General features: G+C 48.1%; 6 protein-coding genes across 13 annotated transcripts; 2 read left to right on the top strand and 4 right to left on the bottom strand.

The window, feature by feature from the left end:
• The first annotated feature begins 25,925 nt into the window (after positions 1-25,925).
• ADAMTS4 (ADAM metallopeptidase with thrombospondin type 1 motif 4) lies at positions 25,926-39,692 on the top strand. The gene is made up of 9 exons (XM_033174704.1): positions 25,926-26,562; positions 32,221-32,544; positions 33,744-33,876; positions 34,379-34,546; positions 34,996-35,282; positions 35,834-36,020; positions 36,427-36,602; positions 36,842-37,017; positions 37,901-39,692. The coding sequence occupies exons 1-9, from the start codon at positions 25,933-25,935 to the stop codon at positions 38,313-38,315; spliced, it is 2,496 nt and encodes an 831-aa protein (XP_033030595.1). The 5' UTR covers positions 25,926-25,932; the 3' UTR covers positions 38,316-39,692.
• Positions 39,693-48,664: 8,972 nt separating this feature from the next.
• LOC117038959 (palmitoyltransferase ZDHHC3-like) lies at positions 48,665-64,003 on the bottom strand. Its single transcript, XM_033135961.1, has 9 exons — positions 63,813-64,003; positions 60,948-61,036; positions 56,668-56,750; positions 54,963-55,075; positions 53,840-53,901; positions 52,272-52,392; positions 51,184-51,256; positions 49,260-49,389; positions 48,665-48,871 (listed from the first exon to the last, which is right to left on the bottom strand). Exons 1-9 carry the CDS (start codon positions 63,983-63,985, stop codon positions 48,780-48,782), a joined length of 936 nt encoding a protein of 311 aa, XP_032991852.1. The 5' UTR covers positions 63,986-64,003; the 3' UTR covers positions 48,665-48,779.
• Positions 64,004-71,020: 7,017 nt separating this feature from the next.
• Positions 71,021-85,568, top strand: B4GALT3 (beta-1,4-galactosyltransferase 3). The gene is made up of 7 exons (XM_033174684.1): positions 71,021-71,046; positions 71,133-71,440; positions 76,851-77,086; positions 78,462-78,652; positions 79,665-79,787; positions 84,111-84,215; positions 84,444-85,568. Exons 1-7 carry the CDS (start codon positions 71,036-71,038, stop codon positions 85,039-85,041), a joined length of 1,572 nt encoding a protein of 523 aa, XP_033030575.1. The 5' UTR covers positions 71,021-71,035; the 3' UTR covers positions 85,042-85,568.
• A 2,711-nt stretch (positions 85,569-88,279) lies between these two features.
• PPOX (protoporphyrinogen oxidase) lies at positions 88,280-102,006 on the bottom strand. 4 transcript variants are annotated; one of them, XM_033135840.1, is made up of 13 exons: positions 101,818-101,950; positions 99,918-100,011; positions 98,539-98,673; positions 96,717-96,832; positions 96,475-96,607; positions 95,455-95,599; positions 95,145-95,335; positions 93,704-93,764; positions 93,483-93,601; positions 92,544-92,657; positions 91,881-92,030; positions 89,903-89,945; positions 88,284-88,971 (listed from the first exon to the last, which is right to left on the bottom strand). In XM_033135840.1, the coding sequence occupies exons 2-13, from the start codon at positions 100,002-100,004 to the stop codon at positions 88,835-88,837; spliced, it is 1,431 nt and encodes a 476-aa protein (XP_032991731.1). In that variant the 5' UTR covers positions 100,005-100,011; positions 101,818-101,950; the 3' UTR covers positions 88,284-88,834. The 4 variants fall into 4 exon arrangements, with proteins under 4 accessions (XP_032991732.1, XP_032991730.1, XP_032991729.1 ...); XM_033135839.1 differs by lacking the exons at positions 89,903-89,945; positions 101,818-101,950 and adding an exon at positions 101,957-102,006 and having other exon boundaries at positions 88,282-88,971; XM_033135838.1 differs by lacking the exon at positions 89,903-89,945 and having other exon boundaries at positions 88,282-88,971.
• A 2,579-nt stretch (positions 102,007-104,585) lies between these two features.
• Positions 104,586-131,645, bottom strand: USP21 (ubiquitin specific peptidase 21). 4 transcript variants are annotated; one of them, XM_033174620.1, is made up of 15 exons: positions 131,525-131,645; positions 126,343-126,436; positions 124,536-125,346; positions 123,259-123,351; positions 119,011-119,070; positions 116,169-116,292; positions 113,520-113,631; positions 113,263-113,400; positions 110,960-111,024; positions 110,423-110,526; positions 109,326-109,412; positions 109,004-109,082; positions 107,167-107,274; positions 106,945-107,059; positions 104,586-104,769 (listed from the first exon to the last, which is right to left on the bottom strand). In XM_033174620.1, exons 3-15 carry the CDS (start codon positions 125,319-125,321, stop codon positions 104,679-104,681), a joined length of 1,962 nt encoding a protein of 653 aa, XP_033030511.1. In that variant the 5' UTR covers positions 125,322-125,346; positions 126,343-126,436; positions 131,525-131,645; the 3' UTR covers positions 104,586-104,678. The 4 variants fall into 4 exon arrangements, with proteins under 4 accessions (XP_033030511.1, XP_033030512.1, XP_033030513.1 ...); XM_033174621.1 differs by lacking the exon at positions 131,525-131,645 and adding an exon at positions 130,943-131,040; XM_033174622.1 differs by lacking the exon at positions 109,326-109,412.
• A 4,068-nt stretch (positions 131,646-135,713) lies between these two features.
• Positions 135,714-138,805, bottom strand: UFC1 (ubiquitin-fold modifier conjugating enzyme 1). Of its 2 annotated transcripts, XM_033135965.1 has the most exons (6): positions 138,643-138,802; positions 137,688-137,755; positions 137,203-137,266; positions 136,781-136,857; positions 136,570-136,660; positions 135,714-135,971 (listed from the first exon to the last, which is right to left on the bottom strand). In XM_033135965.1, the coding sequence occupies exons 1-6, from the start codon at positions 138,763-138,765 to the stop codon at positions 135,900-135,902; spliced, it is 495 nt and encodes a 164-aa protein (XP_032991856.1). In that variant the 5' UTR covers positions 138,766-138,802; the 3' UTR covers positions 135,714-135,899. The 2 variants fall into 2 exon arrangements, with proteins under 2 accessions (XP_032991856.1, XP_032991857.1); XM_033135966.1 differs by lacking the exon at positions 136,570-136,660 and having other exon boundaries at positions 138,643-138,805.
• Positions 138,806-140,179: the final 1,374 nt, after the last annotated feature.

The raw sequence follows: 140,179 nt of genomic DNA, 5'->3' as shown, positions 1-140,179 counted from the left end.
GCTACTGTTAATTAAAAGCAGCCTTTTTAACAGTCATTCTAATGGTGACAAATTGCGCAAAAACAACCCAAATACCAACGCTTTCCCTCCTCTTCATTGTTGTGCCTCAGATCCTGCAATCAGAGTCAATTATGGAAACATCCATCAAGTCTCACAGCAAGAGAGAGTGAATTCTGATACGTCTTGATGGGGTTTTTTTGTGTGTGTGTGTCAATCTTGCCTCAACCCCCTGTTGCTGGTGCAGAACAAATCGCTTAACATATGCCGAAGCTCCAGGGGCTGTGCATCCCGTTTCGCCGCCTGAGGAAAATGGGAACGTGCTGCATGCCGCTACAAATGCCACCCTTTCCTGGGTCGCATGGCAGTGCCCACAAAGCAACAACAATGACAGAGGTTTCTGGTGATGCTGCTGGAGGAGGTTCTCTGACAATGGGGCAAGTGTGGCATGATCCATGGAGGCTCCCGCCGCTTGAGGTGGCTTCTTCACCCTGCCTCATGGGAGGGTTGGCCCTGATAAGCTCCAGTGGAGGCTGGTTCGTTAAGGCAGATGGGGCCCTGCTGTTTTACTTACAGCCTTTCTGTAGGTGGCACTACAAAATAATAATAATAATAATAATAATAATAATAATAATAATAATAATAATAATAATAATAATAATTCCTTCCAGTAGCACCTTAGAGACCAACTAAGTTTGTTCTTGGTATGAGCTTTCGTGTGCATGCACACTTCTTCAGATACACTGAAACAGAACAAAATGAGATAAAAGATTCCTTCCAGTAGCACCTTAAGCTCATACCGAGAACAATCTTAGTTGGTCTCTAAGGTGCTACTGGAAGGAATTTTTTATTTTATTTTGTTTTGACTATGGCAGACTAACACGGCTACCTACCTGTAAGAGAAGTCACCAGTCCTGTATATATAGTGAGAGAGTGGGGAGGGGTATTACTCAGAAGGGTGGTGGGAATGGGTGATTGGCTGATATGTGGCACTGTCTGTCATGGGCTCTAGTGCCCCCTACTGTTGGTCTCCTTGCCTTCTGCCCTCTGATCAGGGCGAACCTGTCCATTTCAGCTTCTTTTGTTTTTCCACCCTCAAGTTCCGCTCTCCAAATTTCAGTCAGCAGTTTTTAAAAATCAGCATGAATGCTCAATAAGAAAAAAGGGTGTCTCTAGTTCTGCAGCGTTGGAAAGAGCTGGCCCTGTCTCAGCTAAGAGAGAGGGAAGAGAGAGCAGCAGGACTTGGGTTAGTTGGGGGGACTTTGTTCCGTTGGTTTTCGACAGGGCGTCATCCGCAATCCTATTCACGTGGCCTTGGATCCATCCAGCAAAATGGGACATACACATCCTGGCATGGCTCCAGGTTTCAAGGGCTAGGGACTGGGCATAGTGCTCTCTGGTGTGCCCACTCCTTATGTTGCTGAACTGCAACTCCCATCATCCTTCATCACTGACCATACTGGCTGGGGCTGATGGAAGCTGGAGTCCAACACCATCTGGAGGGCCCCAGGTCCTCCATCAGTGTATTAAAGCATTTTTTGTGTTTATGTGCATGTGTGCTTTAATAAACCATGGTGATGGTTTTAATGCACAGCAGGCAGAGAAAAGGCTTATGAAATCTACAAAGGAGTGGCAGAGGGAAGGTCAAGTGGTTTGCAACAAACTAGTAAAACTTCACAAAGTTCCCTGCTCAGTTCAGCAATCTTTGAGCTACACCTGGGAGCAGTTCCCATCATTGTTCAGCAAAGCAAATGTGAATTAAGTTTGTTTTGGGGGTATAAGTCGGAGCAATTTCTAGTTCATCTTCAAATTCATTCCCTTCCATGGCTTTTCCGTGGCTTAACAATCATAATTGCTTGGGAAACATAAATGATTTGCATCCCGCTGTGTGTTTTGATGTTCTCTTAGTCATCTTAAGTATAACTTCAGCACAGAAGCTTGTAAAATTGTGAATGCTGCCAGGGGAGCAGAGTTACAGAGGGTCATTTGGATGAACTTGAATTGAACTAGTTACACGTAAATAAGCCGTGTTGGTCTGCCATAGTCAAAACAAAATAAAAAATAAAAAAAAATCCTTCCAGTAGCACCTTAGAGGCCAACTAAGTTTGTTCTTGGTATGAACTTTCGTGTCTGAAGAAGTGTGCATGCACACGAAAGCTCATACCAAGAACAAACTTAGTTGGTCTCTAAGGTGCTACTAGAATGAATTTTTTAAATTTTGTTTTGAATTGAACTGTGACCTGAACTAGTTTTGTTTCATAACGGGACAAACATAGACTCGAAATTAGTTCCTTTGTGGACTGGTTGAACTTGAACTTGTTCCTTTTGCAAATGAACTTTCCATGCTCTGGGCAGCAATTCTTACTGTGAGAAGAGGTGCAACATACAACACAAGATCTGCTGGCATGTGAGGGGCTGTGGCTCCTCACGCATCAGGGAACAGGTCATAGCTCAGTGATAGAGAATCTTCTTTGCACACAGAAGTTCCCAAGTTCAATCCACAATGTCTCCAGGTAGGGCTGGGAGAGACTGTCTGGAATCCTTGAGAGCTGCTGCCAGTCAGTGTTGACAACCCCTTGTAAATGGACCAGTTCAGTAAGTATGTGCGACCATCCCTGCTGGAACAGGCCAGTGGCCCATTTAGTTGAGCATCCACTGGCCAAACGGAAACCTGCAAGCAGGACTCGAACACAAGATCACCCTCCCCTCCTGCCGTTTCCAGCAACTGATATTCCAAAGCATTCAGTCTTCAGGGAAGTAGAGCACAGCAACCCCGGTCAGCAGCCACTGGTAACCTTCTCCCCCATGACACTGTCCCACCCTCTTTTAAAGCCATCCAGATTGGAAACCATCACTGCATCCTGCAGCAGTGAGTTCCATCGTTGAGCTATGCAGCGTGTGTTAACGAAGTACCGGTACTTTATTTTGCCTTGGATGTCCATGCTGTCTAGAGTTATGGGGGGCGGGGACGCAAACCTCTGCTTACTTTCTCCGCAGCATGCATGGATTTTACGTGCTTTTATCCTGTCGCCTCTTCCTCACCTTTTCCGGCCTCTTACGCTCCCTGTTTCACCTGCCCTTCTCTTGTGGTTCCCCTGCTCCCTGAATGCTCACCGCTTTGCAGTGGGCGATCAGGTCGCCCACTGACAACAGACATTTTCTGTGTCCCTGATGATTTACAGCTGATCTCTCTCTCTCCCACCCCCTCCGCCCCGCCCTGCTCCCACAGCCTTTTGGCAGCAGCATGGCAGATTGACAGATCCCCTGGGTCAGGGCCAGCCAGCGCCTGCGTGGCCTAGAGGGGCCGTGACGTCTCCCAAGGCCCGCCAAGAACAGGGCCTGGGAGATTCTCGGAAGGGAATTGCAAAGAAGGGATTCTCTTCTGGAGCCCAGCCCTGAGAAAAGAAGGAAGTCCCCCTTTCCCCCCATGTCAGGCCCTGTGAAATCTCGGTCATTCCCGGGCCTATCATCCCTCCCCACATCCTTCTGGTCCAGTTCTGTGCGCCACGATCCACAGCAGCTGTGCCGGGAAGAAATAATAAATCCCCAGCCAGGCAGAACTTCTGACAGAAACACTTCAGGATCTTTCTGACTCAAGCCTCCATCATCCCTGTTCCGAACCTCGTAAATTTGGCCAGCCTTGAGGAAGCCTAACTAGCTGGCAGGATGACCCAAGATGTTTGGGTGCCCGAGACAGAAACTCACACTGTGAACCTCTCTGGGCCTCCTTGTGATGCTTTCATGCTGAATTGTGCTCTGGGTGGCACTGGGATGGCTATATGTGATCCCAATTCCAAAATTGTGTGGAAAACCTGTTGATGACTGTTAATGACTGCAATTAGTCCTAAAGGAAAAAGCAAGGGGTGAGATGGCTAAAGATAGCTTCGTCATGTATACGTATAAATGTATATAAATATAAAAATATATTTAGCCATCTCACCCCTTGCTTTTTCCTTTAGGACTAATTGCAGTCGTTAACAGTCATCAACAGGTTTCCCACACCCATCAGCCAATCACCCATTCCCACCACCCTTCTGAGTAATACCCCTCCTCACTCTCTCACTTATATATAAGGGTCTGGTGACTTCTATTTCAGTGTACCTGAAGAAGTGTGCATGCACACGAAAGCTCATACCAAGAACAAACTTAGTTGGTCTCTAAGGTGCTACTGGAAGGATTTTTTTTAATTTTTAATTTTGTTTTGACTATGGCAGACCAACACGGCTACTTACCTGTAACTGGAAATATTTGATGAAGTGAACATGCGTGAGGGCTGACCCCAGAACATATACTGCCACAGGGGGGGGCCGGATTAGGCCCCCAAAATGAACTTTGGACATGCCTGCTCTACTCAGTAAGAGGCCTGAAGGATCAGGCCAGTAGCCCATCTAGTCAGTGGTGGACCTACATTTTGGGTGCCCTGAAGCTCAGACTGTTATGGGAGTCCCTTCGGAACCCGCCATGAGGTCTGGGTAACCCTTGTTATCTTCTTCAATGGGATTGTTCACAACAACCTTTACAACATCTATGCTACTGACTCTCAAGTTTTGGGATTGTTAAATAGATACAACAAAAATAACCAATTTGAGTCGTGCAACTCAAATTGGGTCTACTCAACCAATTTTTTTTTAAAAAAAGCAATGTGGGCTAAATTTGCTTCTGGGGCCCCTCCAGGATTAGGGGCTCTGAAGTTTAAGCTTCATTAGTTTTATTGCAGACATCTGCCTCTGCATCTAGTCCAGCATCCTCCTGATCTCACAGGGGCCAACAAGATGCCTTTGTGAAACCCGCAAGCAGGACCCAAGTGCACTCTGCTCTCCTACTGTTTCCTGTAACTGGCATTCACTGCCTCCTACAGTGAAGGTGGAACACAGACATCAGGCCATCGCACACACTGGTAGAGCACAAGATGAGTATAGACACAACCTCACTTAACGTTCCCATCATGACTGATGCCCCACTCAAACCTTCAGACAGCACAATTCAGAATTTGCCAATCAGGTTGTAAAAATCCGGAACTGGCATAACGGATTCAGGCCACAGAATATGGAATTTGCACAACACATTCACGTCACAAGATCCAGAATCTTTGCAATGCGTTCAGGCCGCAGAATCCAGAATCCAGTGTGATGTAGCGTTGGACTGGGACCCTGGAGAGGCCAAGGTTCAAATCCCTACTTGGCCATGAAGCTCACTAGGTGATCTTGAGCCAGTCACTGCCTCTCAGCCTAACCTACCTCGCAGGATTGTTGTGGGGATTAAATGAGGAGGGAGTGAACCATGTAAGCCACCTTGAGTTCTGTTACGTATTGAAGTTCTCGCCCTAGGCCACTAGGGGTGTTGTGTATATAGTTTCACTCTGCCCACTGTGGCTGCAGTTCTCACTCAGGTCCACAACATGCAAATGAAGGATTCAGAGTACCGTTCACGGATTGGGTAGCTAGAGAGAGTCGTTACTGTTGCATGTTACTGAGAACTATATAAGCAGGCTGGCTGAGCCTTTCAGTTCAGTTCTGTTCCAGCCTGAGAATAAAGAGAGCTGCTTGGAGAATCACTGTGTCGTCTGCTATCTCCACCCACTACTTAATAAGTTCCATGGAGGAAATAGGTGGGATATAAATGCAATAAATAAATAAATTTGCATAATACGTGCAGGTTTCAGAATCCAGATTTCTTTGAAGTAGAAATTTGGGAGCAGATAGTTGGGTTTGTTCTATTTCATTCATCCAAAGCACATAATAATAATAATAATAATAATAATAATAATAATAATAATAATAATTTTATTTATACCCCGCCCTTCCCAGCCAGAAAACCGGGCTCAGGGCGGCTAACATCAATTAAAATCACAGCAAAAAAACACATAAAAACGATCAATTGAAAATAACAGATTAAAATACAAATTTAAAAATTCAGTTAAAACTGCAGGTCTCAATTTCAAAGTCCTGGCTTTGTTCATCTCCAAAGCTCCTTGCTGTTCTGCCTTCTTCAGTCCATGTGGTGGATCCAGATGTTCCCCGCAATGAAGCCATGTCAGGAATCTTGTCTCAAACCAAATCCAGATGGCCATTTCCAAATTAAGCCTCTACTTACTGTCGTTAAAAGAGCCTGATGCTAGCCCATGGGGGCTGAATAAGGGGGTCTCCCCAGACTTGTACGTCTGCCAGAAAGGTCTGGCATGATTTGCCCAATTACTTATCCAGAAAAGCAAGCCATTTGAAAACCAAGTGCCTGGGGGAGGGGTTAATCTGAGCTCGCCTTCCCCAAACCCTCTTTTTTTCATTGCCTGGACTCTGGAGGATCAGTTGTGTGAATGTTAAGAGAGTTCCTGAGCATGCACAGAGTACCTTGCTCAGGTACGGAATCATAACTAACCTATGAACATGACTGGAAATTATTTGCAAGCATACGGAGGTAAGAAATTTTGAGGTATAGGATTGCAAGCAGTGGTGCTGCCAGGGCAGGATTTGGGGGGGGGGGCAGTGCCCCACTTGGCAAGATGAACAGGAGTCTCCACCTCAACTCAGAGATACAGGGTTGGAAGAAGCAAGCAAAGAATTACACAGTAGCATCTAAAGAGAGGGAGGCCTCCCTAAGACCATTAAGCCCAGAGTCTAAAATTTCCTAACTACAGCAGTATTGGTAGCAAATTTGGGGAAAGCATACAGGCAGTGGGGTCTGGCCCAGGAGGGTAAAAGGAGTCACTGCCCCATCACCCGCCTCAGCCTGCCTTCACCTGCCTGCCTTCTTTATTCCAACCATCAAGGGGTGGCTCTGCCAGCCATTGGCTCTAGCGCCACCTACTGCTGGCCTCCCTGCCTTCCAGTCCCACTGGCTTCCAGTCCCATACAAGCTGTGGGGTGGCTGGTCTCCTATGAGAAGATCTAGATTTGCTCTCTGGGGTGACTTCTCTTATGACTGCCCCCATGGGTGTAGCCAGGATTTTTGTTGGGGGGGGGACACAGGATTTGTTTTTTTGGGGGGCAGAACCAACGTAATTGGTCAGTTAGTTAAGTATTTCTATTGTTTTACTTGATCTAGGGGGGCAGCTCCCCCCTGCCCCCCATTGGCCACATCAGTGACTGCACCACCTCAACCCCTACAACATCCTCATCCATTTTCGAAAATTCCGCCCAGGTGCAATTTTTGACGGACGAATCCCGGATATGCCTGGGAAATTCCAGACGTATTGGCAGCCCTACCACTGGAATTAATGAGCACGACAAACAGCGCAGTCCTATGCATGTTTACCCATAAGCTACATTTCATTGTGTTTAGTGGGGCCTACTCACAGGTAAGTGTGCTCAGGATTGCATGCTGAGTTGGGCCTATTGATATCTTTGTCACACTTCCTCCAAAGAACTCAAGGCTGTGTATATAAGTGTAGTGATCAGACTATTGGACTAGGACCTGGGAGGCCAGAGTTTAAATCCTTGTTTGGCCATGAAACTCACTGGGTGACCTTCAGCCAATCATAGTCTCTCAGTGGAACCTACCTCACAGGGTTGTTGTGAGGATAAAATGGGTGGGGTAATCATGTATACCACCTTGAGCTCCCTGGAGTAAAGCGGATCCATACTGACAAGCTGGAACGTGTCCAGAAGAGGACAACCAAAATGGTCAAAGGCCTGGAAACAATGCCTTATGAGGAACGGCTTAGGGAGCTGGGTATGTTTAGCCTGGAGAAGGTTAAGGGGTAATATGATAGCCATGTTCAAATATATAAAAGGATGTCATATAGAGGAGGGTGAAAGGTTGTTTTCTGCTGCTCCAGAGAAGCGGACACGGAGCAATGGATTCAAACTACAAGAAAGAAGATTCCACCTATACATTAGGAAGAACTTCCTGACAGTGAGAGCTGTCCGGCAGTGGAATTTGCTACCAAGGAGTGTGGTGGAGTCTCCTTCTTTGGAGGTCTTTAAGCGGAGGCTTGACAGCCATCTGTCAGGAATGCTTTGATGGTGTTTCCTGCTTGGCAGGGGGTTGGACTGGATGGCCCTTGTGGTCTCTTCCAACTCTATGATTCTGTGGATATATAAATGCAATAAATTAAAAAAAAAAAAGAAATGATGTCCTTGCAACAACCTTGTGAGGTAGGTTAGACAGAGGCTGATCCAAGGTCCCCCAGTTGTTTGTGAATTAGGATACTAACTGGGGTCACCTGGTCCTAGTCCGATGCCTCTAATATGCTTCACACACCTCTACGTTTTAAAAGAGCCAAAACCAGCTTTCCTCTAGCACTGCAGGTGGAGAAACGGTTAAGTGTTAGGCTGGGGAGAGAAAAAGTGTGCATTCCTTCCCAGGCTTTGTGCCTGCCAAGCTGGAAATGTTATATCCAAGTTCTTGGAACGCTTAGCAAGAGCAAAAGGAGAGCGGAACAGGGCCAAATACATCTCAGACCTCTGGCTGACAGCTCCTTCTCTTGCAGTGTAGTTTAGAGAGTGCCATTATTATTTTTTATTTTAGCAGTGCTGGCAGCCTGGACAAAGTGTCCCTGAGCATATGCAGACTGCCTTCGCCCTAAAATATAAAGGCAGGAAAATTCTCACCCCTTTCCAACAGATGACTCCTGCACTTTTAGATGAGCATTTACAAAGACATTTGGGGAGAGCAAAAGTGACTTGAACTGAGGCGTTCCCTTGTCCCAATTTGTTATCATCCTGATTTGTGGGCACGGAGATTAGACAATGCTTAGCACTTGCTCCAATTTGTTTGCAGGGAGGCTGGACTTTCCACTGTGTTGGCCCTATATTATTATTATTATTATTATTATTATTATTATTATTATTTAACCAAAATTCTGATGTTATGGAGAAGTTGAGTTGTTAAGCAAGAGCCCTTGATGAACAGATGGCTGTTATAGGGTCTTTTGAGGAGCGGGGGAAACTGACTGAAACTGGTTAGTGGATGCCTGTTACAGAGATTTTTGGGAGTGGGACAAAAGGGCTTGAAATGCTTAGATGCCTTGATTCTTATCTACACTTTGTGCTGGGTTAACCAAGCAAGTTTTGACACTTTTATTGTTAAAGCCCCTCTTTTATTATGCAAGATTTTTACTGCCTTTTTTTGCCATCTCGTATATCTTGCAAGACGTCTCCAAAGCTTGTTTAACAGAAGTGTGGGAGGGAAATGTCTTAATAAATGCACTCGGTTTCAGCTTAAAGATTTTGTATTCGGGAGGAGGATGTCATGGGGGGGGGAAGGGCAATAGATCAGTGTGAGGGCATCTGCCCTGCATGCAGAAGGTCCTAATCCCCATGACATGACCAGGGACAGCTGAAAGACAACCCTGGTTGAAATCCTGGAGAGCTGCTGCCAGCCAGGGTAGGCAGTGATGAGCTAGATGGAACAGTGCTCTGATTCAGTATACGGCAGCTTCCTATGTTTCTGGTCTTCATAAAGGCACCCAATGATTCAGTTGCACCAAGGATGGATGTGCTACCTGACATGGGATGGGGGAGAAGCACATTTCCTTCCCTCCCCACTGAACACGTTGAGTCATGGGCATAGCCAGGGGAGTGCAGGGGGGCAACTGCCCCCCCCAAATAAAGAAAATAAAAATAGTTATAACTAACTGACCAATTGTGTTGCAGATAACACGGTTCTGCCCCCCCCAACATAAAGCCTGCCCACCTAAAAAAAATGCATTGAGTATATTGAGTATCCTCCAAAACACTTAATCACAAGGAATCAGCAATCTTCACCTGCTGAAATCCATATCTATGCTGCGGCGGAAACTAACAGAAATAATTATGAAATTAATCTCAGTTCATTTCTGTGGAAGGAAAACATCTAAAAGAAAGCAGAAGTTGATGTAATTGTTTTACGTAATATTTGTGGGCTAAAAAAGAAAAAGGGGGGAAAAAAGAACAGCAATATGGAGCACCGCGCTTATTTGCTTGCATGTTCTCCATTCCTGACCTTGGACAAGCAGCCAAATCGTGGCCATTTCTTCCCCTGTTTCTGTTTCTGATAGGATTAGCGTAAGAGCAGAAGAAGAACAGCTGGATCAGGCCAAAGGCCCATCTAGTTCAGCATCCTGTTCTCGCGGTGGCCAAACAGACGCCTGTAGGAAACCAGCAAGCAAGATTTGAGCACAAGGACACTCTCCCCTCCTGTGGTTTCCACAACTGGTATTCAGAAGCATTTCTGCCTCCAACCACCATGGAGGCAGAATACAGCCGTTCTGTCTAGTAGCCAACCATAGCCCTCTCCTCCACAAATTGTTCTAACCCTCTTTTAAAGCCATCCAAATTGTTGGCCATCCATGCCTCCTGTGGGAGTGAGTGCCGTAGTTTAACTATGTATTGTGTGAAAAAGTGCGTTCCTGGACTGGATAGCTCAGTTGGTTGGAGTGTGGTGCTGATAACGCCAAGGTTGCAGGTTTGATTCCCATATTGGACTGCTGCATATTCCTGCATTGCAGGGGGTTGGACTAGATGATCCTCAGCAGGGCCGGCACGTCCATTAAGGCGAACTAGGCAATTGCCTAGGGCGCCAAAATGGAGGGGGCGCTGGCCAGGCTTGGGCGGGGGGTGGGGGGTGGGATGGGCTAGCAGCAGCAGCAGCTTCTCCACTGTAGTAGAGAGGTGCTGCTTGCCCCCTACACCATCCCCCCCGGCTTCCGCTAAAGTAGGCTTTGGTGGGGGGCGGGACGGGCAAGCAGCAGCTTCTCCGCTACAGCGGAGAAACTGCTGCTTGCCTCTCCACCACCACCCACCTCCCGCTAAAGCAGGCTTTGGCGGGGGGCGCCAGAAGGTGGTCTCGCCTAGGGCGCAAGAAACCCTAGCACCGGTCCTGATCCTCAGTGTCCCTTCCAACCCTACGATTCTATGATTCTGTCTTTCATCTGTCCTGAATCTTCCAACATTCATCTTCATTAGATGTCTCAAGTTATAAGAGGAGGAGAAAAACTTTTATCTACTTTTTCTATTCCACACACGATTTTGTAAGCTTCTATTGTGTCATCTCTTACTCTCCTTTTCTCTAAACTGAAAAGCCCCAAATGTTTCTTTCTTCATAGGGGGGGGGATTGCTCCATCCCCTCAATCGTTTTGCTTGCCCTTTTCTGCAGCTTTTCCAACTCTTCAATATCCTTTCTGAGGTGAGGCGACGAGAACGGTACGCAGTAAACTGTCCAACATCCCCCCCCCAAAGATACAGCAGAGCCTTAGAATGGGATTTAACATGAGGAATAAGGGCTGGAAACTGTTTTCAGGGTTGGCAGCGCTGCAGCCGGGGGTCACCATCCTCAAGGTTAAATCACAGCAGGACATTCTTTGTGTTGGCACCGCAATATGGAATTACTTTCCCATGGAGATCAACAGAACGTCTTCTATTTTAAGGACAAGGGGGAAGACTGAAGTATTCAGAAGGCCTGTCTTAAATTACTCAGAGGAACATCATCGCTGGCTGATGAACTGGATTGAACCGGGACGTTTCTCTCCTTACGTTTCGTTTCGTTTCGCAGAAGACTTCTTTATTATTGTTCTTTTGTTCCTAGAATATCAATATAGATCCTAGATACTAATCTGCTTTGAGCTTCCACTTTGGACGGAAACACAGTAACCTAAATACAATAAATATGAATCATGGGGTGGGAGGGGGGGAGAGGAGATTATTACTTGTTTTACAATTTGAGGAGGAAACGGAGGAAGGGAGAAGATAGGGAGTGAGAATATCTGGGCAGAATTGGCATAAGGTCACAGCCGCACCATTAACTGAAAGCACACAGCTTCCCCCAAAGAATCCTGGGAACTCTCCCTTGTTAAGGGTGCTGTGAAGGGTAAACTACAATTCCCAGACTCCTTTTAGGGAAGCCATGACAGTTAAAGGGTTATCAACGTGCAGTTTGGCTGTAGGGTTCTCCTCCAGGTTTCCAGAAAACCTTCTGGGGGGGGGGGTATCACATACCATTCGTGGGTGTGGCCATTGGCAAAAGTGGGTGGAGCAATGTGTGTGACTTTTACTTTGTACAATAACCTGCTTTCTACACACACTCGTGGGCCCCCCATTTCTGCTATACATATAAAGCAGTATCAGGCCAGTTTCAACAGTCATGGCTCCCCCACCCCCCCCAAGAATCCTGGGTAGCGTTGTTTGTTAAGGGTGCTGAGATTTGTGAGGAGACTCTGCTATTCCCTTCACAGAACTACAATTCCCAGAGTTCCCTGAGAAGAGGGACTGGTTGTTAATCTACCCTGAGAATTGAGTTTTCTGAGGGAACTCAGGGTGTGTTTGGTTCTTCAAACAGATCTCGGAACCGATAATAAGCCACAGGATTATTATTATTTTTTTGGGGGAGCCATTATTTTTAAAGTATGGTGGTACTTTAAATGTATAGTGCAGATGGGGCCTAAAAACAAACAAGGAAAAGAGGATGGAACTGTAATGCCCTGAAGGAAATAGGCTGTTCTCCCAACAACTCTATAAGCACCCTTCCCAAACGACAGCTCCCAGAATCCTTTGGGGGGAAGCCGTGTAGAGCTTTACATGTATGGGTGTGAATGCAGCCTAAATCTAAGGCAGCATTATTTGTTCTTCTGTGGGTCCCAGCTCATCCAACTCCTCCTCCCATTTGTTGCGAAGCATATCTGGAGCCCAGCTGTCAACAGTGAGCACAGCCTGTGCGAAGTATTCCTTGGCCCATGGACGTTTGCCAAGAAGAGTCCCTTCTTTATGTCCCTCCAGGGGAAGGGGATTTACCACAGTACAATCCTGTTGTGTTACCCAAATGTCCTTACAGTTAGGACGTCCCGTTTTTCATCATTTGTGTACTCTGCTGAAAACCGCGGTTGCTTTTCAGCGCAACCGGTGAGTTTCCTCTTGGCTCACTCAGAAGGCGCTCTGTCACAATCTCCTCGGGTTGATTCACACATGTTCTTGCTAAGAGTTAGGGCCTCCAATCCAAAAGAGCCCCTAGCCTGAATTCTCCACAGGCTGCATGACCGATTTCCTGAAATGTTGGGGTGAAAGGCACCTTATAAGGAAATGTGGGCCACCAACCATCCTTTCAGCACAGTCCATCTGCACAAAGCCTCCCCGGCAGATACTTATCTCGCTTCTGTTTCCTTCAAAACATTGCAAACCCACAACAACCTCCTTGGCTTAATCTGCTCCATCACCCCTGCTGCAGCTATGGTTAGAACATTGGTGCTGAAACTTCTCCAAGAATGTTCCTTCTTCCAGTTGAAGTCCATCTGCTCCAAGTCTTGACATCAATAAACACGAGAAGCCATAGCACTGTGAACAGTCATGGCTTCCCCCATAGACTCTTGGGAAATTTTTAAGGATGCTGAGAGCTGTTAGAAGACCCTCGCAGAGCTACAATTCCCAGAGTTCCCTGGTCCTCATCCCTGAAGTACAGGGTGATCATGTTGAGAATACATGTAGATAAATTTTGTCTTTGATTCTTCTTGTAACAGAAGGTCTAGGTCAGAGAAGGCTGGGGAACCTGTGGTCCTACAGTTGTTATTGGACTCCAACTCCCATCAGCCTCAGCCAGCACTGCCAGTGGTCAGGGATGATGGGAGTTGTAGTCTACAATATCTGGAGGGCTACTAGCAGGTGTTCTGGTGAGCCCTGCTGCTTATTCCCTCAACTGTGATAATATTAGCTGTGGTCCAAAGCTTACTCTGATTCCACATCAGGTGGGAAGCTGAAATGTACAGCTGGGCCCCCTACGGGCTTAGCAGCCTAGCATCACTTCTTGTGCCAGCAACACACTGAGGGAAGCTTTGTCTGGGAACATCTTTAGCTTGCACTGCTCAGTAGCAGCCCCCCAGGCAGGCACTGAGGTCTTTTTGTTGTGGGATCTCGTAGCCTCCTTTGTTTTCCTCTTGAGAGGGCTGAGGTTTGTTTTTCATGTGTCCTCGGCCCTGCGGGTTTAGCGATGTCTCCTCTAGATACGTCCTGCCTTTGCTCCTCTTCACCTCTCTGGGCAAAGCCTTCATCCTCTGCAAGCAGGCAGTGTTGCTGCTGTGGGGGCCGGAGTGCAGAGAAAGAAGTGCACAATGGGAGATGACGAGACGGGCTTATGGCAGAAGGCATTCATTCTGTCAGGCCACATCCAAATCACTATTATACCACCTTTTTCAGTCACAGCTTTCCCCCGAAGAATTGTGGGAGATGTAGCTTGTTAAGGGTTCTGAGAGATGTTAAGAGGCCCCAATTTGCCTCACATTTCTCAGAGTGGTTTAACTACCAATCCCTCTTCACTGGGAACTCTGGAAATTGTAGCTTTGCATGGGGAATAGAATAGGGCGTCTCCTTAACAACTCTCTGCACACTTGACAACCAACAGTTGAGTCCGCAGGATTCTTTGGGGGAAGCCATGACGGTTTAAAATGGTGTAATCATGGTTCATTACATGTATGGGGTAGATGGGGCCTTAGTTTTTTCTTCCTTCCCTCTTTAGAAAACGCATTAGTGAAAGAGTGCGTGGCGTGGACAGGCACTTGAGGAGAACAGAATGAGCAAGGGGGTATGTTTCTTGGGAGCCACGGTGTACTTAGGTAAGGGTGCTGAGGGTTGTAAGGAGACCCCCTATTGCCCTCACAGGACTGCAATTCCTAGAGCAGTTTAGTAATCAATTCCTCCTCCCAAGGAGCCTGAATATTGGAAATAGATAGGAAACTGATATACATACTTAGTCCTCTTTTTCCATACAGGATGAGGGTTGTACTCAAAGGGCTCATGGAAAAAGGTGTGTTTGGAGGAGGGATTTCAAGGGAAAGGGAGAGGAAGCCCCCTGAAGGTGTTTTGTGGAAGAATTCCTGGCAACTGATGCGTCACAGTAACAGTACAAAGCCACCTTTCTTTGTCTCTCTGTAGGTGAGGAAGAGTAATTCCCAACAGCGCGGAAACCGAACCTATTAAGGCAGGAAATTTTTCACTTCCTCCTGCTGCAGCCCAAGCCCTGCCTCTGTTTGCTCTTCTGACTGGATACCGAAAGTCTGGAAACTGGTTATCAGGGCTGAGGCAGGAAAATGGGAAGCAAGGTGATCATCATATCCCAGCAGGAAATGGAGGGGAAAGAGGGCAAGAGGGAATCACCATTTCCTCTAGGACAGCCTTCACCAACCTGGAGTTGTGCATATGTTTTGGGATACAACTCCCATCAGCTCTAGCAAGCATGGAGCTCATGAATGCTCATGGTCACATAACAGCCCCACAAATAATATTGAGTATCTGTTCTGAGTGTTTATTTTTTATTGCCTCACAAACGCTTTGTACAAAATGCAATAAAGACTACTTTAAAACAAGCTAAGAAAACAAGAGAAGACAAATTTAAAAACAAGAGAAGACAAGAGAAGAACAAAGAAAACAAGAGAAGACAAATTTAAAAACAAGAGAAGAGAAGACAAGAGAAGAACAAAGAAAACAAGAGAAGACAAATTTAAAAACAATGCCAAGTTGACACCCATGGTAGATATCTATCCATCCAGGTGGGAAGGCTTGTTGGAACAAAAATGTAACGTTTCCTGAAAATCCAAATTCTGATTGCAACAATAATGCTTTCCCACAGAATAGGGGCAGAACTGTAGCTCACAGCAGCTAAGCCAATATATGTGAAGGGATTTGCAGATGAGATAATAATGCATTTGGCTGTTTCAGCATATATTTTAAACATAGCACATGCAAGCTATTCAGCATTTTGTATGCAGAAAAGTGCTTGGGGGTTTTTTTTTTTGGTTTTTTAAGTGTCCACATAAGCCCAAACTATTGTGTCAATGAGGCAAACTCTCAGATCAAATCCAGAGGCAACTCACAAATCATGGCTGGATGTATTCTTAGAAAGACACTCAAAGGTCTGGCTGGCTTTCCCAGAGCATGAGAAAATAAATTGCAAAGCTGGCTAGACCTTCCTATAGACTTCTCCCCCCACCTCCATCTGCTTCTAACACAGAGACAAAATATTTTTTAAAAAAAACAATAAAAGGGGTGAAGAGGTAGACAAATAAACACAGACCATTAAGCAGGCCTGGGTAAAATATTTCAGGGTTTTGAGAGCTGGTATTGATTATTTTTAAGAGGCAGCCCTCATAAGCAGGGTTGGACCAATGTTACAGATTTCTAAATAGTAGGAGGACCACTACTATCCCCCCGGCTCCCCCCCCCCAAGAATCCTGGGAATTGTGGTTTGTTAATGGTGCTGGGATCTGTTGGGGGTACTCAAGGAGATGCAGTACCAGTATCTTTTCCCCCCTAGAAGAAAGCACTGGATGTAGGGAAGGACTCCAAAACAGGCCACAGAAGACTGAGCATGCACAGTGGGCACAGCGTACTGGCTGGCTGGCTGTAGAGTTGGAAAAGATTCAGAAAAGAGCAATCAAAATGATCAAGGGAACGGTGTAACACCCCTACGAGGAAAGGCTGCAGCGCCTGGGACTTCTTAGACCAGCAGGACGCGGGTGGCGCTGTGGTCTAAACCATTGAGCCTAGGGCTTGCCGATCGGAAGGTCGGCGGTTCGAATCCCCGCGACGGGGTGAGCTCCTGTTGTTCAGTCCCAGCTCCTGCCGACCTAGCAGCTCGAAAGCACATCCAAGTGCAAGTAGATAAATAGGTGCCACTCCAGCGGGAAGGTAAACAGCGTTTCCGTGCACTGCTCTGGTTTCGGTGTCCCGTTGTGCCAGAAACGGCTTAGTCACATGACCCGGGAAAACTGTCTGCGGACAAACGATGGCTCTCTCGGCCAGTAAAGCAAGTTGAGTGCCGCAACCTCAGAGTCGTTCGCAACTTTAACTGTCAGGGGTCCTTTACCTTTAGAGCAGCAAAAAGGCAAGTAAGAGGTGACATGAGAGAAGTTTACGCATGGAGAAAGTGGATAAAGGTCTCCTTCTCCTCTCATAGCGCTGGAACTCAGGGACGTGTATGGAACTCGCTGCCACAAGAGATGGCCACCAACTTGGATGGCTTTAAAAGAGCATGGGACAAATTCATAGAGATGAGAGTATTAATGGCGGCTAACCGCAATGGCTGTGCTCTGCCTCCATGGCGGGAAGCAGTGATGCTTCTGAATACCAGTTTCTGGAAACCACAGGAGGGGAGAGTGTTCTCAGGCTCGGGTCCCTCTTGTGGGCTTCCCATTGGGGCATCTGTGGAGCCACTGTGAGAGCAGGATGCTGAACAATGTGCCATTGGCCTGAATCAGTAGGCTCTTCTTACGGTCTTACAACTCTTGGTGTAGGACACAGAAAAAAACAGGGTGGGTGATGGAATGGAATAGCCTTGAAGGAGCCACCTCTGGTCGGCTGGAAACCTGAGCCAGGGCCACTTCACGCTGCAACATTTTGCTGCAGCATCCACTAGTTATTTCGTTGCTTTTCTCCATGCCTCTTAGCGTGAGCAACTCTCTTTCTCTTCTGCTGGACTCATCTGAGTCATGTTTTCCTGTATGCCTTTCTAAGGAGCGAAAAAGGTAACAGCCGCAGTGGGTGGGTGTGGTGCTGGAGGCGGAAATGGACGGAAGCGAGGCTTTGTCCTGCAAGCGGATGGAGAGCACTTCCTTCCACAGCTGCCTGAGCAATCAGCCCCCTCCCCTCCCCTTGCCCCATCCTTCCCCTTCCTACTACTGAGTCAAACACCCAGCATGAAAGAGGGTGGAAAATGGATCTTCCAGTTCCAGGTCCGGTTTCCTTGACCAGGCTCCCTTTCCAAATATAGCCCAATAAAGAGGTATGGTGGATGACGATTTCAACCCTTTGGGCCAGTCGGCCAGAAACCTCAACTGAACACAGAGTGGCAACAGTTCAGAGCTGTGTGGTGCCGTTTGCCGAGAAAAAAAACCCTCTCTCACACATTATGAACTCATAATTTCCAGTGCACTAGTTAGCATATTATTTGGTAGAATAATGAGCCCAGCTGCAGGATGGCTAGGCCACTGTGATGCCACAGAATGCTCACAAACATTCCAGCTTCTAAATGGGAGGGGAAAGGTCTGCTGCAGGGTGCTGCTGCTTTGCAGGCAGAAGTTCTCAGGTTAAATCCTGGGCACCTCTAGTCAAAAGGGTCAGGTAGTGACCCTACCTGAAAGACCCTTCTCTGCCCGAGACCCTGGAGAGCTACTGCTAGTCAGAGTTCACAATATTGAGCAGGATGGACAAGTAGTGTGACTTGGGGTACTATAAAGCAGCTTGTTGTGAAAGGCAGCTTGGCCAGAAAACAAAACCCCAACCCTGCACTTTTATGAGGTTGCTGTGCCGTTAGATTTGTTGTCTGGCCCAGAATTTGGGTTTCAGGTAATCTCGGTTTCCTCAAAGGACAAAAACAACCGCACATATGTTTGTAGTCCTACACCTGCTGGAAAATCTCCAAAAACGGCAAGTGCCTAACGCAAGCTGTGTACCGTAAACCAGCAATTTACGCGAGGATTATGTTCCGGGAATTGCACCTAAGGCCAAAGTTGTGTATTGTCAAAACACATGGGGTTTGATGGCGAGTGGCCTTGCCAAAGTCTTTTTTTCCTGGACACCTGCCCGCTTTTTTATTATTTATTTATTTTGCCAAGCACATAAATCTGAATGCGCACAACTGAAATGGCCATAAGTTGCGGGCTTGCAGTAACGCAAAACTTAGCCAATGCATTATATTCTATGTATGTAGTTCTTCCTTGCTGAAGCACTGTTATGACTACCTCCCCTCCACCCGCAGGGCCCCAGGGCAGGTTACAATAATTTAAAATCCAGAAATTAAAAACAGTTAATGCAAACGACAGTCAGAGGAATACAAAGCCCAGCCACCTGTCCACCGCTCTGGTCAGCTCTGAGGAGCACGGCGAATGTCTTCCCATATACCTTTTGAAAAGCTTTAATGAATGGAGGCAATTTAAAATACCTGACCTAGTTTCCTTGCCTTGATATTTGGCCCCCGTGTGAAGAAGGTGTGGGACCGTGGTATCAGGAGATGGAACATTTGATTCAGGAAGAGGCGGGAGGGAGGGATATTCAGAGAAAGGAACCGCAGCCTTCCCAAACTTGCTTTGTACATTTCAAGTTCTACCGTTTCCATGATGCCAAGGTGGTAGAGATGGCACGCTGCCAAGAAAATGAACCAGAGGCTGAGGGTAGATTTTTGTCGTCGCTTTGAAAGAACTAAGAATGGGCAAGGAGGATTTGTGTTTGTTTTGCCACCGGTGATGGGTTTGCCAGGGTAGCTAAAAATTCCCCCCCAGGGTTATTTTTTTTGGGGGGGGGGTTGCTCCTGACCTACACTAGTTGTGGCCATTTCCAGGCTGGAGCTGCAGACTTTTTCATCTCCTGCAGCTCAGTGCTGCAGAGCTTGGAAGTGGGCGGGGGAGAGGGGGTATAAGAAGGGACTGGGAGAGAAAAGGAAAAGATGAGAGTATATTTTTGGCCGCAAAAGGCTTCTGCACACGGGGCGGTGTGTGTGTGTGTGTGTGTGTGTGTGTTGGAGGGGGTGGAACAGATGTGAAAAGGGGGAGGGGGAAGAGATGGAACAAACCACACTAACATAAATTCAAGACCTACAGAGAGGGTGAATAAGCGTGGTGAAAGAATGAAAATATTGCTAGGAGGATGGAAAGAAAGACAGGAGGCAGGCAGTTAAAGGAGGGGGGTGAAAGTACAACACGGCTATAGGAGGCGGGGGTAAATAATGGGTGTTTTAAAAATCAGCTTTTTTTTTTTTTTTTAGTAACTGAGTTTTTTCCATAAAGGTGTAGCTTAGGTTTCAGCAGAGGGCCTAGTGAGCCAGAGAGATCTCCCCCTGCTACTTTGGCGGAGCTGGAGGGGAGTCGATCCAAGGAAACCTGAACCCAAGAGAAAGAGAGAGAGGGAGAGAGGCTGAGAGATGGGGTTAGAGGAGGACAAAGAAAAATAAGAGAGGGGAGGGAGGAAAAGCGAGTGAGTGAGAGAATCAGATATAATTTGTTCATTGTGGTCATAACATTGTATAGACTGTGACAAGATACCAAGTAGGTCTCTTGGTTTGCTTGTTTTTTGTTTTATATAAAAATACAACAAAGAATCCATTCTACTTATTTTTGAAAACGTGGGTCCTTGCAGATGACCTGTTTAATGAACGTTCAGTGCTGACTGACTTTGCAGAAAGCTTACGTGGAGGTTAGACCAATGTTCTCCAACCCTGAGTCCCCATATTTTTGTTGGACTACAACTCCCATCATCCCTAGCCACTTTAGCCAATGGGTCAGGGATGATGGGAGTCGTAGTCAAATGACTTCTGGGGGGCCCAAGTTTGCAGAAGACCAGCATTAGACTGTGTCCGATCTATACTGAGCTGCGTTAGTTCTGATTTGTTTGCAGGGCTGGTTATATGACAATCAGTGTTTGTCCTGCACGCATTCTGATCTGCTTGCAGGGTGTATATAGGTTGTTCGGTTAGTAACTCCCACATCACTTTCCAAACCGCAACAAGTCAGTTGTTCTTTTTTGAAAACATCACACCCACACCATGCATTTCAAGCACCACCCATTAACGCCACTTTAACAGCCAGGGCTTCCCCCCATTGTAGTTTGTTTGGGGTGCTGCTGAGAGTCGTTAGGAAAAACCCCTCACAGAGCTACAATTCCTAGCATTCTAAACAAACTACAGTTCCCAGGATCAGTTGGGAGAAGCCATGGCTGGTAACATGATTTAGGAGTGCTCTGTAGGGACTGACAAAATCTGTCAGTTTTGCTTTCTTTCCATTTCTCATCTTTCTAGTCTGAAGTTCAGATCTTCAAGTTTCTGAATTAGTTTGCTTTAAAAAAAAAAGTCACATCTCTAGCAACATTTTAGTGCCAAATTCTTTCAATATGCAGTATAATTCTCAGAGTGGTTTAACAATTCATTCGTCTTCTAAGGGAAGTCTGGGAACTGTAGCTCTGAGAGGGGAAGAGAGTCTCCTAACTCGCAGCACCCTTCACAAACTTCAGCTCCCAGAATTCTTTGGGGGAAGCCATGGCCATTTAAAGTGGTATCATAGTGCTTTAAATGTATGGTGTAAATGTAGCTGATGTCTATATATAATTTAAAGAACCACATTAAAATTACTAATCAATAGAAGAAAGAGCTCCTTCTTTTATGGAAGGAAGGAAGGAAGGAAGGAAGGAGAGAAAGAGAGAGAGAGAGAAAGAGAGAGAGATCACCGCCACCACAGGCTAAGGAAAGTATAATTGTAGTGCTTGGCTGCCAAGCCACGAGAAAGATTTCATTCTCTGGAACTAAGCCCAATTTCCCCTTTCTTTCAAAAACGCTGAGTTTTCCAAGGCCTTAACCCCTGCTACGTCTTGCTCTGCTTGGCCTCCCTCCTGGCTTTCCCAAAGGAGACCCAAGGGACTGTGGGAAAGCTGGACAACAAGTTCCCAGAAGAACTCTCTTGGTCTGGGAAGGGTAGGGAGGCTGCCGTAAAATGGCAGCCCTTGTCTGACTCCCTCAAGAGTAAGAGACTTATCTTGTAGAAAGACACCATCATCACCATCATCATCACAAATAGCAAAATTATCTGGGAAGTCATGAACAAATGCAAAGCTGACTGTCCCAGAGGCCAACTCAGAAGCCTGTCATTTTGCAATGGGGATTACTCAGATGGGCACAGGGGGTCTTGGCCAGGCCTGGCTCTACCGTTGGGCAGAGGAAAGTGCTGCCTCAAATGATTTGGGATACCATGAATGGCGGCAAAGTGTTACTTATTCAGTGTAGATAGCTCAACTGGTAGAGGTAGAGCAATCTCAGGTTATAGGTTCAAGCCCCATGTTGGGCAAAAGATGCCAGCATTGCAGGGGGTTGGACCAGCTCTACAATTCTATGATTATTACTGGTGTATGGTGGCCAGTGGCCATTGGGACTACCCTGTTTCTCCTAAAATAAGACATAGCCATAAAATAAGCCATAGCAGGATTTCTATGCATTTGCGAAATATAAGCCGTTCCCCAAAAATAAGCCATACCCCGAAAATAAGCCATAGTGACGTGGTACCTCCCATTAAAACAGCCTGGAGAGGCGTGGCTATGCAGCGTACCGATGCAACGCGGTTAAAATAAGACATCCCCTGAAAATAAGCCATACTGTGTTTTGTTGAGCGAAAAAAAATATAAGACGGTGTCTTATTTTAGGAGAAACACGGTAGTAGGGTGGAAATCAATAGGTGGAGCCAGAACCAGGGAATCACAGGCTCAGCTAGAGAGCTAATCACAAGCAAAGTCACCCCTTGATTGGTGATGATGATGGTAATAATAATAATACTCTGCCAGCCACCCTGGGCATCTTCCAACAAATATAAAAGCATTTTAAAAAATCAAACTAAATGAAGATGGCTGGCTGAGGGCAGACTGAGGTTGGTGGGGCAGGGCCCTATTTGCCCCAATGGACCAGCTGCCCCTGTTTTTACTCCCAGTGGAATAAAATTTGTGGAATGGAAACTGATTTCCTATCAAAGGGCAAGGAGTGACTTCTCAAATCTTGATGTGAAGTACACTTTCCATAATGATTTGTGGAAAGCTGTGGTGAGAGTTAATCCAGATTAATGGCTGTTCACATTGATCTTGTTGATGCGCTACTGGTGTCCTTGCCTGCCAATGTATTTGTAAAATATTTCCCCCCTCTTTTTGATATTTATTCAGCAGTATTCCCAAATGTAGAACAGATAGACAGGAAGAAGGGAGAAAACATACTGCACAAACAAATTTGGATGCAAACCTAATTGCTTTCTACATTGCCAAGATCACAAACAGCAATGTTTATTCCCTGTTTTGGTTCTTTCTAATGCCTAGAAAATAACTGTATTTATAATTTTTTATAGATTGCTTTTTATATAATTATTATATATGCATTAACTTTGGTATTATAAGTAAATAGACAAATTTGTAATATGTATTGTCTATTTTATATGTACACATATGTACATATATATGTACACATATGTACACATAAAAAGGTAAAGGACCCCTGACCGTTAGGTCCAGTTGTGAACGACTCTGGGGTTTCGGCACTCATCTTGCTTTACTGGCTGAGGGAGCCAGTGTTTGTCCGCAGACAGTTTTTCCGGGTCATGTGGCCAGCATGACTAAGCCGCTTCTGGCGATCCAGAGCAGCGCACGGAAATGCCGTTTACCTTGCTGTTGGAGCGGTACCTATTTACCTACTTGCACTTTGACGTGCTTTCGAACTGCTAGGTTGGCAGTACACATGTTGTTGTTGTCGTTCAGTCATGTCCGACTCTTCGTGACCCACATGGACCAGAGCACGCCAGGCACGCCTATCTTTCACTGCCTCCCACAGTTTGGCCAAATTCATGCTAGTCGCTTCAAGAACACTGTCCAACCATCTCATCCTCTGTTGTCCCCTTCTCCTTGTGCCCTCCATCTTTCCCAACACCAGGGTCTTTTCTAGGGAGTCTTCTCTTCTCATGAGGTGGCCAAAGTACTGGAGCCTCAACTTCAGGATCTGTCCTTCCAGTGAGCACTCAGGGCTGATTTCTTTAAGAATGGATAAGTTTGATCTTACAATATACAGCCTTGTCGTACTCCTTTCCCAATTTTGAACCAATCAGTTGTTCCATATCCAGTTCTGTAGCTTCTTGTCCCACAAAGAGATTTCTCAGGAGACAAATGAGGTGATCCGGCACTCTCATTTCTTTAAGAACTTGCCATAGTTTGCTGTACACATAAGTATATATAAATATACATGTAATGCATCTCTTCCATTGTCCTAAACGTGGCCTCTTTCATGTGCATGTATGTAGCTGATACGTAGTAGATTATTTTTGTTATAGACATCCAATGTTATTCAATATCATATAAAAACAGCTTTCGATTGGGAATGTTAAAATATTACTTTGCTCAATGGATGGACCAGTTTTTCCTCAATATATTTTGCTGTTGCTGTTGTCCTTATAAAATACACCAGTTTTGACATCAAAGCTCTTCCCAGATTTTATCTATCCATTTCTTAACTTTTGGTATGTCCTGTAACCTTCAGCTGCTTCCTTGTATGTTTATTTTGCCAGCCAAAGATTGCCCCCATTTGCTTGAGAACTGACTTGGAAATGAGTCTCATACAGCTCGATGGAACTTACTTCCAAGTAAGTGTTTCTAGCATTAGGACAGGTGTTGAGGAATGTGTGGCCCTCCATATGTTGTTGAACTCCAGCTCCCATCAGCCCCAGCCAGTCATGTCCAATAGGCGGGGATGGGGGGCCCTGAAGAAAGTGCCTTAAAATGGAACTGAAGTTTCTATGATACCATTGCCCACACTTTAAAAAGCATTCAGGGTTCAAACCATGTGGACTAGTAGAAGAAGAAGAGAAGAGTTTGGATTTGATACCCTGCTTTATCACTGCCAGAAGGAGTCTCAAAGCAGCTAACATTCTCCTTTCCCTTCCTCCCACACAACAAACACTCTGTGAGATGAGTGGGGCTGAGAGACTTCAGAGAAGTGTGACTAGCCCAAGGTCACCCAGCAGCTGCATGTGGAGGAGTGGAGACACGAACCCGGTTCACCAGATTACGAGTCTACCGCTCTTAACCACTACACCACACTGGCTCTCAGTAGCAGTCAGAACAGGGAATGCTCCCACCCTCTACTTAAAAGCAAGTGTGGGTTTTGGGTGATTTGAACTCTGAAACAGCCAGCATGCTTTCACTCACTGTAGCAACATCTGTAGTAGTAGTAGTAGTAGTAGTAGTAGTAATAATAATAATAATAATAATAATAATAATAATAATAATATCCTGTACACAGCCAGAGATAGCAAAAGGGAATCTACAAAGGAGAAGGTCCGGACACTGTGTTGAAAGGCATAGAAAAAAGCTGTGTCAGAAATTGGCAATCTGTTGAGTCACAACTGCAATTCCCACCCTTAAATTGGCTTCTAGCCAACGGCTGAACCATCATTTCCCTCTGCAACCCACTCCCCCCCTTACTTTGGACAGAAAAGAAAAGAAAAAAGAAAAAAAACCCAACATACAAACTGTTGTAATTTATGATCTCATCAAACGACCGTCTGCTTGCGTCTTTTGTACTTCAGCAAAATTGGAGGGGGGGCCAAGGAAGGCTATAAATTTTTTTTACCTTGCTTCAGCCAATCAGCAGAAGCCAAAAACAGCTGTTAAAAGGAGCTGGATGCTTGGAAGAGCAACTATAGCGCAATTTAATAAAGGAGGAGAGATTAATACACACATATAAATATAGATATATATCACATACACACATTTCCTCTCTCTTGCACTCTTTCAAACTCAAAAAGTTCCCAAGGATTCTTACACAGACGCGAAGAAAAGAGAAAACAGCAACTGGAATTGACATCGGTTTCTTTTCTTTTTCCCTCCCCTTCTTCCACCGGCTTTTCATTCAAGCTCCTTTATTCAGAAGGAAGGAAGCCCCCTTTTTGAAGAGAGAGGTATATTTATATATTTGTATTTCTTTAAAAATTTGGAACAAAAGGAAAGGAAAACCTCAGCTCCATCCTGTTGCACAGGCTTCCAGATCACTGCCGGGTTTTTTTGTTTTAAAGAAGAGTGTGTGTGCTGAAAAGAAGACAGCTCAAAAAGACTTGGCATTGAAGTGGGGAAAGAAAGAGAGAGAGAGAGAGACCCCACAATTCTGGAAAAGGGACTTCTTGATGGTCCATTTTTTAGAAATTTAAATAGGCAGTGAGGGACTTCGTGCTGGGGTGTGTGAGGTGGTGACTGGAGGTGGATTTCAAAACCCAAAGGAAAGTGGATGATGCTCCTTGCTTAGGTGCTGTGAGCCACAGATAGGACAGAAGAAGCGACCTCAATTGCCTCCGTTTACTGCCCACATCCTTTGTGTGCATCAGCTGAGTTGTTGATTTGGTTTTGTTTTTATTTCTGCTAATCTCAGGGTCTCCTCTTTTTCCTTAAAATAATCTTCTCCCTCAAAGATCAACAAGCTTTAAAAAAAAAGTCGTTGGCCTTTCTCCCCTCAAGGTAGCTTTTAGCAAAAAAAAAAAAAAAATGTTCCAAATGTTTCTTCTTTGGGTTATCACCTGCTGTCACCTGGTCCTGGCTGTGGACGAACGGGCCCGTTTCGGCCAGTATCAGGAAGAAATAATTTTCCCCGAGAGACTCAATGCCACATTCCATCCTGCGGGTTGGGATGAGGGTGACATGCTAGACAACGGCCTGGGTAGCAGCGGCAGCTCGGATGAGCGGCTCTCCTACCGCCTTCGCGTGTTCGGTGAAGAACTGGTCCTAAATTTAGAGAAAGACCCCAGCTTCGTCGCAGAGGGCTTGACGGTCCAGTATTTGGGCAGGTCGGGACAAGCAGAGGACGGCTTGGCTGAGCAAGGGACCTATTTCACTGGCACGGTGAACTCTGACCCGGAATCGATTGTGGCGGTCAACTACGACGGGGCATCGCTGCTGGGGGTGCTTCAGTACCGTGGCACCGAGTACCACGTGCAGCCCCTGGAAGGGGGAGCCCCGAACACGGCGGGAGGAGCCGGCGCCCACGTGGTGAGGAAGAAGATGCCAGAGAAAGCAGACGGGCCAATGTGCGGCGTCGGGTCCCAGGCGCCAGACAGCGCGACAGCCCCTGCAGGCAAACCATTGCCCAAGGACGAAGCATCTCCCAGGAGAGCAAAGGTAAGAGCGGGAGCATGCTGGGATGGGGGGATGCGGCTGCCAAAAGCACTTACCAGGAATACTTTGCACATGCCATTTAGTTCCACGTTGCGCTCGGTGCCGGCTTTTGAGTCCTTGTTTTAGCATTTCTGTCTTGCTCTTAAAGGAAGCTGCGTGATACAGGCTCAGACCACTTGTCCATCTAGTTCAGTGTTGTCCACAATGGTTGCTGGTAGCTCTCCGGGGTTTCTGGCATGGGATGTGAACAGCCTGACCTGAAGGTGATCGCGGTTGAACCTGGGTCCATCTTACATCCATTTTGGTACGGCCCTTCTCCCCACCCAAAAGATTCTTTGGAGGTTCCCGGTGGGAATGTTCTCAACTGCCCACCATGTCCCCATTTTCCTGGGAGCCCGTAGCAGTATCAGGTATCTAACAGAGGTTTGGTGCTCACTTCCGTGTTAATTGCTTCCGGGGGGGGGGGGGAATCCATTTGCAACCCAGTAATCCCAGGAAATTGTGGGGTTTTTGCACTGTACTTCCCGCAGTTTTCATGCATCATGCCACCGCCACTCACGTGAATTTGGGGCAGTATTCCGGCATACAGTTCTTTTCCGTCATTTCCATTGGCGAATCATGGGGGAGCAGGAGCACGCATGCGCCTAAAGGCTGGCGATGCGTCCAATGATAGGTCAGGTCACACCACGCCCACTGGTGTGAATGTAATTTAGTACGGCGTGACAAGATGCCGATATGAAAGCCACTGTTCCATAATGCAACAGGCAATGCGGTGGAAAAGGAACTTTAGGAACCAGAACAGAAGTGCCTGCATTATAGCCAGGCAAACTACTGTAATATACTCCATGTCAGAATGCACCCTTAGTTGGACCCAAGAGAGGTGGTTACTGCTGTTGCTGCTTCTCCTGACAAGCTTGGAGGAAGCAAGTGAACAGATGGCAATGGCGAGGAGGAGGAGGAGGAGCAGAGCCAGGAGGCTCTGGGGTATCAAAAGTAGGGCTCCTTTTGGGATGTGGGGCCACAGTAAATGCCCAATGGGGTTGATCCCTGACATTAGCTGTGTACAGGGACTCTTGAGCCAATGGCATCTGGTCTTGCCAGACAAGTTATGAATTGTTCCTGTTTCCTTACTGTGGTTAACCCTTCCCCGACCTCATGCCCTCCAAATGTCACTGGACACCAACTCCCATCAGCCCCAGCCAGCATGGCTATTGCTCAGGCATGATGGGAGCTGTAGTCCAAAAGCATCTACAGGGGGTGAGGGAAGGCTGTCATTGTCAACAACACCGGCCTGGTGAATCCATCAAAGATATTGATTCCTGGCAGGATCACAGATACAGCAAAGTGTCGTTGGCAAGAACCACAGACACTAGGCAAAACTGCATACAGAGATATGGACATTTGGGGAGATTTGCACTAAAGCGTTGATGAATTTTCGCGAGGACTTCCCTCCCCAGCCCCCACCAAAAAAATTCTGCAAACTGATGTGAAAATGCAGAAAGTCAAGTAAAGTTGGAAAAACAAGACACTGAGAGAAGTTGAAATTGACAGATTGGCCCATCCCTATCAATACAGCACCTGTTTCTGCCCAACCCCAATGTGAAGAAAGAAGTCTTCTTTTTCATGTTTTCATTTTGTTTGGGTCACATTTTCTAAAGGCAGGTTAATTATGATATATCTGTCACTCCCACTTAGTGGCAGGCAGGCGGTGGGGGATCTGGATGCAGTGTCTGCATCCTTCAGATTTTTCCTTGGGGCCAAGTCTGAGAGATAATAATGGAACAGAGTGAAGCAGGGAACGCCCAGTCCCCAGGCAGCGATTCCACACTTGCACCCACCACCCACCACAACCCTTCCCTCCTCTGACTGCTCTTTGCCCTGGCTGTGAGGTGTCATCAGTTGGGGTTGGGAAAGAGACTAGAAAAGTCTTGGCAGAGCTGTAGAAAGCCATCAGGGGAGGCGGGGGAGAGAAAGCAGCTCCATGCAGATGCAAGCCATGGCCTCCCTGGTTTGGGTGCCATCTTGGAACAGCTGCCAGGATGTCTTGAGAAAGCAGGCCAGTGGTTAGAGGGAGGGAGGCTGAACGCAAAGGAGGGCCGTGAAGGCTCCTGTCATAAGAACGCAGGAAGCTGTCTCATGCCAAGTCAGACAACTGATCCATTTAGCTTAGCTAGCCCTACCTGGACATGGTGGCTCTCCCTGGGATTGGCTCTGGCGCCACCTACTGTTGACCTCCTTGCCTTCTGCCCTGCTATTCCCAATGGTCACCAAGAACCCGTGCTGGCAGCTATGCACATAAATTATCATCCGCATTTTTTTGTGCAAATCTATGCCATCATCTTCTTTCTTTTTGAGGGTGTGGGGTGGGGGTGGTTTTCCTCTTTCTTTCTTTTGAGATGCATAGTTGGCCCCCCAAGTCTGATTGAGGCTCTACCTTTGCACACCAGCTTAAGCTCATTCACTGCCACCAGCCAACCTGTACACATCTCTACTGTCAGGATGGAAATCTGCCTAGCAACTGTTGGGTGTTCAGGATGCTTGTAAGAAGGTTTGCTTTCAAGGAGAAAGGGAGAGGCTCCTGGCAGGGGCTGGTGCCCATTGGGACCCAGCAAGGCAGAAGAGAAGGAGGCTAACAGCAGGTGGCACTGCAGCCAATGGCAGGCAGAACCAAGTGACTCTAGTTTTGAACCCATCCTCTTCCCTGTTGAGTTCTGCAAAGCCAACACTGAGACTAAAAAGGAGGAAGCTGGCCCTCTCCTGCTTTGTTCCCGCCTCTAGTCCTGGAGGTAATATATAGCGGTGGCTGGTGACCCATTGGGATTGTCAGGGTGGAAGGTTGTGGATTTCAATGAGAGCCACGCCCCCTCCCATCGCCCCATGATTTGAACAGTGGATGATACATACCAGCCCTTGAAGCAAGAGGAGAGCTCCTTGAGGCATGTGCAGAATTGCTCTTCCTCCATACAGCTGGGTAAGCAAGCACAAGTTTAAAGTTTAGGAGCGGGGGGAGAGAAAGAGCTCTCAAAAAGACTGTGGCAGAGAGCAAAAGAAAAGCTCTGCTGGATCAGGCCAGAGGCCCATCTATTTCCCACCCTGTTCTCACAGTGGCCACCCAGATGCCACTCTGGGAAGCCCACAAGCAAGTCCTGAGTTTTCAACAACCCCCTCCACGAAGCAGAGGTGGTGTTTTATTATTTATTTCAACCATTTACAGACCACTTAATTACAATAGTCTCTAAGCATTTGTTCCAGAACCTCGACACAATGAAAATTAAAAACGAGTTAAAGCTATAAAATCAGAATTCCTTTGAAATGCCTGCTAGAATAAAAGTCTGGCCTCAGCTGGAAGGGAGTTCCATAAAACTGGGTCCTCAATACTGAACACACAGCTCCTAATGGATACGAGCCATTTATATTATAAGTAATATATTTCTTAAAGGCACTAGCCTCCACTGTGCCTCAATCTTCCCAATGGAAGCAAAAACCCTGGGTAAGCGCCTGGAACCCCTGGAATCTCACAGCGTTCTTGAGACAAGGGGGAGCCTCTGAAAGTGACTACCCCAAATACCTCTATGATTGGGCAGGGATATAAGGGATCAGGTATCCTTGGTTCAAGCTGTCGCCAATTAAGCCTTGGCAATGAGTACCAGAACCTTGAGCAGAGTAAGAGCACCCAGCGCAAGCTTTTGAGCACCAGTGCTATGTGCTGGTGAAAGTCTGTCCCCATCAAATCTGACACCAACCCCGTTCGTATTTTGTCACCCTAACCCTTCACCTCTGGGTCTTCCTGACGCATGTAATGCAGCGAAGCTGTGGCAAGCTCTGACCTCACACTGTGGCGGGGATGTCTCAGCACCACACAGGCCCCAAGAGACCTTGCCCCCTACTTAGCGGTTCAGGCAGGCGCTGGTGCCTGGTCTCCTGCTGCACCGAAGGAGTCGACGCTTGAGGCTCTGAGCCAACAGCAGAGACGGCCCTCAAAGTCTCCCTCCTTCCCTCCCCCAGGAATTTTTGTCCAGCAGCAGCCAGTCAAGAAAGCTACCCACAAGCTCTCCACTACTCATCTTCTTCCACGCCGCCTGGCTGGAGACATCAAGGCATTCAGGCACATATGTTGTTTATTTGCTCAAATGGGGCCTGACAGATTAATCAACAGAAGCCCAGGGTTGATTAATCCATCTGTCAGAACTGTTGGGCCTTGTCATCTAAGCTCCCTGACCATCCCCAGCTAAAGTACTGTTTCCCCACCAAAATTGCTTAGTTTCAAATTCCCCAAGCCCTAAATCCCTTTTGGTGTCAGGTATTTTACGTGCCACACATCCTTTGCATGCAATCGTTTTAGTAAAATCTATTTGATTTTAAAAGGTTGTTTAGGTTTTTTTTTAAGTGTTCCCTGCCCTGCCTATTATTAACGGGAATCTAGGAAGCAGCCTAGCATAGCCCAGTATTGTCCACTCTGACTGGCAGCAGCTCTCAAGAATCTCAGGCAGAGAAGAGTCTTTCCCATCACTTTCTGTGGCAGGGCTGGGGAATCTAATACCAGGGGCGAAATGTGGCCCGCAGCCCATCCCACAAACCATATCCTCAAGTGCTTTTGCCTGGCTGAATGTGTCCTTGAACTGTGATAATACTTCTTGCTTGGCTGGAAGGTAGATGGTGAAATCTCTCTCTGTGTATAGAAACCCTTGGGGAAGTGCAATAGCTTAGTGGTAGAATGACTGCTTTGGTTGCAGAAGGTCACTGGTTCACTCCCCGGTATCTCCAGATACAGGACCCTGGAGAGCAACTGCCAATCAGGGTAGACAATACCAAGACAGATGGACAAATGGTCTGGCTCAGTATAAGACAGCTCCCTATGTTCCAGCGTTTTGCATGGCTGGAATGGAACTACCATACAAAAATAAGAGTCAGACCCATTGCTTCACCCACTTCTGCATGTGCTTGCACCCACCCCTGGTATGTGCCCCCTGGAAGATCACTCTGGAGGAAATGCAGCCCCCAGGTTGAAAATTAGGTTTTCTGTAGTGTACTTCTAACATAAAACAGCAGGGGAGCTCCTACATTCAAAGCAGGTGCTCTGCCATTGAGCTACAATCCTTCTTCAAAATATAACTGGCTAGCACACTTGTACCTTTATCTGCTCAGGAATTCTAAGAAACAGAAAAACCAGCGCAGTCTTGAAATCAGTGCAGTTTTGAAAGGTTCGTTCTGCCATCTTGATTCAAAATGGTGTCCAATTGTATCCAAAGACAGACAAAAACCTGCTCCTCAATCTCAGGAACCGCCATGAAAAATTCGGTTAAAATCAGTGCAGTTTTGAACGGAACGGTCTGCCGTCTTGATTCAAAATGGCATCCAAATGTCTCCAAAGATAAGACAAATACCTGCTCCTCAATTTCAGGAACTGCCACGCAAAAACCTCTCATGGTATCGTAAGAGGTGTCCAAATGCATAGACAACAAACAGCTTCTCAAAATATATAGCAGATAACATTAATTAAATTGATGGATCTGTCATTTCATGTATCCCCTCCCAGTGTTCTGTCCCTGCCTAGGCACTTGGGGCAATGCTTGCTCCCCCATGGTGTGTGTGGGGGGGCAGAATGAGGTTCACTTGCCCTCTTTCCAACTCACCTCTCTTCATCCCTTCTGTTCCCTGCAGCGGTTTGCTTCCATCCCACGCTATGTGGAGACTCTGGTGGTGGCTGATGAAGAGATGGCTCATTTCCACGGTGCAGGCCTCAAGCGTTACCTGCTCACCATCATGGCAGCAGCCGCCAAGTTCTTCCGACACCCCAGCCTGAAGAATCCAGTCAACTTGGTTGTGACCAGGCTGGTTGTGATTGGACAATCCGAGGACGGCTTGCGGGTGTCTTCCAACGCTGCCGAGACGCTGCGGAATTTCTGCACGTGGCAGAAAGGCCTCAACAAGGAGAGTGACGAGGACCCTGAGCATTTCGACACGGCCATTCTCTTCACTAGGGAGGTAAGTGAACTGCTGCCAGGTATCCCCCTATATGCTGCACAGAGAATTTGCACAACTAAAATTTTGCACCAAGGAAAATGGCCAAATTCCGCAATCTGCATAAATTCTGCAAATTGGTCACATTGGCATTTAGCGATAGGCTCCTTACTTTCCTAACCTGTGAAATGTTCCAGGGATTGCAGCAAAATTTAGGGTTTTTTCCCCTTTGGGTGAAAGAAAGCCCCCAGAGGCTTAAGGGATATTTGCAATAATTAGCTAGCTGAGAGAGCTGGAGGGTAGATAAGACTAGGACCAGGAAGTTCTGGCTTCAAATTTCCTATTCAGCCATGAAACTCAAAAAACAAACAAACCCAAGGATAGATGATAGATAGATAGATGATAGATGATAGATAGATAGATAGATAGATAGATGCCAACAAAAAGAAAATTAGAAGGGAGAAAAAACATTTTAAGAAGCTACTACCTATGGGTGGCGCTGTGGTCTAGACCACAGAGCCTAGGGCTTGCCAATCAGAAGGTTGGCGGTTCGAATCCCTGTGCCGGGGTGAGCTCCCGTTGCTCGGTCCCTGCTCCTGCCAACCTAGCAGTTCAAAAGCACGTCAAAGTGCAAGTAGATAAATAGGTACCGCTCCGGCGGGAAGGTAAACGGCGTTTCCATGCACTGCTCTGGTTTGCCAGAAGCAGCTTAGTCGTGCTAGCCACATGACCCGGAAGCTGTATGCCAGCTCCCTCAGCCAGTAAAGCGAGATGAGCGCCGCAACCCCAGAGTCATCCGCAACTGGACTTAACGGTCAAGGGTCCCTTTACTTTACCTACGAACTCATGTTCACTGGAGGTTTTGAAAGAGATGTTGGATGGCCTTCCATCAGGAATTTGTTAGCTATGATTCCTGTGTTGTAGGGATTCATAGCTAACTAGAACCTTCCAGCCCTACAGCTTTATGATTCTATCAGTTCTTGCTTGGTCTGAACACAAGTGTCTGACCATCTCTCCCCCTACTGACTTGCAAGGAGAGCTGTTTTGGTGGCCAGTGGGTGCCTTCCCCTCCAGAAAGATACTGTAGACTTTGCCTGCTGAGTCCTGCAGACGGTGCCATCCCACAATGTGGCCAGTGCCACCTTGGAGGCTCCTTTAATGGCTGTTTCTGCCACACTGTGCATTGGTGGCCTTGACAATATGCATTTGTCTTTCCCTGGCAGGATCTTTGCGGGCGCTCTAGCTGTGGCACTCTGGGCATGGCGGATGTGGGCACCGTGTGTGACCCAGAACGCAGCTGCTCCATCGTGGAGGACGACGGGCTGCAGTCTGCTTTCACCGCAGCGCATGAGCTTGGTAAGTGGGGACCTTGCACTCAACCAACCACCCCTGGGGGCATTCCCATGGATCCACCCCTGCCGAAAAGCCAGGTGGTCTATTCCCAAGAAAGACAGAGGTGTGGAGTGCAAGCCTAGGCTTGTCTAGTCAGCAATATGAGTTTCATGAAGGATAATGTATCAATGACCATCAGGGCTATGCTCTGCCTCAATTCTCGGATGCAGTCGTTATTTATCATTTGATGTGTTTGGTTCCCTGGGCTCGTTTGGGAGGAAGGGCAAGATATGAGTTTAATAAATAATAACTACCGGTAATCCTGGGAGCCTACGCTTTGCATTAGATAGATTCTGTTCTTGAATGGCTGAGTAATTAATGCAAAATACCCTGCAGCTTCACAAGTATATGGGGAGATGGAGCTGAATTTTCTTTCTTTCTTTCTTTCTTTCTTTCTTTCTTTCTTTCTTTCTTTCTTTCTTTCTTTCTTTCTTCTCTCTCCCTTTCTCCTTTCCTCCTTGTATAGGCCATGTCTTCAACATGCTCCATGACGATGACAAGCACTGCAGAGAGCTGAACCGTCACTTGAACTCGCGCCACATGATGGCCTCCATCATGTCCCCCGTGGACCCCGAAGAGATGTGGTCCCCATGCAGTGCCCGCTTCATCACTGACTTCCTAGACAACGACCACGGTAAGACTTCGCCTTCCGATCTGTGCATTCCTTGACTGCTCAGTTGGATCTTTTTGGCCCCGGTGGTCGAGCTTCCTTCCTCACCATCCTACCCTCATGTGACAACTTAAGCACCTAGGGAGAAGGGGGACCAATTCAATTCGGTTTGCATTGAAAGGAGAACCAAAACAATGCATATACGGAAAGCAGCCATTTTTTTAAAATTCACACATCTCTAAACATTGTAATGTTGTTCTCCGGCCAAGTGATGTGCAAATAAACGTATATATGGGGTAAAGCATGTATTAAAATGAATATGCAGTAATGATGAATAGGGCATACCAAAATACATTTTTATTAGGGAACATTGCTTTGCAGAACTGTATAATCAAAACTGACAGATCTGCCCATTCCTAGGCCTAGCATTAACCAATCTTCTGGTTCCCCCTTCCTCATCCCTTTCCCTGCAGGCCGCTGCCTCTTAGACAAACCACGCGAACCCCTGCACCTCCCAGCTGCCTTCCCCGGTAGTGATTACGACGTGGACCAGCAGTGCCAGCTGAGCTTTGGGCCTGACTCGCGCCACTGCCCCAGCATGCGCCCCCCTTGTTCCTCACTGTGGTGCACGGGGCAGATCAACGGGCAATACATGTGCCAGACGAAATACTTCCCCTGGGCCGATGGGACACCTTGCGGTGAAGGCAAGAGTTGCATGAGCGGACAGTGCATCAGCAAAGTCGACTTGAAGGCGTACAATGTGAGTAGACCCGCCAGCGGTGTCTCTGGATTCCTGGGGTAGACACGAAGGACACGGCGCTCACTTTTTGAGCTGGGGACACTCTGGATGGTACTGAATGCACTTGTTCTGTTAGCACAGGGAATTGTGCTTGAGTAATGGTGCTTTCCCTCTTGTCCTCCCCCTGAATGGACACCATGCCCTCCCAAATCTGCTCCTGAGGGTTGCGGGAGGCATCAGGACAGATTTAAGGGGTGCACAGGGGAAGGAGGGGAGAAGAACTGCTGCACAAGCACCAATTCTTACGCTAGTGGATCGAATTGCTTGGCACTACACTGGATACAAGCCTTGGAAACCCAAGAACACAAGAGACACACACAAAGCACGTAAACTGATCAGGAAATGTAGGGAACTGAACTTAAGTTTAGAAAAAGGAGAAACAGATACTGACAGATTCACCTGTCCCTACCGTAGCGCTTGTGAACGTTTGAAAACACCGTATGATGTATCAATTGTCTCGCACAAAGCACTTTTTCACTCCCTCTCTTCCCTTTTCTCCTTTTTTTTTGCAGATTCCCACCCACGGTGGCTGGGGGCGTTGGGGCCTGTGGGGCGACTGCTCCCGCAGCTGCGGAGGCGGAGTGCAGTACTCCACCCGCGAGTGCAACAAGCCCGTCCCACGCAATGGTGGCAAGTACTGCGAGGGGAAACGCACCCAGTACCGCTCCTGCAACGTCCAGAATTGCCCCGAAGGGAACGGTAAGATCGTTTCTGCCGCTTTCAAACAGCGTTTCTCAGGTGGACCTGATTGCCACAGCCTGCCCTGCTGCTTCCTCGCTTCCGTTACTTACTGGCAGAAACCATAGCTACCCAACTGCCAACGAGTGCAGGCAATAGTGAGCAAGAGGGACCAATTGTCTTACTCCACATAAGGCAGCTCCCTATGTTACTGTGTGCTAACTGGGTTCATTATTCCAAGTGGCGCACAGGAGTCTTGCTTAACTGTTCAATATGGAAGAGAAAACGTGAGATGGAAGCAATCATCAACAGGCCTCACATGAATGTTGATGCTCATTTCGCACCCAAAATGCACCTGGGGCCATTTTATCCTTGTCATCCAGCCCTAGTTGCAGGTCTTAATCCCTGTGTGTTAATTCCCCTCCAGCTCTGACCTACCGGGAACAACAGTGTGCTGTCTACAATCACCGCACAGACATGTTCAAGGACTACCCTGCCCCCATGGACTGGGTGCCCCGTTACAGCGGTGTGGCTGAGCGTGACCAGTGCAAGTTGACCTGCCAATCCCATGCCCTGGGCTACTACTATGTCCTGGAACCAAAGGTAAGTGTTACCATGGCAGCGTGGGCCTCCCATCCCTCAGGAGACCCTGAGGTTATTTGACACCTAAGAGAACAGGCTTCCGGAAACAAAACGCAAAGCAATGGACAGCTATCTGAGAGTGTGTAGGCGGGAGATGGGGAATCTGGAAGGTGTCGTGGGGAAGGAAGTAGAGGACCGAAGAGGAAAGTGATTTTCCCATAAGCCCTTGGGGCAGCAAACTGACTCTTGCTTGGTTCTAGGTGGCTGATGGAACACCCTGCTCCCCCGACTCCACCTCAGTCTGTGTCCAGGGGCGCTGCGTCCACGCTGGCTGCGATCGTGTCATCGGCTCGAAGAAGAAGTTTGATAAATGCATGGTGTGCGGAGGGGACAACTCTGCATGCACCAAGATCTATGGTTCTTTCACCAACCCTCAGTGAGTGACTTTTTTTTTTTTTTTGCAGGCACTGCTTTGTGTGGGAATGCACAATGTGCTTCCCTCCTTCCCAACCCCAAGCATTTCTTTACAAATAGTTAGAGACCTTGCTGATGCCATTACTTCAACTGTTAAATATAGGCCTGCGCCAAAAGTATCCATAGGAACCCTAATTCAAGAGCCCAGATATAAATGATGAATAGTTATTGCATTTATGAATTTCAGGTTGTATCCAAGAGTAATCCTACTTGGAGCAGTATACAAAGTGTTGAAACAAATAATGTGGAAAGGGTGGGACCTCTCATTCCAATCCCATCCAGCCCTAAATCCCACCCAGCCCTAAGACCTGGCTATTCTCTGACCAGGAAATTGTCTCCTATTCCCAACTTCCTAGGGCCACATTCACACCATTCATTTAAAGCCATAGCACAGCACCTTAAACAGTCATGGCATCCCCCCAAAAACCCTGGGAGATGTAGTCTGTCAAGTATGCTGAGAGTCATCAGGAGTCCCTTATTCCCCTTGCAGATCAACAGTTCCCAAAGTTCCCTGGGAACCACTCAGAAAATCTGCTCGGCCACACTTCTGTTTGTGCCATGCCTAGAAAGCATGGATCCGGGCAGTTTTCCACCACTTACCTCTGGAAAACTTGTTCTTCCGCGTGAAATCAAAACAGCAATCCACAGAAAAACCGGATTGCCCTTTGTTCTGTTTCAGTGCTAAAATGGTGGTTTTTTGGGGGGGAGGGAGTGGCAAGGAAAACAGAAGTGTGAATGAGCCCTGAGTCTTGTGGAGACCTGGCCACCCTGCCCGTCAGAGGAAGGCCTTTGCCGGTCTCCATCCCAGCTGATCCCTGATGTTTCTCGTCCTTCTTCCCAATCAGGTACGGTTACAACGATGTGGTCACCATCCCGGTGGGAGCCACTAACATCCTGATCCGCCAGAGCAGTGGCCCATCGTCCTCCAGTGACGGGATCTACCTGGCTCTCCGCCGGCGGGACAGCACTTACGCCCTCAACGGCAACTACATCCTGGCACCTTCTGAGCAGGACGTTCACCTGCCCGGTGGGGTGAACATGCGCTACAGTGGGGCCACCAAGGCCATGGAGACGATCGTGGGGCGTGGGCCCCTGAAAGAACCGCTCACCTTGCAAGCTTTGGTGGTGACTGACCAGAAGACCCCGCGCCTCAAGTACACCTTCTTCGTCCCCAAGGCTCCTAAGAGGTTGTCGAGCCAGTGGCTGAAGCAGAAGGCTCGCATCTTGGAGGTCCTAAGGAACCGGCGAGGCCGCAAATAGACATGCGCACCTCTCGCGGAGAGGTGGTTCCTGGCCAGGCCTCCTGACTTGCTCTGGCCCCTGCAACCCACAATGGAGGCAGGCGTCTGCATGGGGAGGGGGCTCAAAAGGCACGTCTTAATGTCGCTTTCCCAAAGATGACCAAACTGCACCAAACCTTCCCCACCAACCCCACAAACAAGAGACCCTAAGCAGGAAAAGCTGTTAGCAAAAGCAGGTGCTAGGTTTCGGTCCCTGCTTGATGGCTCAGGGACCTTCCAGAACCTTCATGGACTCTCTTTCTTGGCTCTGCCCGGACATTTGAAGACTCAGGACACAAACCAAGTTGTGGGGGAAAGGGGAAAGCACCCAGAGGCTTAAGGCCTTGTATGCCTGAAAAGGCTTGACCTCAAGTGTGGGTTTGTCAAGCCAAGCCGTTTCCTCCTCCCTGGGAGGGATCTGATAAGTTATGGGGTGATGGTCAGCTGGGCTACAAAATGGAATCCAAGGTGGGGAGGAGGAGATGAAGAAAAGCCTCTTGCTGTTTTCTTTGGGGGGGGGAATGAGCAACATGGAGAAGCAACGGAGCTGACTGAAGAGAACAGGCATCAATTCTGCAAAAACAACATCTGGCTTAGCCAAGGCCGTCAACGGGCCTATTCTCCATTGTGCTTGTTCCCTCAGTTTTTTTATTCCTGTCAGCTCGTGTACTGTATTTATTATCCTTTTTATTTATTCACTACTCTGGATGCATAAAGAGTATTAATTGTGGGGAGGGTTTATATATATTTGTTGTTGCTGCTGGGTTTTTGTTTTTTTTTTTAAACAGAACAAAGGAGGCAGCAATGTTCCTCAGCTTCACCAAAACTTGGCAAGTTTACACCACACGTTTTTTCTGGGGGAGCCAGAAAATGTGCTCAAATCAGCGGCGTCTACCTCAGCCTCTTAGCGCCTCCTTCTTCCCCCACTCTCTGCTCTCAAATGGGATTTTTTTTTGCCCACCCCACAGCTGTCTCTGGCTTTGGACAGACTCTTCTGCCAGAAAAGGCGAGCCTCTCTTATTTTTTTTTGCAGCACGTGCCTTTTTCCTTTTTCTTGCGGCAATGACAAGGCACCAGAGAAATTACAGGCCTTGGTTTGGGGGAAAAGCCGTTCCCGAAGTGGTCAGGCTCTCGGGACTTTTCCCCCATAGTAGGCCGACCTCAGTTAGACCTCCCTTCTTATATTGTGTTGAGGGAGGGGCGAACGGACCAGGCTTTTGTGCCTCTCGTTGTTGTGGCCTGCAGAAGAGGCCATGGCAAAGAATTTCCTCCCCTCAGCCCAGAAAATAATGTTGTGTCTGGGCTGGTTCCCAATTATCACAGGTTGCGAGGGGAGCTGACGGGCCCTAACGTTATGGGCCAGGATCATAGCTGTCAACTTTTCTCTTTTTTTTAAAGGGAAATTCCCTTATTCCGAATAGGATTCCTCACAAGAAAAGGGAAAAGTTGACAGCTATGGCTAGGAGGCACTGCCGAGTGAGTGGCAAGGAAATAAGCAGTAGCTTAGCATGAGGAGGCCATTAAAAGGGAATTATTTTTCCCAACCTAAAAAAAAAAGTGAGGGAAAGTAGGTGATTTCATTGAGGTGGCAGGCAGAGAGGTCGCATCCAATGCCTGTCATAGAGCAAACCAAATGGAATCAATGGTTCGGACTAGCTTAGGTCCACAAATTTCAGTGGGGCTACTCTGAGTAAAAGTCAGTTGACGATCCTCCCTAGACGCTGACATTCAATTCTTTTAAAATGAGAGCAGAGGTGAGTGGTTGCAGCAGTGAAGTAGGGTGAAGGTGGGAAACAATGGGACTCTACCAGCTCTGAGAGCGAAAGGATGCCAAGCCAGGGTCTTCTCATTGTGCCTCCCCTCCCCAAACACCTGAGGAGTAGAAGCACATGGGCCAAGAGGCAGCAAAAGGGAGCAAGAAACTCATTCTGCACATTGCTGTGCCAGAAGCACCAGCCGTTACAACAGGAGTAGGGAACATTGGGCCCTCCAGATGCTGTTGAACTGCAATTCCCATCATCTCTGGCCATTGGCCATGCTTGCTGGGGCTGATGGGATTTGTAGTTGAGCAACATGAGCTATGCCCACACCGAGGCTGATACACACTAATTTCCTCCTGGAGGGGGTGAATTATATTTAAAACCTCTGTAGAACCAGAGGGGAACCCCCCCCCCCAACAACTCCCCAGTTTTGTCAGTGGTGTCCCTTTCCCTCAACCACAGGGACTGACACTGATAGTTAATAATTTAATTAAATTATAAATTGAGGATAGCAGCAAAAGCCTTAACTGACCCTGGGGCAAGTCCCCAGGGGTCATGAGGTTGGGTTTTATATTTGTTTTGTATAGAACGGTGTGTTTGATCTTAATAACTATTGTTGGGGATCTGGTGTTATTTTTTTTCATTTTGAAATAATAAAAACTCCGCCAGGTTATTTAATGCTATTTATAAACCTGGTGTCTTGGTGTGACTCTTTTGGTGGGTACCGTTATAATGCCACTCCTGGTATTTAGCAGTGACTTGGGAGAAAGAATTAAATGGGGGGGGGTAAGGAACCTCAGGCCCAGTGGCCAAATGCAACTTTTCAGATCTTTCTAGCTGGGCCCTGGGAACTCTCCCCAAGCCACTCCCCCTCTCTAGGCCACGCCCTTGCCCACCGCTCAAACTCAGCCTGCAAGGGGCAGGGCAGATTCAGATCTGGCCCACCAGGGGTATTTCCCCCATCCCTGAATTGGGTTTTCTGCCCAGGACTGAGTTATCTGTCCTAGGCAGCACTTCAGTTTCACTTGGTGGCACATAGCTCAGTGGTAGGGTGTCCACTTCCTGAAGCAGGAGGTCCCAGGTTCAATCCCCAGATGGTGGAGAAAGATTCCTGCCCTCAAATCCTGGGAGACCTACAGCCTGTCAGCTGCACTGAGCTACATGGCGCACTGGCTTGACTCTGAATAAGGCAGCTTCCTGTTACAAAGTCTTGTCTCTGACCCCATGAGCTCAGCTGGGCCAAAACGCAGCCTGTTGGCCAGATGCGACCCTGAAGCAATATCATCTGTATCTTTAAGGCAGTTTCATCAAGAAGCAGTGAAAAGCCGGGCCTCGGCTTCCCTCGCCAGGGAAAGAAAAGCTTTCAAGCTGTAAATGAGGGGGAACATTCTATACTTTTGGGGTGGGGGAACCAGACACCCTTGGCCACTGGCCAAGCTGACCGCGGCCTGCTGGGAGAGGAGAGTGCAACAATATCGCCTTGTTAGATCTTGCTTTGGGCTTGGTATGCAATGCCTCAGGAGTTCCGGAGGACACATACTTCAAAATTATATGAACGTTATGACACCTGTACTATCCGTAAGGGGATGGTGTCGTGTGGCAGACTGTCTATGGACCACTGTGCCCCCCACAACTATCCAAAGTTTGAGAAGGCAACTCTTTCGTCTGTTAGTGACTTTGCTGAGCTTACTCGGTTATGAAGGCCACTTTCCAGGCAGATGGGTTGGACCAGACTTTAAATTTCCCAAAAATGCACCAATGGAGAAGTGAAGTCAAACTGCTAGAAGGTTGCAGCACCTGCTGTGGCGGCAAAGACCGATATGGGAGAGACATGTTTAGTTGCAGCTGGGGCAGATGAAGGCGTACGGTATCTCTCCCGACAAGGTTAAAACTGCTGCCTCCCACATTGTTTTTGCTGCATTTGTAGCACCAAAGTGACCTCTCGGGTGCGCAAACCTGAGCAGTGTGTTATGGAGGTCCTGAGCTACCTAGATGACAAGACACCCCCCTCCCTCATCCTTGCCAATGTAGTTCAAAGGAAAGCAGAGCAATATGTCTGGCACCAGCTTGGCTGCAGGAGTTGCCGGAAGAAGGCATACCAGGCACCCTCTTAGGGACTCCACTATGGATTTGTGTAGGCTTGACTCCTTAGCTTTTTCTTCTCCTGAAGATGTCTCGCAAGATACCAATACTAAGCAGGGGATATTATGGGAAATCAGAAAGAGTGACGAGATACAGGCTACTTGACATGGTAGGGACAGGGCTGGCATCAGCAGTGGTACCCAGCCAAATACTCAAGAATAGCAGCAGAATCCAGCTGGATCAGGCCAGTGGCTCATCTAGTCCAGCATCCTGTTCTCACAGCAGCCAACCAGATGTTGGTGGGATACCCACAAGCAGGACCCGAGAGCAACAGCAGCTCTCTCCCCATTTGTGATTCCTGGCAACCAACCACAGCCACAGTGGTTGGAAGCCATCAACAGCCTGATTCTGCAAGATTGTGTCCAATCCTCTTTTTAAAGCCATCCAAGTTGGTGGTCATCACTTCTTAAGGGAGCAAATTGCATAGTTTCATTACGTGTTGTGTAAAGAAATGCTTATGCCCGTCCTGAATTTCCCAACGTCCACTGGTTGGCCATTCCCGTCACCTCCTAATGGCAAATTCCTCTTCCTTGAAGGCGTAGCCTCCCAACGCCTGCATGGTAGCTGTTTTTGTTACTCTGCTACTTGGACCTACGCGCAGAGCAAAAATTGGGGTTCCAGGCTTTAAAATAAAAAAGGAAGGAGTCCCCAAAGGCGAGGTCCAGAAGAAGGATCTTCGCTACATCTCCTCCTCCATGTTTTCCTGCTGCCTCTTCAAATCTTCTTTCCAGACGTTCACCTCCTCCGTCGCTTTTCTCTGACTCACCCAGGCGCTGAAAGGTTCCTGGGCCCATCTCCAACTCCCCAAATCTCCCAAGGCCACGGAGCTGCCGGCTCGGATTCCAGAGCCCGCACAGAGGGTGCAATTTCCACTCCTGGTCTTAGAAGGGGGTGGGGAATCTGGGTGTGTGGGACGGGGAGGAACGCAGAAACGGTTAGCCTCTCCGGCTGAGATTTTAAAATTAAGATCGGATGATGGCCAGGGAAACTGATTGTGCCTGCTGTGGGGGAACGACCAAGCAACAAATAAAGAAGCGCCTTCAAACAGAATTCAATGGGTGGGGGATGTTTTTATATATAAAAAATCCTTGCAGTAAATACAAAGAGCAAATACATACAGAGATGACCCGTTATGTTATAATACTGCTAGGCTGCAACAGGGTCAGGCTTCATAGCAGCACCCCCTTTGGGCCCCCGACCCCAAAACACACATTTTTGGAGTGTGGCAACGGCCCCTGTCTGTAGCCAACCCCCCCTCCCCTCAAGCACAAATTTCTGTGGATCAGCTCACGTTCATGAGCATCCCTTAAATGACTGCATACTCAACAGGCAGCTGGACTCCAGCTAGCTAACACTGCACTGGAGGTGTTATGGGCCCTCCAGTTGTCGAGTTACACCTGTGACGGCTCATTCATACATGCCAGTGAGCGCTGGGGCGCTATGGCTGCTGAGCGTGCATGGATGAGCAAGTCTATGGCGTCAGCGACTAGGGCAAGGTCGGCCCACCTCCCCTTTCCTACAGAGAGCCCATTGTTGTTGTTGCAGCTCCACCAATCTGCTGCTGCATTTTTATTTTTTTTAAAGGCATGTTTGCATCCCCACTACCACAGCAAAATAAGAACAGACAGGCCGCTGAATCAAATCAAAGGTCTCCTTGCCAGCGGCCTGCTCTTAAGTGACCAGCCAGACACCTCGAGGGGAAGCCTGCAAGCAGGACCTGAGTGCAATGTTCACATTCACAACTGAGAGAGCTAAAATGACTTCTTAAGAAAGCTAACTGCTCCTCTACAGATGGGGCGGCAGGGACTTCAGGAACAGGGCACCGAGCGTGAACGCACATGTGCTGCTCCTGGGAATCTGTTTTTGACATCAGGACTGAGCTCACAGCACCCTCCCCCCCAATCCAGTCCTAGACTCCCCTTCTTTCTTTGTTTCAGCAGCTTAATTTGAGAAGGGAGAAGAGACTTCTCAGTCAGGAATCTGAAGCCCTTGCCAAATCAAAGTCATCCAGAGAGCTACCCGCTGATCCCAGTCTACTTTCTGCCCGTCTCCCAGTTAGCCTCCATATAAGATGCCGTTCAAGCTGTGCGTAGTTAAGAGACCGGGGCCACGAGAGCTGTGTTAAGATTCCAACGCCACTGCAAGACACAAGCAAAGGATTCTATATCCCGAAGATACATGCTCTTTTAGAAAAACAACATCATGTTTCTAGACCTTAAAGACAGCAGGGGGAGGACAGGGAGGGCTTTGCCTGTCCAAGTCTCACACCTGTCATCTATCAGAAGTTCAGGGCGCTGGGTGGTTGGTTGAAGACTAGGCCCAGCAGGAAAAAACAAAGGGATGCAAAGGCCTGGATCTTATACAGGGAGCTGGAGGCAGCTTTTCCTCTGTGCCACCCAGCAGAAGAGAGCACAGTGATCAGAGTCTGGAGTTTTGCACTAACAAAACAGAAGTTCCCAATCTGTGGGACTGGAATGAAATGATGTAACTGGAATGAAATGACCTACAATAATTTAGACTTCTAGAATCATAAGAGTTGGAAGGGTCCTTGAGGGTTATCTAGCCCGACACCCTGCAATGCAGGAATCTCAACTAAATGTTCGGAACGGCAATCTCTCTTTTTCAGAGGGAGTCATTGCACAGGTTTTGAACTGGGCAGTGAGTGGTGGAGAGACTGGAAGAGTAAAGCTGCAAAACACAAACAACAATACTAGGGCAGATGACCAGAAGTGGAGCAGGCAGCAAAGGCATCCAAAGGGGGCACAAGAGCAGCAGTGGTGCTCTCCTGGCAGCGGCACAGTCCTTGCTGGGATGGTGGCAAAGCCCGCTGCTGCCTTGCCCGCCCCAGTGTGCAGTAGTGCCACAACTCTGCCTCTTGTGCCCCTTGCTGAGAACAGACAGGCTAAATTTTACTCAAGACAGACCCACTGAAATTAATAGGTCAAAGTCAATTCTGTTCATTAATTCCAATGAGTCCATTCTGAGAGTAGGGTTAGCAGAGTCTTTAACTTTGGGAGCCTCATAACTGTGCAAAGAAACGAGGAGACTCTCCTTCGGAGCACTGGATTCCCGAGTGAGAGATCTTTTCTTTCTCTCTCTTTTTAAAGTCAGAAATCTGGCTATTCTCTGCAGCAATGAGGACCGGAACCTTGCTTAAAAATGAAAGAAAGAAGTGGCAGCAAAATGTCCTCCAGCTGCCGGATTCCTTGTTCCCTGGCACCCTCTCGAGCGTGAAGATGTCAAGACCCATCGTCTGTGGGGTTTGCAAAAGAAACTGCTCATCTTTGAGATGGGCGGGCATCACATTTGGTTCAAAGAGAACAAGTGGCATCCTGTTATTAAACGAAGCATCAGTGCAAACACATCCTGAGAAAATAAATAAAGCGGCAGAACACTTAAGACTTAATCCACAGCCAGAGCTGCTTTGTCCGCAGGGCACCGGGGGCAATCAATCGCTCACCCTCCAGTTCCTGACACTTGCATCTGGGGCTGTCTAGACTTTCATTAGAGGGTAGGAAATTATCCCAATTAAATCCCAGAGACATTCTTCCCCTCCTCACCACACACACACACACACCCCAATCGCGCCGCAGTTAGGTTCGCAGCTCAAAACTTGTTTGCCAAGTCTGAGCGAAAACCACCCCGCTTTTTTAAAAAGTTGGATGGATAGCAAGGTCAGGCATCAGGGAGACAGTGGTAGAAAAAAGCCTCATTTTAGCACAGACCAGAGGACAGGGAATTAACACAGCGTGTAGAAAGGAGTGGGCGAATGAGAATGCTGCAGTATAGGGATGTGGCTGGACTACTACCCCCATCATCCCTTGACCGCGAACCATGCTGGTTGGAGTGGATAGGATATGGAAACCAGTAACATCTGGAGGAGGGTGTCTCACACTGACTCCCCAGGTTGTAGCACTCTGCTGAAAGTAAGGCTGCAACCTGATTTTAAAAAACAAAAACAAAAAAAGCAAAACCAAAACCAATTACGTTGTATGAGCCTGGCTGGATTAGTTTGCCAATTAAACTTGCACATGGGTAAAAACACTTCTGAAACAGAAGGCATGCTTTGTTTTCAGACAACGCACACACGCACACACGCACACACACACACGGCATTAGAAGTGGCCTTCCTCTCTGCTTTTGGTTGCAATGCTGCTGCTGCTTGGTTGCTTTACCCGTTTAGCATACTTAAAATAATATTCTACTATAACATGATATATTTTTAGCCGCCTTGAGAAGTGGAATCGAAGCCTGGGCTATAAGGCGACATAATAAATAAATAAGTACCACCCAACCCAAGGATTAGCAAGTTGGGGTGGGGGGGTGGGAGAAACAGATGACACAATGGGTATCAAATGGGACAAACTTCTTGTGCTTTGAAAGGCAGTGGAGGCTGCTCCATTCAGGGGAATGGGACACTGCCACACAACCCTTAGTCTGTTCTCAGCCATCCCCAGCCTGCTTGCCTTCTTACTTACAGCCGGTCCAGGGGGTGGCCCTGCCTGTCACCTCCCTCCTCCTCAGTCTCGGGAGAAGGATGGGGACAAAACTAGACTCCATTGGCTCTGCCACTCATTGGTTGCAGCTCTGCCTGTCATTGCCTCTGGCTCCGTCTCCTAAAGGGCTCCCAGATTCTGCCCTACAAGCTCTAAAGGATACCAGCCACCATTTTGAGTTTCAGGGAGTAATTATTTCAGAGGGGACTGCCACCCTCTGGTGAAGTACTAGGGGCAAGAGAATCTGCCCCTACTAAAAAGGGTTTATCTGGTGCTCCCCCCCCCCCGAAAAATAGGTGCCAGAACTCACCATGAAGTTGTTACAGTAAGTCGCCAGGCAACTCGGGGCAGCCTTGAATAGATAGATGCCTGTTTGACAACAGCAGTGTTAACCATCCACGGAGGTGAAAAAAACTACGGCAAGCTGTTTGGATTGGGGGTCACCCCTGGTTCTGGTACAGGTCAAATAAATGTGCCCCCCTTCCCCCCCCATTCTTTTAGATTCAGGCAGATGGCTAAGGCAGCTTAGAAGGGCTCTCGTGCAAACATGCCCATGTGCAACGGTAGAGGCCTGACTGGACAGCTTAAAGCCCACTGCCGCTATACGGGAAATGGAAATATGAATTGGCCCTACCCCATAGCTTGACCAACTGCGGCTAGGTGGAGACATAGATCTAAAAAAAAATGTAGACTCACACGCTGGCCACCTTTGCTTTTGACTTGAAATGTTCATTTTGGACTTCTCGGAAGTACGTAAAGGGTGGGAGGGTGCTGGCCTGCAATATCACCCACCTGAGAGGTGCCGGAACCGCGCTCTGGTGTGCTCCAGCTGAAAAAAAGCCCTGGGCCTCCCTTTTCTCCAGTTAATGAGCAGCTCAAATGATGCTGGAAACCCAGCCTCTTAATTTCAATGCCCCCGGGGAACCTTGGGGTGGGGGCCATTCCAGCATAGGAAACAAGGTATCCCCCAGCAATTAGACACAGAAAATGACAGAAACCTCCTGAACACCTCCCCAAGCAGAGGATGCAGCAAGTCCCTGAGCACCACAAAGCATGATGTTCCGACTCTTATGTTTCAAGAAAGTTCAAGGAACTGCTGGGAATGTGCTGAAAGGCAATATACACACAATGTTCACAGCAAACCAGAAGGATAAGCAGAGATCTGGGATGTGGCTGGTGCCACGTGGGGAGGTGCAGCTGCGTGCTCTTAACACCCACCTGAGCTATCCGTGGTCACATCCACTGGAGGGCAGCCAGCCCCCGCCCTCTGAAAAATGAAACCCCCAAGTGGGTTGCTAATACAAGGTACTCCCTCCTCTGGGAAAGCTATTTGCCATCAGCCTCCGACGTGCTTCCAGTCCGCAGCAGAGCATCAGAGGCTGAAGCAAGCTGGAAGTGGAAGCATGTACCAAACACTGCCATCCCCGGGGCTGAAATCTGGTGAGCAAAAGCAAGGCTGGGGTCCTTAGTGGGCAGAGGTCACAGCTTTCCAGAGTAGGGGGCTAATGCCAGCATTATTATTATTATTATTATTATTATTATTATTAGATAGGCCAGAGCACTTGCTCTCTTTGGGCAGCCTGGTAAAGGACGCAGGGCTTAAATACGGCCTTCACAGGCAGGGTGAGGAAGGAAGGAAGGAAGGGTCTCAAATTCACATGCTTCACACCAGGGCCCTGGACACATTAAGGGCTGCTTCTGAGAGTGATCTCTGCTGTGTGCAGCACCCTAATTCTGAGTGTTACACAGGTTGAACCAAGAGTTCGAAATACAAGGACCTCCTGCTGAGCTCCACTTCAAGGGAGAGCATGCTCTGTTCCCATTGGGATGCAGAGCATCAACACTTATAACACAGACACACACAAACACACATACACACACACACGCTCCCCTCCCGAGGAAAACATTTCCCTGCCCGGGGGGGGGGGGGGGAACGTTAGAAACTGCAGCCACCAATGCCTCCACAGAAGGTGGCCAATGAAACTGAACGGAACCTCTGCCTCCACCAATAGAAAGAGAGCACAAAGAGAGAGCAGCCCGAGGAAGTCACACGTCGTAGTTGGGCAAGTAGCTGTAGGAGGGCCCGCTGGCTGACGGAGAGCTGCAGTTGCACGGGAAGAACCAGCAGATGACGAGACCTAGGTGGTGAGAGAGGGAAGGAGGGTTGGATGGATGCACACAGCTCATCGTGGATGCTTGCCTCTCATGCCGGGACGTGGAATCCAGGGCCCCCTGGATGAGGATGAACCCCCGGCCCGCATCAGCCCCAACCAACATGGTCGATGGCACAGAATGATGGGAGCTGGAGTTCAGCATTTTCCAAATACAGGTGTGTGTCTGGTCCCCCGAGATGTTGCTGATTTACAGCTCCCAGCATCGATGGCCATGCCGGTTTGGATGATGGGACTTGTAGCACAGCGACATCTGGAGGTTTCTACCTGCCTAATCTAGAGGGCCTCTGGCTTCCCGGCACTACTTTAACGGACCAGCAAGGACATACGCCAGTCACCACCACCCCAGACCTACCTCGGCCAAAGACTTCCCGCAGGAGGGCGATCTTGGGTTTCCGCGTATGGGAGACTTCCCGCCGCGCCTCTTTCAAGAGCCGGTTGCGCAGCTGCTCAATTGGGGTCTCATCCGTGATAATGGAGACCAGCTGGGAGAAGTGATGCACATTAAGCAGTTAGAGGCTGGGCAGGATATGTTTTGAGAGGCGCGCACACACACAAAAGCACTTCTGTCTGTCTTTTGCTCCGTGGGATACTAACATTCCCTTTCTCCTAATAGCACCACCACTGGTGAATCTTTTTTGAAGGGAAGATTCTCCTTGGTGCTGGGCAAAATCCGAAACCTTGCCCACCTGTCCCTCCTAGTCCCTGAACAACACCCTGTGATAGCCATGACACTTCATTGCTCTCTATTTGTACGCCGCCTTCCCACCGTTAAACCTCGTTCAAGGTGGCTTACAACTAGGGCTGGATGAGATATCAATATATCGTCCAAAACCAGTTTGAAATCCATACCGTGATAACGGTTTCATAATTTTTATTTTTATTTTAATTAAAAAAAATACTTTATTATTTACAATGCACATACAACCACACAATTACACCAACTCAAATACCGACAATACAAAAATACAAACATAAATACTACACCTATGTGACTTTCATAACTTTTGACCTGGCAATATATCGCAAATCTCGATTTGTGTGTGGGTGCTATGCAAAAATCACGATGCAGGAAAAACTGTGAAGCCAGCCAGTGCCTCTACATAACTCCATCCTAATTTCAGACATTGTGATGTATCAATGTATTGCGATGCTTAGCTGCTGATGTATCACAATGCTGAAAACCAGATATCGCCTAGCCCTACTTGCAACCTCAAAATACACAATTCACTCTAACAGTTACCAAAACGTAACAAAATTTAGCCACAAACAATAAACCAACAGAAACATCTCAATAAATATGCAAGCCTGACGTACATGATTCATAGTAAGATCTTACAAGACCTTGGAAAACCACGGCTGTTCACAGCAGAGAGGACCCCACCTGCAAAAAGCTATCAGGGGCTGATAGCTCAATGGTACAGCACATTGCTTGGCATGCAGAAGTCGCCCCACCCTCCCCAGTTCCAACGTACAGCAACAACCCCTGCCAAGACCGTAGAGAGCCACTGCCAATTAAAAGAGGCCACCCTGGGCTGCGCAGTCCACTGATTGGACACTTTACAAGGCAGCTCCATGCAGCTGTTGATATTTGATAGTGTCTGTGCCATGGACACGGTTTCTCTTCTAGTCCTCTGCAGGAAAACCAGCACTAGCAACTGGAAGAAGGCTGGGGAAGAGGACTTGGCATTGATGCCCTCCCAGCATCTCCCTTTTGCTGCTGTTAAATCTTCTCCAGAGGAGAGATGAGGGAGCCAGCTGTACGCCTAGTGAGAATACCCCTCCCTCTCTGAACTGTGTCTTAGTCAGGCTGCTGAGGCTCTTTGGAGTGGAATCAGCCCAGCGCCAGCAGCTGGAACTTAATTACTTGTAAAATAAAATATTAAAAAATTGCTCTGTACTGGCATATTCAAGTCTAGATTATTTCTAGTACTGAATCCATTCCAATGTTGTTAAATTGCTGCTTTCTTTAAACTTGCTTCAATTTATGGATGCATTTTGTCAAAACAGCTTTCTCTCCCACCCTACAAAGTTTTGCGTTTTGCTAATAAGGGGGTGTCTGTTGTAGCCACACTGGGCCCAGCTCAGTATGGAAAGGCGACATATAAATAAACTATTTTAAAAAATCTATTGATTTGGAACAATTTGTAAAAAAAAAAAAATGGGGGGAGGGGCGCATTGCTGTTGTTTTTAATAAATGGCTGACAAATTAAAAAGGTTGCCAAACGATTAAAAAAACCAAAGTCCCCCCCCCCCCCGCTGCAAGCCTTAAAACCAACCTGGTCATAAAATATGACTGTGACAAAGAGGCCAAAGAGGATGGATTCCACCAGCAAGATGATGCGGTGAGCGCTAGAAGGAGGAAAGGGGAAAGTGCAGTCAGTCTGTTAACTAGGAACACTACTACTCCAACTTGTGTTTCCGCAGGGGCAGCAGAAGGCGCTGGACTATTTTTGAAAACAGGGCTGAGCTGTGTACATGTGTACCAGGCACCTCCAAACAGCTATTCCCCTTACAGAGCTACAATTCCCAGAGTTCCACAGGCCAAGGGAATTGTAGCTCTGTGGGGTGGGGGGGGGGGGTGGAGAGGTGCCTCCAAACAGATCTCGGCACCCGTAACAAATGAGTTCCCAGAATTCTTGGGGGGGGGTGGAAGCATGACTATTCATAGTGGTATGATACTGCTCTAAATGCAGAGTGCAGATGGGGCCTACGTTAGGCATGCCTAATTAACTGGAGAACTAGAACGGGGTATAACCCGTTCTTTCCACTTCTTCTCCACATGAAATTGTTCTAATGTTGATGCCTTCGCTGTTTAAATCGCTTCGAGGTCACGTTCGCAAGAAGCGATTCAGAAGTGAAACGAAATAAATGAATAGCCCGTGGCAGCAGGGGAATGCGGCCCCTGACGGGAGGGGGGGGACCCTTCCCCCACCCCCACCACCCATGATTGTGGACAGAGAGACCCTAAGCAGGAGGAAGCAGGCGAGGAGGCTGCGGGGGTTGGACAGAGGGACAACGCCCTACCCTTGGCTGCTTCCATTTTCCAAAGAGAGAGGGGGAGAGGGAGGGTGTGCTGCTCATTTACAGAAAAGCCAGCATGGAGCCTCCTCCCCTCCCCTTGGCATTGAGCCAAAGCTCTGGAGCTCCAGCTGTTCTTGGCAAGAACTGTGTGACATGGCAATTTCTTTTCTTTCGTTTGTCTTTCTTATTTTTTTTTTGTTTTTGCAAAAGGATGAACTGAGGCATCTACAGGGTCTCTAGAACTCTCCCTGCCCCAGCAACGGGTGTGTGTGTGTGTGTGTGTGTGTGTGCTAGCAGAGAGAGAATCCTTAGCTTGGTGGCAGGAGGAAGAAGTGGGACTCACATTTGGATGCGATTGTTGGAAACGCCTCCTTCGGCTCCTTCAGCCTTCCCGGCTGAGCTCTTGTCCGTGGGCCAAAGCCAGGTGGTCAAGACCAGCCCCATGGCGTAAAGGCTGGCCAAGCCTGTGGCCGGGAGAACCAGGTCAGTGAAGGCCAAGAGGGAGAGGAAACACGAAAAGAAAAAACGGTTATCAACGCAGGCATTGTGCATTTCATCATTCCCTCAGGGATACATGTCATAAATCCCCAAGTATGGTCAGGACAGAGCTGAAGCTTGAAAAGGTTTTCTGGGTGGGGAGACAGGGTTTCTGCTCAACTTCCAGATGCCTTAGAAGACCAACTTTTGACAAACTTCTAGCTTGCAAGAACAGGAAATAAAGGAGACAGCGAATAGGAATGAGGGGTTAAGCCAAATCCTTTTACAGCAGGGGTGGGGAGTGGGGGTTCATTTTATTTTGGTCAAGAGTCACATTCTCCTGGGAGCAATCTGTCAGGGGCTGCATTCTGGTGGTGGGTGCGACCACTCCAACTTAATAACATTTTTATTCTTTCTATGCCGCCCATCTGACTGAGTTGCCCCAGCCACTCTGGGTGGCTCCCAACAAAATATTAAAAACGCAATGAAACATCAAAAGTTAAAAATGTCCTCTCCCTCTGACTCCCCTGTCTCCTTCTCCTGATACCCCTCTCCCCACCCTCTCCTGACACCATGCTCTTCCAAGGCTACCAGGGAGGAACAGGCTGCTATTGCCAGAGGCCTGAACTGATCCTTTGAATAGGGCTTCTGACATCAGGCCAAGGGTCAAGGTTGCTCTGGTCCAAGATTGCTTACCCCTGCTCTACAAAAATTGTTAAGTTGTGATAAGTCAAGAGAGGAAAGTGTTATTTTGCCTTGGAAGGGAGCTCTAGACCTAGACTGGGAGGTCAGGCATTGACAGGGGACAGGGGAGTGCCTTGCAGGAAGGCAGAACAAGCAGAGTGGCTGAAGGAAGCAACGAACCTGGATGACCCTTAGGGGTCCCTTCCAACTCATCTATGATTATGTGATTCTATGAACCACTCGGCTGGTGGCAGGCGAGTTGGGAGCAACGAAGGAGATTAAAAGTTAAGCAGGTAAACAAACCAACAAGGACTCTCAAACCTCAAAGAGACAAAGAAACTTGTCAGAAGCTGAGAACAATTCCAAGTTTTACACTGAGGAGGAAGAGGAAGATTGTGTGCCTGGGAAAAGAGCGGCCCCTAGTGGTGAAAGACAGAGACCGCTGCCTTGATTTCGGAGATTAACCAGAGGGGACATCTAATAAGCTGGGCTGGATCAACTTCAGCCAGCAGAGATCAGCGCAATCCCTCCGTCCACAGTGCTGTTCGGACAGGAACGAGGAAAGCTCAACCAACAAACGCAACCTTAAACCCTCATTTTTTTGTTCTAGGGAGGCAAAGAAGGGGCCCCATGGGGCAGTGGGGCATTGAGCAGGGAGGTCAATTGCTGCCCGCAATGCCCTGGGACCACCCCACCCTCCACAGGAACTCCTCCCCCAAACCATGGCCCTGTGGCACGTTCCCAACATACCTGTATAGAAGAGAAACTGGATGAAGTATTTCTGGTTCAGTTCCCCCACGCAGTTGTTGATCCTACCAAGAGAGCGTTCGTGCGGGTTAGAAAGAAAACTGGACAACTAGGAACGAGATGAAGCTGTCAATTCTGGCTTCTCTCGAGTTTCTCCAATCTTCAGTTCAGCTCTCTACATTTCTACATCACTATATTGACTAATATAATGCATTCTGTATGTAATTTTCACTAATACAGTGGTACCTCTGGTTATGTATTTAATTCGTTCCGGAGGTCCATTCTTAACCTGAAACTGTTCTTAACCTGAGGTACCACTTTAGCTAATGGGGCCTCCCGCTGCGCCGCCAGAGCACAATTTCTGTTCTTATCCTGAAGCAAAGTTCTTAACCTGAAGCGTTATTTCTGGGTTAGCGGAGTTTGTAACCTGAAGCATATGTAACCCGAGGTGCCACTGTATGTGTATTTGCATGCACACATTAGTACATTCATTTTTGTACACGTTACCCTGGCGAGAGAACTTTAAATGCCTGCTGGACACTTTTCCATTCCGTTCAGCTTAGGTGGGCGATTGAGACTCCATCTTTCCACAACAGCCAGCCGATTTCTGATTTTAACTTTTTATCGTATGGTTTCATGGACAATTGTCATAAACCACTCTACTGCTGTTGCTTTTATTGAATAGCGGTAGATAAATATATTTCTAACAAATAGGTAATTAACCTGCATGCAAAATTTGGAGAAGTGTGGATTTCTTTTTTTGTTTTGTTTTGTTTTGTGTGTGTGTGTGTGTGTGTGTGAATTTCGAAGGATGGTTGTGTTTTTGGTTCACAAATCATTTCAGAAAATAAGAATTGGGGAGGTTCACCTTCATATGCAAACTGAACCACATTCCTCCCCCCACTCCCTAGGGACAACAGCTCATGTTAAAATTAAAAAGGGTGGTCCTTCCGGTTCCCAGAGATGAGATGGGGTTGGGGAGGCTGATGCTGCCTCACTGGGTTCGTCATACCACTGACTGAGATGGGAAGCCCTTTTCTCTGGGGAGGAAGCAAGGGGAGCGAAAGGCACCATCGAACCCTGACACACACAGATCAAGGCAGGCCCTCCATGGCAGGATCCTCACCAAGGGCAGTGGTGGTCCATGCGGCGCACGCAGCGGTGGCAGACGCGGCAGTGGTGCGCCCGGGGCGGCCGGTATGTCTCACAGCGGTTACACACTGTCCAGTCCTCATTGTTCTAGGGAGGCAAAGAAGAGGATGGCAGAGGAACCAAAGGGTGATTGTCACCTGCTCTGCTCCTGTTTCTGATTGTGCTTGAGCTTGCTTTCACCTCCTCCCTCCCATTCCATTTTTCCTTGCCTGACATATCCTTTTTGGACAGAAGCCCAAGGGCAGGGGCCACCTTCATGCTGATTTTTGTAAGCCGCTCAGAGAGCCTTATCGGTTAAAGTGTAGGGTGCAAATGCAAGAAACCATCAAATGGAATTAACACCACCTCCCTCAGACTACAGTTCATCTGCACACATAGGGTCTAAGTTCTGAGAGAGTAAACCTTTGTCTAGACTGGGCTGCTGCAGACTGAACGCCGTAAGAACCTATGAAGAGCCCTGTTGAATCAGGCCCAAATCCCATCTAGCCTAAAATCCTGTTCCCTCTCAGGGCTGGTTCCATCGGTGGGCTCTGTCAGCCTTTCCCTGCCACGAAAGCACTGCTCCGAGAAGCACCAGGAGGCTGGACTCATGACACCCTTTTAATTTCACACCATGCCCCCGAGCAAAAGCTACACCTGGGGCATTGTGGGAAATTTAAAAGGTCAGCAAGCCACAGCCTCCCTGCACTGTTTGCAATTGTCTATAGAAAGAAATCCTGTGAGTTGTATATATAAAGCATAAACACGGGAGCTGCGTATATAAAGCAAGACTGTGGGATGGAGGGGTGATCTGAGTCAGAGTCCCAGAAACTCTGCTGTGTTGGAGACCACAAGAGGAGAAGCAGCTGGAATCTATTACTGTTGCTCTTTGGTGCCATTCTATTGAAGATGCTATTTCAGTAATTTTATATTTGTTGTTGTTGTTGTTGTTGTTGTTGTTGTTGTTGTTTTTCCACTGCAAACTGCTCCGTATATTACAGGAGACCTTGCCCTGGGTCTGTGAGCCACCATTTTGTGACTCCCACAATGCCCTTGGGGGTGTCGCCATTTTGAATTTCCAACGAAGAATCCTGGGAGCTGTGGTTTGTTCAGGATGCTGTGAGTTGTTACGAGGCCCCTATCCCCCTCGCAGAGCTACCCTTCCTGGAGTGGCTTAACAGTCAATCCCTCTTCCCAAGGAACTCTGGGAAGTGTAGCTCTGTGAGCAGAATAGAAGCCTCCTAACGACTTTCAGTTCCCTTAACAAACTACAATCCCCGGGATTCCTTGAGGGAAGCCATGATAGTTTGAAGTGGTAGGATTGTGCTTTGAACACAGTGTCGATGGGGCCTCAGTCGGCATGCCTTGCATTTACAGCAGACAAGGCACTCACTCACCTCTCCGGCAGCTTGTCAGAATGCAAGGTAGCTGTGGAGAATTAAAGTAACTAGCTGCAGCTAGACGGTGTTGAGCTTGACGGATCACTGGGATAAGGCAGGTGTGAGGAGCGTACAGCTGGACCACAGCATTGCTGGTCCTTAACTCCTGCCATTCCAGACACTGGTCATGCTGGTCGAGGCTGGTGGGAATTGGGAATCCAGCCCCGATCTGGAGGGTCAGAGTTTCCCCACCCCTAGGCTACAGGCAAGGCAGCTTCACATTCCCTTCTCCCCGGGTACAGACTCCTTGCAACAACTCACCCGACTCTTCTTGTGCGATCCGCCACTGCTGCTACTCCGCAAGTCAGAGAAGTCAATGGCTGTATCTGGGAGCGGGACCATGCCTGAAAGAGAGTCACAGGCAAGGCTGGATGTAAGCATGTCAAATCTAATCGATTTTTTGATTTTTTTTTTAATGGTGGGGAGCTGTTTCATAAAGGACAAGGCTACTGGTGGCTACCAGTCTTGATGGCTATGTTCGCCTGTCGCTGTCAGAGACAGTAGAGGTGTCCTCCACCCTTATGCAGGGGTTGTGTTCCGGACCCCCGCACACGTGACATCATGTAAAGCGCCCTCTAAACACCCTTTAAATGCCCTTTCTGCTGCTTTCTCTTCAATCCAGACCAAAAATACTGTGTCCAAAAATATTCACAAGGAGAACTGAAGTTCTGGGGTCAGCAGGAGGCCGCACAGGAAAGCTAATGCGGCTGCTGCGCTACCCCACACACCGGCTGTTAGGGAGTTGTGACTGTTAAAGTGGTATAAGTGTGTTTTAAGTACAAGGTGTGGATATGGCCTCAGGCTAACATTGTTGCTGTGAGGATACAAGGTGTGGGGGACCAAATGTGCCACCCTGAACTCCTTGGGGAAAAGAACAGATTAAAAAGTAATGAAAGAATGTTTTTTTAAAAAGAGGCTCAGAACAGACAGACAGGAGACAGCCTGATGAAGAAATTAAGAAATTAGCTTCACACCCATTTACTTATGCTCATCCTCCAACCTCCCCGTTATCTACCATTCCTTTCGGCTTTGTTTAGTGGGTGTAAGTACATGCATGCACTAATCACATTTATCCACCAATAGGCCTCAAGGGGATCCCACTGAGTTGTGCTGCAGGGCTGGGGAGCCTGCAGCCTTCCAAGTGTTGCTGGACTCCAGTTCCCATCATGTTGGCTGGGGCTGATGGGAGTTGGAGTCCAGGTTCCCAGCCCTGGCATACTAATTACTTCCACCATGGATTTTTTTTTCTGCAGAGAAAAAAAGTTAACTTTCTCATTTCGGTTTTTGCAGTTCTTATCTCAGCAACAAAAAGCTCCATTTTAAATGTGAAAAAATATGCTTTTGGTGTGTGTGCTTCTCCATTGCCAGTTGACCAAGTCTGCATCAATCATTGGCTCCTTTTTTATCCCTTTAATAACTGCCATATTTAGGAATAGAACCTCCAGGTTCTCCTCTGAGCATCTGATGTTTGGAACAAACAGGCAAAAGGGGCTTTCATCCCTCATGCCCTGCTTATGAGTTTTCATGGAGTGAATGATTGCTCATTACTGGAGTGATGGACTAGACGGATCTTAGTTTTGACCTAGCAAGGAAATTTTTATTTTTAAGCAAACAAATCACAGAAAAATCCAAATGTGTGTGGAAGGATCAAGAGAACAGAACTGTTTTCCTGCTCCTTCCTACTCGGCAAAAGTATATCATGAACTAAATAAACTCCAACAAACGGGAACAGAATGAACTTCTAACCATGATGCAGGCATATTACTCAATCGAGATGTTCCAGCTCTCAGTGACGCCAACAAAGGCACATTTGCTCAATAAATATTTTGATTTTGCATTTGGAGAGACAGAGAGAGAAAAGATGAAATGTGCAGAGCAGGCTGATTAATTTCAAATATGCCACTTCAGCTTTCTGTCCCAAATGCCACTGGCAAAAAATGATCCAGGACTTCGCTTTTGCTGATCCCATAATAAACACTCGCGAAGATCCACAGGCCCAAAGGCCCTCTTCCAGGGTAAGATGACACCTCCGAGGAAGCTAAGGCAACGACCTTCAGCAGGATCCGGGCAAGCAGTTGCGGAAAAACAACACCCGACAAAGGAAAGCTGGGCAGCTCCAGTTTCTGCAGCTGCTTTGCTTGGATATGCTGAAAAAGCAGCATCACAGATGGGGGGGGGGGGTGGCCTGGCAATAGGTGTGGCCTAAAATGTGCCCCACTGAGGATTAGAATATAGCTCCTAACACAGAGACCCAGGAATCTGCCCTTTCATGGTTTCAAAAATAATGCCCTTCTGTTTGCAAGGGTGGGGAACACCAAGCATTTGTTTATTATTCTGCAAAAGGTACTGAAAGAGGAAGGTACTGAAACAGGGCTGGGGAAGGAGGCACCTAATGGCGAAAAGAATGCTTTGTTGAATCAGACCCGGGTCCATCTAGTCCAGCATACTCTCTTTCACAGAGGCCACCCAACTCGTAAACAGCACAATAAAAAAGTGCCCCATCTAGTCCAGCACCCTGTTTCCACAGTGGCCAACCAGATGCCACTGGGAAGCCTGTAGCAGGACCTGAGCACAAGGATTCTCTTCTCTCCTGGGGCTTCCAGCAACTGGTATTCGGAAGAGGAAGCCCATCCCTTGCTTTGTTCCCAGTATCAGATCAGAGGTGCTGCTGGTGTCATGTTGCGGCTGACATCTGAGGCCAGGAGAGCACACAGTTCCCATCACTGCACTTGCCCTGCAGCCTCCATCAGTGTCCTCTGCCACCAAGAAGCTGCCCAACTGTTTAGGTGAAGAGATGTTCCCTCCACCCTGCCCTCAAGGACCTAAATGTAAGGCTCTACATTCTCATTCAGGGGTGCCGGCCTGTTGCGCTTTGCCTGCCTGGGTACTCAGCACAGCAGCAACACAGGCTGGAGGGTCAGGGTGGGGTTGCAGTCATAAAATTCTGAAACCTGGGAAGTGATGCTGGGCTGCAGAGACAGAACAAAGATCTCCTGAAGCCCAGCAACCTCCTTGTCTGAGCTGGTATGGTCTTTAACCTCAAGATAGTAATTCTGGGGGGCCTCGATGTCAACGCTGCATCCGCCTTATCTGGTCCAGCTCAGGAATTCATGGCTGCCATGGCAACCACGGGATGTCTCAAAACATTACGCAGCCAGTGTGTAATGCAAATCATACTCTCGATCTGGTCTTTGCTAGAGTGAATTGGGAATGAACCTGGGGAGGGGGTTGTGTCCAGGCTGACATGGACGCATCAGTCTCTAGTGAGATTTGGCTTGACTGTGACTGACATTCCCTCATTAGGAGGGTCTGCCTGCCCCCAGATACTTATGGAATCCAAGGGATTCCTGAAGGCTCAGGGGGATTTTCCAGACATGGCTGGAGCTTTGATTGAGGCCCTGGTCCTGCTATGGAATAGTAGAATGGCAAAGGCAAACAAGCACAGTGACTCCTGAGCCACAGGGCATTCTTGTGCTGTTGAGAAGTTGCCCATTTATGAAATGCCTTCCCAAGGAAAGTACAGTATGTCCTGTAGACGCTGCATTCTTTTCAGACCAGGCTTTTCATTTGCATAGGTATTTTAACTGATTTTGTTCTTAGCTAGTTGGGTGATTTTATTCCTCTTAATCTTATGGAATCATTGGCTGCTTTCTTTTTTTCTTTTTTCTTTTTTTGCATACTGCTCCAAAATCCAATTTTGGATGAAGGGCAGCTTAATTTTTTAAAACAAACAAATAAATAAATAAATGTCTTTCCTCCCTGTATTATTTGCCTGAAGCTGAAAGTGCACGTATACTTGTGAGGGAATTCCTATTAGCCACAGCGGAGCATATTTCCAAGCACACAGGATTGTACTTCAAATCATTTTTGAAATGCCATTTAAGCTTGTGGCCAATATTACCCCATTTTGTGACAGCGAGTCCCATAAGGTAACCGTGTACTGGTTAGAGAAAGTGTGAACAGCGGAGGCTGGTCCATCAGGGCAATTTGGACAAGCCTGGGCCAGGGGGGGCTGGGCTACCCAGACAACAAGACCCCCCCCCTCTCGGCCTGATTGATGTGGTCCAAAGCAAAGCAAAACGTTTGGCCTCAGCTTGACTGCAGGAGTTGCTGGAAGGAGATATACAAGGTGCCATCCAACAGTATTAGGAACTCGACTCTGGATTTGTGTAGGGTTTATTCCCCAGCCTTTTCCTTTCACAAAGGAAATGTCCTGCAAGGCAGCAGGTATGGATTGCTCCTCAAGGACCCACCAGCCTCAGCCTGTCCTCAGCCAGCTCCCACCGACCTGCCTACTTGCAGTACAATGCGGCCTGTCAGCCCTCTCCTCCTTAGCCTCCTTAGCCTCAATGTTGCCCTTCAAGAACTCAGCAGGAAAGAGGAGGATAGGAGAAAACTAGAATCAGCTGGCTCTGCCTGTTGCTGGCTCTGGCTGTTGTAGGACCCTCTGCCTTTTGTCCTACCAACCTCCACCGAGAGAGAGCAAATAATGGAAGCTGATGACACAAGCAGGGCCCAGTTCAGGGATGAAGGTGGCTTACCTGGGTCGGCAAAGACAGCCCGCGTGTGACAGGCCAAGAGCATCACGACAATGAAGTTGAACGCCACGGCATGGAACGGACACCAGAGGCTGTGACAAATGGAAGCAGTGAGGTCATCGGCATCTTGCAAACTTTCTTCCTTTTTCTCTCCCCCGCCTCACCACCACTTCTCCTTTCCCAACAGCTTTTCCAGGAGGCTAACTCAGTGAAATGCGAGAGCCCGTTCTATCCCTGCATCATCATAATCATTCCCCCAAAACTCGTTATTATCCGGTTGCAAACAATGCATTCTGACAGCCAAGCAGGGATCATCTTACTAATGCAGCAAGCCTTGGATTACTTTTTGCATGAAAGGGAGCATATTTACATTTTTTTTATGGCTGGGACCCAAAAGCCCCCCCCCCCAATGATTGGACATACTCAGTGGAGGTTTCTTATGTTGTTCTGTTGTGTTTTTGATACTCCCCACTTTCGAAGGGTGGCATTGCGGGTGTAAAGGGGAACACAAACGCTGTTTTAGAATTCCAAAGTCAAACGTTACTACTAAATAACTGACTCTGCATGGTTTCTTGGAAGTAAAAGCCCATGTTTTTCAGTCTTTACTCCTTAGTGTGTGTGTGTTTAGGATCACAGCCAAAATTAGCTAAACTGTGGGAGATAAAAAAGGTGGGCACCAGGTAAGAAAAAAGGCATGCTCAGGACCTGTAAGAAAATCCATGTACCCAAACATAGCAGACATGCTGAACTGGACCAGGTGTGTGTCTGTAGCCCAACATCCATTTACGAGCAAGGTAAATGCTTCATGAAAGACCACCACCAAGGTTTGAAGGATACAGCCTTTTGTCTGTTGTAATCTCCCAGTGACAGGTATTCAGTGGTAGACTTCCTCTAAACATACAGGTTCTGCATAACCATTATTATGGCTATTATAACTAACAGAAATTAAAGGACTCCTCCTCCATGGCTGTGCCCTGTGCTGGTGCCCTGAAAATATGTGCACTAAAGGGAAGAATGTACATCTATTAAACAACAACAAAAAGTAAGGCTACAGTCTTCTACCTACTTATCCAGGAGCAAGTCCCACTAGGGCAGGGCTGCCTTCTGAGTAGATATATTATTTAACACTTACAAATCACCTACAATTTTCTAAGCACTGTGCATTATTTATTTATTTATTTATTAATGCACGCACCACTTACTGCCCAAACAGGCTTCTGCACGCTCACTGCCTAATAGACGTGATACAGAAGAAAAGAGGAATGGGAAGGGAAGAGGAAATCAAGAACTGGAGCAGCTAGCTGCTCCTTCATTGGCTGACGGATAGGACCAGTCTGATCTCCTGCTTGCTATAGCAGCAGGGTATACATAATACATTTAAATCACATCCCCCCCCCCGCACCAAAGAATTATGGGAACAGCAGCTTACTCTTCACAGAGCTTCAATTCCCAGCACCCTTAGCATACAACAGTTCCCAGGATTCTTGGGGAGGGGGGCAATGTGCTTTAAATGTATGGTGTGTGTATACCCAGGTTCTTCCTGGGAGGCAGGGTGTGTGTGCCTCCAAATGGCTGGGATCAGAGGCCATAGTACAACTTTCTATGTAGAAATGGTCTGCACATAAGTTTGTCAAATCTTTTAAAGCCCTGTACTAAACTATCCCCTATCGCAGCTCATGGCAGTAAGTCCATAAAGCAGTAGTTAAGTCACTGTTGTGTTCACCCCCCCCCCCAAAAAAAACCCACCCACCCCACTGCCATAGCAAAGCTGAGCTCTATTTCATACTGACACCCTTTGATCCTTCTCTCAATCCTGCCCCCTCCCCAACCACACAAACCTTCAAGACCTCCTCCCACAGCTCCCCAAGCTCTGATGTCAGGATCCTCTTTTCCATGGAGTTTGCCAGCTAAGACTGAGTGCCCTTAAAAGCATGTAAAAAAGTTCATCTCCTGCCTGTCACAGATAAGACCAGTATTATAAAACAGATCTCAGGGCATGTCTAGAGTTCAGTTACCCATTTCCACAGATGAAAGGCCTTCCAAAAGGAACTAAGCACAATGCCTCTGAGCATATGCAAAGTTCAATGTTCCCTTTCAAGAGGGAATAAAGCTTTGCAAAAGGGACCTAAGAGCACAGTGCCCACAAGTTCTACGTCCTTTACTATGAGTGAATGAAGGCTCCCAAAAACAGTTTAAGGGCACGGGGCCCACAACCATGTACAGAGTTCTTTCCTCCCACCCAAGGACAAAACAGTCCATACACACGGCAGGCTGTGTGTGGATCCAGAATCCACTAATAGACAATACTTATATTAGAATCAACCAAAATGTCACAAAAGAGTGAGCTTGCTTTTAGCACACCAAACCTCTCCATCCGGCCAGTTGTTGCACAAAGCAGAACATGAGGGGGGGGGGCAATTAGGTTGGATTTTAGCTCCACGAGTATCCAGCCTCATTTTTGTATTTATTCACTGCCCCAAACCCGGAATCACCCAAACCGATGCAGAGCTCTGGAGAAGCTGAAGGTTTGCTCACTGGCATTTTGTGTCGGCTGGGTTGATCCTAAGCAAACTACTGGTGAAGGGCAGGAAACACGTCCAATAACTGGAGGTAGATTCCGAAACTTTATCCCCCCCCCCCTTCAAGCAAACTCTTGAGAAAGCAGCTCTGACTGAGCATGCCTCCTCCTCCTGCCTCTGAACTACGGCCCTTCTGCGGCTTTGCATCTTTCCTTTCCCCCCACTACCGTGGGGCAACGAAACCGCTGACAGGGGGAGGAACAAAACCGAGCCATTCCAAGGGCACCGTGCCCCTGAGCGTGTGCAGAGCGAAGGGGGGGGGCTTCCCTGCGGGGTTGGCGCGCCCTACCTGCCCCGGAAGCCCGGCTGGAGCAGGACATGCTCCAGGATAACGTAGTCGGCGTAGCCCACACTGAGGTACGTAAGCAGCAGGCAAAGGACCCCGCACGGGTCCGCCCGACACCGCCCCTTCCCGCAGCACCAGCACCGGCACCGACCCCCGGCCGCCACCGCCGCACCCATGGCAACCCCCGGCAGGCACTTCCGGCGCCGCCTCCTCCCCGCCCGCCAGCCAATCGCAGATCGGGAGAGGAGAGGGGGAGCGGAAGCCGAGGGCGCCGACGGGCGAGCGTCTCCCTCGCGCTCCTGTTACCATGGAGACGCGGCCTGGCAGCAGCCCTCGAGCCTTTTCTTTTGCATGGCGCTTTAAAGGGAGGAGTTTGGGGATGGGCGCGTGGCGTGCGAAGGGGCAACGAAGGCCGAGTAAGCCTTTGAGGTCAAAAAAATATGGGAAATGAAATCAACAACAACAACAAGCGGAAGGTTGGGTGTCCATCTGTCATGGATGCTTCAGCTGAGATTCCTGCATTGCAGAGGGTTGGACTAGATGACCCTCGGGGTCCCTTCCGATTCTACAAGTCTCTGATTCTAAGAAGAAAAAACAATGGTGTTGGATGGTATGGAGTTATGTGACTCCCCAGCCAAGGGTATAATTAACTATGCAACCTTTAGGAGACATCTGAAGGAAGCCCTGTATAGGGAAGTTGTTTGATGTTTAATGTTTTATCATGCTTTTATATATGTGGGAAGTCACCCAGAGTGGCTGGAGCAACCCAGTCAGATGGGTCGGGTATAAATAATAAAAGGATGATGATGAAATAGGACGTACCCAATTTCAACAGATAATTGTTGGAAGGTATACAGTGTACCAAGCGTCCAGATTGTGGCTGGTGTAACTTGTATTCTTTTCACCCCATATATTGCAGAGGCCTCCATTTTATAGCATTTTTTGCACTTTGTAGGAATTTCTAATTTTTGGTTTTCCTCGGAGGAAGGTTTCCCGAGCGAGGGCTTGTCATGTGAATGTCTCTTAGAGAGGTACCTTTCACATTTAAGCATTTTTGTGCACAAAAAAAAGCTTGAGAACTGAATTTCAAACTTCAGAGAAGTGCTGATTTTGGAGGATGACCATTTTTCAGTGCTCATATAGTGTTGGAAAGCATTAATTAGTTAGGTTAGCCTTTGAAAGCAAACTGAAAGAAAACTCTCTGCACCCCAAATGCAGTCACATCTACACAGTTTAAACCACATGCCCCCCCCAAGGATCCTGGGAACTGTAGCTTATCCTCTATCACAAACTAATGTAGCCAGGATTCCCTGGGGGAAGCCACAATTACTTAAAGTGGTGTGATACTATTTTAAATGTATAGTGCAGATGGGGCCTGGGTGGTGGAGACAGATGTAATATTGGTCACATGCACACCATACACTTAAAGCACATCTTCCTCCTAGGAAGTTCCTGGGAACTGTAGTTCACCCTTCACAGAGCTACTGTTCCCACTCTAACAGTTCTCAGGGTTCTTGGGAGGTGGGAGGGAAGCAAATTGTTTAAAATGTATTGTGTGGATATGACCCCAAGCCAGTTCAAACAGTGGCTTTTGTCAATAGATATGGATGCCTGGAGCTCCAGTGTCAACCAGGGCCTAAGGGTCTCCCATAAGGTTAGCCCCCCCCCCCTCACTTACAGGATGTAAACTTGTTCCACAGGTTTACATATGTTTCTCCTCATGTTCTCTCCTATCCCACTTTATCCCTCAGGGAATGGGGAAAGGATACCTTGCGAGTCTGCTTGGAGAGATCAAAGAGATGCTGGCTTTCATTAAGGAAAAGTGCAGATTGAAACCCATCATATTCATCTGCTTTCGTCTAAGTATATATCCACATCTGCCAAACTTCATATAAACCTTCATGCATCTACTGAAGTGGACTCTGATCCAGGAAGAATTCTTCCCTCGATTTGCTAAGAGCCCATCCAGATGTCCTTTTTATTCATGATTATTTGTGTTCAATGTTCCCAGTAAAGAGGAATTCTGAGAATTGTAGCTCTATAAGGCAAATAGGGGTCTCCTAACAACTATCCCATCACCCCCTGACAAATAGAAGGGGAAGAAATGGAGGCAGTGAGAGATTTTACTTTCTTGGGCTCCATGATCACTGCAGATGGTGACCAGTCACGAAATTAAAAGATGCCTGCTTTGTGGGACAAAAGCAATGACAAACCTAGACAGCATCTTAAAAAGCAGAGACATCACCTTGCCGACAAAGGTCCGTATAGTTAAAGCTATGGTTTTCCCAGTAGTGATGTATGGAAGTGAGAGCTGGACCATAAAGAAGGCTGATCGCCGAAGAATTGATGCTTTTGAATTATGGTGCTGGAGGAGACGCTTGAGAGTCCAATGGTCTGCAAGAAGATCAAACCTATCCATTGTAAAGGAAATCAGCCCTGAGTGCTCACTGGAAGGACAGATCCTGAAGGTTAGGCTCCAATACTTTGGCCACTTCATGAGAAGAGAAGACTCCCTGGAAAAGACCCTGATGTTGGGAAAGATGGAGGGCACAAGGAGAAGGGGACAACAGAGGACGAGATGGTTGGACAGTGTTCTCTGCGGGAGGCAGTGGAAGACAGCTGTGTCTGGCATGCTCTGGTCCATAGGCTCACAAAGAGTCGGACACGACTAAACAACTAAACTACAACTATCAGCACTCTTAACAAAGCGCAGCTCCCAGAATTTTAGGGGGGTGGGTGGGGTGGATAACCAGGACTTTTTAAAGTGGTATCATAGTGCTTTAAAGGCATGGTGTGAATATGGCCTATATCAGCCACCCAACTATTGCACACCTGATTATTGGCTGCGCTGCCTGGGGCTGATGAGAGTTGCCCATTTTGGTCCAACTTAAAACTTTTTGTTGTAAAATCAATAAAAAACAAAGATGATTCGCATATGCATCCGTATTTCTTAAGTAAATTAAAAACAGAGACATCATGCTATAAATTATTATTATCATCACCATCATGGAGATATTACATAGGATCGTTTATACACTTGTGGGGAACATCCCCATGTGTTTACTCCTTCTGGACAAAGATGCTCCACAAAATTGGCCTGATCAGTTACCATAGAATCATAGAATTGTCGTGAAGGGACCCTGAGAATCATCTAGTCCACCACAGATCCTAAAATAGCTTTATTTTCAGTCTTTACAGAAGATACACAAGACCTTAAAGATAGACTTGTTTGTTCCTTCTCATGATCCCTGCACACATCACAATAACCAGATACTGGAGATCATTGGATATGGACTTATTGAAGCTTGGTTTGCACAAATTTAGGAACTGGTTTTGATGGAAAAGCTGACCAATTGGAGAAAAAACACACAATAAGAAACTGAATAAATTTTATGCTACTTGTCTTAATTTTATTTCTTGAGCTGCTGTTTAAAAACATGCTTATAAACTTCCAAGACTCCCAGGAACACAAGTAACAATATTTTTCTATAATCCTTCAATGACCATGTTTTGACTAATTTACGTGGTTGTGGTGGGGATGAAATGTTGTATTTTTTTGAAAACCCATAAATATAATTACATATTTGAAAAAGACAATGATGGTCCATTCTGGGCTGGAGAACAGAAAAAAGTATTGTCAATGGGACCACCCCTAACCTGCAGGAAAGGGAACCCATTGGGTCATCCAGATGTTGCTCCCATAATCGCTGAGCTGGCTGTGGCTGAAGGGAGTAGGAGGTCATCAGGTTGGCAAAAATTGATACAGGGTATGTGTGTAATGCTCCTGACATTTCTGGCTGTTCTGTTCAAGGATTATAGGCTGCAGTCTTATCACCCTCTTACCCTGGATTTAAAACCTGTTGACGCCAGAAGGAGTTACTGTACTTCTGAGTAACATGCAGCGAATAGAGCATTTTTCTTCAGGAGTGGACAGACTCAAGGTGCTTATGTATCCCCCCCAAGCCCCACCTTATCAGTAGGGTCTGATTCCTTTTTTATTAATAATATTTTATTAGAATTTCATTTATAAAAAGACAGAGTGAGGGGGGAAAGAGAAAAGTGAGTGGTGATGAAAAAAAATACTGTTATATTAACTTACTTGCATATATTCTTATCCTAATGCACACATAATTGTCAATAACCTAATACACTCTGTGTGAATTCATTCCAAATATTGCATTCCCCCCCCCCCAAGAGAATACATCTATAGCTGTCGGTTCCTATGTTGCCAATGTTGTCATGCAGTAGGGTCCGATTCCTGCTAGCGCGGTGGCAGCAGGCGAGGAGTAAAACAGACGCTCTGTGCATGCTCAGGGCCTCTCTCACCTTTCGGACGCCGCCGTGCCTCAAACGTCCAAGGTCAACCAAATCCTGGAGCTTCCGCCGTGTGGGGGGAATACTGTACTGCAAAAAAATCAAATCGGATCAAAATCTCTGCAGCCGTGCCCTCTTCCCCCCGGACTTTCCCCCTTCCTGTATCTGCCTCTGCGCGCATGGCGCTTTAAAGGGAGGAGTATCCGGGCCTGCCCTGTTGTTCGACGTCACCGGCCCTTCTCTTATCCCCCTCCCCAAAGCATCCCGCCCCTTAATTCCATTTCCCCCCCTATTTTTTTCCTTTTACCTACTAAAGATGGCGGCGGTGGTGTTTCTGATTCTGGGGTGGGGTTAAGAGCCAGGCGTTCCTGGCGCGGAGGGCTTCCAGCACCCAGGTGAGCAAGGGCGGGGCAGGAGGTGCGAGAGGGCAGGGGCGCACCCTTGGGTGCCGAGGTGGGGTGCGCTCTTTGCAGGAAGGGTGGGCGCCGCTGGGGGAGGCTCTTCCACCCGGCGAACAGGAGGAGCAGAGGACACCTGGGCTTCAGGGTGGCGCTGAGCCTCGCACCTGGGCGAGGGAGAAGGGGGGGGCGCCTCTTGCAAACCCCCGCGCCCTCCTTTCCCCCGGAGTTTCTATGGGGATTGGATTGGGAAAGGGATCCTGAAGGGGAGATGGTTGGGGAGGGGCTCGGCTTGGGCTCCATCCCCCTGCCTTGCCTAGTGAGCTGTAGCTGTGCTCTGTAGAGATCATCCCAGATTTTTAGCAGCAGGATGAAATTGGTGCTTCCGTTGCGAAATAATTTGATGTGTGTGGGTGATATCCATATCTGTATCCCGCTGGGATTTAAAAGGCGAGGCTTTATAAGGCGGCAAGTTGCTTAGAGCAGAGATTGGGAAGGGACCCGGTGGAGGACAGGTGAGTCGGATCGCGCCAGGTGAAAGCGTATATACAGGTGAAAGCAGGTCAGGGAGAAAAGGAAAGTTGCTGGATCCAGCTGTGTTCAAATGGAAGTGTGCTACCTTTTGAGTTACTCAGGGCTCTTTAATTTTCTGCGGGATGTCCAAGTAAAAGGGAGGGATGGGGATGGGGAAAGGAGCAGGCAGAGTGAGGCAGCACCAAGATGGAGAGTTCTTACCGGTACTCGAACCTGCTGCATTCAAAATGAACTGCGCCAGCTTTTGGGTTGCACAGGTCTATTCCTTTCTTGCTGGCTGTTCAAGTAACGGGGAGGGAGGGGGGATAAGGGGAGGGAGGGGGGATAAGAAAAGGTGGTGGCGGGTAAAAACAGAGTGCTAAAATGTTGCTTTGCCTAGTTTATGCTGCTCCCAGAGGATTTCTCTCTTCTCCCCTCCCTCAGCCAGTGTCCTAGGACCGAACACAGATGAAACTGTGTCTTTGTTGCACGGCTTATTCTGACACTTTGAAGATGACGTATGACATATTATGCTTCCGATAATCTGGAGATTATGCAGGGAATGGAAGCCCTCTGCCACTGCGAACCTTATTTTGCCAGCTTTCGGACGTTTCCCAAAGTGCTTTTCTAACATATTTCTGGAAACATGAGGTCTAGAATATTACAATTTCTTAACACACACACACACATCCCTTTTTGAAATTGGATTTTGCACCCCAAACTGTTAACATGCATGCGTGGAATCGTGATATCTGCGTAGCTTTGCATGTAGTTGTTTTAACCTTAAATTAAGCCTTTGGCTCAGGAACATTGCATGTGAGAATTCAGTTTATTTCTTAGTGCCAAAATGCAGGATGCAGTATGAAGTTCAAACTATGGAACTGCTCCCTCATCAGGTATTGAAGACCACTAACCCTGGTGGCTTTAAAAGGATGCTTGACAAGATGGGACATTGGCCTGATCCACCAGGTGGTTCTTATGTTCCTATGCTAACCTTTTTATTCATAAATATAGAGGTTGGACTTGGACCAGGGACGGCTGAACACCACAACCCACCACACCGTGTGACTTTGTACCAGTTGCACAACATTCATATTCTCTCTCTCGTTGCCTAACCTTCACAAGGTCATGGTGAGGATAAAATGGGGGGTGACGGGCGAACCATGTGCACTGCCCCAAGCTTCTGGGGCTCCCAGAGAAGAATGGGGCGAAATATCAATTTTATTTTTTTGGCCTGTGCACTTTATCTGCTCCTCCTAACCAGTAAAAGTCACAGGTTTCAGTTTGCAGGAAACAGACAGGTTTGGGCAGCATGGTGCCTCGGGTGTTCAGGTTCTCTGCGGGAATGCTGACGCGTGTGTGTGGGTGCTCTCCAGTTCTCTTTTGTCCCGCTGCAAAGCCGTCTCTCGACACTGCCTGTAAGGGGGAGAAAAGGAAACCTGACGCCTTGTTGCCAGTTACTATTGTTACAACCAAAAATTATAACAATAGCAAATTACGTATAAAGTAACAGCAAGGCTGTCGGTCCATTGAAGACTTCTGAGGTTGGTTAATCATTTTTTTCATTGAGCCTTGTCAACAGGTTGCTAGTCCATAATGTTATTTCGTAGAATCACTGAATTGTGGAGTTGGAAGGGGCACCAAGGGTCATCAAGTCCAGTCCCCTGCAATGCAAGAAGTTGGACTAAATGACCCTTGGGGTCCCTTCCAACTCAATTTTGAATTTTTTTTTGTCCCACCTTTCCTTCAAGGGTGGCGTACATGGTTCTCCCTCTCCCCATCTTAAGCTCACAACAATCCTGTGAGGTAAGTTACGGCTGAGAGATGGTGACCGACCTCAAGGTCACCCAGTGAACTTCATGGCTGAGTGTGGGATTTGAACCCAGGCCTCATAGGTTCCGTTCTGACATTCTAACCACTCCACCATGGCTCCCTCCCTACTTTGTTTCCATCATCTTCAGCAGGCCAAGAGCCTGAAGGCAAGGATCTGGGACCTTCTGCATGCCAAGCAGATGACCCGCCCCTGAGCTTCATTCCTCTTCCCCTGTTGCTCCCCAGGAACGGGTCTTCAGAGATGTGCTCTTCTACCTCCTTGCAGGTGCGACTGCTGTCCTTCTGAGGCCCAGGGAGAAGACCTTGCCCTCCACCCCACCATGCTCCGAAGGCTCCTGGATCGGCCCTGCACTTTGGCTCTTCTCATTGGCTTCCAGTTTGCCTTCATGGCTTATTTCTCCTTTGGTGGCTTCCGGAACTTGGCCTCGATATTTGGTCACGACGCCAATCCGTCCTTCGACTACTCCCGGACCCACGACGTCTACACCAACCTCAGCCTCCTGCCTCAGCAACCCCGCTATGGGAGCCCCACTCAGTCTCTACCCTACTGCCCGGAGCGGTCGCCTTACCTCAGTGAGTCGGGCCTGTGACCACATTGCTCAGTGTGGAGATCAAAACTGCAGGGTGAGGGGTGGTTAAATGTAGGTTCCTACATACGAGGGGCTTGAGAGTCTCCCTTGTCCTAGAAAACAGAGAATCACGATCGGCTTTAAAATGGCGGTGGGGAATGTTGCACCCAGGTTCTGAATGTGGCCCTCCATGTGTCTCTGTCTGGCCCTTGCTATCCTCTCCAAGCTGCACACCTCACTAGCCCTGCCTGCTCCATGCCCTCCTTGCGTGTGTTCGCTCTTGAACTGTAATAATGCCTTCTGCTTGCCTGGATGGAGAGAGGTTTGTGTGTGTGTGAGGGAAAAAATGCTGACTTTGGCCGCTTCTGTGCTATACATGTCAGGCGCCATTGTGCCACTTTAAACAGTCATGGCTTCCCCCAATGCATCCTGGGATCTGCCATTTGCTAAGCGAGCTGAGAATTGTTAGAAACCCCGCCTGTTCCCCTCGCAGAGCTACAGTTTCCAGAGTTTCCTGGGAACAGGGATTAACTGTTAAAACCACTCTGGAAATTGTAGCTCTGGGTGGGGAGCGGGGGTCCGCTAACAACTCTCAGCACCCTTAGCAAACCACAGTTTCCAAGTTGTATTGTGCTGCTTTAAATCCATAGTACAGATGAGGCCTTTTGCATGTCTGCAATGAAGCCTACAGTAGAAAATTAAGAGCTGCACCTGTTGCCCTGACAATTTTGCCTCTAGCTCTGTCCTCCACTGACATGTGGCCTCCAGAAGATTACCCATGAGGGAGTGTGGCCCTCAGGCTGGAAAAAGTCCTCCGCTTTGTTTTCCAAAAAAAAAATTAGGTTCTCTAAACAAAATAAAATAAAATAATTCCTTCCAGTAGCACCTTAGACTTAGAGACCGACTAAGTTTGTTCTTGGTATGAGCTTTCGTGTGCATGCACACTTCTTCAGATACACTGAAATATAGTGAGGGAGTGGGGAGGGGTATTACTCAGAAGGGTGGTGGGAATGGGTGATCAGCTGATAGGTGTGGAAAACTTGTTGACTAACGACTGCAATTTTTACAGGGTCTTACAGGGAAAGGCAAGGGGTGAGATGGGTAAAGATAGCTTTGTCATGTATAATGAGATAAGAATCCAATGTCTTTGTTCAGACCAGGTTTCTCCATGGTTTTAAGTTTGGTGATTAGTTGCAATTCAGCCACTTCTCTTTCCAGTCTATTTCTGAAATTCCTTTGTATTAAGACAGCTACTTTGAGATCTTTTATAGCAGGGGTGGTCAACTTCCAAGAGACTGCGATCTACTCTCAGAGTTAAAAACTGGCAGTGATCTACCCCCTTTTTGTTGAGCTTTTTTTTAGGAAGGAAAGCCCTGTTTTGGGGGGTTCACGTAAAAGTTGTTGAGCTTCTTTAGGGAAGAGGAAAGCAACATTGAGGTTTTTTTTAGGAAGGAAAGCCCTGTTTTTGGTGGTTCAGGTCATTTTAGGGGTGCAGGGCAAATATGTTGAGCTTTTTTTAGGGGAGCTAAAGTTTTTTAGCTTCTTTGGGGGGAGCCACTGATCTGCTGGTGATCTACCACAGGCGCCCAGTGATCTACCGGTAGATCACGATCTACCTGTTGTACATGCCTGTTTTATAGAATGTCCTGGGAGATTGAAGTGTTCTCCTACTGGTTTCTCTGTCTTGTGATTCCTGATATCAGATTTATGTCCATTTATCCTTTGGCGTAGGGTTTGGCCTGTTTGTCCAATATAGAGAGCTGAAGGGCACTGTTGGCCACAGAGAAAACTATCCCCGTGAAAGCTCAGTATTGCCAGATTAAAATCCAGACGCAAAATGGGGCTGGGGTGGGGGTATGCAAGATTACAAAATCTCTCAAAGCCACATAAAAAAAAAAATAAGGCGGTTATCGCAGCTTTATGCCTGGCAGTCACTTCGTCTGCTGCTTGGGCTTGGGTAAATGTTTAATTAGTAGATCACATGGCACCCCATTAAGTGGCTGAGCCTTTTCAAAGTTGCATATTGCTGTGTATGAGCTTGATCACTTTTCCTGTGGAATCCCTATTGCTGGGGGGGGGGGAGAAATCCCACACTCTGAGGCCAAATATGGCCCTTTGGGCCTCTCTGAACTGCCCTTGGAACTTTCCCCGGGCCACACCCCTCACCCACCCTGCTTTGCACCTTCCTTGCGGTTTTGGTCCGGTTGAACTCTGCCTCTTGCTTATCTGGAGGGTGGATGGAGGAGGGTGTGTGGGAGCAGGTGCAGAAGCTAGCCTATTGCACAAGGATGAAATTAATGTGTGTTGCTCCACCCACCAGTGGCAGGCGGCCCTCAAGAGGTAGCCAAGAACAGAATGTAGTCCTTGGGCTGGGAAATGTTTCCCCACTCCCTTCCCAGTTGCAATGAACAGTTTAACCCTGTGTATGTCTACTCACGTGTAAGTCCATTGAGTGCAGTGGGGCTGATCTTCCAGGGATGCGTATTCAGGATTTTCAAGCATGCACTTGTACCTGTCAATTGTCTGTGATTTCTGTGCTACTCATTGCTTCTGTCAGACATTGAGACTGTAAGCTCCTTGGGGCAGGGGCTTGTCCTTCTGCACTCTGTAAAAATGGCATGCAAACTGACAGCCCTGCCAGTACACAGTATAATTGTGTACTAATTACAATATTAACTTGAGCAAACCAAAGTTACCACTCCTCCAAGGTGGGGTGGAGAGCCTGCGGCCCTCTGGAGGTTGCTGAACTATGAGTCCTATCATCCCTCACCATTGGCCATGCTGGCTTGGGGTGATGGGAGCTGGAGTCCAGCAACGTCTGGCGGGCCCACAGGTTCCCTAGAGGTGGTTTAAGGCAGGGGTTCTGAAACTGTGGTCCACAGATTGCCAGTGAACTGCGAGCGTCAGTCAGGTGGTCCCCGGCATGTCAGTAAAAATGCATCATTTAGCACAGTGCATTACAATTTCCAGAACTCAGTCCTACTGGATTCAGCAGCACTTACTCCTGGGGTGTGTATAGGATCGCAATCTATATTTTTAACTTAGGCCAGGAATCCTCAACTTTTGGGGGCCCAGGGGCACATTTGGAAATCTAAGAAACCTCTGGCCACTGCAAAGTACCCATTTCACAGATGGGAAAATTGGTGAGTCAGTCACACACATCCAAAGAGGCAAAATGCTTACATGCACAGCAAAATAAATGGACTGCAGACCAACAGATAAGCAGGCCACCCGCCCTTAATTATTTTTTTAAAAATGAGAGTGGAAGGGGGTTGGGGAAACTGAGGTCACCATAATGGGTGCCATATTAGCTACCTCAGATCTAAGCTGACAGTGCAGTCTAATAGGAAAAAGATAGTATAGCAACCCATCCACTTGTGCCAGGATGGTTTCAAGAAACACACAACTTCCAAAAGTCGATAGAAAAGTGAAAAGCAGAAGATACATTTTTTCACCCCTGCCTTAAAGCAAAAGCCCAGAATATCCAGGAAAATAGTTTTAAGGTTAAAAACAGAGCTAACGTTAATAATGTTAATAGCCCCAAAATGATACCATGCATGATTATATATAGCAACAGTGTTTTGGTAGTGAAGATCTAGGAACGTAGAGTTCTATGAAGCTTATTTTTTTATTTCCTAAAATTTATATACTTGAGGGTAAAAAAACCTCAAAGTGTTTTTACCCTAAACAGCCAAGTTCTACTCAGAGTTTAGATCGATTGAAATTAATGGAGATGACTAACTTGGCTCCACGAATTTCAATGAGTCTACATGTTCATACATAAAACAATTTCGAGTCGCTCCAAGAGCTACGGTTCCAAGAGTAGTTTAACAACCAGTTCCTTTCCCCAGGGAATTTAGGGTACTGTAGCTTTGGAAGGACTTTGAGTGTATCGTAACTGTGGCGGTTCGCTCAACCTGCACAGGTCCCCCAGACGTTTAACAGTCCATTGATACCTGCGCTCACCACTTTGTTAATTAACCGCTGCCACCAACCAGTCTGTCTGGTATTTACTTCACTCAGTTCCGTCAAAGAGAATATTGGAACAAAACTGTTTTATTTGAAGTTTGGTGCATAAGCATGTGGTTTCTGAATAAACAGTTCTTTCTTGGTTGTGTTCTTGTTAACAACAGTGCCCCACGTTTTCTCCCACCCCTGTTCCTACTGCTTCCCTTGCCACCCTCCTTCCAACCTCTCAATACCCACAACAAGCCCCCAAGACAAAGACCAAGACCCTGACAAAAGACAAGCCCAAAAGACCCCCTTCCTTCCCCGGGAGGGGTTTATATAGCCCACATAAGTCCGCCCCCTAAAGGTTCTTACTGGTTATTCCTTTTAACTCCTTCTATGCCATTCCTAAGTTTGGGTGATTGCCACAGTAACAACTCTCAGCACTTGTTAAATGACAAGTTTGTTTAGGATTTTTGGGGGGCAAGCCGTGAGTGGTTAAAGTGGTGTCATAGTCCTTTATAGTATGGATGTGGAACAGAATGTAAGAGAGAGGACCTGGCCACCTCCCTCAGCAGAACGGCGTGGATTGGAAGGGGGTGGCAGGCCTGGAACCCTTTTATAGTGGGTAGTGGTACAGGATTGGCTGTCCGGTGTCATGTGACTTCTTTGGGTCTGGGGGATGCTGGGCTGTGGTGATGGTGCCTTGGCTTGAGATGCCCACAGATGCCTCCTCTAGTGATGGCAGCTCCACTGGCGCAGGGAGCCAGAAGGGCTATAGCTCGGTGGCAGGGCATCACCTTTGCATGCAGCAGGTCCCAGGTTCAATCCCTGGCGTCTCCAGACAGGGCTGGGAATTGTCCCCCATCTGAAACCATGAAGAGCTGCTGCCAGCCAGTGCAGGCAGTACTGAGCTAGATGGACCAGTGGGTCTGACTCAGTTTAAAGTGCGCTTCCCGTGCTCCTGACTCGTTGCACTGTCCACCAGGGCAGCAACTCCCAACCCAGGTTGCTCTGACTTAATTTATTATAAAGGAAAGATGTCGAGGGTGCTTCTCTCCAGTCTTGTGGGATTATCCCTGACCCAGATGTCCTTGGCGTGGGGACAAAGCAACATTTGCTCCTAACAGCTTGTTATCCTTGTCTTTGCGTGCACTTCTCTCGTTCCATTTTTTCTGGGAAATCCTGCTTATAGCTTAAAACTTCATCACCACACCTGACACGCACAGAGTCTCCTTGCGCTACGGAAGGAAAGGTTAGTTTAGCTCCCTGCCTAAGAGATATTTAGGTAGAGGCCTTCGTTTTGGGTATTCATGCATGCCTCATGAAGACTAGAAACTTGGGCAGATTCTTTGGGGATTTTGGAACGCTGCATCAGAGAACGCTGGAAGAGCCCAATGCCTTGAAGCATGTGAATTTTTGATTCTGTTCTTGTTCTCCTCTCACCCTACCAACTCTCATCTCAGTTGGCCCCCTGACGGTGAGCTTCAGCCAGGTGCCGAATCTGGAGCAGATCCAAGAGAAGAACCCGGCGGTGGGCCTCGGGGGCAGGTACCGCCCTTCCGCCTGCGAGCCACGCTCCCGGACAGCCATCATCATCCCACACCGCAACCGGGAGACCCATCTGCGCCACTTGCTCTACTACTTGCACCCCTTTCTCCAGCGCCAGCAGCTGCAATATGGGATCTATGTGGTTCATCAGGTACGTCTGTTTGGGATTTGTGTGTGTGTCTGAGAGAGAGAGATGAATTCAATGCAACCCAGGGGTGGTGGAACCTCAGGCCCAAAGCAGCCAGCCAGCCAGAGGCCTGGCCCTCAGGACTCAACAGTGCCATGCACATTTAGCGCCCAGCTTTTTTTTTTTTTAGCTTTAAAAAAAAGGTTTTATTCAGTTTTAATTAAAAAGGCATGGGAGGAGTGTGTTTTGAGAACCATGTGGGATGGTGGGTGTGGGTGTGAGATGATCGTGTGAGATTTTCCGTTGCAGAGTCTTTTTCATGTGTGTGAGAGGCAATCTGAACACGTGGGAACTTCCTTCTGTTTGAGCAAGTGGAATGCCTTTATTGGGCCTGGGAAATAGTCTTAAAGTACAGTGGTACCTCGGGTTACATACGCTTCAGGTTACATACGCTTCAGGTTACAGACTCCGCTAACCCAGAAATAACGCTTCAGGTTAAGAACTTTGCTTCAGAATAGGAACAAAAATCGTGCTCTGGCAGCGCGAGTTCCCATTAGCTAAAGTGGAGCTTCAGGTTAAGAACAGTTTCAGGTTAAGAACAGACCTCCAGAACAAATTAAGTTCTTAACCAGAGGAACCACCGTAATCTATACTGTTAAGTGGTGCTAATGTTCTACATCCTTCCTTGCTGAACTTGTCATATTTTATATAAAAAGGCACTAGGTCATATTTACATGGGACCTTAATCTTATAAACCTTAAAACAGAAAAGTGGCTTTATACTTGTGTACAATTTGGTAAGTGAGAGAAAACAGTCTTCCTGCTTTCATTTGCGCCCAGTTTTTGACCACCAGGACGGCGCCTGACATCTCCACCATCTGGGGATCGTTGGGACTTGGCTGTTTTCACACACTAATGCACCGTCCTGTGGAATTCTACCAGTTATATTTTATCTGCACAATCGGAATGAATTTCGGGAACCAAAATGCTTTTTCTGAGCAGGAGCAGTCACCATTAAGAAAAGGTCAGAATAGGCCAATATATATGTGGTCTCTCCCTAGATCAAGTGACTTTTCTTCTTAAAGTCCTCAGAGCTCTTAACCTAGGCTCAAGATTGCCATCTGAACTAGCCAGTTGTTTAACTGAGAATCAAACACAAGTCAGTCCATCATTTGAAAAATAAGACTCTAGAGCCGTCTCCCCCCACAAAATGGCAACTAAACCTTCTGTTTTGGCGACTTTAACCTTGTTTTAAGGAGCCGTTTGGCACTGAGCTTATATCTCTGAGTTTCTAGCACTGCTGACAACTGAGGCAGTTGCCTTGTGACAGGGCTGGGCCCCGTGAGTCTTGCTCCTCGCCCTGTTGCCACTTCTTCCCACTCAACCCTGCTTCTTCATAGGCTGGGAATGCAACTTTCAACCGGGCCAAGCTGCTGAATGTGGGCGTGAAGGAAGCCCTAAAGGATGAGGAGTGGAACTGCCTCTTCCTCCACGATGTTGACCTCATTCCCGAGAACGACCACAATCTCTACATCTGCGACCCGTGGAGTCCTAAGCATGTCTCTGTCGCCATGAACAAGTTTGGCTACAAGTGAGAAGGCAGGGATAGGGGAGGGCGGGACTTCCCTGATAGCACCATGATTTGTGGTGCGTGTCTTCAGGGCTGGCTCCACGGTGTTACTTTTTTTTGGGGGGGTATTAATTTTTATACAGCATGTAACAACCAAGAATGGGATGCGGGTGGCGCTGTGGTCTAAACCACAGAGCCTAGGCCTTGCTGATCAGAAGGTCAGCAGTTTGAATCCCCATGACGGGTGAGCTCCCGTTGCTTGTTCCCAGATCCTGCCAACCTAGCAGTTCGAAAGCACGTCAAAGTGCAAGTAGATAAATAGGTACTCCTCAAGCGGGAAGGTAAACGGCGTTTCCGTGCGCTGCTCTGGTTCGCCAGAAGCAGCTTAGTCATGCTGGCCACATGACCCGGAAGCTGTCTGCGGACAAACGCCAGCTCCCTCGGCCAGTAAAGTGAGATGAGCGCCGCAACCCCAGAGTCGTCTGCGACTGGACTTAACACTCAGAGGTCCCTTTACCTTTAACAACCAAGAGCAGAACGAATGTATAAACATTAGAAAATGTAAAACAAGTGCAGAATCCAAGATGTTTCCAAAGAAAAAGAGTGATTGCCAAATACTGAAATTATCATCTCTTCAGAGCTGGCCATGTTTGTGAGGTGGTTTCCTTGTTTGATTAGAACTATTAACATATTTTGAATAAACGGAAACCAATCAATAAGGAAATGATCCTTGCCTTGACTTCCCTTGAGCCTTTTTTAACCGCACTGGTTGGTTTTTCCAGACAATGAAATCTGTGCCGAATGTTCAGTGTTCTAACTTTCACCATTTCTGGGCTATTTCAAAACATCTATATGCAGTACACTAGCACATGCGAAACAGTAAATGCTTTGCAGATTTGTGTCAAGAGCCTTTCCCACCCCCCACCCCCGTGTCTTTGGAATACCTAGTGCGGGGGTTTCCCAGTGTCACTTAAAACGACTAACACTGATGGCCTTTCTCTCCATTTTCTCTTCTGCCCCTTTCCCACTCCAGCCTCCCATATTCGCAGTACTTTGGTGGTGTGTCGGCCCTAACCCCAGACCAGTACCTAAAGATCAATGGCTTCCCCAACGAGTACTGGGGCTGGGGAGGCGAGGACGACGACATCGCCACAAGGTGAGTGTCCCTCATTCACCCCTCTCTTTCTGTGGTGGCCGTTGTCTCTTCGCCCTCTGCTTTCCGCCCTGCAGCCATTTCTCCCACTCGCTTAGAACATGCATTGCTGTTTTTGTTTTGGCACCCGACTTGGCGGGAACTGTAGCTGAGGGGGTTGGAGCTGGTTCGTTCAGTTGTTTAGAGCGTGGTGCTGATAACGCCAAGGTTGCAGGTTCGATCCCCATATGGGACGGCTGTATATTCCTGCATTGCAGGGGGTCAGACTGGATGGTCCTCAGGGCCCCTTCCAACTCTACAATTCTAGGATTCTGTGGTTCAAACCCTGTTGGTAACCTTGCACGCTAGTCTCCGGAAACCACAAGAGTGCATAGTTAAATGATGGAGCTCTCTCCTGCAGGATGCACTGATGACCACCAACTTGTGGCTTTAGGATTGGACAAAATTAGTAGGGTGGTGGTGGTGGTTTAAGACTTACCAATGGCTACTAACCAGGATGGCTATGCTCTGCCTCCACAGTTGGAGGAAGTAATGCTTCTGAATCCCAGTTGCTGGGAAGGGAAAGTTGCTGTTGTACTCGGCTCCTGCTTGCAGGCTTCCTGTCGGCATTGGTTGGCTGCTGAGAGAACAGGATGCTGGACTAGATGGGCCTTTGGCCTGATCCAGAAGAATTATTATCCTCTTGGCAATCTTACAGTGCCTGTGAAGAAGGCATGGACCTGTGCATTTTTCAGAGGCAACTCTACCAACTTAAAAAGGACTAGAAACTTGTTGGGTTTTTTTTTAAAAAAAGAGAGAGAGAAAGAGAAAGAAATAAAAAGTGGTAGAAGCAGCTCAGATTCTTAAATTCCGGGCCAGATAATCATTCTTCATGCTTTTTTTCTGTGATTGTGTAGAACTGCGGCATAAGTGTAGCCATGGCTTTTAGGTTAAAAATGGGCGGTGGGAAGAGTAGCTGCAGCTGGTAGGTTTGCACTCTTTGGCATGGCAGTTTTCCCTGCCTGTTGCAAGACTTGGTGGTGATTGGAGCACTGATTTTCCCACCCAGCCTCTGTTTGTTTCATTCCCTACTTCCCACTCTGCAACTGGAGTGCTGTTTTCCTTCTCATCGCCTTCATTGTCATCTCTTTTTATCTCTTTCTTCCACCCCGCCTTGTGCACGCTGTCGGATCCTTGCATGCTCATTTTTCCCACGCAGGCTGTGGCGCTTTGGGCTGCAGCAGACAGGTAAGGTGAGAAAGTTGCAGCAAACCTGCTGACACGCCCAGCTCAGTAATCCCATGTGTTTGTTGCATTAGGGTTTGAACTTGTTGGCAAATTGAACGTCTGTGATGCCATGGGATGTTCACAAATGCTCCAACACTGAGGGGTTTGTGTGTGTGTGTGTGTGTGTGTGTGTGTGTGTGTGTGTGTGTGTCTTGTGAGATGTTGTTGGGTCAGCTCAGCAACGGTGAGAGAAGGTGGAAAGGGAAACTGCACAGAACAATGAGATTTTAAATGGAAAGGCGGGGCTATAAATGTTTTCTGAGGGTTGTGCCCAACTTAGTTTTACTCGGCGTGAAATTCACGGAGATTATCCATGTTTATTAACTTCAATGGGTCTGTTCTGAATAGAACTAGCTTTGGATATAATCCAAAGATCTGTGCTCTTGTACGGAACAGATGTGACGCTTTAATTTTGCGTATTTGATTCCAAAGAATGCATGCACAGAATTTTTGAGGTGATAAAATAATTATCTAATGGGGCACCAGAAGAGAAACTTAATCTATCCCTGCAGACATTAGAATCTATGAATACCTAACACCTCACCAACCTGGGTTTAGCACACCTGTGAGCTACTTACTAGGAATTGGGCCACATCCACCCCATACATTTTAAACACTATGACACCACTTTAAACAGTCAATTCCCAAAGACTCCTGGGAAGTGTAGTTTGTTAAGGGAGCTGAGAATTGTTAGGAGAACCCTGTTCTCCAAGAACTACAGTTCCCAGAGTTCCCTGAGAAGAAAGATGGATGGCTAGATAACTTTGGAAATTGTAGCTTTACATTCAAGGAGGGTGCAGAGCAGGGCAGTGAGGTGTAGGCCCTATAGTCTTTATTTATTTCATTTATTATTGGTTTTCTCACAGGGGAACCCAAAGCAACTTACATTAAATCCTATTAGGAACATCCAACAAAAATCCAAAAAGTGCCACTAAACTGATAAAGCAGACCACGACTTAGCAATCCCACCTCACTCAAAGAGGCCACAATGCTATTCTTCAAATTAAGGGCCAAAAGCCAAGGTACCTGGCACCTAAAAATAAAGATATGCCTCTCTGGAAAGAGCATTCTGCAAGCAGGGGGCCACCACAAAAGGGTCCAGTATTGTGTTGCCACCTTCTGAACCTCCTGTGGAGGGGACACACGAAGGACTGCAGATGATGTTCACAGGGTCTGGGTCAGTTCACGTGGGGAGAGAGAGGCGGTCCTTGAGGTATTGGGGTCCTGAGCCGCAGAAGTCTTTATAGGTCAAAACCTGTATGGAAAATTTTGCATGGAAACCAATTGGCAGCCAGGACGATTGTGCCAGAACTGGAACTGTTTGTTCAGACTGTCCTGCCCCAGCCAGCAATTTGGCCTCCAAATTCTGCACCAGCTGCAGTTTCCGAATGGTCTTCAAAGGCAGCCCCATGTGTAACACATTGCAGTAGTCCAGCTCTGAGGTTACCAGAGCACAGGCGACAGAATTAGGCTGTCCCTGTCCAGAGACGGATGCCAGCAGCTGAAGCTGATAGAAGGCACTCAGCGCCACTAAGGCCACTTGAGCCTTGAATAACAGTAATGGATTCAGAAGTATTGAAAGACTAGGCCTATTCCTTCAGAGAGAGTGTAACTGCAGCCAAGGTACAACCTGGGGAGAGAGAGTTCTGAGGGCCAAATAGAGAAGCCTGGGGGGCCGCATTCACAACCACCCTGAGCCTGAGGTTCGCTATCACCGCTTTGCAAAACACCCACATAAACCCTGGGAAAAGGAGTCAGGATTCCAGTCCCAGGGAGTTTACAGTCTTAATATTTGCCAGTGAGGGGCGGCAGGAGGAAGAGGAGAAGGAACTAAGAGACATGGATAACAAAGGATTAATAAAATTGGTGCTTGGCTCCAACAGGCTCGCCCAGGGAAGCATTTTGGCTCCCAAATGGTGCCTCTCTTCATTGGATTTGACTAGGACTGTGCGTCGCCATGGCAACTGTTCCACCTCCTGCTGTGAGGGAACAGCAGTAGAATGCTTAACCTTGGGCGAAGATAAAGGAAAAACTTGAGAGAGAGAGACCCGAGTGGGTAGGGGTTGGGGGGAATTGGCTGTGAGGGCGTGCCTACGCTCTGCTTCTGGAAAATTCCCTGCACAAAAGCGTCGGCATTAAAAGAGAGGATGTTTAGCGCAACAATGCACATTACCCACCTCCTGATTGGTCAGGAGTCCATGACCTCACAGCAGGTTCGACGTCTCTGTTAGGAAGCTGCCCAGGCAAGGTGCCTCTTTAGAGGCCCGAGCCATCTGACTATAAATCCTCAGCGCTGGCCCAAGATATTTTGCCACCTGAGGCAAAAAACAAAATGGCGTCCCCTTCTCTTCCTTCTTGCACTCCCCATTCTGTGTACAGAAGCAGGCAGGCCTAGCAGTTGACTCTTATCGGACATTGTCAATGGGACAGCATCACCCGCTGTTCCTAAGGCAGCATGTTGTGTGTGTCTGTGCATTTATTTGGCCACATCTGCCCCTTGGACCATACATTTCAAGCATTCTTATACCACGTCCACCGTCATGGCTTCCCTCCTGACAGGATCTTGCGAACGGCAGTTTGTTAAGGGTGCTGGGAGTTGTTAGGAGACCACTGCTACAATTCCCAGAGTGATTTAATAGCCAATCCCGCTTCGCAAGGAACTCTTGAGAACTGTAGCTCTGTCGGGGGAGCTGAGCACTCTTAACAAACTACCAGCTCCCAGAATTCTTTGGGGGAAGCCATGGCTGTTGAAAGGGTTGCCGTGGTGCTTTCAACATGTGGTGTGGACAGGGTCTAAGCTGGTAATTAATGTATAGCCTCTGCCATGCTTCCAGCAGCAGTTTAACAAGATAGTGACAGTCTGTCTCAATGAGCAGTTTGGCTTGCTGTGTGACAGGCCTGTGGCAGACCTAGCTCTGGTCTCCCAACAGAGTGGGGTTGGCATGCTGTTGCCGCCCCACCACTCCTAAACATGTTGCCTGAGGCACCTGCTCCGCTGTGGCTAATGATAGGGCCGGGCTAGCAAATCCTAATTTGGCCGCCTTGCTTCTGTGTCTCCAGGGTACGCCTGGCCGGCATGAAGATCTCACGGCCTCCTGTCTCTGTCGGCCACTACAAGATGGTGAAGCATAAGGGAGATAAAGGCAACGAGGAGAATCCACACAGGTGTGCTGCTGCTGCTTCCTCCCTCCTCCCACCCCAGCCCCCCAAAAACCCTGTAGTTGGAGAAATAATTATTTTATTATTTGTACCCTGTCCGTCGGGTTGCCAACGTAGGTCCTGGGAGCCAACGTAGGTCTTTCAGGACCGGTGGCAGGAGAGTGCTTTAAATGTATGGCACAAATGTGACCTTGCACACACACTCACACTCACACTCTCTCCCCAACCCCGTAGGTTTGACCTGCTGATCAGGACGCATCGGGCTTGGACCCAGGACGGGATGAACTCCCTCTCGTACACGCTCCTCTCCAAGGATCTGCAGCCTCTCTACACCAACATCACGGCCGACATCGGCACCAACCCTCGGGCCACCCGGGGCGGGAAGGGCTCGATCCCCAGCCTCGGCGGCAGGAACTATCCGAGCGGCAGCAACCACGACTTCCGCCAGGAGATGCTGCGCAAGACTCCGTTTGCCAAACTCTCCCGGGCCATGGGTTGGGGGGAAGTGCCATTCGGGACCATCCAGGCCCTGCTGGATTCGGCGACTGGAGAGCGGGGGGCTCCCAAACCGGAGAAGACGAAAACCAGCCCCACAGCGGGGAAGGCGGAGAAGGAGGTGGGATCCCACCGTGCGGCGGCTGGCAGCGCCAGGCCAGGAATCCTCAGAACGGTTGTCCTGGCGGCGGCACCCAGTGCGGAAGCTGCGAAGCGAGAAGCAGAGGGTGCTGGGAAGCATCTACCCGGGCAAGCGGAGGCAGAGTCTTCCAAGACCCCTGCCTCCCCGGCCCAGAAGCGCATGAGCAATCACACTGGCCCAGGAAGCGCCGGCTAGGGCGGGTGCAGTGCAAGCCGGTGGGCACTAGGCACCACAGCCAAGCCTCAAGCCTCTAGAACCAATCGTAGGAGTTGCAATAATAATCAGGCTGTGGCCTAGAGCCCATTGGGCTGGCTTCTCTGTGTCTGCTGGGTCAGCAGGCCTGGGTCAGCAGGCCCAACAAACCCGGACTGGACAATGGAGAGAGACCTGGGAGGGGCGATAAATGGTAGTTAAATTTCCACTGGGGGGGGGGGGGAGAATACACTCCACATTCTGACTCCTGATTCCACCTGCGGTGCCGTCTCCTCCCGAAGGCAGGAAACTTTGGCCCTACCTCAGAGGTGCCACCAACCTTCTGCAGAAGAGTTAGGCCTCGCTGCTGTGTAGCCATAACCCCTTGGCTTTGGGGCTGACTCTCACTATGGGGCCCGGGGGTGTTCTGTACCGTTAAAGGGGGGCATTAAGCTGATGTGACATTTGCGTGCTGGTGGATTTTGTCTGAGGCAGTGGACAGAACAGGGGGGAAGAGGCGGCTGCGTACGATTGAAGGAGGGCACTGTGGCTGGTGCCAGTTCCTGCCAAAGCCCTTGGGCTCATTCCGTCCCGGTGGAAAGATGCAGGCCTCTTCCCTGCCTGGTTTGGAGAAGGGGGCACTCCACAGCCTGGCGCTGCTGAGCGACTTCTCCAAAAGGCTGGCGAAGGCGGGGATCTCCTGCTTAGCCAGGCTTTTTGAAAGAAATGCATTCATATACAAACACTGTTTCTGGCACCCTCCTTCCTTAAGAGGAGGAACTGTGCCCAGTCGAGGTGCTGGTGGTGAACCTAACATTTGGTAGGAGAGAGGTCTGCCCCCCCCCCCAAATCAAACCACCTCCTAGCAGGGAATTGAAGCCTAGATGGCTGCTTCCTGCAGTTCTCTGAACCAACCCCTCTCACGTCTTCTGGAGCTGGAGACAGCTGGACTCTGGAACCTATTTATTCATTCTGAGCCAAGCAAGAAATCCCTTTTTTTAATGTCCAAGGATTAGGGTCACATTCACACCACGCATTGAAAGCATTACAATGCCACTTTTGCGGTCCTGGCTTCCCCCAAAGAATTCTGGGAGCTGCGGTTCATGTGGGGTGCTGAGAGTTGCTATGGGGTCCCTAGTTCACCTCACAAAAGGGATTTACAACGTTCAACCCCTCTTCACAGGGAACTCTGGATTTCAGCTCTGTGAGGGCAAGGGCAGGGGGTCATCTCCCAACAACTCTCGGCACCTTAATAGTTCCCATTATTATTTGGGGGAAGCTGTTTAAAATGGTGTGATAGGTCTTTAAATGTATGGCATGAAGGTGTCCTAGGTTCATTTTTGGGTCAAAAGTGGGGCTTCTTCTCAACTTTGGGCTGTCGTGCAATATATTCCTTCCCAAGGGGGGGGGGTCCCTTTTTAATTGCATAGTGCCATTTTTGTACCCTAATCCCCATCCCAAATAGACTAAGATGCCCACAGGATGCCTCCCCTCCCAGGCTGTTTCTAGCACCTTGCGCCCCCTCCCTTGCCTGAAAAAAGGCCTATGTGGACCATTGGAAATGGGGTTTGATCAGCCCTGTACTTTCGGTAGCTGCTGAATCATGGTGGTTTTTTAAATCAAAATAAGCTGGAAAGGGGATCGATTGTAAAACTTCTTGTGAACGGAAGTTATAGCGATATAGTTAACATTACACAATGCCCTCTTCCAGCTCTACACATTCACACACTCTTTTCTCTCTCAGGGCTGGTCCCAGCCTGCAACCTGTGCCACCCCCCACCCACCCCCCGGCCTCAGAAAAGGCCCTTTTCCCTTCCTCTCCGCAGGTGTGCGTCTCACAATCGCTCTAGCTGTTGGCAGTGGTGTGTAGTTATTTATTCTATTTATGGAGTCCTTGTTCTCTCTCGCTGTAGCTGCTGTCCCTTGCCTCAGTTTTTGATAAACCGAATTTTTTAATGAAATAAAAACATGGTCCGTGGATTAAAGAGGAAAAGAGTGAGCTGTCTTCCCTGGTTAAGAGCGGCTGCCCTGGCCCTCTGCAGGCAGGAGTGGCCAACCTCTGGGCCAGAGCTCAGATGTGTCCCCTCCAGGCCCACATCTCTCCTTGTGTGCCTTTGCTTGGTTGGACTGTGCCCTTGCCCTTGAATAGTGTTGCTAGGAGGGTGGAGAGATGTGTGGGTAGGAATATAACCTCCAAATGCAGCCCCTTTTGCCTCTGCCCTGCACCAAACCCCCAATATGCAGCCCCTGGAAGGTTGCATTGAGGGACTGTGGGCTTCAGGCAATAAAAAGACCAGCTATGGGACAGGTAGAATAGGTGTGGCTCCCCGCCCCCCCAGGGACTAGAAATAGGATGGGCACCACCTGTTGAACTTCTACCTGCACCAAAGAGGCAAGGGCATAGAGCTGGTTGCGGAATGCCTATGTCCATTAGAAGGCTAATAATTATTCCCAATACTAGTGTCCTATAGTGTTCGCAAACTACACCTCCCAGCATTCTTTGAGGGAAGCCGCGACTGTTCAAAGTCGCACCATATCGCTTTAAGTGCAATTCTGCATGTGGTCCTAGTTTACATATTGAATTCCATCTTCATTATGTTAGTCCATTCGTTTCAATGCAAAGGAAGCACAATGCAGGGGGAGCTACGTGTCATTCACAAACAAAGCAGCAACAGCAGCCGATGCTGATCTTAATTTGCTAGAATAATTTCTGTCGCAGTCCTGTACCTGGAAGTAAGCCCTGTTGCAAACAGACACCTACTTCTGAGCAGGCACATGCATACCACTGCATTGCAAGTTAAACACGCAATTTAACACACATTTAACTAGTGAACATTCAGCTTTATTCATATAGCAAAATAAAAATAAAAAGTGGCAGGATTCTGGGGAAAGTGACTTTGGAAATTGGCCCTCCAGCTGTTTTGGGACTACAATTCCCATCATCCCTGACCACTGGTCCTGTTAGCTAGGGATGATGGGAATTGTAGTCCAAAAACAGCTGGAGGGCCAAGTTTGGCCACCACTGAGAGCTTTGGGCTTCATGCATGATCTCAAGAACGTAACTCCCATGTAAGTTGCAGGCTTACTGCACAGCGAATCCTAATGAATGCCTGATATTTATCTCCTGCACAGGAGGAGACTGCGTAGACTTCACAACTGCCTGAATCAGGCCTGAGTCCTCAAGCTTTGCACTTTTATTTACCCAAATAATGGGAGGGAGAAATCAGCCCAGCCACCCACAGCAGTAGGGCTGATAAGATATATTATTTTTATTAGCAGACATCTATGAAATAGTCAGTTGTATGAAGAACTGAAGGGTGGCGGGAAGGAAGCAGACAGGGTCCACCACCCAACAGCAGGGCCAAGCCAGCCTGCAGAGCATCTCAAGACACCTTCCCCATAATCTTCAGACAAAAGCAGGTAACACTTCCAAGCACCAGGGGAAACCTCAAATTGCAAGGGAGGGAGGAAAGCCAGGGGCTAGACACCCGCTTTTCCAATCGCAGCAACGCATGCTCCTAGTCCTCAGCGAGGCCTTCTCCAGACGGTGCTCAGCACAGAGTGTGTGGTGCTTGCGGACCAGATAGATATAAGCTCAGAGGAGCAAGTCCATTCCACGCTGAACCAACACAACCTTCTGCGTTTCAACGCAAGAGGCCTGGATCTTGTGCCAAGAGATTCGTCAACCCCACTTCCAGGCAGTTAGCAGGAGAAGAACCAAGACTGCCAGTGGAGAGGAGCACTTTGGGGCAGGAGCCCCACAAGCCGAGGAAAGACGAAGTCCCCTCTGCCCTTCTCAGGAGACATGGCCAAGAAGCTTGGCTGTGGCAGTGTGGGCACTGGAGATGCAGTCGTTGACCGAGACGCCCTCGTAGGAAGCTCCAACCAGGCTGAGCGGCAGCTTTTGCTGCTCCAGGTATGCCGCTGCGCTCTCTAAAGGAAGGAGCAAAGGGTTAGCAAGGAACATATGTCACTGCCTTCTTATACCGAGTCAGGCCATTGGCCCATCTAGCTCAGTACTGCCTGCACTGACAGGCAGCGGTTGTCCAGGGTTCCAGGTGGGAGCCTCTGCCAGCTTATTTCCTGCAGCCAGGCGCATGCCGTCTCTTCCGCTGAGTTACCACCCTCCTGCATTCTGGTCCCCATCATTCAACTATTCTGGGAGAAGTCAAGAGAGCCACACAAGCAGACCAGAAATCGGACTGCGTCGCAGCTCCACAGAGAGCTCCCTCACTACAGGAAGGCTATACAGCTTGCCAAAAATATCCTCCTTATGGAAAAAGTCTCTAGCCTTTCAATTTGCAGCACCTGTGGAAATGGCAAAAATGTGTCTGTCGTCAGAAGGATGCATCCTGGCCCAGACACCGCATGCACTGCTCCTTTGGTTTGGTCAGCTGTAGCTGGAGTTCAACACGGCAAGTAGAAAGAGCTGTGCTGCGACCCACCTGGGGGTCCTGACCCCCTGGCTGAAGTCTTGCGTTCCTATATACAGGTACATAGAAATGAAAGAAGCTGCTGCGCTGGGTTGTTTGTGTGTCTGCTCTCTCTCTCTCTTTCTCTCAGGGTGGAACTACACACGGGGGGGGGGGACGCTATAAATATGTCAGAAATTAAATCGTTATAACGAAAGAAAGAAAAAACTCTATGCAAATATAGCTTAGAATTTTTTGCTCTCTGGCGCCATCTGGTGTTGCATTTTTATAATGAATTCAAAACATTATTTTTGACTAATGTAACTGAGGCCTAACTCTCTTTCCCGCTTTCTCTCTCACACTCACACACGCACTCATACTGGAAGGCTGCATGACATGAAAACAGCTGAATTAAATTGTTTTGATAGAGAGTTAAAAAAAGAAAGGCCTACCTATGTGTTTCCAGTGGCCGAGTGTATACTGAGGAATGCAGGCCTGCAGAGACAGGAAGGGGCAAAGGGGTTTGCAGGTGGTCTTAAGCAACTCAAAATGTTATCAAACAAATTGGATATATATATATATATGTGAGATCCTGTACCCCTTTCTCTTCTCCCCTTCAATACCCCTCCCTGACTCTTTTTCTCTCTGCCACCCAATGCAGCGCCCTCTCCTCTGCTTCTTCCACACACAAGACAAAGAAATTGAGGCTGGGTTCAAATCATCACCTGGGCAGCAGACTAAGCAGATGGCCTTGGCCAAAACCCCACAGCTTCCTCAAGCCACCAATTCTCCATCTGTACCATCAGAACAACCAGCACAGTGGCTGGATGATGGATCAAAGCACCCTGGATCTTGACCTCCATCCAAATTCTGCATTTACGTCATGCTGTAGTGTACACCATCTTGGCCAGGGGTCCCCAACCTAAGGCCCGTGGGCCGGATGCGGCCCAATTGCCTTCTCAATCCGGCCTGTGGACGGTCCGGGAATCAGCGTGTTTTTACATGAATAGAATGTGTGCTTTTATTTAAAATGCATCTCTGGGTTATTTGTGGGGCATAGGAATTCATTCATTTTTTCCCCCCAAAATATAGTCTGGCCCCCCACAAGGTCTGAGGGACAGTGGACCGGCCCCCTGCTGAAAAGGTTTGCTGACCCCTGATCTTGGCAATCCTCACGGTGACCCTGTAAGGGAGGTGGCACACTACCCTCCCCAAATTGCAGGAGCAAAGGAGCAGCTGAAAGAACAGCAGCTTTGTCTAAGGCTCCCCAGCCCATTCACCAACAGAAAAGTGAATGAAACCTTATTGTTGGTTTTTGTTATTACAAAAAAAGGTTTTAAATAGTTGTTTTTCACTTTTTTAAAAACACACACACTGATAATTTCATTTTCATTCTGTTTGTCAACCACTTTGAGGGTTTCTTCTTTGCAAGCAGGGTATACGTTTTGTGAAATAAAGGAAATTATCATCATAAACATAAATCAGTTCAGTTACAGGGAGGTAGCCGTGTTGGTCTGCCATAGTCAAAACAAAATAAAAAATAAATAAAAAATTCCTTCCAGTAGCACCTTAGAGACCAACTAAGTTTGTTGTTGGTATGAGCTTTCGTGTGCATGCACACTTCTTCAGATACACAAAAGCTCATACCAACAACAAACTTAGTTGGTCTCTAAGGTGCTACTGGAAGGAATTTTTTATTTTTTATTTTGTTTTATAAATCAGTTCACTTTTCTCCGCTGGTTAGAGCACGGTGCTGAAAATGTCAAGGTGGCAGGTTTGACGCCCGTATGGGACAGCTGCATATTCCTGCATTGCAGGGGGTTGGACTAGATCAGGGGACCCCACCTGGGTCCTAAATTCGGCCCGTGCCGCAAAGCTGAGACTCCCAGCGACAGTGACGGGAGGAAGAGGCCGAGCGGCGGCGGCTCTGCCACTCAAACACCGCAAATGGTTTACCTGAGTGGCGTTTGATCGGCAGAGATGTCCCCATGCCACGCTGAGGGAAACTAGGCGTGGCGTTTGATTAGTAGAGCCGCCGCCGCTCGGCCTCTTCCTCCCGTTGCCACCCTGGTGCTCCTGTGGGCCAGAGAGCGGAGCAGAGCGGATGAGCTCGCTCTGCCTACTCACGAGAAGAAGCAGTGGTGGTGGCGGCGGCGGCAGCAGCCCCTGGGAAGGTAAGCGAAGCGGCTGGGGGGGTGGGGAGGAGCCCACCACAAGTCTGAGGGACAGTGGACTGGCGCTGCTAAAAAAATAATTGCCAACCCCTGAGCTAGATGATCTTCAAGGTCCCCTTCCAACTCTGTGATTCTATGATTCTTGGAGCTGTGCATCCAGCTAGAACACAGAAGGAGGTTTGTAGAATTCAGACTGACAACTCCCCCCCCCCGCATCTTTCTCTCTCCCTCTCCCTCTCAGCTCCAGAGTCTGTACCTTCTGCACCTTGACGATGCTGCGAGAGGGCTCGGCTGAGACCCCCAGGTGCTCCTTAACAGCTGCCTCGGCCCGGCTCAGCAGCACAGCGTGGGGGACGGTGTCTGGATCTCCGAGCCCCGATGCAAACCACGCGCCGCCCAGCATCACCTGGGCAAAAGGAGCGGAACGTTAAAAAGCTCATTTCCCAGCCTGAAAGCTGCATCGCCTTATGGGAACCGTGGCACAGCACCTATTTTGAACTACAACTCCCAGCCTATCTGAAGCCGATGGAAGCCGGAGTGTCCAAAAGGGCTATGTTGGCTGAGCTGAGGGAAGCTGGACGGTGGTTTAGTGGCCAGGGTGGGTCAATTTCTGCAGGACACTTCCCACTTCCAGCATCCTAGAGCTCCCCCCCCCCCGATGAGCACGATTACAGGGGCAACACAGAGCCTAAGGAGGACGAAGCTGCAAAGCAGTGCCACCCCCTGGACTGTTTGTAAGACAGCCAGGAAATAGGGGCTGGCTCAGAGCCAGCTGAGGTTAGTGGGGCAGTGCCCCTTGTGCCCTAATGGAGTAGCCTCTAAGGGCACCAGGCTGATGAAGCCTGCATTAAGCCATATTTAGAACATGATCCTACAGTGGGGGTGGGAGGTGAGCCCCTCGCCCCCCACCGGCTCTTACTGTCAGGCGTATGCAAGGACCGCTGGATCCATCCTGCCCAGGGAAGGCGACAGAATCGTAGACGATGCCCAGCAACGAGCTGTCTTCAAAGGAGGGTACCAAGTGCCCAAATCCCTGGAAGAAAGAGAAAACACACACAATCACACAAAGCGTGGGTTTCTTTATTTCTACTTCAACTCTGCCCTAAAGGTTCTGGGAAGAAGAACTGTTCCCAAAAATAAAAAATAAAAATCCACAAACAAAACCCATCCAAACAAACACACACACACAGAGTATTTAAAGCTATTTCTAATGGTTGGGGCTACTCTGAAGAAGGCCCTGCCTGGGGTTCCCAGCCAATCTCACAGATCAAGGGGCAGGTGGGCACATGGGTGGGCACACCCCCTTGAGAAAACAGGGGGAGGGCTGATCACAGCCTTTTGCAAGGACCACTGACTGTAGCTGAAGTTAACATTACAAATGTACACTCAGGTTCTCTCAAAATTTGAGGCTTAATTCTAAACTTAAGCCCCAGCCCTTGTCACATCACTTCATTTCTCTGTGGACATATAGAAATCTTTCCTGTGGCAATGCTCTGGCAACTTTACCTGCTGAATTTCTAGTGGGCAAGTTCTCCCCACCCCTTCCTCCAACCGCTACATCTTCCCGTGGGCATGTGGAGATTTTTGCCACATTTCCCCCCTTTTCTTTGTTTTCAAAGCTGTTGCGCTCTGTGACAGGTAGAAATTCACCTGGTAAAGCTCCCCAGTTCCCAAAACAATAGGTCTCACTATGGGCATGTACGGATTTTCTCCTGTCTGACACAACTGGGGGGACAGATGGGACCCTGAGCGAAACAAGAGACATTATTCCTGCCTGCATTGCCCCTTAACGCTCCTTGCAATGGGAACCGGCAAGCTTCGTGTTTTGAGCAGGGGGGCATCGAAAAAAACCTCTTACCGTGACGGGGAGATGCACATCTCTATACTGTAGGTTCACCACCCCCACAGAAACAGCCCGGATGGCCAGTAGCTCTCGGGCAAGTGGTTCGGCCCAGCCAGGGAGTGACTCGGCAAGCGCTGGAGAGAGAGAAGAGGCAGGTTGAGTCTATTCAAGGTTGCCTAGGATGAAGGCAAAAATGGGTTTCGCGGTCCCTGTTCCAGGACAGAGGATTCTCCTACCTTGGGCGGGCAAAGCGCTGATGATGTGATCTGCCTCCACAACGCCGTCCTCAAGCGCTATCTAAGGGAGAAACACAGAGCCAGAATCAATCAATGCTGCTGTGGCCGCAGAAGGGGCTCTAACACAAGGGCGGAGGTCTACCGTATGGTCAGCCAGGGCCCTCTGACCCTGGTTCAGCCCTCCTACCACCACCACAAATGACTACTCAGAAAACTGTGGGTGATGTCAGTATCCTTCTATGATTAGAAGGATACTGACAAGCTGGAACGTGTCCAGAGGAGGGCAACCAAAATGATCAAAGGCCTGGAAACGATGCCTTATGAGGAACGGCTTAGGGAGCTGGGTATGTTTAGCCTGGAGAAGAGAAGGTTAAGGGGTGATATGATAGCCATGTTCAAATATATAAAAGGATGTCATATAGAGGAGGGAGAAAGGTTGTTTTCTGCTGCTCCAGAGATGCGGACATGGAGCAATGGATTCAAACTACAAGAAAGAAGATTCCACCTAAACATTAGGAAGAACTTCCTGACAGTGAGAGCTGTTCAGCAGTGGAATTTGCTGCCAAGGAGTGTGGTGGAGTCTCCTTCTTTGGAGGTCTTTAAGCAGAGGCTTGACAGCCATCTGTCAGGAATGCTTTGATGGTGTTTCCTGCTTGGCAGGGGGTTGGACTGGATGGCCCTTGTGGTCTCCTCCAACTCTATGATTCTATGATTAGTTTTGGCACCTAGTCCACGCTGGTTACTGCAGTACCCAGCACATTGGACTAGGACCTGGGAGACCGGGGTTCGAACCCCCACTCAGTCACAAACATCACTGGGCGACCTTCGGCCAACCATTGTCTCTCAGCCTGACCTACCTCACAGGGTTGTTGCGAGGTTAAAATGGAGAAGGGGAGGGCCATGCATGCCTATCCCGTGAGCTCCTTGGTGGGTGGCGAGATGAAATGCAATAATAAAAAAGTAGGTTGACTCTTGGGTATGCTTCAGTTGGATACAACTCAATTTATACTCGGGGCAGCCGGCTAAGGCCTACACACGGTTACAGGTGCTCCTGCAAGGAGATGGTGGCTTGTTTATTCATATCACTTTGATTTATTATCGTTCATCATCCCACGTCAGTCCCTCCTTTCTTCCAAGACTCTCAAAGTGGAGCATGTGGATCTCGCCCTCCTCACAACAACCTTGCGAGGCAAGGTTAAGCTGAGAGATAGTGTCTTGGGCCCAGGGTCGCCCACAGTGAGCTTCATGGCTGAGAAAGGGATTTGAACCCACATCTCCCAGGTCTTTGAGCCCAACGCTTTAACCACGTGACTTGAACAGGCCTCTGCGGAAATATCCCAAGAGGAGTGGGGCAAAATTCCTCCAGAGCGGCTGGAGGGAGATTCCTAGAGAGGAAGCTGCCCTACGCCCCTTTCTCACGATCCAGTGGCCCTTTTCTTACCTTCCAGGAGCCAGACGCCGCCCTCTCCAGCCGCTTCACAGGGGCGCCGCAGTGAATCTCCACCCCACGCTGCTTCACGAAGCCCTCCAAGGCTTCGGGGAGAGTCTGCATGCCGCCACGCAGCGACCACTGGCTCCAGCGCTCGTCCCGGGCTCTGCGGATCAGAGGAGAATCCACCGGGGGGCCTTTCCCTAAAAGATAAGGAAGTCCGATATCAGAAACTTCTCTATGTTCCCTTCCCTTCTGAAACTGCAAAACACGCAATCCAAAAGCCGCCTCCTTTTTTCTCCGGCTCCCCTTGGCACCTCACCTCCGCCAAGGGCCATGCCCAAGATGACAGAACGGTGCCTCCGCTCGGCCTGGAACAGCGCCGGGAAGCAGGAGCGCACGCTGAGGGTCCGGCAGTCTCCGGCAAACACCCCCCGGCAGAGGCTGTCGATGACAATGTCGGCCAGCTGTGGAGGTCAAGGGCGCAGCACTCAAGGCAAGAAAGCGGCAACCCGCCCTGGTGTTGGGTGCAGCGCTATTTAAAATCAAGGGTGGGGAATCTCAGACCCTGGGGCCAAATGTGGCCCCCTAAGCCTTCCTATCTGGCCCTTTGGAATCTCCCGCAGGCCACATCCCTCTTGCTGGTCCTTGGGTGTTTCTGCCTGGCTGGAATGTGTCTTCGAACTTGGATCAGGCCTATTACTTGGCTGGATGGAGGATGATGATGATGATGATAATAATAATAATAATAATAATAATAATAATAATAATAATAATATTACCCTACCCATTTGGGCAGCTTCCAACACATATAAAAACATAACGAAATAGCAAACATTAAAAACTTCCTGACACAGGACAGAGAGGGGCGAATGAATGTTATGTACAAACTAGTGCTTTGCACAAACGGTAAAATTCACATTCGCAGCTCTGCTCACTTTTGCCTCTGGCCCTGGCTCAACCCTGGCATGTGGCCTCCGGAAGGTTCTCCTGAAGCGAATGTGGCCCTTCGCCTGAAGGGCGGCGGGAGAGGGGGAAGGTAGCCTGCCCTTGTTTTAAGCAGACAGTAGCCCTGTTCTTTTATGGACAGGATATCTTTGAGAACAGCTTACCCTGACCCTGCTGGGAGGCTTTGTGTGAGAGAAACAGGCAGGGCAGGGAGAGCAGGGGGAACCACCCTTCTCTCGGGCCCTGTGTGGAGCTGATAAGACAGACGGCCCCCGCCCCACCCTTGGTCCGCTTCTCCTTTCCCCCCTGCCCTGTGCTAGCCAAAACCATAAGAAAACCTCCCTGGCTCACTCCCCCAAATGAGCATTGCCACATTTCCCTTCTGGGCCCGTACCTCCTGGCCAAAGCGACGCCTCACGAAGGCATGGATGGTCTCGTCCGTTTCGGAGCCGCGGGGGGACATGAGCTCTTTCAGGCCACTCCAGACCAGAGGGCGGGTGAAAGGAGGAACAGTCCGCACGACGCCGCTGGAAATCGGCCCACACAAAACACAGCAGAGAAAGTCTCACCTTCCGTGCTTAGATAGGAAGGGCGGGTCGATCTCAGGGCTCCCGAGAGCCACCCCCAGGAAAGTACCTGATACTCGAAGGGAGTTTATGGAGGGCTCCGCGGACATAGAGGAAGCGGTTCTTGGCTGCTGGGTGGTCACCAGGGACAGGAAGGACATCTGTGTCAAGTCCGAGTTCAGAGACCTAGAAAGGAATCGCAACCCTCTTCAAAATAGCTTAAAAATAAATTTAAAAATTCCTTCCAGTAGCACCTTAGAGACCTACTAAGTTTGTTCTTGGTATGAGCTTTCGTGTGCATGCACACGAAAGCTCATACCAAGAACAAACTTAGTGGGTCTCTAAGGTGCTACTGGAAGGAATTTTTTTCATTTTTCATTTTGTTTTGACTATGGCAGACCAAAAGCAAAGACATCACCTTAAAAAGCAAAGACATCACCTTGCCGACAAAGGTCCGTATAGTTAAAGCTATGGTTTTCCCAGTAGTAATGTACGGAAGTGAGAGCTGGACCATAAAGAAGGCTGATCGCCGAAGAATTGATGCTTTTGAATTATGGTGCTGGAGGAGACTCTTGAGAGTCCCATGGACTGCAAGAAGATCAAACCTATCCATTCTTAAAGAAATCAGCCCAGAGTGCTCACTAGAAGGACAGATCCTGAAGTTAAGGCTCCAATACTTTGGCCACCTCATGAGAAGAGAAGACTCCCTAGAAAAGACCCCGATGTTGGGAAAGATGGAGGGCACAAGGAGAAGGGGATGACAGAGATGGTTGGACAGTGTTCTCGAAGCTACTAACATGAGTTTGGCCAAACTGCGAGAGGCAGTGAAGGATAAGCGTGCCTGGCGTGCTCTGGTCCATGGGGTCACGAAGAGTCGGACACGACTGAACGACTGAACAACAACAACAATGGCAGACCAACACGGCTACCTACCTGTAACTTCAAAATAGCTTGTTATAGCAAACATGATTGCTTATGGGGGCTGTTTCGCTCCCCCAGCAATGCAGATCTGAAATGATTTGCAGTCTGTGGGGCTTAGAAAGTCGGCGCAGAACTTTCTAAAGATAAAACGACCCGTGAGCATTTGTAGACGACGCTGCATGGATCAATCAGAGCAGCCGTCGCCGCCCAGATGAGGAGCTGCTTTTGGGGAAGTGTCATCGCTGAGTAGCAGAGCATCCACTCCCAGGTTCAAACCCCGGTGGCCTCGCAATTCCCACCATGCTTGCTGGGGGCTGATGGGAACTGTAGTTCAGCAACATCTGGAAAGCCAAAGGGTACTGGCACCTGACCTACGGCTTGAGGCAAACCAATTCTGGTCCTCCTCTTGCCAATTCTCAAAATGGAAGAGAATTCAAGAGAAGGATTAAGAGGAGATTAAAAGAAGAATGAAGTGGCTGCATGGGGAAGTAACGGACATATGTTTGCAACAGGAGTGGGAAACCTGATTATTATTATTTTTAAATAAAAAAAAGCAATTGTGATAAATTAAAGTAATTCGGACTGATTTGTAAAAATTTGGAAAACCAGTAATAAGAGAGAATTGGCAAGCAGGTGATTTCAGAAGTAGTCCACTAGGTTTAAGTATGATCTGTCTCTGGGTCAAGTGGCCATGTTTCCAGTGACAGGTTAGCACAGCTGAGAGGATCTTGCCAGGGATATATCATATAGAATTGTGGAGTTGGAGGGGACCCCGAGGGTCATCTACTCCAACCCCCTGCAATGCAGGAATCTTTTGCCCAGCGCGGAGCTCGAACCCGCGACCCTGAAATTAAAGAGTCTCATGCTCTACCCACTGAGCTATCAAGGGCCTCAACTTATCAATTTATTTTACTTCATACAACTGATATACTGCTTGATTGTAAAGGGCTTCCGATTTACAAAATACATACCATGAGGAGGGTGTTCTTTCCCACTGCCCCAGCAGGGCGGATCCCCCTGGGCCCATGTTCAAAAACTGCCCCGTCTTCTGTACGTGTGGAATGGATCCATCCTCCGAGACGGCTGCTGCTTTCTAAAAGGATTACCTGGACAGAGAAAGGATGGGGTGTGTGTGTGTCAGTGTTAAAAAAAATCAGATATATAAGCTAATTGCCAAATGGCACCTTGAATCTAGGTCACGGTCACCACAATTATTTTTACAATGTATTATTATTATTATTATTATTACTGCTGTTGTTTCTGCCCAGGAAAGCAATTTTCTCACCAATTTTGCTGCTGCGCAGGTGGCATGGCAACAGAAAACTTTTCTGCGTGCCAGCCAGAAGATGGAGATGTCAGGCGCAAGTTGGCAACAGGACATCTCCATTTGGTCGCAAGTGGACTGTTTGCAGTCGCAAAATGCACCTGGGAAATTTTGAACACCGGTGTGTGCATGAGAATGTGACCGAACAGGATCAAATGGGACCCATGTTTATCAGGATGCTGGGCTGACTGTTATCAGAACCATCTTCCTTATTTCCTATGGGCCAGATCCAACGAATGGGTTCTGTTACAGAAACCCATACAAGAGCTTCCAAAACAACAACAACAACAACAATTTTATTATTTGTACCCTGCCCTTCTGACTGGGTTGCCCCAGCCACCCTCGGCAGCTTCCAGCATATACCAAAACGTAGTAAGACATTAACTATTAAAAACCTCCTGATGCAGGGCTGCCTTCAGGTGTCTTCTAAAAGTCAGACAGTTCTTTATTTCCTTGACATCTGATAGGAGGGAGAAGGCCCTTCTCACAGTGAGGGAACCGGTGGAAGGCCCTTGAAGATGGACCTCAGTGTCCGGGCTGGACAATGGGAGTGGAGATGCTCCTTCAGATATACAGCACTGAGGCTGTTTAGGGTTTTAAAGGTCCAAGCCAACACTTCGAATTGCGCTCGGAAACGTACAATGGGGCTGCTCCCCTTGAATCGCCCAAATTAGGTGTCGAGAGAAACCCCAGAACAGCACCCAGAGGGAGGAGAGTTTGTTAAGGGTACTGAGAACTATTAGCACATCTCCTATTCCCCTCACAGAGCTGCGGTTCTGAGTTTAATGCTCAGCCCTTCTTCCCAGGGAACCGTAGCTCCATGAGGGGAACAAGAGTCTCCTAACGACTCTTAACAAATGACAGCTCCCAGAATCCTTTGGGGGGGAAGCCATGGTTGTCTAAAGCTGTGGCCTTGGTCACCCGAACACACAAAATGGCCAACTTAAGCGGCAAATGCTGTGCTGTTTCCCTCCAGGCCTTGCCCTCCAGCGAGCAACAGTATCTCACAGACAGCCCCACACTCACCTTGGGTGCCTGGGGGCTTCGGGCGAGGTAGTAGCAGGTTGCAAGGCCGCTCACCCCCCCACCAAGCACAGCCACGGTCCTCTGCATTGGGATTCTAGAGAGAGTCGGGCAAAGGATCCGATTACGTACAGGGGGTCACCCACAACACCATGCCCCCCAAAATTATTATTTTTACATTTATTATTCCACAACATTCATATACTGCTTGGCTGCAATGAAAACCTCAAAGCGGCTTACATCTCTTCCTCCAAGGAGCTCACAGTGACATCCATAACGACAGACTTCTTCAGTTCTCACAACAACCCTGTGAGGTTGGCCGGGCCGAGAGATCACAAGTGGGCTGAAGGTATCCATGCCACCTCCAACACCATACACTTAAAGCTCTTGGCTTCCTCCAAGAGAATCCCAGGAAGTGTAGTTTACCTGCCACAGAGCTGTAATTCCCAGTATCCTTAACAAACTACAGTTCCCAGGATTCTTTAAAGGCAAGGCATGGATGTAACTCCAGTCAAACTGAAGAGGGGAATGTGGACACTTTGAACACCTCAGAAAAAGGTGGTTGGTGTGTGTGTGTGAGAGAGAGATAAATAAATTAGATTTATTTAATATAAATATAATAATAATATAATAATTAATATAAATATGTGGGTTAACATGTTATTTAGTATACTTATGTGTTTTTAGTTAATTGCTGCTTTTTATTTTTATTTTTTAAACTTTTTGTAAATGCTTTGAGGTTTTCTACAACAACCAAGTGGTATATAAATTTTATGAAATCAATAAGAAATTAACCTCATCGTGTGCACTTTAATCATGGAGAGGAAATGTTCCACTCTGAAATTGTTATACAGTACCCTCAAAATACCTCCCCAGCCCATATATTTACTTGCGATTGAAAGTTTCCCGTCCCCAGATGAGTCTCTGCTGCCACTCCTAGTTTCATGGTTGCCATTATTAACACACATGAGAAGACATTTTTCAGCCCACACAACACAGTCTGGAAGCCTTCATGTTAACCAATTGTTGACCAATTGTTGCACAACCTGAGGTGCTCAGCAAAGTAGCCAACACTTAATGGGGTTGTGACTACACAATATATTTAAAAGACATTTACCCACCCAAAGAATCCTGGGAAATTTAGTATGCCTTCTCACAGAACTACAATTCTCAACACCATTATCAAACTACAGTTCCCATGATTACTTTGGCGGGTGTGCGTGTGTGTGCTTTAAATGGGTGGTTTGCATGCAGTCTATATTAAGTGAGTTCAAGGGAGCACACAATTCCCCTGTCTGGTCACCCCACCAACCACCCCCTTCAGGGAAGATTGCTCTGTTCCCTTCCCCCATTCACTTTACAACATTATTTGCACCTAGCCAACCTCACCCACTCCTTGCCCCTTGTAAATATCAGGGATTATTTGTGATCACAATGAAAAAGCCTTTGGTGGCATAGTGGTTGAAGTGTTGGACTATGATCTGGGAGGCCGAGGATCAAATCCCCACTCTGCCACAAAATTCACTGTGGGTGACTCCAGTCACCAGCTCTCTATGCCTTACCTCGCAGGGTTGTTGCGAGGATAACATGGACACCACACTCCAGCTCCTTGGAGGATATAAATACAGTAATTGATGAGTAAACTACATCACAGAAACTCTTCCCAACTGCCCTCAGAACCTGCCCAGCAAATATGCCTTCCAACCCGTCATTTGATGACATTTCTCTTCCTGTCGGTAACGTGCACCCCCCTGATATCCTATCCTTGGAACAATTTCTTCAATTTGCCCAACCGGTTCTACAAGGCACCCCTTAACCCTAGATCGAGGCCTCCTTTGGTTGCCATCGATATAATGTCGCTTTTCAATCTACCATAATAAACACACACTCCAGACCGACCCACCTCGTTTCACAGCGATTGACTCCTCCTACACCAATATGTCCTCTACTCCACTCTCTGGCTGCGTTCACACGAACACACCAGCGCAAAACACACGTGTACCACCCACTCCTAGTCCACGGGCGGCGTCCGGCCCCTTTACTCTGATGGCTGCACGTTGCATCCACTCCCCTCTTTCTTTCTCTCCTTCTCACCCCCCCCCCCGCAGCTGAGCTCGGGGCTCCGCCCCTCCGCCCAGGATTGGCTAATAGGGACAATGACGTTAGGGTTCGAACGACTCGCACGGCTGCAAGGGCAGGGGAGGCGGGGCGAGTGGAACGTTGAGCATTCTGTAGCGATTCCTACTTACACGCACCGCCTGGTGGGCGGGGCCTGGGGCGCTTTTATAAGTGATTGATAGACATCAGAATTTAAAATACTCAGAGCTACAGGTTCACAAAGGTCCGTATAGTTAAAGCTATGGTTTTCCCAGTAGTAATGTACGGAAGTGAGAGCTGATCGCCGAAGAATTGATGCTTTTGAATTATGGTGCTGGAGGAGACTCTTGAGAGTCCCATGGACTGCAAGAAGATCAAACATATCCATCCTTAAAGAAATCAGCCCTGAGTGCTCACTGGAAGGACAGATCTTGATGCTGAGGCTCCAATACTTTGGCCACCTCATGAGAAGAGAAGACTCCCTGGAAAAGACCCTGATGTTGGGGAAGATGGAGGGCACAAGGAGAAGGAGACGACAGAGGACGAGATGGTTGGAAAGCGTTCTCGAAGCTACCAACATGAGTCTGACCAAACTGCGGGATGCAGTGGAAAACAGGAGTGCCTGGCGTGCTCTGGTCCATGGGGTCACGAAGAGTCGGACACGACTGAACGACTAAACAACATAAGTGACTGATAGACATCGGAATTTAAAATGCTCAGAGCTACCCGTCTCTGTGCGACTCAAGAGGAGGTATCTAGTTCAAGGATTCACGAGGTGGCATTAAGCAAAACACACTCAGCCTCAGTGTTCCCCATCTGCAATATGGGCACAACAGCCTACTTTACAAAGTTGTTGTAAGGACAGCAGCTAGATAATGCATGGGATTTGAGTACGGCACACTGAAGTTTAAACCTCCCAGGCTTGTAGCTTAATTGTACTAAGAGTAAACCCACTGAAATGAATTCATCTTTAGGTTTCCCTAGGCAAAGCAACTAACAAAGTTACTTATTATTAATAATAATCTACTGTCCACCAACTAGCATTGGCTATCATAATTTGTGTGCAGCCTTTCCACACCATGAAAAAATGATGTAATTCACCGTTACAAAATATAACAAAATTTGGACAATAAAAGTTAACAAAAACAGATCATTAAGAAATATACAATAAAATTAAAAAATCCCATTGTAATTCATAAGGTATAATAATGAAGAGTCACAAAGAGTCTGACACGACTGAATGACTGAACAATAATAAAATACAAACGCAGTCCCAGTAACAGTGAAAATAATGCACTTCAAATTTAAATCTTGACCCCAACAGAAGCCCCTAAACACCACTGCCATTCTGATAATCTCTAGGATACAATTCTCTCGCACACACACAAACATACATTTCCTTTGTCTCCTGTGTTAAAGACAATTATATTTTAGTTCACAGAAGTCTCAAATAAGGACAAATGACACTCTCAGGGCTAGGGAGAGAGAAACTTTTTATAAACACACCAGAGAATTTTAGAAAGAAAAAGTAACCCAGAGAGAGATGCACACCCCATCGCTGGGGCTTCCTGTATCCCAAATGAGTAGAGATACTAATTGGACTCTGGTGGGGTCACCCCAGCAACCAACTAATGCTTCCAACAGAGTGTTGCCGGGCTTCATTCTGCTAGCACAAAAAGTACAAGCGTTTTTTGTCTTGCAACAAGAAAACATGTGCCTGCTTCTAGATTACACAGAACTCTGTGCCAAGATGTAAGCATTATGTTACAAACACACACACACACAAAATGAACACACTCACACTTATAAACCATTTCACAACTGGAAATAAAAATGATAATTAAATACCTTAACTCTTTCTCATCCAAAGGGACCAGTGCCTGAGTTTCCCCAGCCTAAAGGTCACCCAGTGAGCATATTGGCCGAGTGGGGATTTGAACCCTGATCTCTCCTGGGTCCTCGTCCAACACTCTAACCAATACCCCAAAATGTCTCTTCTTTCTCCCCCCGCCACCCCGAGCATAAGCCCCACGACCCCTTCCCCCAAATAGAAGTGAGACAAACTCCATTTTTGTTAATTTTTTTAGTAAATTTATTCACAAAAAAGTTTCAACCTCTTCATTTTTCTCTTGTCATCTATGTACAAACCCATCATTATACTGTATATACAAAGTCACATAGTCGTTTAAAATCAGTAGTGGCTGCCACAGTCAGACTGAGGGGTAAGCGCATGTTATTTCCCCTGAGGGCTTGGGGGGTGGGGGCAAGCGGACGGACAATGGAGGCTCTGTGCATTCTTCCTCCCACACACACACATCCCTTCACAAACTCTCGCATTCTCTCTCTCTCTCTCTCTTTGCCAGGCCTTGCCCTGCAACCACTTTGCTCCCATCCCGCCTTAAGACCTGGTGATTTTTATTTTATTTTTTAAAAAGAACAAATGAGGGGGGGGGGGAATAAAATAAAAAGGAAACCTGGGTACGTATATGGAGAAGTGGATGACCCGGGTCACTCGTAGAAACAAACCCCACACAGTGTCGTTTGTTTTTTTATTGGGTTTTTTTTTGTTGTCGCTTTTTTAAAATGGTTTTTTTTTAAAAGACCCGAGCACCAGTCTCTATGAGGTAAGAGGGGTGGCAGGGCCGAAAGTGCTGGGTTCCAATACTATTACTGCTTCTTCCAGTGCATGTCGTCCAGCTCGTAGAAAAGGACGTAGCCCTCGCTGGACGGGACCTGGTTCTCACTGATTGGAGACACCCTGCAAAAGGTGGGGAAAGAGAGAAAGGATGGCACATTAGCAGAGAAACCTTACTTGCCTGCTCATCTTACTCGCCTGGGATACTCCTCCAGATGTCGCAGAACTACAACTCCCATCAGAGTGACCAGTTCTGCCGCACCGGGCGCTGAGCAGCGCACCACAACTATGATGTACTGAACTGAGCAGAATGGAAGGCAAGATGTGGTGCCACACAGGGCGCTGATGAAATCTGGAGGTCTGCCCCTGCTCCCATCATCCTTGCCCACTGACCACATCTGCTGGGGCTGATAGGGAGCTGCAGTTCAGCTGAAGGGCGGCAGATTCCCCACATCTGCCTTACAGTAAAGGGACATGAAACTGGGCCTCTTAAGATGAACTTCAGACTTGGTCACACGGGAGACGGCAGCCCTTATGGTGTGCTGGTTCTAGGAAGTTAACACCAGCACTCTGAATTTAGTCTAGAAACTAGTAAATAAACAAAGGTGATGGTGTTGAGATCACAGTTTATGATCTGATCTCCTCCCAGTGTCAAATAAGCAATTGCACTTTGAACCAACTGGAAATTTGGGGTCGCCTGTACTGCGGCCCCTCCCTGCCCAGTACTTTTGTAAACTTCCATGTGTGTGTAGAGGATACTAAATAAAATTAATAACCACTGCCAAGTGTACAGAAGAAAGCCAAATTCACAGGGTGTAGCATGGGCCACATAGTTTATCAATCCAAGTGCCAGGTTCTCCTTTTATTTCTCTGTAGCCATTTTGATTTTGCGACGATACATGAGCTATGCTAGATGAAAACTTAGAAAGCACCGTGACAGCCAAAGAAGACTCTGAGAGGTTGGAGGGCAGGGCACCAATGTCCATATCCCATAATGAGCAGGAGAGGATTGTATCGTGCAAAAGAGGGGGAAAAAACGTGCCAGTGAGGAAAACTGGTTGCTCACTCCTGCTCAGAATGAGCTAATTAAAACAATGAACTTTAGTCAGTCATGCCTGTTGAATTCAATGGGTCTACTCTACATTGGGTACAGCCCTCTTGCTGTTGTTAGCATTGGTTGCAAAACTGAGCTGTTCACATTGCAGAATTTGGGTTCTCTGGGTATGGAACTCCAACATATTTCTAGGGCAGCCAGGTTTGAATGGTTTTGCAGTTGGCTGCAAGGCTGGATCAAGGGTGTTCAGGCAGCAGCACGGCCTGCTTTAAACCCTTGCCAAGCAGGGCACACATTAGGAACAGGTGTCTTAAGCTACTTAGTTAGTAGAGCTATCTAATTATATTAGCATCCTGGCCCAGAGCAGAGCACAGGTTTTATGGTGCAAGGAAGGAAGGGTTCAGGAAGTGACTTCTGACCCATAAAAGAGCTGGCCTGGGCGAGTGCCATAATCCCACAGCGGGTGTGGAATCACAGAATTGTAGAGTTGGAAAATGCTGACACAGGGTGCAGTTTTCAGCTTCCTGCCCCTCTCGGTTTGATTTAAGAACAAAAAAAGGACATATGCTTACAAAACAGTTGAGAGAGACAGAGAGAGAGAGTGAAACCTCAACAAGTGCGGCTGAATGAGAGTGGGAGAGGATCTGCCTTGCATGCAGAAGGTCCCTGGTTCAATCCCTAGCATCTCTAAGTAGGGCTGGGAGAGACAGACCCCTGCCTGAAACCCTGGAGGGCTGCTGCCAGTCAGAGCAGGCAGCACTGAGCTAGGTGAACCAACGGTCTGATTCAATACAAGGCAGCTTCCTATATATCCTAGGTTCCTTTTCTGGGAGGATGGGCCACAGCTCAGTGCATGTTTTACATGCACAATGTTCCAGGTTCAATCCTTTGCATCCACCCCCAGGCAGGCCCTGGAGAGAGCATCTGCCTGACTCCATAGTAGACAGGCGTGACAATATTGAGCGATCTGGACCAACAGTCTTGCTTCCTATCTCCCTATGAGATGCATGGAAGAGGACTTCAGTGTCCTGGGAATTCTCCTCCCCAGAATTACTCAACAAGGAAATTACGCATTTCGAACCCGGATTGCAGAATTTGGATGGCCTGACCAGCATCGTTTGGCTACAAAACCCTGGAGAGTGTTTGCACCCTTGCTTTTGATCTAGGAAAGCTTCCTTAGAACTAGACTAGAACCAGTGCAGTGGAGATTTGGAAAGGAAAGCCATCGTCTTCTCTTTGCTTACCGGGAGTCGTTGTAAACCCGCCAGCCAGACTGGTCCTTGCAGAAGGCTGTGTAGTGGCCGTAGTGGACGCTGCCAGAATGATTGCACAGGGCATAGAGGTTGTACACAGGGGTGCCTGGAACAGGGAGAGAGAACAGGAGGAGCTCAGACTTCCCCTTCTCCAGCAGGCAGGCCCCGAGATGGCACAGGAGGGATTGGCCCAGACTCGGCACGCCAACTCACCAGCCTTTTCGCTGGCAAACTCTTTCAGGTTGAGCTGCTGGAGGGGAAAATCCACAAACACGGAGCATTTCTTAATGGAGTAACGGGTGGTGGAGAACCGGTTCAGGTCTGGGATAGGGTGAGTTAAAGAATTTTGTTTATTCAAAATTGATATCCTGCTTTTCATCGTCTAGTTCTCAAAGTGGCTGACGATGATGAAAAAAAATACATGAAACAATATAACTGGCTGTAACTTGAAGTACTCAAACTTGCTTTGTCCTCCTCCCTCCCTTCCTTTCTTCCTTGTGTGTCATGTCCTTTAAGAATGTGAGCCACACGGCAGGGATAGTATTTGTTTTTCATAAGCTGCTCTGAAAACCTTTTTGGCTAAAGGTGGCGTAAATGCCGTAAATAAATGATTAATAAAAAATAAGGTAAACTCATCCTTCCTATTCTACACCTGATGGCAGGTGAGCATCCAAGTGAATCTCACGGGTTTGACCTGCTTTTTAAGCGCCATCCTTAGGTTTGTGCTGAGCCTGTGATGGTGTAGCACTTAAAAGTGCTGGGAGACCTGGGTTCAAATCCCCACTCGGTCATTAAACTCACTGGGTGACCTTAGGGGCCAGTCACTGCCTCTCAGCTTAACCTACCTTGCAGGGTTGTTGTGAGGATAAAACAGGGCAGGAGAGAACCATGCACACCACCTTGAGCTCCTTGGAGCAAAGGTGGGATATACAGTGGTACCTCGCAAGACGAATGCCTCGCACAATGAAAAACTCGCTAGACGAAAGGGTTTTGCGATTTTTTAGGTGACTCGCAAGACGAATTTTTCTATGGTCATGCTTCGCAAGACAAAAACTTCAATGCATTCCTATGGGAATTAAATTTCAATGCATTCCTATGGGAAACCGTGCTTTGCAAGACGAATTTTTCGCAATACGAAACGGCTCGCGGAATGAATTAATTTCGTCTTGCAAGGCACCACTGTAAATGCAATGAAATGTATTATCTATCTATCTACAGTATCATCTATCTACCTATCTACCTACCTACCTATCTTTGTTGCTTCATGCCTCAAGCTGTTCTAGGGGACTGGGTGGGCCTCAGCAGCTTCCTGGCATCCACCTTGTATTGCAAAACCTTGCACAAGCCATTTTATTATATATAGTTTTCTCCAGGACTCAACCTGGAGGAGGACTGTAATGCTTGTGCCGAGTGCAGCGAGGGCACTTTTGACCATTGGTCCCCCTGCTCTAGAATACGCCTCTTGCCTTCTCCCCTAAACTCAGCAGGACTGGAAAGGAGCAAGATACCCAGTATCACACACATCACTGCAGCATAACCTGATGCCTCATCGTAAAAGAAAACCCAAGCCAGAATAGCTTTGGCTGAGTCATATTTAGAGGCCAGCAGAAGCCAATCCCGAATTCCTTAGGAAACCCAGGAAAGCATCTGATTTCGATTTATGTATCGCTTTTCCCAAGTACTTCGTGTAATTCTGCAGGACCAGCCTGAAAGGTAGGCCAGTTTGACCACCTTAACATTTTTAACAGACTGTTCTAAGCAGCCACTTTCTCCCTGCAGTGCGGAGCAGTCAAACTACAGGACAACAATTGTACAAGTGTAGAAACTGCTACTGTTGCTTGTAGTTTACTGAGTTGGCAATTTTGGGGGAATTTCAACTTGATATTTTTCTGTATGCCGCTTTGGTAACCTTTGGTTGCAAAGTGGCTTCTACACCTGCAGATAAAATACAAATAGAATACTCTGGGCGATCTGCCGCCAGCTGCAGCCCTGACTGGCTCCCAATTCTTGGGGGAAGTTGGGGCGGGGGAGGAGAATGCAGAAAGGATACGTAGCACAAGGATGCGGGGAAAGCGCTGGATGGTCAGCTTCTTGGTGCTTCGGGTCCTCTGCCGGCATTTGTCACACACCTGCTCAGAGAGAGAGAGAGGGGGGGGAGGGAGGGAGGAGGAGGAGGAGGAGGGAAGATGCTTATACTTCATTTTATTTCTGTAAAAGCTTTTATAAACCACTGGAGATTTTTTTATTTATTAAAAAAGCCTCTCAAACAGTGAGACAATTATCATTTAAACAAAAAGACATCACAAACTCAATAAAACAGGTGCTACTGCTAATGCCGTCACCCACGTGCCAGAAAAGCAAGATGAACTTACTGGTGCGTTTTCAGAATCCAGCTCCTCCTCCTTGGTGAAGAGGCTGAAGCAGTCTAGCAGAGATACCTTCCCACCGGTGAAGCTTTTCTGTGAAATCAGGGCAAGGGTTTTGGTTGGAAAGATCAACCCTATGCATTAGGCTGAATGTTCGAGGAGGCTTACACACCATCAGTGCTCACATGTAAAAACAAAAGCAAGGAGGAAGATCTCCACTTCTGGCAGTCCCTCTGCCCCACTGCCAGGCCAGCAAGCGCCAAAATTTACCCAGAAACTGGGTGCAGGAACCTCTCCTCCCCCAGATCAGTCTACCTCCCCTGCTCAAGGGCATGTCAAGTCCCCTTGCTCAGATGAGAGATGGCCAAACCCACTCCCTGTTTTCCTTCTTGCTGCTTCTGAGCCACTGCAAAATTATAGGGAGGGTCCACAGTCCAGCAGTTTGCAGGAGAAACATGGGGCTTTGAAACCCAACGGTTCACTTCAAAGTCCTGACAACTGGGGCTTCAAAAGGAAGCATCACCTGATGTCAGTGTAGCACCAGGGGACTGACAGGTGGGCGGCCCATTTCCAACATTGCTCATCAGTAGATAAACACAAAATGACGACCAGGAATCTTAATTTTAAAATCACCACTTTATCTTTCTTTCTTTTCTTTTTTTTTACCTCTTTCTTGAAGTGGTTCACAGCAGCGATTGGGAAGCTGTGGCCCTCCAGAGCTCAAAGGACTCCGACTCCCATCATCCCCAGCCAGTATAAACAGTCATCAGGGATGATGGAAACTGGAGTTCAGCAACATATGGAAAGTCACAGCTTCCCTACTCTTAGCTCACAGGATGGGGGGAAACCCCAATACTTAAACCAGTTAACCAGTTAAAAGAGAAAACACTCCAGAGGATTCCCAAATTAACTTTCCAGTTAAAAAAAGATCCCTAGCAGCAAAGGTATGTGGGGGGGGGGGACTGCTCTCAAGCTGCTACCAGTCATATTATCGGACAGTTCTGAGCTAGCCAGGCTAGCCATCTGACTTGCTGTAAGGAAGCTTCATCGGTCACTTAACAGCATCTGCCCCGAAGCCTGCTGTGACGACACTAGGAGCCTACCTTTGGGATAGGCAGGGAGAGGTCACAGAAAACTTCAAACGTGGTCGACCGGTAGCCACACGCTTGACACTTGAGGCAGCTTTTCAGCTGGCCGACAAAGAGATCTAGCAGAGGCAGAGAGAGACAGAGAGAGATGCTTCTGTTACTGTGTGGGCCAGCTTGCAAACAGCGTTTGACTTGCACATTCTGCTACAGCTCATGCGTTCTGGCTCCAAGGGAGCATTTCAAGCTGATATAGATGGAATCAAAAGCACCCTGTAGGTGTTGCACACAGGCATGTGAATTTGGGTCTACCCTCAAGTGGCCCTCATGTTCCTGTGTGACCAGGTGGGCGATTCTTAGACTGGCTTAGTCACAGGCAAATCAATTCGACCTTATGGGTCAGCTCAAACTATCCCCATGCTGTAGGGCAGGGATGGGGGAAACCTGCGGCCCTGCGGGGATTGCCGGACTCCATCTCCCATCAGTCCCTGGCTAACTGTCAGGGATGATGGGAGCTGGCAGCCCAAGGTTGTGCAAGAAGCGACACCTGCTCACCTACTATCTTGCTGTCTTCTCGCTCCAGGTAGCGCTTCCACATCAGGTTGGCTTGTTCATCATCACTGCAGGGGGAGAGAGGAAAGAAACCCAAGAGGAGAGTGTGAGCAACATGAGCAGGAAGTGGGAGAGGGCTGGATAGAGGTGGGGCATGGGTTACTGGGGCAGAGAACAGGAGGAAGCAGAGCCCACCTGCAAAACTATTATTATTTTAATTCAGCAACATCAGTATCAATGCATCAGTGCAGAAGTATGAAAGCCCAAACAGGACCCTGATGAGCTTACAATCCCAGGCACAGATGGTGAACTGGAGGCCCATCAACCCCTGAATTTGGAAGCTCAGCGGCAGCAAGTTGATAGCTGTCATGGGGGTAAGAGACTGAGCTGGGAACCTGTAAGTTCCTGGTTCGAATCTTGCCTCAGGAGTGACCTCAGTAGATGGTCTTTTGGCAAGCCAGTCTCCACCTGAAACGTGGGTGTGACGATACCAGTCCAGGTTACAGGGACGTTGTAAAAATTACCTGAGAATGTCTGCAATGTCACTTGAAAACTGCGAGCGCTACACAACGGCTAGATATTATTATTAAGTAAGCAACAACCAGTCACCGCAGGCAAGATTTCATCAAACACCTCCTCCACACACAAATGCTTTCCAAGCAAGGCAATTCTCACATCCAAGCTCTGCACTGAGCAATGGAGATGCAAGTATGAATCAGGCCTCAAGCGGTGCCCACAGCAAAGACTAGAAACCCAGCCTCCAACATTTATGTGCTCAAACACACTCTGAGCGCTGCTAGTAGTTCAGCTACACTGGGAGGTTGGGCCCAACTGTTCACCACATTAGCCCAGGTAGGTCAGAAACACCTTGCACTGGGACAGGAAGACACGCGTCAAGGAAGGATGAGCCCATTGTAAGAACATAAGAGAAGCCCTGCAGGATCAGACCCAAAGGCCCATCAAGTCCTGCTCTCGCAGTAGCTGACCAGATCCCTTGGGAAGCCTGCAAGCAGCAGCACTCTCCTCAGTTGCGATTCCCAGCAACTGCCTCTGATGGTGGAGGGAGAACACAAGACACTGTGGCAAGCAACTATGGAGAGCCTTCTCCTCTATGAACTTGCCTAATTTTCTTTTAAAGCCATCCAAGTTGCTGGCCACCACTCATCTTGTGGGAGGGAGTTCCACTGTTTAACACTCTGTAGTGCATGGACTTTCTTTTGTCTGTCCTGAATCTTCCAACATTCAGCTTCCTTGGGCAGCCCTTTCTAGCATTATCTCCTCTGTCTTCTGAGGTGGTGTTTAGGGGAAAGAGCCATATAGCAGTAGCAGAGCCCGCACTCTGCATATAGCGGTTCCAGATCCAATTCCAAGGATCTCCAGTCGTGGGAAAGACTCTGGAATCATCCCGGGCAAGCTTTTCCATCTGCCTTGCCCCCCCTAACTGGGACTCTTATAAGGAGGAGCCGCTGCTTAAAGAGTTGATCTTGCTCTCAATTTTGTGTGTGTGGGGAATGCTCTTTGCCAAGAAAATGAACGCAGTCAGTTTTCAAACACTGTTCAAATGTTAATTATTTTGAATTTTTATCATTTGTGTTGGCGTTTGTGTGTCTATTCTCTTGTGAGCTGACTTGGGGGGGGGTCTCTTTTGGCTGAAAAGCGGCATATAAATAAACAGTAACAAAACGTAAGAGCTTTTAGATAGCAGGGTTGCCAAAAACATGAGGCTGTGGAGAGCCACTATCAGCAGACAATGCAGTCAAGTTGCATCACCTGCAAGGGTTTAGTTCCAGGTGTTGCGTATATACGTGAAAACCATGCATAGCCAAAATTACTTTTCCTTTGGCTGCTGCTGGTGGGGAAGTCACATGGGGAAGCCTTCCCCCATGTTTCTGCTGCCTCCCCTCACTCCTCCATGTGAAAGTGAGCAGCAGAAGGGAGGAGGAGGGAGGTGTGCAGAGCGAGAGAGAGAGATGGAGATAGAAGAAAAAGGCTGGAATGGAGCCGCAGCTGGACATGTAAAGCTGAATATGTGTAAGTAAAATGCCTGGATGATGCAACTTGACTGCACTGCAATAGATGACCTACTAAACAGCAGCTTGACACATTCAGGGAGGAACTATAGCCATGCGGTAGAGCACCCGCCTCGCAAGCCAAAGGTCTCAGGTTCAATCCCTTCCCTCTCCCCTTACAAAAATATATTGGGGCTGGAGAAACAGAAGCATGCTCTGGTTTGTGGTATAGAGCAGTTTCTTCTGCACAGCTCACAAGACAGCCCCACATTTTCTGCCCACATGAGCTGCACTCACCTCAAGGTGTCCGTGTCCTCTAGTACTGAGGGTCGCTTGGCGTCAGAGAGGATGCTGGGAGTCTTGCGCCCTTTCCTATTAATCTCCACATGCAACCGATCCATGAAAAATTTTAAGAACTCCTGAGCGTCCTGCTGGCTAGAAAAGGAAGAAAAGCAGAAGCGTTGGGTGGGGCGGGGGGGATGCTGGGGGGGGGTAAGAAATGTGCAACCGCACCGGGGCAGGGATAAGGCGATGGGCACCCCAACTTCCCTCACCTGTATCCTGTGAAAGATGGCACGTATTTCTGAAAGACGGCTTTGAAGCGGCTGGGGTTGGCGGCCTCCGTGGAATCGGGGTGCCATAAAGTGGCAATGACATCTGCAAAGGCTGGAGATGGAAGAGCCACAAAAAGAAAATAAAGAAGTTGTTCCCTTTCTCCTTCTCCTCATTTCTACAACTTTTTCACACTGGGGGAAACACTCGGCAAACATCGTTTTGCTTCCTCTTCCTTGAAACATGGCAAATATGCTACCATTCCTGGTTTTGTCTTACAAATGAGGAGTTGGGGCTTGGAGTTAGGTAAGTGGCTTGGCCAAGGCCACACAAGGAAGACTGTGGCAGAGGCAGAACTCATACCTAGATCCTCTCCCTCCCAACAGGACAGGCCCAAAGATACTGCCGGTGGAAAACTACCCAGGGGGTCAGAAGAGGGCCTGCAGCAATGGAAAAACATGTGCAAACACAATACAATATCAACGCCCGCTCTCCTTAGGCGTGACTTTCATAATCCTCTCCCTGTCCCACCATTCCAGACCCCACCTCAAAATTGTGGATTACAAACCTAATCATATCTAATTCAATAAATAACCCTGAAGATTGAGTAAATTTTTTGTTAAGTTGATGCTAACCCACGGATTTCCCACGTGGTAGCGGTCTTTGTGATGAAAGCCAGGGAAAGACTCCTGGATGACAAAGAAAAGACCCCTTCATCGTCTTCTTAACTCGTTCTTGTTGTACTTTTCTTTCTGTATCGTGGGATCAGGGTTTTTCTGGGACAGTGTGCAATGAATTTTAATACCGTTGTGTAGATACGGTATTCGTGTAAAGGCATGGTCCTCACAATAAACTGATATGTATGTATGTATGTATGATTACAAACCTGGGCAGTTTGTCCCACAATATTTATCCAGGTGTTTCCTGTAATAAGTTTGCAAGCTGAAGGCCAGGGGCGGTGGCCTACGAACAGCTCGCAGGTGAGAAAGGGACAGGACAGGACAGTGCTGGAATTAGGTCCTCTAATTATATAACACTTTGTTCAAGGCAGAGGTACTTATATAATAGTGGTCAACCGGGATTGGATTAAGGCAGTGTTTTTCAACCTTTTTTGGGCAAAGGCACACTTGTTTCATGAAAAAAATCACGAGGCACACCACCATTAGAAAATGTTAAAAAAATTAACTCTGTGCCTATATTGACTATATATAAAGTAATTCTCTTGAATTAAGATAAATTCAACCGTGTAAATAAGTTTTTACTGATGTAATAATGGAAAGCTGAATGGTTTAGTAAGTTTATATAAAATATGCAGGGATTTATGTTGTGCAAAATGAACCACAGAAAGAGAGGAAGTGAAGTCACTGACATTTTAAGGTGAATATTCTAAAATGTAAAACAGAAATTTAATTTTAAAAAATTCATTCTTGCATCGTGATCACAACTTGCGTCGCACTTCTCCGTGCTTCGGGTTGCAATACCGCAGCAGGTTAACTCAACCAGAGGCTGACTTCTAAGTACGCCATGCTTGGGAGCACGCTGTTAAAGCGAGAGCTTTGGGCATTTCCCTCCCGGGTAGGCAAGACAGAAGCCGTTCCAACTCCAACTAAAGCCGTTCCAGCTCCCAACTAAATCACTGCATCTCCGAGCAGGCAGAGGGCAACAGCACAGCAGAAGCCATCCGATTTCGCGGGTTCACACCTTCCACCTCTTACAGCAGGCAGAAATCCAACAGGTGCATGCCATCCCTTCTCCCGCTGTGCTGGCGGAGGGGGAAGCTGCCCCGGCTGAATCTCTGTCCATCCCAAGGAAATCGGCATATACAAACAGACAGACAAACAAACAAAGGGAGAAGGAGCAACCAGGTCGTGTCCGGCGGCTCTCCAAGGAGCTCGGATCCTTGGAGTGGCCACCCTCCCGCTAGAAGCAGGGCTTGGAGGAGGCCGGAGAGCCCGCGGCCCCCTCTGGGGAAGGCGGGCCTGCAACCCCGGACCCATCGGGATGCACCACTCGGCGCCCTCGCAGGCGGGGCTGGGCAGGAGGCGGTGGCAAACGCCGCCAAAGGACCACGATGCGCCCTCGGCACCTTCTTCATCCCCTCGGCCGGCGGCCCGCGATGGAGCCCCGGAGCCGGGCTTGTTGTGTCGGCTGAGAGGCCGGCTTGCGCGCTGTGCGCCCTGGCCGTGCCACAGCTTCTCCTACCCGGGGGTGCCGGGGCTGAAGCGGCGTCTGCTGGCGGTCGGGCTGTCCTGCTGCACCGTGCTGGCCTTCTACGCTGCCAGCAGCCTGCGGGAGCTGCTGCCTGCGTGGGGCCGCGGCAACGATGAGGGCGACGAGCCGGTGACCGTCCTCATGTGGTGGGAGCCCTTTGGGCGCAGCCGGCCTTTGGGCGCCTGCAACCTTTTCAATTTTTCCCACGGCACACCAGGCAACATCTTGCGGCACACTAGTGTGCCGCGGAACAGTGGTTGAAAAACACTGGATTAAGGCCCTCCAGAGACCAATTTAGATTGCTGGCTCACTACAAGGATCCTTTTTAGCTGAAGCTCGTTCAGACAGTGATCTGGTTACATAACCGACTCTGCCGACAGGAGGAAAAACAACAGCAGAAAAAGCAGGGCAGGGTCTTTGCGCTCCCCCCACCCCTTTACCTTCAGTCAGCTCCTGCTGGGTCCGCAGAGCGCTGGGCTGTTCCTGCCGGAATTCCCGACGGAGGCAGTAGTCCCGCAGGGACTTGGTGCTACTCAGGCACTGAAGCACAGCATTCATGAAGCACTGGAAGGGGAGATACAATGCGGGTATCATCATGGCCTGCAGTGCAGCATTCTGAAAGATCACCTGCCCCAGTATAGTCCCGGGAGAACCTTTAAATCAGCTGGGGAAATTCTACTCGCAACACAGCACCCTGCAGAACATCACAGGGCGGGGACCTGAAAACGGGGCATTTTCTGTCCTTGCCCCTGTATTACAGAATGCTGTTACTTAGTCTTTGCCATCAATTTCAACGGGTCTACTCTGAGCAAAAACAAGTTGAATGACCCCTCCCCCCCATTGGGGTGTATCCAATGTTGGTCCAACTCAGAGGGGGTGGGAAACCAACATGGCGGGGAGGGAGGGGAGATTTAGTTTTGTTTCATTTATAGTCATACCTCGGGTTACAGCCGCTTCAGGTTGCACGATTTCGGGCTGCGCACAGTGCCGAACCCGGAAGTACCGGAAAGGGTTACTTCCAGGTTTCGGTGCTCGTGCATGCGCATAAGACCAAATCACAACCCACGCATGCACAGACGTGGCACCGCGGGTTGCAAACGTGCCTCCCGCACGGATCATGTTTGCAACCCGAGCGTCCACTGTAGTTAGTTTGTTACAGAGGCTCTGTAAATGGTTGTTTGGTGTCTGAGGGAAGTATAACCGTGTAATGCAGTTGTATCAACATACCATATTTTTTCATCTATAAGACGCCCCCGTGTATATGATGCCCCCCTTTTGGGACTCAGGTTTAAGAAAATGGGGTGAGATGGCCCACGGTTGTTGAGTTTTTTTGTGGAGGGTTGTCCTCAGTTGTTCAGCTTTTTTGGAGTGGATTGCCCACACTTTTTGAGGGTTTTTTTGGGGGAGGGGGACAATCACCCGCCAGCAACCGCCATTCAACTGCCCGCTTGCCGCAGCAGCAGCCTATCAGCAGCAGCCCTCGCCACATACACAAATCAGCATCCCTATCACCGATGAAACATTCCCGCTCTCGGCAACAACCAATCGCCAGTACACCCTCTGCACCATCCGTGTATAAGATGCCCCATAAATTTTGACTTTTAAAAAAACAAATTGTCTTATACACAGATATATACGGTACTTTACTCAACAGGTAACTTCCTCCGCTGATGTATTTCCTTATTCTTGAAAACACAGTAAGAAACATTCCAAAAACCAACACGCCTAATTTAGGTCTATTAATTTCAATGGGTCTACTCTGAATAGGATTTGCATTGGCTATAACCCATTGTTTTTATGTTGCACACTGTTTAGTGAATAATAATACAGTCGTACCTTGGAACTCAAAAAGAATCCGTTCCGGAAGTCCGTTCAACTTCCAAAACGTCCAGAAACCAAAGCACGGCTTCTGATTGGCTGCAGGAAGCTCCAGTAGCCCATCAGAAGCTGCGGAAGCCCCGTCGGACGTTTGGCTTCCAAAAATAGTTTGCAAACCGGAACAGTCACTTCCGGGTTTGCGGTGTTTGGGAGCCAAAATGTTCAACTTGCAAGGCGTTTGGGATCCAAGCTACGACTGTAATAAAAAAGCTGTTTTTAAATGCCTTTAAATAAATAAAACCTTGCTGGAGCAAAGAAAGCCTGGGGTGAGTCAGTGCCTGGACAGGAGGGGAAACAACTGTGAACTGCACATCAGCTACCTAGTGCTCCAGTGCAGAATGCAATAAAACACCCATATTCCTAGCCAGCAATCCTGACTTCAATTCCATGCTCTCCATGCTCTCCCCTTTTCCCCTCCTGCTGGTGGTGGGAAGCAGGAGTGTGCTGCCATTTTGGGGAAGGGGGCAGTTCCCGAGCAACCAACCACAACATATGCTCTTAGTTATGCTGGGGTTGGCACAGCTGCTGGGTGTGTGTGAGTCCTTGTTGCTAGGCGACCACAACTTCCAGATAGGGCTCAAGGGTCAGGAACGGGGACTGAAGTGGCAGGGTTGCAAACTGGCTTCAGGTGGCACCTAAAATCCCACCAACTGAGTTTCCAAAGATGCTGGGTCCTGCGTCCGATTTTGGTGCTTAATGCAGAACATTCATGGAGCATACCACCCAACCTCACCTCCCTCAGCCACACCTGGATGCAGAATTCCAAACCTGTTTTCTGCACTCGGCACAAAGCGGTTGTGCAGAATATGCACACGTCACACAAGCTGAAAGGTCAAAATCATCTGCGGTGGGGAACCTGCAGGCCGATCTTGGCCTACCAGGTTGTCAAATGTGGCCTCTGAAACTGTAGTTTTAAAGAGCAGCCAGGGCAGTTTGCAAAAGGGCTTTCAAACAGCCCCACGCTGCGCTTTGAAGTCCCGACCGTCAGGGTTTCAAAGTGCAGCATCGCAAGATGCCACTGAGGAACCAGGCGATTGGCAGGTGGGCAACCCCACCCACCTGTCAAATGTGGCCCTCCAGGGGTGGGGAAGATGCAGATCTCACCCACCAACCCAGAAAAGGTTTGCCACCTTTGCTTTAAAACACACACACACACACACACACACACACAAACTCGGTAAGAGACATCACTTCTGCTGCTCTCATTGTGGCAAGACTGACACGGCTACCTCACCTCCTACCAAGTTCGACTTCTCAATGCCGGTTATTTTAAGGCATCTTTTGAATAACAAAAATTGCACATTGTTGGGGCCTTTCAAAAGAAACCTTTGTGACAAGTTCCTTGTGCGGGGGGGGGGAGTTCTCTTTACCTGGGGCTGGGCAGGCTAAGCGCCCACTTCTTACCGTGTTGCCAAGGTTGCGGAGACCTATGTGCCCAGAGCCCAGCAGGAGAGTGTGATGCGTCTGAAAAAAACAAAAACAACAGAGTGAGTGAACGAGAGAGACAAGACAGAGAGGGAGGGATGGTTTGCGTGTTGTGACAGCGGGAATAATAGGATTAGCTCGTCTCATGTCTCCACATGCGGGATGGACAGATACATCCGTACTTAAGTAAACATACAGAGAGTGAGCATCACAACCCACAGACTGGCACAGGTCTCTTTTGTGGCATTGCCAGAGCTCTCCAACCCCCAGCATCATTTCTCTCAGTGGCCTAGGGGTTGTTCCATTGCCATTTCTGGCCAAGCTGCCTTTTGCAGGCTTCTCAAATCAATCCACCTCTCCCTTCCCTTGTGGAGGGGTTCCAGCTCCCCTACCTAACCATCTTGAGCAGAGAAGGAGTGAGCAAATCACCGAGGCTCTGAAGCAGGTTAGCTTGAGCAGTAACCGCTGAGGATTTAAATACACACAATTATATTGTGCGACTTGCCGTGACAGGAAAGAAATCTTAACACAATCGGGAAGGGGGGGGAGGCCCCCCTGGGACATTTTTCTAAGACTGCAACCAAGAAGTTCTGAAACAGGAGCTGCGTGCCTCCAAACCAGTCTGGATACCAATCCTTTCTTAGCTCCAGGGGGAGGGAATCAGGCACCCTTCAGGCGTTTTTGGCAACAGACGTTGTTGGAATCCAACTCCCTAACCTTGGTCCTGCTGTCTGGGGCTGATGGGAGGCAGCTGGGCAACATCCAGAGGACGCAATAGGCTCCACACTAACTGGCCGTGCCTTTCTAGAACTTCAGAGTCTTTTCCACATAAAGATGCCAGGGAATGAACCTTCTGCAGGCAGAGGAAGGGCTTGATCAACTGAACTATGGTCCTTTTCCAATGTAAGAGAACTGTATGAGCATATGAAGTTGTTGTATACTCCAAAGGGGGACACCAGGGCCCTGAAGATGTTGCTGGCCAGGGCCGATGGGAGTCCAGCAACATCTGGAATTGGAGTCCAGCAGCCCCACAGATCCTGCCAACCCCTTTTTTTAGACCATTGGCCCTTGACAGGAAGGTTGCGCACTGATCTACAGCCATTTCACCCCAGCGGCATCACTAACTGGTCGCTTTACACAATTTCCTTTTTTTGTGGTGGAGGGGAGGAAGAGCTTGAGATCAGGGAGACCAACTGCAAAAGAAGACCAAGCCTCTTCATTTTTAAATAGCTGTGTGGTGCAATAAAGGCAGGCCTGCATCTGTACTGGAGTGGTGTTTTTAAGACGTTCAAATTGTTTTCTTGCTTGTGTGTTTTCCACTCTGGACAACTTTGGGAGGAAAAGTGGGGTATGAATTTAGTAATACAGAAGGAAACTGCAGCACATGCACGTTTCTCTCACAGGAAAAGAAAAACCTCTTTCACACAGCTATTAAAAATGTCCTCTCTTTTTGCAGTGGGCAGAAAAGGAGAAGGAGGGAAACATCTCATCACAAACATTGTAACTGGGTCCCTAGTCGCTGGCCAGAATTAAAGGCAACTACTGGGTCAGAAACAAATAATTCAACGAGCGCTGCTCTCATCCACTATGAAATCAAGGAAAAGCATTCTCCACGCTCTTCTCAGCTGCAGCCTTGTCCCATAGGCCAAAACTCCCTGCTCCCCAAATTCTCCCAGCAAACAGCAGGGTGTTTTTATAGTCAAGTTTCTTAACCGTCCTTCATTACAACGAAAACTGTCCCAAATGGAACAGAATGGTATAAATCCAGCCAAAAAGGTAAAAAGGTAAAAGGTAAAGGATATGGAGAAAGAGCCTCAGTGCACCTCTGTACAATAAAGCCACGCAATGAAGCCGCGCCAGACATTATCAACTTAGTGGCAGCAACAGGGAGAGATTTAGGGGGGTTTACCTCACTGGTCATCAGCAGCAGCCCCATCACCGCCGTGTGGACCACTGACTCAGAGATGTCCGCAGCTCGGCCATGAAGCTCACGCTTAGTGGCCAACGTGCGGTGCAGCTTCCGGGGCAGCTCCACCAGAGTGGCCCCCTGGAGCCCCGGCATGGCTCCCCCGCTGCCCCCGCTGCCCGTTCCCGCTTGAAGAGCAGGCGAGAAAGAGGCGCAGCCCTCGTCCTGCGTGGCACCAAGTGGGGAAAAGGACTGGCAGGCCCTCCCTTACGTCCCTATAAGCCAGCAGCTCATTAGCTGATCCGATTTCCCCTGGCTATTCCTGGCTCCTCCTGGTGGTTCATCTCGGCGGGATTAATTAGCAAGAAGAGCTACTTTGGGGAACAGCAACGCTTTCGGAGAACTGCGGAGCCGGGGAGGGAACGGCGTGGCAAAATAAAAACACAACCAAAGCAAATATACACAGCTCAGGGTGACCAGGGTTACGGCTAGCAGCCTCCCCAAGAGGCCCCTGCAGCATCCTCCAGAAAAGCCCCGAGACCCAGCGGGCAACTGCTTCGGGCAACTTCTCAGTGGGCCAACCCACCTTGGCACAGTGGGACGTTCCCCAAAAGCTACCTTGAGCATGGCAAGTCGGCCAGTTACACAGACCTAAAAAAAATTGCGCAAGAGAATCCCTGCCCCAGGGAATTAATTAGCCGTTACAACTCTGGAAGATGTCAGCACCTGAGTCGACCAGAGTCACTAGCGGGGGGAACCAGGTGCAGATTGTGAGCTAGGAGCTGGGAGTGGACATTTTACCCCCCAAATCGGTCCAAGTTAAGCAAAAGGGGCTGCCAGCTTGAGACAGCGGTGGAAGAAAACGGGCACATTTGAGAATGTGCCTTCCCCTAAGCCATCCCCACCCCCCAAATAAAAGACCATCCCTGCACTCACAGAAAAGATTTAGGGGAGACATCTGCTAACTCCATACATTTTGTTCTATGCATCTGTTTCTATGGAAACAAATGTGATTTTTGATAGGCTATCACCAAAGAAAAGTCTTCTTTCCCTTCCTCCCATCTGCCTCCTGCTTTCAGTGTTGAAGACGCCACAAGGAGGCATCTCCTGAGATGGCTCCAACAGGGGCAGGTGGACCAGTGGAGGCAGCTTGCAATGCAACTGTGCAGAGGCTGCTCCTTAAGACAACGTTTGTCCACAAAAAGCTTCATTGATTTTCACCATGCAATAAACGGGGGGTGGGGGACACATGTGTGTGAGTGACAGCACAACGAACACCCATCACCCCATGGGGAACAGCCATAGCTCATTGGGAAAAGCATCTGCCTTGCAAAAGGTCCCAGGTTCAATCCTGGCAGCATCTCCAGGTGGGACTGGGAGAGAACCCTGCCTGAAATCCTGGAGTCAGTGTACGCAATACTGAGCAGCTAGGTGGACCAATGGTCTGACTCAGGAGAAGGCAGCTTCTTATGCCCTCCTCTCTGTCTGGACCACTGTTGAGAGTGAGGAGGGCTGCAGCTGACTGGCAGAGCATCTGCCTTGCATGTAGAAAGTTGTAGGCTCAATCTCTGGCCTCTCCAGGTAGACCTGGGGATGTCAACCGCCTGAAACCCTCAAGAGTCAGTTCAGATAAAACACAACTAATGACTCTGCATACAGAGGCTTCCTAAGTTTCTCACTGCCACCCGAATGACACCAAAAAGTGCCTTGCTGTAAGAAGCCATGCCTGTTCTGTCTCACTTTCTAGCAGCTGGCATGTGGTGGGAGTCAGGCCAGAACTCCACCTAGGGGAACCTGATCCATGCTGGCCATCTGCCAGTATTTACAGGACTGTAAGTAATTGACATGAAGGATGCAGCGGCAGCCTTCCTATGAGGCAAAGGGGAAAGTAAACAGCTAGGGGCAGCTCTATAGGAACCCATTCAATGATTATTATTCTTTTGGAGGGATAGTTCAGTGGCGTAGAGCATCTGCTTTCACACACAGATGATCCTGAAATCTCCAGGTAGGGATGGAAAATCCCAAAGAGCTGCTGCCAGTTACTGCGGACAATACTGAACTAGATGGGCCAGTATTCTGCCTTAGTGGTATAAGGGAAGTTCACATGTCACAAATCTAAACCAGGCAAACTACCACAAGTTCCTCTAAACTTCCTTTGGTGGTGGCTTCCTGCGAATTCTCAGAGAAGGATCTCTGTCCGACTCGCGAAAGCACGACCCGCAAGGTTCCATGGCCGATAAACCCACTTAAGTGTGTCTAATGCAGCTGAGCCACTTAAAACCAGCTTAACGACTACGGTGCTCCCCCCCCCACAGACTCACCCCCAAGGAATGCTGGGAACTCTTGTGGCTGTCTATTCTGTTAGAGATACTTAGCCGCCTGCCAAGAAGATTCCTGCGTGCGTGCATGTCTGCCTGGGAGGAACATGAAACAAAGCAGTTAAAAACTAGCAGGAGCAGACAGCATAAACACCAAGTGAAATCCAACAAGTGGGAATTTCTGCTCACGCAACCCTCTGGGGCAATTATTTGGGGGGGGGGCACCAGGACAGGAGAGAAGAGAAAGAAGTCCCAGTGTGCAAGCGGAGGTTGAGTTGGCTCATGCTGGGGCACCCACAAACAGGTTGTGAAGGCAACAGCCTGTCCCCAGCATTTGGTATTCAGAGGTATACTGCTACTGAACATGGGGGCTTTATCGGGCTATCAAGAGATGAACAAATGTCATCCACAAATTTGTCTTATCTCCTTCCTTTAAAGGAGGGAGGGAGAACCTCTGGCTCTTCAGATGCTGCTGGACTCCGGTAAGCCCCAGCGAGCATGGCCAATGGTCAGGGAGGGTGGAAGCTAGAGCTCAGCAGCATTTGGAGGGACACAGGCTACACCAATCCTGCTTTAAGACAAACCCAAATGGCGACTGTGGCTGCACTTCACAGCAACGTACTCCCCATAGTGCCACAAAAGTTACGGCTTTTAAATGTGTTTCTTGGGGTGGGGGTGGGGGTTATTGTTTCATTTTGGTTTTAACTATCTATTTTGTGCTTTTATCCTGTATATTTATCTTATGAACTGCCCTGACATCTTTGGATTAAGGGGGGAATATAAACTGAATAAATACTAAGTAGCCCACGCTTTGTTTTCTAAACACTAGCTTGCTAAGAGGCTGGTCCTCCATGTCTAGTATGGAAACCCAGGACACCGGATTCTTAGCAGTGAGGGAGGAAGGGAGGGGGGAGGAAGGGGAAAGCATTCTGCAAAGTATTTTGGCTGAGGAGGGACAAAGGTGAGGGGTGCAGGATGGAAGAGGAATCCAGGACCCTTCTGCCACGGGGAATTCCTTCATGCCTACAACTCCCACGCAACTGCTAAAATACAGAGCTGCCCCCAGTGAATCCACACATGATGCACAGAAGTTACTTTCTTCAGTTTGCCCCCAGGTCTACTGCCAATCAGTTTCCTAGACAGAATTCTAAGGATTCTAAGGTTAAGAAAGTTCCTTCTATCTACTTTCTTCACACCTCCCGTGTACCCTATTGTAATGCCTGGGGCCCTCCATTCCCCCAAAGAGGATCATTGCTGGGCGCCCCTCGCCAGTCCCTTACAGCAGTGGCCTTCTCCTCCAGCCTGCTTGGAACAGGACCCTTGCTCTGGGGTGGGCTGGTGGATACCGGGACGTCTTGGGAGCGGGCATATTCCGTGGCCTGCGGGTCGAGGGCGCGAGTCCTGGGGCAGCCCTCCGTGCGGACGGACAGCAAAGTGGGTGATGGCCTCCCATCTGCCCCGGGGGTGACGTTGACTCTCCGCAGAGACGAGCTCCTCTTCAGGGCCAGGGCGCCCAGGCCATGTTTGTGGTTGCATGATGGGCTGCGGTCCCGGAGAGCAAGCCGGTTCAGCATGGCGCTCAGCTGCTCCTCCCCGCGGCTGCCGGACTGGCTCAGGTCGCCGATACTGATCGACTTGGAGCGCAGCAGGTTGCCGCTCCGGCGGTCCGAGTCAGGCCCGCCCAGGAGGACGCCGGGTGGCATGGTGAAGGAGGCGCTGCCGGAAATGGTGCCGGCCTGCGGGCAGCCGGGCACTTTGAGGGCGTGGTCTGCCTTGACGGGGCCGCGGCGGGAGGCAGAGGCGCGCAGTGTGTCGCTGCGCTTAGAGGCCCGGCCTCGGTCGAGCTCCAGCTTCTTGCCCCTGTCATCAAGAGGGCTCGGCCTGGGTGGCAACGGGCGCAGCTTGGAAGCCACGGAAAGTCCGTTGGAGGCGGCGGAGGAGCAGCCACGGTGCTCTTGGCTCGGGGCTCGGTGTCCGTTGGGGAGCTTGGAGGTGGCTTTCGGCTGAGAGGTGATGACCGACTGCTCTCTTGCCCGGCTCATGCGGTGCTCGGAGGCTTGCGGCATTGCGGAGAGGAGATAGAGGAGAGCCCTGGGGAGAAAAGCAGCAAAAGCGGGAAGTAGTGAAACAGTCAGGTCTGTTTCTTCACATTACGTTTTTGAAATACAGCGGTACCTTGGTTTACGAACTTAATCCGTTCCGGAAGTCCATTCTTAAACCAAAGCATTCTGAAACCAAGGCGTGCTTTCCCATAGCAGCGGGGGACTCAATTTACAAATGGAACACACTCAATAGGAAAAGGAACATGTTCTGCTTCCAAGGCAAAGTTCACAAACCAAAACATCTACTTCCGGGTTTGCAGCGTTCTTAATCCTAGTTGTTCCTAAACTAAGCTTTTCTTAAACCAAGGTACCACTGTATGTCGGCTGTGCATTCGGATACCTGCTAAGATATCATAACCAAATTTGGCATAATGGTTCCTCCAGAGCTCAAGGACAAGGCTTTCGTCTACATTTGGATACAGCTGGGCATCATTTGGAATCCAGATGGCAGACTGAACCTTTCAGAGCTGCACTGGTTTTTTGGTTCCGTATCATTGCAGAGCAATGCCAAATATGAGGCTGCTGGTTATTAACACTGGGTTGGAGCCAACTGAGAAATAAATAGCTATTACTAATTTGTCCATTGACTTACATGCATCTGCTCTGAGTAGGATTTAGCTGGATAGAATCAGTTATTAACAACTTTATATACCACTTAACGATCAGAATAGGCTTCTGTGCTTTTTACAGTATATAAAGGAAACAAAACACTGAAGCAGAAACATTCCTAATTAAACTACACAATCACCTTACAATATAGACATTCTTAAGTGAAATACACATTAAAACAATGCAGCAATTAAACCAGGAGACTGGGGAAAAGGGTCAGTTCAGAGGACTGAGCACACAGAATCCTGGAAAATCCCAGTTTCCAATTTAATAAGAGCATGGACATTTTTAGCCCCTCAAAACAGGCACTCAACAGAACTGGAGAACACAAAGCCAAGCAGCACAAAGCCCCCAGCCCAGCAAGCTGGAAACGCACCTCTCAAAAAGTGCTAGACTCTCACCCCCGCCGGCCCCTGGCTCACATCTCGCAGAGGTGGCTGACCGCAGGAGGGCTCCTCTTGGCAGATGCCCTGAAAGACAAAAAAAAAAAAAGGAAAAGGAAAACTGGTAAAATTCTCCGCTTTTACTCAGAGATGCTCCCCACAGCCAGATTCCAGGATAGGTGGTCCCAATAGAAAGGGAAGCGCTTCCCTGCATCTTAGGGGGAACCGAGGCCATATCTTAACTTCAGTTCCTCCGAAACAAGGGTGAACAGTAAACATCATGCTGGATTCAGCGCAGCTTCTGGCTTCCTAAGAACCTCCTAAGAATTTCTGCGATACAGGTTTAATAGTTCTCGTCATTCCAAGGAGGGAGTGAAAGGGGCTCTGGAGGTGCACAGATTGTCAAAGCCTAAGGCCACCTGGCTGAGAGTACCTGTAACACAATGGGTGTTTCCTTCTCATTTTTATTCATTTGCTTAGACATTTTATATAGCTCTCCATTATATCATCTCTATGCAGCACACAAAAATCTCAATACAATGACATCAAAACCCAATTAAAATTACAAAATCAGAATTAAATTAAAATGCCTGCTGGATTATTATCTTTTAAACCCAATTCAGAAGGCACAGAAGGCTTGGCTAGAAGAAGATTCCATAAAACTGGGCCCACATTACCAAACGCTGCACATCTGAGCCATAGGGGGAAACTAACACTAACTCCCCTGAATACCTCTGTGATTGGGCAGGGAACAAGGGAGAGGTGGACCCTGAGGTGTCCAAGTTGTAAAGAGCCTTGAACCTGGCCTAGTATTGCAAGCCAGTGCAAGCTTTTGAGCACCAGAGAATCTGTGGCCCTTCCATCAGCCAAAGGCAGTATGGCCAGTGGTCAGGGATGAGGGGGGTTGTAGTTCTGCAAAATCAGGAAGGCCATAGTCTTCCCATTCCTGAGGTACAGTAAGTCACAGAGAGGTGTACAGAGAGGTGCCCGCCTGCAAGGAGATTCCAATCCGAAACAGACAACGGGGGGAACGAAGAAGGGATGATAAATTGTGGGCAGACGCAGTTACATCGGCCTAAAACTTGATTAAAGCTGGAAAGAAGAATTCAGGAGGTAAAATCCCTTAGAAAAGGATTAATTTTGAGAAGTGATTTGAAGGAAGGGAGGAGAGGTGGCGCCATGTACATATTTATGGGGGGAGTTCCAAGCATCGAGAGCAGCAAGGGGGAATAGGCAGCATCACTGCTCGCTCACATTTGCATCTAAATTATTTCATGAATTGAGCTTCATGTGCCTCTACTTACCTAAATGGGACATTCTATTCCAATAACCAGGACACCTAAAGGTTGACCAAAAAATCACAAACACTCCATAGGGCAGGGAGGTCAGGCATTTTTTTTTCAGCCCAAGAGCTGCATTATTTCATGGGGCGCCTTCCAGGGGCCACATGACAGTGTCAGGGCCGAGTCAGTGGTAAACTGGGCAGAGCAATGGGTGCAACTCTTACTCTGTATAGTAGGCCACGCATCTTTCCATCCTAGCAAGCCAGAGGCAGCCTGGCCCAGGCAGAGAAGCCTGAAGGGCCACATTCGGCCCCCAGTCCCAAAGTTCTGCCACAGTGGTATCAGCCAAACAGCTTTAGGGCATTGTGTAGTTGTATGACTTTAGGTGGCACTGCAAGGCATTTACATGCATTCATGAAGGACCAGTCTATGAATGGGTAGCAGCCACGAAGGCTAGTTGAGTTCAGAGGCCGTATACCTCTAAATAGCAGGAGAACAGGAACGGGCAATTGCCTCCTTGTGCTGCTTGTGAGCTTCAGGGAGCTGCTGGCTAGCCACTCTCCATCAGAGCTCTTCTGAGGTTCTCCTTCAGTTTCCTCTGCTACCATTTCTTCTGCGTTCCTGGCACAATTCTTTTGGAAATCAAAACAAGGAGGTCTTTACAGGGGCAACAAGATTCTGAGTGACATACTTTTTAAAAAAGGGAAAACCAATTTTCTGTGCCAAATTCGAAACGCCTGCTCAAGCAGAACTATGGGAATTACATGACTTATGCAGACTTGAGGAACAAAATAAGCAGCAGAGGGCCTTCATGCTCCGACTGTGGAGCATCTGGCAGGTCACTAGGAAAGGCAGGATACTGAACTCAAAGATAAAAACTGCAGTTCAACAGCATCTAGAAGTCACAAGGTAGTGCCCCCTGTCCCAGCTTTAGTGCAATTGAACAGGATTCTTCTTGAGACAGAGCTATGCCCACTGAGATCTGAAGAGCCACACAGGAAACAGGCTGGGACACACGAATTCCACACCATCACAGAATAGGGAATCAAAGTAAAGAGCCAGCCTTCAGAAAAACCTTTCCTTTTTTTGCAAAGTAAGACTTGAAAGCAAGCAGGGGAAGAGAAGATTCTGTAACCGGTATAGTTATTTGTCACTACACAGCAGAAGCACGAGAAAGTAGATGAAAAAAGAATATGCAAATGTATTATCAGCATAATTTCTCCCATGGTTATGGAATCTAGCTTTTCTTGGCACACAGAATTTCAACACATTCTTATTTACTTATATACAGAGAGTCCCATTTATATAAATGACACTGAAGAAGCCTGAGTGGTCCTTTGCTTATACTCGAAAATATTCATAGGGACACAGAGGAAAGAGGAATGAATAGACAAGAGGCACAGGAGATGCAACAGAAGAACAAAAATTGTGTAGGTGGTGGACTCTCCTTCCTTGGGGTTTTTTAAGGAAAGGTTGGATGGCCATCTAATGATGCTTTAGTTGAGATTCCTGCATTACAGGGGGTTGGACTAGATGACTCATGGGGTCCCTTCCAGCTCTACAATTCTATTAAAAACAAAATAAGAACATAAGAAGAGCCTGCTGGATCAGGCCAACACCTAGTCAAGCATCTTGTTCTCGCAATGGCCAACCAATTGTCTGTGGGAAACCCACAAGCAGGCTTCAAGCACAAGAGCACTCCCCCTTGGTTTCTAGAAATATCTTATTTACATACACAAAAATCCCAGAGTTTCTTTATTACTGTAACAACCGGTCTACATCAGTGTCCCCCTCCCCCGCGACATAACTGGAATCCAACTCTTAGCATGGCCAATGGCCAGGGAAGATGGGAAATGGAGTCTAACATCTGGAGGGTCACAGATGTGATCCTTGAGGACAACCACCACTGGCCCACATATCTTCCCTTTGCTCTATTGCTTCTTTTCACTGTGGCTAAAATGGAAAACAATACTGTACTTCCCCTGGGAGTCCCAAAGCTTCATTGACATGCAAAACGTTATTGGGAGAGATGGAGCACGCCCACCAATGCCAGGCAAAGGTCTAGTTCTCCAGTACAAACTTAGTCCAACCAGGTCCCTCCAGAAAGCTTCCATCATCCAGAGCTAAAGCAGCAACAATGTTCCCCTCATGTTTGTCCTCAGCATTGGGGAATTCAAAAGTAGTCTCAACCTGTACATCAGGGATGGGGAATCTGTGGCCCTCCAGATGCTGCTGGGCTTGAATCTGCCCCAGCAAGCATGGACAATGATCAGGGATGATGGAAGTTGTAGTCTAATGACATCTGGAGGGCCTAGCAGGTTCTCCACCTCTACTGGATATGGAAGTTTAACAGCCTTCTCCCCTCCTACAAGTATGTCTACCCCTGTTTGAAGCCATGACACCTGATGGCCTCCACCTCACCTTTAAAAAAAAAAAATCCTTCAAATCTTTACTACTGCTGAATCTTGCAGCAGCAAAGAGACACTCAGAGCTCTATCCTTTTCTGTGAATTTGACCAAATCTTCAGAAACACCATAAAGCCAGATAATGACACTGGAGTACACCATTTAAATACTAGGTTTTTATCCAACTTCTACTCAGGGTAGATTCATTGAAATGGAACTGAATTAGCCATGCCTATTAACTTCTATGGGTAGGACTAGCCCTGGATACAACCCAATAATATATATTTTAAACACCTAAAACACATCTATTATCCTCCACAAATCCATCTTCTGATTTGGGGTGCAGCTTCCCATTTAAAAAGACAGTCCATACCTTCCCTATTTTAAAACCTGTATTATCATCATTATCAAAACTCCTAAAATTCTCTAAGCACTGTTTGTAAATTAAGGATAAGACAATATCTGCCCACAAGCTCACAATTCAATAGACACAATGTGAAAGGAAAATGGAATGAGGAGGAAAGAGGAAAACCAAGGACTGGAACAGCTGATCCTCCACTGGCAGATTGATGAAGTTGGTTTTGTCCTCGCCACGATGTCCTTCTCAAGAGGCAGACTCTTGTAGCCCTTGTCCATGCATCCCATAAAACAGTAGTCATAAACCTTTTCACTCCCAGGACCCACTTTCAACACATCCATACATTTCGGGACCCATTCATGAATATTTTTACCATGTATCTGCATGATGTTCATGCTCTTACTGCAACCCACCTTTGAACAAGCCACGACCCACCTGCGGGGTCCCCGAACCCACCAGCTGAAGACCAGTGCCATAAAAAACATACTGACACTCAGAACACCTCCAAAATTGTTTTACTTCCAAGCCACACTTCAGACCCACTTACTCCATAGAGGTTGGGGGTCTTCCTGCTGTCACCAAGAGCCCACCCCAACTCCTAGGCGGCACAGCCTCATCTGCTGACCTCTAGAGCCCTCCTCCTTAGCAGTCCAGAGCCCCCATGAGAAGCCCATTCCCCACCCCCTTCACCGAGGACCCTGGGGAGAGAAGCCACCCCCCCCAAAAAAAATAAAAACCACAAACCCCAACCCCACCCCGTCAAGACTCACCCCACATATTATTATGCCGCGATTACATAATAATGTCAAATTGTGCTCCCTGCCCTCCCCCTCCCCTCGCGTTATACGGGCACAGCTTGTGCATGTCGCCTGCGCTAGACACCATCTAGGCAGGTGGGCCTTACCTATTTCGCGTTGTGCCCCCCATGTAGATCCACAGCCGGCCCCACGACTCAAATAAGAAGGAGAGGAGCCCCCACAGCATCCTTTTAACCGAGCCTTTAGAGCCCCCCTCTTCTTAACCCTTCGTGCTACACGGCCCACGGCCCTCACCCCCCAGCCCTCAAACCCCATCCCGTCCCGCAACAGACCCCCGGTGCCGCAAAGGAGTTCAGGTGTGTGGGCCTCACCTCCTGCAGGACGCCATGGCAACAACAACTCCTGCAGCACGGGCCGCCATCTTTGTTCCTCCCCCCTCCCCGCCGCACTCCGCGCTTTTGCCCGGCCGAGGCCGGCTTCGCGCGGCTCCAACGCGCAGGCGCTGGCACGCCTTTCGGGCCCCGCGCGCGCAGGCGACGGACTGACGGGACCTGCGCGTGCGCAGCTCATCCTCCCTAGGCTCCTTTTGTTGTTTGGGTAGCGTCACAGTCAGCTTTTGCTTTGCCCAACCTGCCACTCTCACCTTTCCGTCGCCATGGAAGCGGCGGGAAGCGTCCGAGGAAATTTAAAGGCGCAGTAGCCTTAAAAAAAAAAAAAAGAGAGACTGGACGCTTTGCAAGCCAGATCCGGTCTATTGTATAGTTCTTGGGAGTCGTTCGCTGCGATTTATTCGCAAACTGCAACCAGAACCTATGAATGTTTATTCAGTAATTCACACCACTTAAAAGAGATTTTTGAAATATTAAGCAGAATAGAAATGCTTTTAAATTTAAATTTTAAACTATTTTTCAAAATGTATTTAACTATTTCCAGGTTGCTGTGTGTGTGTGTGTGTGTGTGTGTTTAATGTTTATTGTTGATGTCTGCAGTCCTGAACTCCTTTGTGAGGAAGCGTGAAATATCATTTAAGAAATAAGAAATGCTAATAAACCAATGGGGCTTACTTCCATGTTAAGTGTGCATAGGAATTGCAATTGCAAGATACTTAATCATAATTATATCCACTTTGTTTGACGGGAGTTATTCAAATGTAGCAAGAGCTTCCAGATCTTGGCTACACCTCGAAGGCTAACAAATAAGATTTATAATGTGCTATATTTGTTACATTAGTCTTTTTTAAAATGCAACAGGACTGCATTGCTGGCGCAACATTCTGCAGTCCTATGCACACTTACATGACAGTAAGCCCCATTGAACAGGGCAGGGCTTACTTCTGAGCAGAGCAGGGCAAGGAGTTTGTTGTAACACTGAAGTAAACATTTTCCCTTGCAAGTAAGCATGCCTTACTGTTCTTACATCAATCGCTAGTGAATTAAATAGGGCTGAGCCCCCCCCCTAAGCAAAAGTGTATAGGGGACTACCCTTGCCCTAAAAGCTATTTTTAATTAAAATGGAATATTTGGGGGGCACACACCCATATTTCCTTGAACCACATACTGTAATCGAAAAACATTAAACATTAGCATTTGTATGCAAACCAGCCATATGTGAAATATCCCGTTAACCTTATAATGCTTATGTGCTTATAAAGGATGCTTATGTGCTGTTGGTTGCCTCTGAGCCAATTCACTCCTCTTTCCCAGGGAGAGAGAGAATTGTTTCCTTGTGATGGTGGTAAGCTAACCCTCCTAGATCAGCTTGCAAAAATCTGCTCATCTCAGTACTCACGTTCCTCTGTATTAATTACTCGCTTCATATCAACTTACTGAGAAGATGAAGGGGAAAGGATACTGCACATGTTAACTGGATGCTACCTTCCGGCCATTCATTAATGGCTCAGCAAATATTAACCAAGATGAAAGGTAGTGTTGCTTGCACGGAATTAAACTCACACAGGGCCTCATCCAGTCACACAGAGGAAGCCCCCAGACTGGTGTTTTTTCATGGGCGTATTTTGCAACATCCCACTGATGGAATAATAGAGCACTCAATGGACCATTCACACTAGGGCTGGGCAATATCTGGTTTTCAACATCATGATATATCACCATGCCGGTATTGATCCAAAATCCAGCATCACCTGAGCTCTGCGAATGCGGCTTTCTCCCAATTGAAGTGTAGAGCGTTTGAGGACCAGGACATTTACAAGGAAATCAAAATGCTTGTTTACAAAGCTATTTTCTACCAACCTTACTGTATGCTTGTGAAACATGGACCACTTATAAACGTCATCTCCAACTCCTCGAAGGATTCCATCAATGGTGTCTCAGAAATTTTTTACACATCACTTGGGAAGACAGGCAAACTAATGCTAGTGTACTGGAAGATGCAAAGATCACCAGTGTCAAAGCAATGATTCTTCAACATCAACTTCGTTGGACTGGTCACGTTGTGAGGATGCCTGATTATCGTCTTCCAAAGCAACTACCGGTAATCTATTCCGAACTTAAAAATGGAAAGTGTAATGCTGATGGTCAACAAAAGAGGTTTAAAGACTGTCTCAAGGCAAATTTTTAAAAATGTAGTATAAACACCAACAATTGGGAAACACTGGCCTGTGAGCGCTCCTGTTGGAGAACAGCCTTTACCAAAGGTGCCATGGGCTTTGAAGACACTCAAACTCAGGACGCAAGGGAGAAACGTGCTAAGAGGAAGGCACGCTTGGCAAATCCACACCGTGATCAACTCCCACCAATGTCCCCACTGTGGAAGGACGTGTGGATCCAGAACTGGCTTCCACAGTCACTTACAGACTCATTGTTAAAACTGTGTTTATGGAAGACAATCTTACTCGGCTACGAGTGATCACCAAAGAAGAAGAAGCTATCACCATGCGAAACATCACAATGTTCTGATATATCATGATGTCTGAAATAAGGATGGAGCTATGTAGAGGCATTGGCTGGCCCCGCATTGTGCTTTTTGCTGCCACCTGCTCTTCTGTTTCGCTGCCCCCTGCAGGACACAGGGGAGAGTTGAGCTGGCAGAATTAACGGGGGGGGGGGCTGCAGAAATCGAGAGAAGCGTTGTCTGGCTCCACGTTGTGATTTTTGCATGGCACCCCCCTCCCTAATGATTCATGATATATTGCCAGGTCAAAAATTATGAAACAGATATCACATAATGGACTTCAAACTGATTTTGGACAATATATTGATATATCGCTGAGCCCTAACCCACATATCATTCTACTTTATTAGTTTTTCTGTGGTGCATTCATGCTTTCTGGAGGAACACAGCTGTTGCCATGTAAACCAACAAAAATATAACCCACCCACCCACTCCCCTGAATATTTTTGGTAGGGTTGCCATACTGACTGAACAAAAAGTAAAAATCCAGAGGAAATTCACCAAAATCGACATTTCCGACATGGGTTGCCATATGTCCGGATTTTCCCAGACATTACAGCCATATGGCAACCCTAATTTATGGTATGAAAATGAATTCAAAGCCATCCCATTTGGTGGCCACCACAATGTATTGTGGGAGCAACTCCCATGGCTCAAAACTTCCAACATCAATCTAGCTCAGTATAGTCTACTCTGACTGGCAGCAGCTCCCCGGGATTTCAGGCTGAGGTCTCTCCCGGCAGTACACAGAGATGGGAAGATGCTCTACCCCTGAGCTAGTCTTTCCTCATAGCTTGTTCCCCTCTTCCCTGTTATCTGCACACACACCTATCCCTCCTAGGCAGCAGAGATAGAATGCTGCTCCCTGCAAAACCATACCTATACTATGCATTTTGGAAAGTAGTTTGTCAGTTCGTCATGCATTTGGATACCTCTTAAGATATCGTAAACCAATTTTGCTTGATGGTTCTGGAGATCAAGGAACAGGTTTTTCTCTATGGCTGCATACAATCAAACGCCATTTTGAATCAAGATTGTGGACTGAACCTTTCAAAACTGCACCGATATTTGCCACCGATTTCAAAACCGATTTTTTTGGTTTCTTAGAATGCATGAGCAGCACTAGGTACAAGACTGCTAGCAATGCAGACATTTGCCTTCAACACCTCTTGGTTTTCACCTTTGTTTCTATTTTATTGCATTTTAAAGGGTTGTATCCAGTGCCTACTCAGAGCAGACCCATTAAAGTCACTAACTTAGCTCTGTTAATTTCACTGGTTCTACTCTGAGTAAAACATAGTTGGTTACAACCCAAGATCTGCTTTTATTGCCATTTTTAAATAAATATTTCCTATCATTTTATGTAAACCATCTAAAGTTTTTTTTTTTCCCTGATGAATTGGTATACAGTGGTACCTCGGGTTACAAACACCTTGGGTTACAAACACTTCTGGTTACAGGCTCCACTAACCCGGAAGTAGTACCTCGGGTTAAGAACGGTTTCAGGTTAAGAACGGACCTCTGGAATGAATGAAGTTCATAACCAAAGGTACCACTGTATAAAACTTTCTCAATAAATAAGATTTGCCTCAACAGTGTGTTCAGGTGGCTTTTCAAGAGGCAAGCAAAACAGCAACTCTTAGGAAAGGCTTTCTTTTCTTTTTTTTAATTAGTGAGTCATGTTCTGTGGACCAGTTGGAAGTCCGGGGTTGAGAAGTTATACAGAGAAGCACAAAACAAAGTCACTGGCACATGTTTGAGTCTGCAGCTGTTGACGGTTGAGGCCTAGGAGAACAGCTGAGGCCTAGCCTCCGTCCGCAGGCCACACAGCCTGCCTCATTTCTCCTTGTGCTCAATCTGGCCTTTCGATATCAAGTCTGGGATCTCCACAGCCAGCCAGGGTCCCAGCTGTAAGACAAAAAAGAGGACCGTCAGGAGGCCACCAGGGCCGCTTCCTTTCCCACATCCGGCAAGAGTGGCCATGTGACATACTTGACATTGAATAGCCCTCTCCTCCATTTTTAGGATTGTTAAACAATATTTCCAATTACAAGGCTTCCCAGTTCACATCAAACATATGAAGTTGCCTATCTAGGCTCAGTATTATCTACAATAGAGGTGAGGAATCCATTTTTCAGCCTGAGGGCCACATTCCTTTCTGGGTGACTTTCTGATCCTAGCCTGCCAGCTGATGGGGAATGAAAGATCTCGCCTACAGACCAGAATAAGTTCCCCAGCCCTGATGTATCAGGGATGCAACTGACACGGGCTCTGGTCCACAAAAACCAATGCAATGCATTTATTAAACTTTAAGAAACCAGAAGACTTCCGTGTTGTTTTCATGCTTTGATACTTATTTGCAGGACACAGTTTTTCAATCAGAAGGTTTGCTACCAATGCAATTTACTCATTTGACAAGAGCAGCCCTTTGGGGCTTACTAAATGATGTCCCAAGCAGCCCAGTCAAACACGTGTGTGCACACTCTCTCTCACAGCTACAACTCACCCCCAAGGCCATGAGATGAGCCAGCCCAAATTTAGGTACGTTCCTGGCCCACAAAGGTTTGAAGTGGTCCGTCAGACATATTTTACCGCCCCTACAAGAAGACACACAGAGGTATTAAGATGGGACGTCAACAGGACAGATACAAGGGGAAATTGTGATCTACACCACACCGTACAAACTGGCTAAAATATAGAGGAGGAGAGCATCTGACCTGTACATTTTTGCTGTTTTTCCATCCAGCTCTGGGATGGCGATTTCTGGCGCGGTGGACGGATATGTTACCGGAATCTGCAAATGGGGTTTAAGCAGAGCTTAATAATTAGAAATCCTGCATAGGCTGACCTAATTAACCCTCACCAAAATCCGCAGGTAGCTGACCATCCGGCGGTTTCTGAAAACTATTTCATTCCAGCCAGCTTTTTAATCGAACTCTGATTGTATAGCTTTAACTCGTTTTCAGTCATATTGTATTGGGTTTCTTGTTCACTGCTTACAGGCAACTGTGATTAAATGATATACAAATTGTTGCAATAAAATATATAAAAGTAAAAGGAGCAGCTCTCACACATAAAGTGAGGAATGAAAGGCAGGAGGGCCAGGAAGCCCAAAGGAGGGCACGGGGCAAGGACTCACATCAAACTCAACAGCAAACTCGTACTTCAGGAGGTTGTGAATGTACCAGCATTTCCCAAACCACCTGGCATGGAAAGAAAAAGAGATAAGACAATCTCCTGTTGCACTAAAGTCACACCCACATAATCATAAATATTACTATTATTCCTTCTATCATCCCACCCTTCACCTCAAGGTCCCAGGGTGGGTTACAGCAATTAAAACAGTGTTAAAAATATTTTAAACAACTTACAAGAATAAAAATATCCATCCCAATTGCAAAAAGCCAGGGTAAAAATATGTGTCTTCAACATCCTCCATGTGCTGTAGAATATATTCACGATACATGTAAAGCACTATTGTGCCACTTTAACAGTCATGAAGAATCCTGGGAACTGTAGTTTGTTCAGGGTGCAGACCTCAACAGAGCTATAATTCCCATCACCCAAAACAAACTCCAGTTCCCAGCATTCTCCACAAAGTTTTGGGGTCTCCCTTGTACTCACCTTGTGCCTTCCTTGTTGGACTCTAGCCTGAACCAATCATTATCGGCGTTCTTGTTGTTTTCCACATACTACAGAAAGAATAAAATAAAATAAAATAAAATAAAATAAAATAAAATAAAATAAAATAAAATAAAATAAAATAAAATAAAATAAAATAAAATAAAATAAAATAAAATAAGACAGATAGCAAGGTAACCTCCATGGCATGATATCTGCAACTGGCATTTTTTTGAAAATCTGAGACAGGTTACGGATTATTCCTGCAACTGTATATTTAAAAATAACCCCTCCCCTACATACACACACACACACACACACAGATATTCCTGGGAACTGTAGCTTGTTAAAGGTACTGCGAATCACAGCTCTGTGAGCTGTAAGCAACAGTTCTCAGGGTTCTTTAGGAGGGTGGAGTTATTTATTTATTAAATTTAAATCCTACCCTTCCTCCCAGAGGAGCCCAGGGCAACAAACACACCAACTTTTTTTAAAAAGTAAAACTGTTAAAATGTTACAAAAGTAGTTACAGTTAAAAATATTGTTTCCCCCCCAGAGATCTCATTTCAATAAGCTTCCAGAAAACAACTGGGGAGTGGAGAGAGAGAGAGAGAGAGAGAAAGGTGAACTCAAGACACAAGCCCAGTCCTAGGTGTGTTTACTCAGAAGTGCCATCCGCACAGAGCGGCGTGTGAGGACATGGCACTTAGGTTGGCAGCTTTCCTTTGCACAAACCCTCCTGAATCACAACACAACAATCAGTCTCGCTGATTTCGACGGGGCTCACTCCCAGGGAAGTGGCAACAGCCCTGCAGACTCAGGCCCCGCAAGTTTCTGCTACTGCAGCGATACGAAAATGCCTGCCTATACTTGACCCTCTGAAGCCACCGTAGTGCAGCGGAGCCACGTCAACCTCCCGGCACATAGTTCCCACTCCTCACCGGGATGCAGCACGTACCTTAATGAGCGCCTGGTATTCCTCCTTTAGCCGCTGAATCCACACCTCCTTGTCCCGCGGACCCGCGTTCGTCTTCAGCAAAGGCAGCTCGGCCACTACCCGGCGAGTAGCCTCGTCCGCCATCTTTGTTGAGGTACGCTAACCGGAAATGGCTTCCAGTTGGGTAGGGTGAGGAAACGTCGGACGTTGCTGTCATCCTTGCCCAGCACGTGAGCAGTTGGGCGGAAATGGATTACGTGACGTTTTCCCCAACATGATTGTTGAGGGCGGAAATAGAGTGTAGAGCGGGGCGGGGGAAAGGAAGAATCGTAGAGCTGGGAGAAAAGAGTTAGAGGCTCCATGTAGGCTGTTTGTGGAAGTTGTTTCTTTTGTGGCTTAATTAGGGCGCTGTGGTTTCCTTGGATTCCACTTTTACCCAGCATCAAAGGATTGGGAGAGCGGACGAATTCCTGTGTGCCGCAGCCAGCCTCACCCTAATGCCCTCAAGATCTTTTGGACTACAACTCCCATCAAGCCCCAGTCGTCTCGTGTTGTCTGGGGCTCATGGGAGTTGTAGTCCAAAACTGCAAGCTCTCTGAAACCTGCCTTAAGTAGACCTTTAAAATAGCCTAATCGCAGAAGCAAGCGAAGCCTTGAAGAGTTTGAACCTGCTGATTTATTTAGAGCTTTTGTACTCTGCTCTTCAGCCAAAAAGGCTCCCAGAGCAGCTTGCATACAGTCAAAACAAGACAGTCCCTGCCTACAGGCTTACCGTGTAAAAAACAACAACCCACAACACGCAAGGAGGGAAGAGGAACATCAAAATCAAAACTCAGGCACCGATTTCTGAACAGTTGTTTCCAGTTGGCACAATTCAAGGGCAGGAGATGCCTGATGGAGCTGGCCTGTCACAGCAGAGCCGGTGGCACCAGCTCTGTTTACAGGATGATTGCCTCCCTTTGAGAGTTATATAGTACCATTAGGCACACATTCGTCTTTTCTATGTGTTTGCTTTGACATTTTTCTTGCAGTGATTACTATGACCTATAGCTAACAAGTAATATTCATTTTATTTTATTTTTAACCCATGAATCTCCCTCCCTCTGTTAAATAGTTCACCTGGGTTGCTTGTCACTTGTGTCACCTCCTTGCTTGCCTGCCTGCTTTTCATCAAGCTGCAGTTGCCATGGCCACCTATTGGCACCCACAAGAACTGCAGCGTGATGACAGCCTTACATTTTTACATATACTGTATAGCAGTGGTTTTCAACTAGGGTGCTGTGGCAGCCTGGGGTGCCTTAAATGATGGTCAGGGGTGCCGTGGGCAACACTGGCCTCTGTCCTTCTTTCCTTCCCTCCCTCCTCTGATTCCTTTTTGCGTCTCTGCGTCTCAAAGGCTTGCACAGCTGTTGGTTGTACAAGCTCCCCAGGCAAATGGTGCCTCTGGGACTGGCCAGGGGGTGCTGGTTGCCAGAAGGTGAGGCAGCCTCGGAGTAAGCAAGCAAGTGGGTGAGGGAGCCCAGCCAGCCAGTCCTCCAGCGCTTGCTGTTTGGAATGG

Source organism: Lacerta agilis, chromosome 17 (assembly GCF_009819535.1).
Source record: "Lacerta agilis isolate rLacAgi1 chromosome 17, rLacAgi1.pri, whole genome shotgun sequence".
Taxonomy (NCBI): Eukaryota; Metazoa; Chordata; class Lepidosauria; order Squamata; family Lacertidae; genus Lacerta; species Lacerta agilis.
The sequence above is the reverse complement of the archived record's forward strand: the minus strand, read 5'-3'. Positions and strand labels throughout refer to the sequence as shown.

What these genes read in the sequence shown, in the direction of transcription:
- USP21 (XM_033174620.1), bottom strand. Translation starts at nt 125,321, where the DNA reads ATGCCGCAAGCCTCCGAGCACCGCATGAGCCGGGCAAGAGAGCAGTCG. An exon ending in CCAGCAGGAGCTGACTGAAG is followed by an intron (nt 113,632 to 116,168) that starts GTAAAGGGGTGG and finishes TTCCATCTCCAG; the next exon opens with CCTTTGCAGATGTCATTGCC. An exon ending in AGAAGACAGCAAGATAGTAG is followed by an intron (nt 110,527 to 110,959) that starts GTGAGCAGGTGT and finishes TGCCTCTGCTAG; the next exon opens with ATCTCTTTGTCGGCCAGCTG.
- B4GALT3 (XM_033174684.1), top strand. An exon ending in GGATCTATGTGGTTCATCAG is followed by an intron (nt 77,087 to 78,461) that starts GTACGTCTGTTT and finishes GCTTCTTCATAG; the next exon opens with GCTGGGAATGCAACTTTCAA. An exon ending in ATGAACAAGTTTGGCTACAA is followed by an intron (nt 78,653 to 79,664) that starts GTGAGAAGGCAG and finishes TTCCCACTCCAG; the next exon opens with CCTCCCATATTCGCAGTACT.
- PPOX (XM_033135839.1), bottom strand. Translation starts at nt 100,004, where the DNA reads ATGCAGAGGACCGTGGCTGTGCTTGGTGGGGGGGTGAGCGGCCTTGCA. An exon ending in GGGCATGGCCCTTGGCGGAG is followed by an intron (nt 95,336 to 95,454) that starts GTGAGGTGCCAA and finishes CTTATCTTTTAG; the next exon opens with GGAAAGGCCCCCCGGTGGAT. An exon ending in GTCCTTGCATACGCCTGACA is followed by an intron (nt 92,031 to 92,543) that starts GTAAGAGCCGGT and finishes CCTTTTGCCCAG; the next exon opens with GTGATGCTGGGCGGCGCGTG.
- LOC117038959 (XM_033135961.1), bottom strand. Translation starts at nt 63,985, where the DNA reads ATGGGTGCGGCGGTGGCGGCCGGGGGTCGGTGCCGGTGCTGGTGCTGC. An exon ending in GATCGCACAAGAAGAGTCGG is followed by an intron (nt 55,076 to 56,667) that starts GTGAGTTGTTGC and finishes TTGCCTCCCTAG; the next exon opens with AACAATGAGGACTGGACAGT. An exon ending in CCAGTTTCTCTTCTATACAG is followed by an intron (nt 52,393 to 53,839) that starts GTATGTTGGGAA and finishes TCCCGGCCACAG; the next exon opens with GCTTGGCCAGCCTTTACGCC.
- ADAMTS4 (XM_033174704.1), top strand. Translation starts at nt 25,933, where the DNA reads ATGTTCCAAATGTTTCTTCTTTGGGTTATCACCTGCTGTCACCTGGTC. An exon ending in CATCTCCCAGGAGAGCAAAG is followed by an intron (nt 26,563 to 32,220) that starts GTAAGAGCGGGA and finishes TGTTCCCTGCAG; the next exon opens with CGGTTTGCTTCCATCCCACG. An exon ending in CACCGCAGCGCATGAGCTTG is followed by an intron (nt 33,877 to 34,378) that starts GTAAGTGGGGAC and finishes CTCCTTGTATAG; the next exon opens with GCCATGTCTTCAACATGCTC.
- UFC1 (XM_033135965.1), bottom strand. Translation starts at nt 138,765, where the DNA reads ATGGCGGACGAGGCTACTCGCCGGGTAGTGGCCGAGCTGCCTTTGCTG. An exon ending in AAAACAGCAAAAATGTACAG is followed by an intron (nt 136,661 to 136,780) that starts GTCAGATGCTCT and finishes GTCTTCTTGTAG; the next exon opens with GGGCGGTAAAATATGTCTGA. An exon ending in CTCATCTCATGGCCTTGGGG is followed by an intron (nt 135,972 to 136,569) that starts GTGAGTTGTAGC and finishes TTTGTCTTACAG; the next exon opens with CTGGGACCCTGGCTGGCTGT.